Source organism: Ylistrum balloti, unplaced genomic scaffold (genome assembly GCF_031769215.1).
Source record: "Ylistrum balloti isolate Yb309-2 unplaced genomic scaffold, AGI_CSIRO_Ybal_v1 Utg369666, whole genome shotgun sequence".
In the NCBI taxonomy this organism is placed as follows: domain Eukaryota; kingdom Metazoa; phylum Mollusca; class Bivalvia; order Pectinida; family Pectinidae; genus Ylistrum; species Ylistrum balloti.
Window position 1 is genome coordinate 1 of NW_026781914.1, and position 117132 is coordinate 117132.

General features: G+C 35.0%; 10 protein-coding genes across 11 annotated transcripts; 9 read left to right on the forward strand and 1 right to left on the reverse strand.

Moving 5' to 3' along the window:
- Nucleotides 1–2873: 2873 nt before the first annotated feature.
- LOC132560230 (uncharacterized) lies at nt 2874–4490 on the forward strand. Its single transcript, XM_060224894.1, has 3 exons — nt 2874–3240; nt 3433–3680; nt 3891–4490. The coding sequence occupies exons 1-3, from the start codon at nt 2997–2999 to the stop codon at nt 3948–3950; spliced, it is 552 nt and encodes a 183-aa protein (XP_060080877.1). The 5' UTR covers nt 2874–2996; the 3' UTR covers nt 3951–4490.
- Nucleotides 4491–6578: 2088 nt separating this feature from the next.
- On the forward strand, nt 6579–9670 carry LOC132560210 (uncharacterized). The gene is made up of 5 exons (XM_060224872.1): nt 6579–6728; nt 7044–7114; nt 7505–7754; nt 8419–8606; nt 9563–9670. Exons 1-5 carry the CDS (start codon nt 6611–6613, stop codon nt 9584–9586), a joined length of 651 nt encoding a protein of 216 aa, XP_060080855.1. The 5' UTR covers nt 6579–6610; the 3' UTR covers nt 9587–9670.
- A 1998-nt stretch (nt 9671–11668) lies between these two features.
- Nucleotides 11669–16934, forward strand: LOC132560109 (zinc finger protein 112-like). The gene is made up of 3 exons (XM_060224757.1): nt 11669–11726; nt 12901–13434; nt 15480–16934. Exons 1-2 carry the CDS (start codon nt 11669–11671, stop codon nt 13431–13433), a joined length of 591 nt encoding a protein of 196 aa, XP_060080740.1. The 3' UTR covers nt 13434; nt 15480–16934.
- LOC132560119 (zinc finger protein 718-like) lies at nt 15497–25972 on the forward strand. The gene is made up of 3 exons (XM_060224767.1): nt 15497–16193; nt 19465–20660; nt 25090–25972. The coding sequence occupies exons 1-2, from the start codon at nt 15497–15499 to the stop codon at nt 20583–20585; spliced, it is 1818 nt and encodes a 605-aa protein (XP_060080750.1). The 3' UTR covers nt 20586–20660; nt 25090–25972.
- On the forward strand, nt 25095–32089 carry LOC132560127 (zinc finger protein 600-like). The gene is made up of 3 exons (XM_060224778.1): nt 25095–25428; nt 28597–28968; nt 31659–32089. Exons 1-3 carry the CDS (start codon nt 25095–25097, stop codon nt 32087–32089), a joined length of 1137 nt encoding a protein of 378 aa, XP_060080761.1.
- A 4792-nt stretch (nt 32090–36881) lies between these two features.
- LOC132560136 (zinc finger protein interacting with ribonucleoprotein K-like) lies at nt 36882–37466 on the forward strand. The gene has a single exon (XM_060224788.1). It carries the CDS (start codon nt 36882–36884, stop codon nt 37464–37466), a length of 585 nt encoding a protein of 194 aa, XP_060080771.1.
- Nucleotides 37467–48330: 10864 nt separating this feature from the next.
- Nucleotides 48331–62016, forward strand: LOC132560176 (uncharacterized). The gene is made up of 2 exons (XM_060224830.1): nt 48331–48516; nt 60020–62016. The coding sequence occupies exon 2, from the start codon at nt 60026–60028 to the stop codon at nt 60953–60955; it is 930 nt and encodes a 309-aa protein (XP_060080813.1). The 5' UTR covers nt 48331–48516; nt 60020–60025; the 3' UTR covers nt 60956–62016.
- Nucleotides 62017–69058: 7042 nt separating this feature from the next.
- LOC132560251 (polyubiquitin-C-like) lies at nt 69059–72227 on the reverse strand. Its single transcript, XM_060224917.1, is given in 3 exon segments — nt 69059–70466; nt 70468–71138; nt 72136–72227. Coding segments are annotated over 2 exon segments (1827 nt in total). The 5' UTR covers nt 72136–72227; the 3' UTR covers nt 69059–69310.
- Nucleotides 72228–72324: 97 nt separating this feature from the next.
- LOC132560273 (calnexin-like) lies at nt 72325–92659 on the forward strand. Of its 2 annotated transcripts, none has more exons than XM_060224946.1 (22): nt 72325–72391; nt 73970–74133; nt 74750–74829; nt 75073–75131; nt 75313–75377; nt 75750–75826; nt 76965–77046; nt 77728–77796; nt 78663–78710; nt 79089–79164; nt 79428–79506; nt 79872–79946; nt 80735–80770; nt 81341–81454; nt 81791–81831; nt 83495–83610; nt 84031–84105; nt 84330–84473; nt 85234–85359; nt 86940–87104; nt 87418–87494; nt 88211–92659. In XM_060224946.1, exons 2-22 carry the CDS (start codon nt 73990–73992, stop codon nt 88248–88250), a joined length of 1788 nt encoding a protein of 595 aa, XP_060080929.1. In that variant the 5' UTR covers nt 72325–72391; nt 73970–73989; the 3' UTR covers nt 88251–92659. The 2 variants fall into 2 exon arrangements, with proteins under 2 accessions (XP_060080929.1, XP_060080921.1); XM_060224938.1 differs by lacking the exon at nt 85234–85359 and adding an exon at nt 85954–86085.
- Nucleotides 92660–108891: 16232 nt separating this feature from the next.
- LOC132560146 (histone-lysine N-methyltransferase SETMAR-like) lies at nt 108892–109878 on the forward strand. The gene is made up of 2 exons (XM_060224798.1): nt 108892–109288; nt 109436–109878. Exons 1-2 carry the CDS (start codon nt 108892–108894, stop codon nt 109876–109878), a joined length of 840 nt encoding a protein of 279 aa, XP_060080781.1.
- Nucleotides 109879–117132: the final 7254 nt, after the last annotated feature.

A 117132-nucleotide genomic window follows, 5' to 3' on the forward strand; every position in this document is an offset into this window, starting at 1 on the left:
AGCAGTAACTATGGAAATGTAATTTTATGACAATATTAACATGATTGTATGCCCAATCTATGAGAAATACACACACATTATTGAGTAAAAATCATCAAAACAGAGAATTTATCCAAAATTCAAAAACTCATACTTTCCTTCTTAGTTACCATGGATACCACACCTTAAACTATTGGAATTGCCCTATAATGCAGTCTAAATACATTCTAAGGTTGTTACTGACTTATTTCATACCTGTTACCTACTGTAGAACAGTTTTCAAACTGATACCAAGCCTTTTGAAAACAGCTGAAATTCTCACCCACAAGAGCACCCAAATTACCTCCCTTTATGCACCCCTGATGAAATTAAAATAAAATCATTATGAACAAGTTTCAGTGTGTTTTTTATGTATTTATAGCAATTATGGAAAGGATTAAACTTAATTAAACATAGTAAAGCACATTTTAAATAGATTAATTTTTTTTAATGTGCTATAAGGTAGCAGTAAACAGTTAATTTGCATTTTTCCTGAAATTATTTGTCATGTTTGAGATATACAGGTATAGCAGATTGGTTATGAAAAATACATCATTACATGTATATATATTTATAAACTGTATAACAATTACATTAACAGTAGAGAGATGAAATTTGTGTAAAAAAAAAATTCCTCTGATTTCTGACATTTGATTGTCATGGTTACCTACTGAAAAAATGCTAAAAATGCAAAAATACTGCTAATTCCAATCCAACACTACAACTTTCTAGGAGAAATTTAATTCTAATCACCTATCTTACAATCAACAACACTGTCGTGGTAACAAAGTACTTACATTTCAGCAAATTCCAACTCGGAAATTCTTCATAACATGACCACATGTAAACACTATGAAAATTTCACTTCCTGTAAAGCTAGTTTTTGGTGCGTAGACACAGATTCGAGACTGCCCAAATAGTAATCTCCAACACAAAGCTAAAATATTATCCTGAAAAAAATGAAACCCCACATTGTCCACTTTAACATGACAGGACCAATTTTAGCAAGGATTTTTTTTTTCATTTTTAATTAAAACCTTTATAATGGGGTAATCTAATGAGCAAAAAAATCACCCATGGCCACACCGAGAAACTGTGTACTGCTACCCTATAACATGAACACTTTCATGGAGTTAAAGATTTGCTGCCAACCAAAAAAGGGATAAATGAAAAATTTTACAAATAAATTTTACCTTTAACTGCACAGAACTGTAACTTCTGAACACACCTTAATATTTAAAGAAAATTCTCTCCTTAGTATAATAAGATCTTGAGAGTGAGTCCAGACACTATAGCGAGCAAGTTGATGCTGTATTATTATTTGATACTGATGATTTTGCAGTTTGAATAGCATTTTACTTGAATGTTATGTTTGTATCGTGACTTCCAAATAAAAATGAGCAGAGAACAACAACAACCAACGTTTTATTTTACTGATTGTAAGTCAGTGAACTCACAGTCAGAAGACAATACATGTAGACTGTTTGAGGCTTTATTTTAATGTTGTTTAATACATATCATGTCATATGTTGGTTATCGTTTGTCATAGTTCCTCTTGTGTCATTATGTTATAAATAATATCCGATTGAAATAGCATGCACATTACTGTACAGTGCTAATTAAAGTTGAAAGTAAGTGTATGTTACTGGTAACTAGAAAAATTCATTGTCATTCGACTGTATGTTTTTACGTTCACTGTATGTCTGAACCAGTTTGATATGGTTCTAGATTTAACTGATTAAGTGATGCAAATTAACATTTTGTAATCCATTTGAAATTATCCTGGTTACCATGACAGCTAGACAGATGTACATGTAAATATTAGCAAATCCAAGTATGTATACATTTTCTAATTACATCTAGAATGTACACTACTAATTATATGCTTGTAGCTATATATAGTTTACTGGTAGTAAAGTGAAAATTATGTTATTGCAATAGGCTGACCTAGAAGAAGTGTGTTTTTTACATACATGTACATACAAATTAATGAATTTGAAAATTTTTCTATGCATACATTTTTATCAAACTGCATTTGAAGTATTTTACTTCTTGATAGAAATTTGGCAAAGGGGTACATCTGTACTGATTGTACTTTCTGTATATGACTGGCTATATTCTTGATGTATGTGACTAGCTATATACTGTGGGTTCTTTGCAGCCATACAAGTCAGCAGTTACAATAGGTGGAGACCTTCATTTTAATTCTCAAATTTCAACAAAAGAACAGACTTAGGAACATCATATGACTATACATGTTCATAGGAATTGTTGAGGAATACTTATTGAAAGAAGATTTCGTTGCATTGGAATTCAGTTTGTCATTAATGTTATTGCAAATGAAAACTGAATTCTGAATCAGCTGGAAGCTTTTTGAAGGTCCCAATTTACATAAATCATGTATGAGGAATTGTCATTCATTGGGAAATGTGAAAACAGTGAATCAATATGATAAATTATGGTTTTCATAAAATGAAATACAGATGCACAGAATATCACAGTCCCTACATATAGAACGGATGTTACACGCTTTATTTTATATCGGCATCTTTTGTCTTCTCATGATGTCTGAAATTGTAAACTTAGAAGAAGCACAAGACATTGACTTGTAAGTAAATTTCTTTTTACCTTCACATAACTTTTATAATTTGAAATATTGAATTCTTTTGGTTTTTTTTTTATTGCTTTGAAGTTTCAAGTATAAAGTTAGTATCATATTTCTACAGTTAAAGTGAACTACACAGTACACTGATATAGCTACAAGTATAAGTTCAGGTCAATATTTTATAGAACTTTAAAAATTAAGAATTGAGTTATAAACGTTTCATTGCAATACAGTGGTAATATTGTATTGAATGGCCAAAATTTTCTTACCTATCTGATGAGAAAAACCAGATGTTGTAAGACAGTATTATTGATTACCATGTTTTACATAGCTGTCTGTACCACTTATATTTTTGTCTCTTTTTATAGATAACATGACACCAGAGTTCTATAGTAATTCATCCAGGCTTGTGGGTGATGCATTGAAGAGGTCAAAACACTTAATGATGCAACAAATTCACAGAAGTCAACTCAGGATGCTGAATCCAAAACGCAAAGGAGGTCCAAAACCAGCTGCCTACATTCGTTTGTCATTCTATCTACTTCCAAGGGGCACTGCCATGCCCAAACTGACAAAGAATGACCCAGTCATTGCATTACACCAGCAACAGGGATATGGTAGGTCTGATGTTATTACAATGTTGGGGGTAATTGTGTGGGCTGCAATATCTCAGTTAGTAGAAATTAAATATTGAAATGGTTACTTAATGTTCTGAAATAATTGAACAGAAAACTGCTCTAGTTGGTATCTAATTAAAACAATGTTATATGAGTGTTTAAATGATACATTATGTACTATGATTTCTACAGGATACCCTTCTATCTACTACAAAAACAAGCCAGAGGCTGAGGGAAAAGCTATGGAAAGACATGTTATACAACTAAATCTGACAGAAGCCATGTTTAAACAGCAGCTTCAGGCCTTGTATCCAGTGCTGGTGGACAAAAACTTTCGGCTGTTCACAATTGGCAAGGATCGACTGCTTCATCAGGCACCTTTCAGACCTCTCCATTATAAGGCCTTGAACTACCGTGGAACAGTAGTTATTAGGATTGTTGTAAGTACGGCCTGTCAATATTTATAGGCATCTTTTTATAAAAAAATAATTAGAAAAGTTATCATTGAGATACTCTGTTGATGAACATGTAGCAGGTCATCTTCAATCTGTGATTATAGAACATCAACATGTCTTCATGAATTGAAATTTGAGAATTTAACCTTGACTATCCTTATTTTGTAAGACTGTGCCATATTTCTGTCTTTGCAGGATGATGATGCTAGAATGTTATCAATAGAAGCTGCATATGGTTTACCTATCCCACAGTAAATCTGCTATCAGTTGAGGACAGTTACCAACACTCTACAACTGGCCCATAGCCATTGTGGACAGATTTCTCTTTTAAAATTTGGTGCATGCTATCAAGGAGGTAGAATTTTTTAATTCAAGATAGTGACAACTTAAGAAAATTGTTGCAATTAGAGTATTACAAACTGACAACATTCCAATATTGATCCATATTGACATTTGTGAATGTTTTGAAATCATAAGAGAAGATATCCCTTAAATATGTGAACTTTTGAGTGTGATTATTTGTGTAAACTTCTGAGTTTCATTATTGGTGTATACTTGTATCAAATAAAACATGTTTTACTGTACATTTGTGTAATATTTTCAGCATCATGTAAAGTTAGAACTGTAATGTTTTCTTTAGTTTGGCTGTCAGTATACAGGAAAAGTGTCTCTTTCAAACACATTTGTAAATGGCAGTACAATTGAATTGAAGTCTTAATGTTTTAATCCTGCAGTATTGATTTGTAAGCTTGCAGGATCTCATTAATGTAAAAAGTTTCTGTATCTTATTGTATGTATTGCACTGATGAAAATAAAGCAATTAAGAAGTTCTAAACATTTTGTTTATATTTTCATTGCTTATGGTGATTTGCACTCAAGAGGTACTAAGAGAGGAAGCCAATGGATGCTCACTGTTCATCTCATTGGTCTGTCACTAGTGTTGTTGTGCTGCATTATCTAGAATGTACTGTTACTTAAAATAGCGATATGTTGTATGCTGGTAACTTCTGTGTTGAATAAGAATAAGGAGCTGCCTTCATAGTCAAACGAAATTCTGTCCTTAACATCCGAATGTTAATCATTTTAAACATGAAACATTTACAATATTAACCGAAAAATCCGAAAGTGTGGTGTTCATGCAGTGATATTTGAACAAAAAATACTATCACACACTCAGATGTAACGTATTGTATGGGTTGTGATTTTTCTGTGCTTTACAAATTAATCAAATTGTTTTAATAGTTAAAATTTCCTTGTTTCCATGTGATTCACTTGCCAATGAATGACCTTATCCTTAACTTGTGTAGAAAATATGTCAATATTAACATTGACGTGTTGTAATATTATATATTCATTCATATGCCTAATGGGTAATACAGAACTTGACATACATCCGATCAAGTTGATAAGAATTAACCTGAGACAAATTGTCACCTTTCTTGGACCATGAGCTGATATATGAAGCTCTGCATGAAGATATGAAACATTGGTATATCGCTGTTTATCGGTCACCTGGCTGCTAGAAGTGGACGATGTATTGATGGTAGGTATAAATGTCCAGTTTACGTTTACTTTCTATACAATTTATGAAAAGACAAATGCAAGGTAACAATGTTTCAACCAAAAAAATTTCCAAAAAATGAAAGTACTATAACCAATGTTGAAAGTGAAGACTTCAGTCCTCAGTCTGATGAAACAGGAAAATGAAATCTGAAGCACTTACACCTGTTTTTTTTTAATTTTATTTTGATAATTTAGAATAGTTTTCTTTAAGATCTTAATATTTACAAATAGATATAAACGTTTCACAAAAGCCTGCCATTCTCATATTTGTATGTAGTATTTACTGAGTTATCCCCCTTTATCAGAATTGGTCATGTGTAGACAGTTGTAACATACCAGTATATAATTATCAACTGAAAAGAAAAAATGGTATCGGAGATTTTTCATTTGATATCCGTGTATCATGATGGTCTTGAAAATCATAGTTTGGAAATATTCCTCAGATTAACAGTGAACTAGAGGTGTTGGGGAAACAAATGTTATACATATATAATATACAGTTGTATATATATAGTACATGTAATTTTCTATGTCCAGTGGCTGTATTGAACCAGTAAAATGATTGTTTTGTCAAAATTTCAGTAAGAATTTGACTGAAATACAATGAAAGCTAAATGAGCTGAATACTTCATAATCAACAACCACCTACATGTATAAGTTTAAATCTAACCTTGTTTTATAAAATTTTCAGGACTGTCCCATTTGTGTTTGGTTTATGTGTTATTCATTTTGTTTCTTGTCAAGAACTGATATCTAAAACTACTGAAACTGCACTATACAATACAAGGTGATTTTTGTTTGTTTTTTTTTCAACTGGAAAAATGTCCACTGTTTTTTATGCATGCATTTGCATGATATTATTTAGAAATCTTCGGTTTGATGCGGAAGTTTTTTCACGTACCTGGATGCTGAAACCTATGAGGTATGTATACTTGAGGTCTTACCAAGGTCAAATACACATGTACCCCTTTGTCAAACTCAGCACTCAGGTCTTTATACAATCTTGTTAGTCTTGCCACATCTTAGGTAGACATTACTATGTGAATCACACTATCCGGAATGCCAGCAATGTGTTCAACCGAAACTGAATTTTTAAACTCTCAACATGTTTAATACCATTTACACTCTTCATTGAGAAGGACCACATAAAATGAAAAGAATTCAAACACTTGCTGTAAATAGAAGTCATACCATTGTACAAAAAAAAAACTGCTCTTAATCAGATGAAACCAGCGGTAGCAGTTTTAGAATGTAAATACATGTAATGATATTGTAATGGAGATGTAAATTGCCGCAGAGGATTGCAAGACTATGCTATTTATAGAAGGATATCTTTTCCAGGTCTAGGAGGGATGACAGACAGCTTTAGTTTGGCCAGTCAGGATAGTAGTGTTTCCAGAAAGTCTGTCTCCACCGATTTCCACCCAACAGACACATACCAGGATCAATGGCTACCTCGACCCAGGTTTGGTGTGTATCTGTATTCATAGTCTAAGAGTAATCTCCCTTTATTTAGTTATAACTAATCGTCAAACACCATTATCATATTTGTTCAAGGTAATTATCATTTTCCTGATCTGAAATCTTAGCAGTTGGATGCATATGATATGAAATGAAATCAAGTAGGCTGAATCCAAAAGGTGATGTTGAGGTCAGATATGAACTGAAAATTGAATGATCCTCATTCTTATAGATAAGATAAACCTGTTATCTCTTGACTGCCAAAGATGGTCTAAGTAATGAGTTATCAATTTCAAAAATGGTGATTAAATTGTATTTTGGCAGTGGTGAATAGTACGCCATCCTCGTTGCCTCGGCGAGGCTATGTTGATCCTGAAATAGCAGCAAAATGCCAGGTGAGAGTTTGTTTTTATGAAAGCGCATTTCAAAATCATTATCAACATCATGTTCAAGGGATAGATTTAAATTTAAATAAGTTGTACATTATGGTATGCTAAACTGCTACAAAAAATTATCTAGATCAAACAAGGAGACATTAAAAAATATTCCATATTTAGTTTAATGTGAGATCTAGAATAAATGTAGCATTACCAGTCAACCGTTTGTTACCTTCTCCACACAAAATGCAATTTATTTGATAGTAATAGAGTACTCTGATAATTTCTTAGAGTCATACTAAACTCTTTATTTGGTTATGCATTGTGGAACTACCAATATCCATATAATGCTCACAAATCTTATTTTATTAACAATATTGAAAAAAAAATCTGGCAATTTCTTTACAGATGGTTGAGCTGGTGCCAGGGTCCAAAGTTTATGTGTACCAAAGTGATAAAGATATGGCTATGAAACATGGTGTTGACCGTAGGATGTCGGCACAACAAGGCCAGACAGTTAGGGATGGTACCAAGATGGCTCGATATGTGATGAGTCTGTTCTGGTCAGAAAAGGAACTTATTGGACGCACCATCACACCCACACCAAGGAATAAAGAGCTTGTACCACTAGACATCAATCTTCTGTCCACCATCTTAGGTAAGAATTAAACCACAGTCACTGCTGTTCCTATTGGGATTGCCAAATCTTTGTTGTAACTCTCACAAGGCTCTTACATTAGTATGTCTATTTAATCATTTGCTTGAGTGGAAGCGTTTTTATCAAGGAACACATTTTTCCTCCTTAAATATAATGCAATTTCAATAACAACTAAGTGCATAGGAGGCAGTTGCCATCTTTCTGGGTAGAGCAGATGACTGTGAGAATTGATATTTACCTTAACTTGTTATTGATTGTTGATAAATAAGTGCTTCCTGAATGTAAAGTTGGATGAATTTAATGAGAATTATATGATGTCAGAACAAAAGTACCATCTTTCAGGTCTCCTGATATTATAGGAAAGTTCCGAATAAGATTTTTTTCAAAGACTTCTTCTATGAGGCATAGATTTCTTTTCTTCCCAGCAACACTACCAAGGATTAAAATAAGATGCTGAAAGTAGAAAATAAATTTTGACTTCCTACGTCAATGTTTTTTTTTTTTTTTTCGTTTCAAATGTTATTTGTTCGCTTAAAAGACCTACCATGATAAATAGCAAGAACAGTTTGTTTTAAAACCATACTTTTGTTGTGCCAGGTAGGCTGCATTGTGTCGTTGCAAGTTACACTTTTCATAGTCCTTTGATATTTTTTTTTATTTTCAGATTTCTGTATCAGTGTTAGTAGCAACACCAGAGCACAAGTCAAAGAAGCCCTTAGGAATAAGGTGACAGCTGCAAACACACGGGCTAAATTTAAACGTTCCAATCTCGTAACTCAACAGTCCAGCCCTAGTGACCAGCAACTCTACTGCAGTCAGCCACAAGATAGTGTACCTAATCAGGACATCAATGTATGACATCATCACATTATGTGTACTGTTTTATATCAAATAAAGTCAAGGTGCATGTGTTTGATAGTTATTTGAGTATATTCATTTCTTTTGTTCTTTTTATTTAATCAGTTAAAATTTAGAGAACAATATTTTTCATTGGTTATCCCATGATCTAAATTTTGTAGACTTTGTTTTGTTAACTTACTGACCCATATACAATTCAGTGTGCATTTAATGTGGTTTGGAACTTTACATAATGATGATGTCTCTGAAGTCAGTGTTGGTTATGTCACTCTGATAGATTGAATTTTTTGTACCTGCCAATAGTGGTGTTTTCATCGTTTAGATGAAAATTATATTAATAACATTGGATGTGTATGGGTTTTCTGAAGACTCGTGGGGCCTATGATGGACCCTTCCCAAATACAGTTTATAGTGATTCATTCACACAGTAGTTAACAAACATTGTAGTTTTTACCCTGGATGCTAGTCAATTTTCTTCTAAAAACAAGACAAATATTTTCATTAAAATCTTATGATTAACATTTAATAGAATTGAACACAATGTACACTTGTATGATCGCAACAAATGTTACTTATAAATAGTTATGCATGTTATATATGGTGGTGTAAATTGTGATGAATATTTTTGAAATCAGAAGGAATTTCACACATTGAAAAGTTATATCTTATGTCCGACATTAAGGCTCTGTGGAAAAAATGTTCCCATCATTATTAATTTTGAAAATATTGTGTTATATTGATAAAACTCGTACATTTTTACAAGCACACCTAATATAAAATTACTTTACTATAAATATGCTGTGATGTAACAAAAGGAAGTGTTATGAATATTCCTTTTTAAAGAATAAATTAGTAATTTAGGTTCATAAAAGAATTATTTTTTATTGGATTCTTTGTGGTTTTGTGTATTTGTAAGTGTTTTAAATGGAAGTGTCTTTTATATTTTGCAGGTGATGCAACTTTCAAATCCATGATGAAAATAAAGACAGAGGTCATTGAGCCAGACGAAATGTACAGCATGTCTACAGGTCAACCCTTGAGCAGGGACCCTGATTACAACTACAGCATGCTTGTTGATCATCCTAGTGACCATCATGCACTGTCCACCCCAGGACAATATGTAGGGATGTTTAACATGGAACAAACCTCAGAAGGCACACTAGAGTCAGCTATAGGAAACATTAAGCAGAGTGCCAAAGGAGGGAAGAAAAAAAGGACCAGTGTGCTTGTTGCTGGGAAGCATAAAGCAAAGCCAAAATACCGGAGACGTGACTATGTCTGTGGCTTCTGTTGTAAGATTTATCACCATAGCAACAGACTGAAAAATCATGTCGCTCGAATCCATTCAAAAGAGATGAAGAATGATCCATGTGCTACAGACAAATCACAATCTGGGTATGATTCAGATATTAGTCAACAGAATAATGATTCTCAGCAAAGAAGTCTTCTGATGGAAGAAAAAAGAGATAGTCTGACAATTAAAGAAATGGATGATCTGGAGGAAAGCTGGAATCTGAAAGCAATGAAAGTTAAATCTTTACTAACAGACCAACCAAGATCAGGACGGAGAACACGGAGTAGCACAAGATTAATGCAAGAAGGTCAAACAAATCCAGGACAGGAAGCTCCTGTTGATCAGCAGGAAGTCCAACAAGATCACATTCGACTAGAGGTGCTAAGTTACCAGAAAGATGATGAGATGTGTCGTCGTCAGGTGGTGTTATCTGGTATGCTCGGTGATCACCATTCCTCTACAGAACAAGGTGATGACACAGTAACAAAAAAGAAAACTACTTCAACAGGGAATGTAAAGCAACAGGGCTCCACCACTAGTGTGGACACATCAGGTGATACAACAGATGAAGCTAATATCCAGTTCTGGTGTAAGTGTGGCAAGTCCTTTACATCTCTCTCCACTTTTGTGCTACACAAGTTTCCATGTGAGGCAGAGGTGAAATCAGCTAAAAACTAACCAGCTGTATTTGCTGCATGTTCATTGTTATGATTGTACCTAACAGGTTGATGGATTGTCTGAGGTAATAAAATGTGAAAAATATGTGATATTCAGGTTACAGGTCTAACACAGTTCAATCAACCAATTGTCCTTACTGAAGACTTGTAACACTTTTAATGCAACACTGTGATAATTGATTTAAAAAATCAAAAGTTGATGGCAAGATGGATTTGTATATAAGATATTATAGTGCTATTTTGGAGTATTGTAGTGAGCTGTATGCTGTCATCTGATGAAAAGATAGTAAGATAAATAGTATTACCAGGAATGAATAACCTGGAAGAACAGAATATCAGTATATGAAACCTTCCTGAAGACTACGGAGTGAAAATGACCAGAACATTAGACAAACCAGAGATATTTAAGTTTTCCAGGGCTACATATGCTCTTAATTTTCACAGAGTTGAATTGAATATCGGATCATTGTAAAATTCAGGAGATTTTCACGACTTATCGTATGATATTCAACCAGTTAGACTATTGTACTAACGAACTTCGTCAGCTATATAGTTTTCATTCCTTTCATTTCAAAGTAGAAATGAATGAAGAAATGTCACAGAATGTAAGGATATTTTTCACTTGGAAGTACAGGGTAATAATGATTGTAGAAAAAAGGCAAATAAAAAGAATCAATGAGGAGAAATTTTAATACGTCCAACTGTTTTCCACTGTACTCCTTTATGATGAAAATTGCCGGTAGATTATATAATCACAGACATGTTTTCATCATAATTTATAAAAATACTTCTTTTTAACAATTTTATGTTTTGTTGAAACATTTCTAGATATGTTTCAATATTAAACTTATAAAAAAAAGTAGGTGTTTTTTTTTTTTGTTTTTGTTTTTTTTTTTTTAATTGTAAGTACTTTGCATATATTAATTGTAAATAGCAAAGTGTCCCAATATTGTAATTGCATATTGAAACTGATTAAAATTGTTTTATATACAACAATGTTTCTCCGTGTTTCTGTTCAGAATGTTGCAGTGTTGGTTTTGCTGCTTGAGGCAAATATATACTGGTACCTACATTAACAGTTGGAAATGAAACCTAATGTTGATCTCTTGTATTTACTCATCAACGTAAGACATGCAAGAATAGGTGAGAGACAAACCTTCTACATGTTTCAGTTGCAAACATTTTGCCAAAGTTTTCAATGTACTGGAAGTAAAGAAACCTGATTTAATGTGTTATGTTGTCAGTTATGTCCCTTTTATCTGGAATCAGATGTCTGTGTGATTATGTCTGTAAAGACCCACTATTATACCAGGTCTGGGATAAGATGTCCGTGTGATTATGTCTGTAAAGACCCACTATTATACCAGGTCTGGGATAAGATGTCCGTGTGATTATGTCTGTAAAGACCCACTATTATACCTTGTCTGGGATAAGATGTCCGTGTGATTATGTCTGTTAAGTCCCACTTTTATACATTGTCTGGGATCAGATGTCTGTGTGATTATGTCTGTAAAATTCTATTGTTATAACTTGTCTGGGATCAGATGTCCATGTGATGATGTCTGGAAAATCCCATTATTTTAACAAGGCTGGAACAAGCTAGAGCCAGCAATCATGTGATTATTTGTAAAAATAGTAATGTATTGTTGAGATCATGGTACATCTATGACACATTAATATGTATTGGACTACTATGTTAATTAATTGAATGTTAAGTATTTCAATCCAATGGCAAATATTTCTAAATGATCACCTGAAAGTTTGGAGAAATCCTATATTGGGTAGCATTTGTGTAAGGAAATATGTTCTAGTATTGATTTTGTTAATGCTATATTGATTTTACATGTATATTACTGTGACACTCTTTATTTTTAATTGAAGCTTAGCATAATATTTTAAGCATTTGTTATGTAGAGTAAATCTGTTTTAATGAAGGAAAAAGATGTCAGTTTGAATTGTCACTTAACTTTGCTGCATGTATTTCCTTTCTGACGAAGTGAGTTTGTCTTCATTTATGTTTTGAATTAATGCATTGTTGAAGTTTCTTCACTGTTGCAATTATTTTACCCAGATGATAAACAATTCATGTTTTTGGTCTTGAAAGATAAACGATATGCAGTCATAGCATTAAGATGTACAGTAATAATGTCCTGATCACATGATACAAGGATGTAGTCACATGATGGATTATGGTGACATAATACTCAGGATAAGACTGCCTGTCTATGAGAGGAATGGTTGATATGTGCAGTGGCTGTGTTATGTATGTGTGACGGAGAAGACCCCCAAGCTGATGTTGTGTATTAACTACTTACAGACCCTGCTACCCTGATCCGAGATTTCGCCAGTAAGTCTGACCGTAGGAAACCAGCTCCTCCGTTTAAAACACAACCAACACCACAGGTACAGCGTGGTCGTCCGGTACAGTTTCCCTGGATTCCAAAAGCAGACACAAAAAAGAAATACAAGTGTGAAGTATGTGGGAAACAGTTTGCACAACAACAGCACTACCTCGGACACACCAATGTTCATTTTGGTCGTCGACCATTCAAGTGTAAAATCTGCTCTGTAGGATTTCCATATCAGTCACAGCTGGCTGCTCACAGGAAGTCGTGCAAAGAACCTGGTGAAAGTTCATTAGCAACAAACACAAGCACCTGTAAGATCTGCTCTAAATCCTTCACTGAGCATTTCAAACTGGTACGCCACATGGTTCAAGTCCACCACAGCCAGAACCTTATGTCCTTTAAAGAATTTGTCTGTGCCTGTGGAGCAAAGTTTGACTGGCATGCTGCCTACAAATCTCACTGCAGTTCATGTCCGAAAAGTTCACCTCTGGACAAGTCTTAAGGTAACGTTTCTATAGGTTAGTAGGGAAATATTGTGCAAGTCATGCAGTGTAACTTTATATATTCAACCAAACTTTAATTTATTTGAGGCAATAAGCTACCCTGCTGCACCTGAAGCTGTGGTTGATGCTAAGAAGTGAGATTCCCTTAAAAAGTTAGCATCTCTTCAGTTCTAATGGTTGGCATTAAGTTCAGATTCTTGACAATTGAATCTGAGGGAAGGGATGTTGAATCAAAAGAAAATATCATATACTTTCTGGCTTAATCTAAATATACTGCACTGCTAAGTTTAATTGAGTATCTGAGCAAAGCTTAATAGTTAATTTCTTGCTGTAAAATGATGTGTTCTCATATCAACCATGCCAAATTATCAGCATTAGTGAGAACCTGTACATTGAGATAGTCTACCAAAATCTTCAGCTACCACTGTCAGTCATACAGCGTCTGTGCCTGTTAAGTTAATCTGGCTGCTTTCTCTTTCCCATTGCAAATTGATATGAAAATTTGTCAACACACACTGTATTTCAATTCATGTAAATATCTGTAATATGTTTACAAGTAGATGCTTCAGTATATTCCTAACAGTATCTTTCATATCATTGATGTCCATATATAGTTGACAGAACTTTCTGCTCGGCCTTGGTGTTTAACAACTTCAGAAGTTAGGTTGCCTTTTCCCAGAAATCTCAACTGTTGTAACATCTACTTTCCCATACAAGTCAATCAATTTTTTATGGAGATACTCTCAGTCTATTTAAAGTTGTTCTTTTATATGAAGTAATTTTTTAATAGAAAGGTGAGTCACTTAAGGATATGGTACTGTTTAGTGTAGTAGTATTTGATAAATATTTCTTATACAAATCTGGCATTTTCTTAAGCATAGCTAAGCTAAGTACAGAGTCAAATGGAAAAAAGGAGCTATATGCATGTCAGTGTGGTCAAATATATTCTAAAATATTGACAAGCTGCGAGATGTGGACAGTAGAATTGCTGTATATACACAATATTAGATGTACTAATGTCTTAAGATTGGCTAACATTTTTACTGGAACCCAATATGTAAGGTACTACTTTAAATATCACAAAGCAATGTCGTCATATGGAATTTCATATTTAATAATGAAACTGTAATATACATGTATCCAACAAAGAATTGATTTTCTATAAGAACAACATCTTTATATATATTTATATATATGTAGAATCTAGTAAGTAATATCGACAATATGGTCCAATATTGGCACTGGATCTTAACAAGCAAATGTTCGTTGGATGTGTATTACTGGGAGAGACATATTATCAATGAAGTAATAGCAACAGTAATTGTCAAATTTTCGAGGCCGCCTGCCCCTTTATCAAGACACAAATATTACATAAATTACATCACATACATAGAATTTAAAACAAATACAAGTTCATAAATCTAAATCGAGAGCAGTTTTGTAAATTAAGGTGCCTTGATAATCCCTTCAACCGATTGGACGCCGAAGGCCCTTTATAGTGAACAAATCGCCCATCGGCCGAAATGATTATCAAGACGCCTAAATTTACACAATTGCTCTTGATATAGGTTTATAACCTTGTATTTATTTTATGTTCTATGTATGTGATGTAATTTATGTAATATTTTTGTCTTGATAAACAGACAGGTGGCCTCAAAAATTTGACAATTCACTTGTCGATACTGTTGCTATTACTTCATTGGTTATATATATCTGTATATATATATGTAAAGAAGGACTATTTGTTAAGAAAAACACACATTGTAGCATGCAATTTTTAAGGAAATAACATTGAAATCAGTATACATACAACAACTTTCAGCAATCATATTTTGCAAATTTTAGTAGTATATTAAATACAAACTTCAGCTGGTCATAGGAAAAAGTTTTTGGAGACAAAGTTTGTCTTACAGCTTAGAAAATCATTGTCATATATATAGGAATTATCTTAGAATTATGGTTTTTGGAACATAGGAAAAGATGAAATAGAGTTTTTAAACTATACAGGAGAGTGAGAGAAATGACACGCTTTCTTTCTTTTACAGTGGGACAATATTCTTGTATGGGGGCAAGAAACAGAAACCCAGTCAGACCTGGATATTTAACAGAAACGGGAGGATGGGACAACACTGCCCAAAATTTATTGGATAATAAGTATAATTGGAAGGACTATTCTCAACCAGAAGCTGCCCCTGTACAAACTTTTGGACAGGTTTCACAGGGAAACTCAACATCACTACAGACAGGAGATAACATACAACCTGTCCAGTTGCAAAAAGAGCCTCCAGGGTCACAGTTAAAAAATATGTTGACTTCTTCACCGCATGCAGGAAATGTGTTAGTGAAAGGATCACTGAAGGGAAACACATTATCAAAATTCCAGTGTTCTGGCAACGTGTCTACAATATCCAAGGCACCATATACAGGATATGTTCGTGCTAAAACACACACAGTTACAAAGTCATCATGTGCATATTCTAGAAGTATTTTTCCTAAAACTAGTTTAGGAGAAAATCCAACAGACAGTGATTCTTATAAATGTAGAATTTGTGCAAAAGTGTTTAATTCTTTCAAAGCCATGAATAGACATTTAAGAGTACATGACCAACACCGTTGTAAGCAGTGTAACCAAGGCTTTAAGAGTGACTTGCTTTTACAGAAACATAACACTGACCATCATACATTTAAGTTTCCTTGTGCCTCATGTGGCAAACTCTTTGGACGCAAGTTCACACTCAAACGACATGAAATGTATACCTGTAAAGTTTCAACAGGATGATAGTGTGACGGATGTTTTATAGGTCTCTTGCATTTTGTCTACCTCTGTGATCCCTTCAGTAGCATAGAGTATCTGTCCAATATGAAGTTTTATTACAGTACAGCAAATCTGTCTTTGATAAATATCAGTCATGACTGCAGAAGTAGGACCTATCACAATTACAACTTATTTACTAATGCAGTTAGGAAGCTGTAGATTAATTGAAACACATCTTTGTGGTAGTAACATTACATTGTAATGTTATACTTGTCAAATAAGGGTACATGTATGTAGATAATTATTCGTAGCTTTTATTATAAATGTGTTCAAGACTGAGCAGATATTTCACAACTTTTTTTCTTTAAGATCATTTCTTGCCGTGTTATTTTATCGGTGTGTTTAATTATTAGTATTTATTGTTTTTTTTCTCAGGAAGAATTTTAATTGCAGACCTTTTATGCTGTTAGCTTACAAACTATACAGTTAAACCTAGGAACTATGTTACAGATCCTGACTGTATTGTGAGTCCCACTAGTTGTACCAGATGTAAACTATTATTGTTAGATCTATATATGAAGTTCTAGTCTACTAATAATTATTGTGATTTATGTTAATTATTTTTAATAAGTACGCGCATGACTATCTCAACACAATTGGTTAAAATGCATTTACAAGCTGTACAACAATGGCTTTCAGACTTTAATTGTGATGTCACATACTAAATAATGATCCAATGTTACAATGCCTCAATAGTTTTGTAAATTCAGTTTTTTTCTTTTCTCTTTTTTTTTTATTATTACATTGTAATGAATTTATGTTCGTATGTGTTGTGCTGTGTTATACAAATGTACCATGATTTCACACTACATAAATGTTTTAAAAGAAAGAGTCTTGCTTGTTGATTATCTGCTAGTGGATAGCAAGCTATCTTATCCTAGTACGGAGGATAATTGTATTCCTGTCTAAATGGGATGTGTATTGGACATAGTTTGCCGACCAGTTTATTTAGGTTATACAGATTAAAGGGAAAAAGAGTTTGCTGACCAGTTTATTCAGGTTATACAGATTAAAGGGGGACAACTTTCTAGTTACCAACTTGTGATTACTTATGTATTGGTTCGTTGGTCTACGTTGTGTCCTTGTCTACATCACACAGGCGTCATCTGATTGGTTTGTTGTGTCCTTGTCTACATCACACAGACGTGATCATATTGGTTTGTTGTGTCCTTGTCTACATCACACAGGTGTGATCTTATTGGTTTGTTGTGTCCTTGTCTACATCACACAGGTGTGATTTGATTGGTTTGTTGTGTCCTTGTCTACATCACACAGGTGTGATCTGATTGGTTTGTTGTGTCCTTGTCTACATCACACAGGTGTGATCTTATTGGTGGGTGTCCTTGTCTACATCACACAGGTGTCATCTGATTGGTTTGTTGTGTCCTTGTCTACATCACACAGGTGTGATCTTATTGGTGGGTGTCCTTGTCTACATCACACAGGTGTGATCTTATTGGTGGGTGTCCATGTCTACATCACACAGGCGTCATCTGATTGGTTTGTTGTGTCCGTGTCTACATCTCAAAGGTGTGATCATATTGGTGGGTATCCTTGTCTACATCACACAGGTGTGATTTGATTGGTTTGTTGTGTCCTTGTCTACATCACACAGGTGTGATCTTATTGGTTTGTTGTGTCCTTGTCTACATCACAAAGGTGTGAACTTATCGGTAGATGTCCCTGTCTACATCACACAGACATGATCATATTGGTTTGTTGTGTCCTTGTCTACATCACACAGGTGTGATCTTATTGGTGGATGTCATTGTCTACATAACACAGGTGTGATCTGATTGGTTTGTTGTGTCCTTGTCTACATCACACAGGCGTGATCATTGTATTATTTGAAATGAAAACTCTACAGTGGAATGTGTGTTTCACTTTGCCTTACAGAACATTCATATTGCTCTTGCGTCAGGTTGTCAACTTTAATATGTACTATATCTCATATATATCAAATGGTGACATACCTCACATTTCTTCTCATGTTTTCCAGTATGCCAGAAGTATAAGTGATATTAAAAAATAATATTTGATGAATCCAAGCAAAACAGTGTCATGATTCAAATTAGGAGAAATATAAAACTGAATGTTTTACAGAATATGTCTTAAAAGTTGTCTAGTTGCTGGGTATGTTGATTTTTGAAGGAATGCCATTAATGTATATGTGTACTAATACATGTGTAGGTAATTCATAGATTTAGGCGATTCTTTATTCTGTTGAAGGCTTATAATTAAATCAACACATATATCTATGTGGAGCCCCTGTTAACCTATTAAGTCAAGTGGTTGGGACTGATTAAAGTCAGAATTACACATGTACATTTAATATATTTTAAATATACTTCAAATATATTTCACCATCAGGATATTCCATGTAAATGAACGTAACAAAAAACTTGTAATTATTGGTTTAAATATGTCACAAGTTGTACCAACTTCTGTGCACCACATGTAGCAGCATACAAGGGTTATATACCTGAAAAAGAAAGCTTTGTTTAAAATGCTGCATTGTGCTGGTATACATCGGTAGCTATTAAAAGCTGACAGGTATATTTCCTTACTAAACAAAATCAGCTGAACTTAAATTTACATGCAGAACATGATTACTGTAATGTATATCAAAAATGTATGATTTGATGACAATGCGTATTGTTATTATACAATTAATGGACAGTGATGTTGAAATACAACAAGTTAGTAATGAAAACTGCACAACATGTTTTATTCTACAACAGTGTTGTGTTTGCATTTGGATTTCATAGAAGACATATCAAAGCATTTAAAAATTCCATGCCTGGAGTATCAATTTCAAACTCTACAGTATGCTGTCTATTATATGTTAATTGTCATGTCATTGCACCAATTTTACCACAACAAATGTATTAGGGTCATGGTCATTATCTAGTAGTAGACATGTGGTATACTTGTAATGCTTCAGAAAAATAAATATGTTTTCAAGGTCCCAGGAAACACTTGTTAAACTCTGAAGCAAGATCATTTGAAAAAAACCAATTGAAATTATTTTTGCAGCGTAGCTTACAGTAAAATTGCTCTGTACCAGGTTGAAAATATTGTTCATAAACACTCTGTATACAGATGTAAAGATTGAGAGTCAAATGATTCTGGACCGATTTGTACAGCTATTGATAAAGAAGAGTCCTGTGGTAGATTAAGTGAAAGTTTATTGTTGTTATTGTGTTTAATTATAGGCACCCAGAAGCGTTTCGCAGAAACAACCAATGAAGAAACATCTTACAAACGTTTGAAAATTCCCAAGGCAGACAATACTCTAAAAGCTAATAGGAAGGCTTCTGTCGTATTTCGTGACTATTTGCGGGAAAAGGGGCAGGAGACAGACTTTGAACAGCAAAGTGTTGCTCAACTTTGCAAACATCTAGGACATTTCTACATGGATGCTCGTAAACATGATGGAACTCACTACAAAACCTCTTCACTGGAGCAATTCCGATACTCCCTTAACAGGTACTTACGAAGCCCCCCTTTCAACAAGCAATATGACATAATCAAAGATTGTGAATTTTCTGAAGCAAACGTCAATTTCAAAGCAGTCATGAATGAATTGAAGCGTATGGGGAAAGGCGAGACGGAACATTATCCAGTTATTACAAAGGCTGATAGGCACACAATTTATTCATCTCAGCATCTTAATGTCAACACGCCTGTCGGTCTTTACAACAAGGTCCAGTTTGACATTCGTTTGTATTTCAGTAGACGAAGCACAGAAAACATGCACAAGATGACAAAGTCAACATTTGAGATTGTGACAGACTTTGAGACAGGTTTGAGGTATGTGAGAAAAGCTGACGAAATGTTTAAGAATCTACACAGTCATGACAAAGATGTGTTATCATGTAACTATATGCCAGAATCACCTGGCTCACCATTTTGTCCTGTGGCATCGTTCGAGTCTTACATTTGCAAATTGAACCCGCAGTGTGAAAGGTTGTGGCAAAGACCGAATAGGGAAAGTTCAGCAGATAGTGTTTGGTATTACAACAGCCCAGTTGGAGAGAAGAAACTTGCAGTTTTTATGTCAGAGCTCAGTAAAGCCTGTAAGCTTTCATGTGTGTATACCAACTATTCCATCAGAGCCACTGGCAGTGCCATACTCTCAAAAAACATGTTTGATGCAGCTCAGATCATGTCCATCACTGGTCACCAGTCAGATCTTCCGCAGTCCATTTATCAAAGACCAGAGGGCCAGAGAAAGTGTAGGACAGGACAATCACCACCAGATAATGTGGAACTGCAATGCATCAAGCTTGAATCAGATGGAGACTTAGAAAACATACTGCATGTACATCACTGACTTAGGAAAGTCACTATGAACATATTGGATGGTATTGGTGTTTTCTTAAAGCCTTCAACTTCATTTGTTGCATAGGTTAGTGTCATATTTAAACATGTTTTATTAACCTGTTCGTTAGCATGGTTTTTACCCAATGGTTTTGCTCTTTTTTACACAAAAGTTTGTGGTTCAATGATTGACTGTAACCATGGTAACATCTCTACATTCACCCTTGCCACACTGCTGGCTGCAATGTTATAACACTGTAGTAGTTGTTGAATACCATCGAATGACCATTATTAGGATATTAAACAAGGAGGCTGTGTGTACAAATTCCCTTTTTGTTAATAGAAAATTATATTATTAAACCATGTATCCAATGCTGCATGTTTTGAAATTGTTTCACTAACCATTGGAAAATCATCTGAAAAGACTTCAGATTGTCATGGTTGACTTTTAGTGCATTTATATAAATGGAAACAAAAAATATTTCTATTTTTCTGCATAAGATCTGTATCAGTATAAGAACTTGTTAGATTAATGAATTCACACTGACTTTTGTGAACAAAAATAGTTCTTCACCAATCTGGTTAATATAGGTCATACATAAATTTCAGTTATATCATTCTTTAATGACTTGTTTCTCCTTGATTGAATCTGTCCTCATTGTATTGTTGATTCACATTTGTTTCCACACAAGGATTTATTGGAGAACATTGGAAATATTTCTTGAAATAATCCTGATTTACAATTAGGATATTACTGAGTATTTGCACTTTAAATTGTATGTTAGTAAGTATTGGGTATGATTTCATCTTACAACATATACATCGATGGAATATTCAGTTTGCATTACTGTTTTCAGTGATATTCTTTTTTTCATAATGTCACTATGGCAATTACATTGGATGAACATCACCATCTTTTCTCATTTTTAAACTTTATCTTTTAATATTCAACAATCGTAAACTGAATTCCTGGAGATTGACAAGAGAAACGATAAACATGTGTTCATTTTTCATACATCTTAGTCTTTATCTCTTACTCAGTATTAGTTTGGTACATCTCTGGACTAAAAAAAAATATGGGAATTCTACCAGCTTGGCGATAAGTATATGGTGTATTATCCTCTGATAAGGAAGGAGTTAATCATGTAGCCTTGCACTGACATATACTTATGTTGTTTCTGTTGATACAAAATGGTATTTATGATTAATTGCACCAGGTCAGAAGATACACTTTTTACGATGAATCATCATTGGGAAATGTGTGTACTTAATTTACTCTCTGACTACTTCTATGACACAAGTACATCCTTAAATTCAATTTCTGTCAGCGGTAGATATCACAGTGTACTGTTACTTTAGGACTGTCTCTGTGAGCAATAGAGAAAAAAACATGGCTTCCTATCTGACGCTCACAAGAATGTGAGTGTGTTAATTTGATCCATAGTGGTACATCCACTTTAATACTGATCTATATTAAGATAAAAGTGACAGTACAGATGATGCTGGTCACCTAAATATCTGTGATTCCTTAAATTGTGCACATTGTTTTTTGTTTTAATGTATGACTGCCTGTACAAAGTTTTTTATAGCCTATTTCATAATAACACTGTTGAGAGCACTGTGATCTAGGTTTATTGGCCAATTCCATGATTGTCAAAAGATAATAGTTGAGGATAACTTTTAAACTCAAAGCAACAATCTTAGAGAAAATGATTGTTTTATAGTTTGGTGATCAACTTAAAAAACTTAAACATGAGTAGAGTTGTTATACCTTAATTATTCTGTGATAGTTCCTGGTGGCCAACATTACTTCAAAATCAGAGGGAAGCTGAATGAAGAGGTATTTGTCATCAGATACAATGAATAGTAAACTAATTTTAGGTGGGCTTATTAACAGCCATGGGCATATTGACTGATACATATGGTAGTGTATCTTATAGACAAGGAATTTTACACATTTAATATCCTTTTGTTATCTTTACTTCACCAGTATGCTGTATAGTGAACTAAATATATTTACTTAGCAGATGTGACAGATGCTGCTCTTTAAGCTAGGCTACATGTTGTTTGATGTAGTTTGTGACAACTACCGATACATTCATAAAGATAGGCTATGTATTGTTTCACATTATTATGTGATGTACTTGTTAACTACTGGTATATTTATAAGGTCACCTTGATGGTTTTTATTGTGTTCCCTATTAGTATGTTGCTTGGTTTCATTAAAGCTACAGTACATGTCACCTGTGCTTTTCCTGACCACAGAGAAGGCTAACTGCCTCTGTCTACAATAAAAAACTATCATGTGACCACTTTCTTCTCGTTTTCCTTATACACACCTTTATGGTTGTAAGTGGTAATATCATTACTCATTAGAAACACGACTTATTGCCAGTGCTGCATCCAACATATTTATATCATAACATTTTGCATACACAAGTTATCTGTAAATCTAAATTATCATGCTTCACATACTTATACATGTACCAAGGACAATGCAAATATATAACTCTTGGCATGTGAGGCTTGCATTCCTCAGCTTGGGACTCCACAATATGGCTCGTAATTGTAAAGGAGCCTTGCATATGGAAAATATTGATATCTACTAGAATTGCTTTGCTTTGTTTCACTCTACTGTTATGGTATAGCAATACTTGGCTTGACAGTCTATGGAGGCTGAGAATGGCAGAAATGGCCATATGGTGAAGCATACCTGTATATAATTTTAAGATTGTTTTAGTTTCTTTCCTCTTCCAATTTATCAATTTCAATTCACAGTATCATTAGAATTTGGTGAAGAATGTTTAAAAACTGTTTGATATTTATTGTCTTCCATTGGATTTTAATTCTTATTCCTGGAAAACTGTCCGTTTTTTCTATATTTCATAGTAGAATCATCATTCCTTTCCCTATGATAACATCTCTCCAATTTCTTCCAACCATCTCAGCAATTGGATCCAGGTACATTAAAAGTTTTTCTAAGGCTAGGGATGTGATTTGTGTCAGAAAGGCTGAGAGTATGTTTCTATTCACATAGGGAAGGGATGTGATGGAAGTCAGGTAGGCTAGGGTTATGGCTCTTGTCATATAGGCCAGGGATGTAGGTCTAGTCGAATAGGCGAGGGATGTGGTTCTAGTCGGATAGGCAAGGGATGTGGTTCTAGTCAGGCCAGGGATGTGGTTCTAGTCAGGCCAGGGATGGAGGTCTAGTCGGATAGGCAAGGGATGTGGTTCTAGTCAGGCCAGGAATGTGGTTCTAGACAGATAGGCTAGGGATGTAGGTCTAGTCGGATAGCCTAGGGATGTGGTTCTAGTCAGGCCAGGGATGTGGTTCTAGACAGGTAGGCTAGGAATGTTGTTCTAGTCGGATAGGCAAGGGATGTGGTTCTATTCGGATAGGCAAGGGATGTGGTTCTAGTCAGGCCAGGGATGTGGTTCTAGACAGATAGGCTAGGGATGTAGGTCTAGTCGGATAGCCTAGGGATGTGGTTCTAGTCAGGCCAGGGATGTGGTTCTACTCTGATAGACCAGGGACGTGGTTCTAGTCACAATGGCTAGGGGTGTGGTTCTTGTCAGATAGGCCAAGGATGTGGTTCTAGTTAGATAGGCAAGGAGTGTTGTTTTAGTCTGAAAAACTGGAGGTGTGATAGTCCAGGGATGTGATTGTAGTCTGAAAGGCCAGGGGTATAGTTCAAGATCAGATGTCTTGGAATATACATAAAATATTGGAGAAGGCAATACAGGGAAATTTGCTACAAACCAAGAGATCAGCAAATCTCAAATGAAAAAATAAAAGAAGCCCAGATTTTGGAAGAGAGCTTAACTAAGCTATCCCTTGCCAGTTGAGTGTGGCAGGAGTATAAAAACTCTGATAACAAAATGATTACATTGGAAACACCACTTTTCATACTTATACTTAATGAATTATTTATATCATGCTTAAGATCAATATTGAAATTCTCTTGGAGGTTGATTTAACAAACTTTGTGTTTGTTTTGTAACTTTAAAAAAAGATAATTAATGAAAGAAAAAGAAATATGTTCCAACCATGTGTTGGTGTAACCTGTCTACCACAATGAAAAAGCTATTTTTTAATTGAATAGACCTGTTCTGTACCAATCTCTGTTTTGTTAACATCAGTCAGGTTTACTTCCTTTAAAGCAATAAATTGTTGGCAATCCACATCACATTACTTCACAAACCATTGTGAACTGCTTATTGTGCACTTAAATATCAGTTTGTGCATGAAGCATCAACCAATCAAAAAGGCTGGAAGGTCATATACCAAAAGTGGTATATATCATAAATTTATCCCACTGACAGCTTGTTAACACAATGGTCTCAGAGTGAAATAACACAAGGTATTGTGGTAAAAAAATGAGTACCCCTCTGATGATAGATAGAAGACATAAGTTGTCAGCTTGGTACCAAATTACAAAACAATCTACTAGAATCTTCATTAAAAATGTGGAAATTGATAACTACGTTTTCTTTAAAGTTATTTTTATTGATTACAGACGTTATGTTTATGAAGACTTGCACACCTGAGACATTCCTCATTAAAGAAAGTATCAATCAGATGTATAACACCAGCCACCAGCTAGACCTCAGCTTCCAGGAAAACTCTCCTAAATCAAAAAAACGTCACTTCTGTCCCGAGTGTGACTTTGTAACAGACCGACACTACAGTCTGAAGAGACACATGATAATGCACAACCAACAGTATTTTGTATGTAGTCTCTGTGGAGCAAGATTCAACGAAAACTGCAAGCTGAGAAAACATGTACAGATAACACACAAGGACCTACCACCTATCCAAACTACAACCACTCCACAGCATTTCAACAGTGGGGCAGGTTAACACTGATCTGGGTGGCAAGTGAATTCAGTAGTTTTGATAATGTTACAAAGATCCGTGGAATTCAGAGTGTGTTTGTAACCAAAAGGATAGACCATCATCTTAAAGCTTCATCAAATAGCTGATGTCTGCATCCTTTTCTATCAACAGTCAGAAATCAAGATTTTACAAAGGATATATCAAAGATATTGGAAAAAATCGGATGCAGTCATCCCAGGAAAGACAACAATGTCTTTGATATTCTGGAACCAATTTGATTAATGTATAGACTATTACCTAATTTTTCTGTGCAATATTTACATGTATTTTAAATTTTAACTTGGATTTTTAGAGAAACATTTGTATATTTTTTTTTTATTTACTTCGAACAGTATTCTTTACATTGATCTGTACCTGGTAATGAATTTATCATTAAAGAATTTTGTGATAAATTGAAGTAAGAAAGACATAAAGGATTTTGTACATTAGCTTTTACTATGAAAAGAAATAATCTGAAGCATATTAAGGAAATAGTGAAATAATTGCATATTTAGGATTTTATCATGAATGATTTTTTTAGCATAATAATCACTACCTTTTTATGCTCAGTGTCGTATAATTTTGTAAAGAATCAGTTCAATCCATTTTATGTATAAATATTGCCTTCAAATTTTTATAATGAATTTCTAATGCTTGTCAATTGAATAGGTCTTATAGATACATTATATTTTTATTCTTTCTAAAATGGAATGATTTAAATAAAGTACTTCAATGAAATCAATTAAATTCATATCTTGTTTCATCAAGTATAGAGTTCAGTGTACACATGATTACATTATTTATACATTGTCAATGAAATGTGTACATTGTGATCAATGTGTTATAATAATTGTTTATGATAACTTATGCATATTAGAACTTCAGGCTAACATATGGACTCCTTAATAATGTTGGTTCTCTTTCGTAAAAATGATGTTGTCTCCCTATTTTCTATGTTTATTTTCAATATGATAAACATTTTGGGATTTTTGTCCTTAATGTTATATTTTTAAAATGTTATTGGGAACTATATATAAATTTTGTTGATTATTTCTGTGTCTAATTATGTGTTAAATAGATTGGAGTATCTTGTGGTATATTGTAATGTCTATGTGTCCATCAGTGCAGATATGAACCCTTACTACAAAGTAATCTCCAGAGATCTAGTGCAGATTTAGTTGGTATTACAACATAATGACAGGATTCTATCAGGTTAATACTCATTTAAAGGTGAAATTCCCAAAATACAAAGTTGGTAATAACATTTTCCAAAACTGCTTTTTTTTCCATTTGATATTTTAGTCTCTTATACAAACACACAAGATTTTAAGTACTGATGTTAGTACACTTATTTTAGTTCTAAGACTATAATTTGTGAGGTGACATTGGTATCAGAGTCTATACTTACCGGGATTGTTTTACATTAGATATACAGTCAGTAATGTCCTCCTTCTGTAAAGCTTTCTGTTGATTTGCTGATTGAACATATTATTTTTATTTTGAAGTAGTCACCAAATGTTTTAGAAAACAAGTTTTCTACTAGATAATAAACATGAACAGTTGTTAAACAGGCTATAACATAAACAATGTTACTAATAGTGACACATCAGTGCTAAATAGTAAAACATTGTTTTTGTATACAAAAGTTAACAAGTAGGGTTATGAAACAATGTTTCTTAATGCAGTAGTAAAGTAGTAAAATATCGTTAGTTAATAGTAAAACATTGTTGTTAACATAGAAAGGATGTTACTACAGGTACATGTAACTAAACAGTATTGCCAGTAGATATATTATCACTACAATATTTTCAACTACGACAGTGAGGCATAAGCGTACAGTAATAAAATATAGTCACTGTTAGTTGTGCAACAAAGTTGCTTCTTGTCAGTTTCTATTGAAAATTGTCTTCTTTTTTTAAATCAAAGTGTAACTTGGAAACATACATCTGTGAATTCTTATAATTGTTGAAATTCCTATAGAATAGGAATGTCTGTGTATATTTCTGTATATGTAAATATTTTTCTCCCTTTTCAAGTAATTTTTTTTTATCTTTTTAATTGGCATTGCCATTGTCAGAATACACCTGCCACATAATTTTTTGCTGTATTTGACAGTGACGGAAAACAGTTGCATTTTAGCACGTGTATGAATTCAACAGAATTACTGTCTGAATTTACTTTGAAAATTTTGTCTAAAATTACGTGGAACTATATTTCTGTGCAAAACAATTATTTTGCGGTACATCAACCAAAATTCAGCATGCCGTCAACATCAAATTTTGATGGTCATATTTGTGATCAATGTTGTAGGATAAATAGAATGAATACATGGTCAGTGTCTCGGAATATAAGCTGCATTTTTCTGCTTGGGAGAGAAAGACAAAAGTGGCTCACCAGAAGTTTGTCACCCTCACCAGAATACTGTTTATATTTTAAGACACTGACCTTGTATTCTCTATATAGTGGCTATTATATGGCTATGAGGATTTTATTGTATGAAAACCTGGCAGCACATTTCTCTAGCAGTGCTTAGTGAAATATGTTATTGGGAACAGTTCATTTATGTTATACATGTAAAGAAGTCAGGATGATTTAAGATGTGTGAAGGTGAATTATGTGTTACGTGCAATTTTGTATATAGTTTCTGTCAGATAGCATTATTGTAAGTACATTTGTGTTCTCTAGATCCATTTTGATGTTATGGACAGTCCCAGACTCTACTATTGTTACGATTATACATGTAATGTATAAAGTGATAAATATTGTAAATCCAAATGTAGCTCCGATACTGTTCTTAATAAACATATTTCACACTTACCATATGTCTATTTTCTTTATCAAAGAACATTCTTTAGATGATATTCTATAATATGTATATGTAGACAAAATCATTCCATGTTAATCAAGTCTCCAAATTTGAGATCAGAAATACACTGTATTTTATATAATTATTCAGATTAAACTGGTTTTAGTTTTAACCCGAGTTGTGCATCAGTATAAGGATAAAATCCTGTATGGACAAAGGTTTCAGTTTGGGGAGAAAATGTTCAGTGTGAAGTGTTGAAGAAAATGAAGAAAATTCATCAACTGTGTTCAACATGAGGAATATTTTACATGTATTGAAGAACTGCATTGTCTGGTGTTTCAGAACCATTTAACGACCCAAACCTTAACTTGATATTGGACAAGAATCATTTGAAGGGAAAGAGGTTGTGGAGGACAGAGGCAAGGTTCAAATGTGACCAATGCAACTATACAACCGAACACAAGTACAGGATTAAACGCCATCAACGGATACACAAGGGAGACTACTTCAAATGTGACCTATGTAACAACAAGTTCACGGAGCTGTGTGAACTACGTGCTCATCGACAGTCTCGACACGAAGGCATCACTGTCAAATGTGAATTGTGTGGTCGGGAGTTTGCCTCCAAATATGCACTGTCGCATCACCGCTCCAGCATGCACCCGAACAAATTTTACCGCTGTAATCATTGTGATAAGTCATTTGTGACCATGGGTAAACTTGTTATTCACTTGAAGTCTTACCACAATGTTGAAATGGTCCAACATATGAATTTCACGTAAGTTCAACCATTCAACTGTGATCGTCATTCTAAATGTGGACACCTCCAAAAACAGGATTCTCAAGAGCGAAACGCTATGTTTCCACAACCAACAGGAAACCTTGATCTCCTCTGTTCAAAGACTATCACATTTGCCAAAACTGACGAGTGCTTTATAGAAAATGGAGAAAGAAGTGAAAAATTGATGGATTTCTTCATTGTGTTAGATTAAACTACCATATTCAAGGTGAAATTTGTCATACCCTGTGAACTGCAACTGAAAGCGACTGGATATATGTATTATTGACGTTTTATCTGTAATGACAGGACATGCTCAGCAGAGCTATGATTCCACTGATAATGAAACTGAGGCTTTATATATTTTTATTCTCCTGTTCCGATTCTTCTTCCAATATAAAAACATTTTCTTTGGAAGGGATTCAAATATGTATTTGGAATAACTGACATTGTAACAACACTTCCAAATTATAGTAACTTTACTGTGTCAGAATAAGTAAATGGGCAAGTGCCAAAGAGGATTTGTTATCATCACTCTACATGTACCTTAAACAACACATTACCATGAAGCAGATGTTAGTTTCTCTACTGCTGATTCTTTAATCATGGTTTGTCAAGCTTTTTTAGTAGTTTGTTGGGAGTACTTTTTCAGAATATTCATTTTGATATGCTGATGATAAAATTCATTTAGTAAGTGAACTATGTTCATGGTACAGAAGAAAGTCAGCAGATTTATGTCTTCTTCTGTCCTTAGGAAAAGAACAAAGCCTTTTGCATGGATCTTCGTACATTGTATCATCTTTAGAAAATAAAAGATACCAATCTAATGGAAAAGTGTTGCTGTTGATAATTTTAGATCTGCTCCTACGGTCAGAAGTTTCAAACTTGCTTTGTATCACGTTGATCTTAAGCCATTTACTTAAATTGGCTGACAAAAATGACACCAGGTACTCCTCAGCAGCAAATTAGTGATGACTTCATTAAAATATTTCGTTAAAGTGTCGTATCGATAATCTTAATCAGATTTAGATAATATTCACACATCCTAAATCAGTATTTGTAACTGACAAAGGTGACTGTGAAGTTGTAAACTTATGTTAATCTGTTCCATCGCCAATTCAATGTCCTACTTTACTAATGAAAATAAACATCGTAAATGATACTCACACGTGCCACTTCTTCATCGGATCAAATGTCATTTTCCTGTATGAAGGTAATGCATTGAAAAGTAAATATTATTATTTGATAGACATGAGCGGAAACAAGATTCCTTTACGATAAGTTTGAATAAATTTGACATCATTTTGCTTTATGAGATGTTTAGCTTGAACAATTTAACATACTAAAGCTTAACTTGTTACAGAATCCAGATACTAAATGCTGTTTTCGACATTTTCTGTGTAAATTTGGGATCACCAAAAATCTTCATTCAAAATGTATTGATGTAAGAATTTGTGGAATAAATCAAAAGGTGTCTAACTTAGTTGATTTTAGACAATGTAACATAGGCGTCGTCTTGTCTTCAGGTTAGCTTCTTTACGTATCAAGTATTTTCTTTTGCCTCATTGTGTAGGAATGTTTTTGTTAGCTTCGTTGTGTTTGAATGTCTTTGTTAACTTCGTTGTGTTTGAATGTCTTTATTAACTTCGTTGTGTTTGGATGTCTTTGTCAGCTTCGTTGTGTTAGAATGTCTTTGTTAACTTCGTTGTGTTAGAATGTCTTTATTAACTTCGTTGTGTTTGAATGTCTTTATTAACTTCGTTGTGTTCGAATGTCTTCGTAGCTTCGTTGTGTTAGAATGTCTTTGTCAGCTTCGTTGTGTTAGAATGTCTTTGTTAACTTCGTTGTGTTTGAATGTCTTTATTAACTTCGTTGTGTTAGAATGTCTTTGTTAACTTCGTTGTGTTCGAATGTCTTTATTAACTTAGCTTTGTTGTGTAGAATGTCTTTGTTAGCTTCGTTGTGTTTGAATGTCTTTGTTAACTTCGTTGTGTTTGAATGTCTTTGTTAACTTCGTTGTGTTTGAATGTCTTTGTTAACTTCGTTGTGTTTGAATGTCTTTGTTAACTTCGTTGTGTTCGAATGTCTGTCAGCTTCGTTGTGTTTGAATGACTTTGTTAGCTTTGTTGTGTACGAATGTCTTCGTAGCTTCGTTGTGTTTGAATGTCTTTGTCAGCTTCGTTGTGTTTGAATGTCTTTGTTAACTTCGTTGTGTTTGAATGTCTTTGTTAATGTCGTCGTGTTTGAATGTCTTTGTTAACTTCGTCGTGTTTGGATGTCTTTGTTAGCTTCGTTGTGTACGAATGTCTTTGTTAGCTTCGTTGTGTACGAATGTCTTCTTTAGCTTTGTTGTGTACGAATGTCTCTGTCAGCTTCCTTGTGTTTGAATGACTTTGTTAGCTTTGTTGTGTACGAATGTCTTTGTTAGCTTTGTTGTGTTTGAATGTCTTTGTTAACATTGTTGTGTACGAATGTCTTTGTTAACTTCGTTGTTTACGAATGTTTTTGTTAGCTTCGTTATGTACGAATGTATTCGTTAGCTTTGTTGTGTACGCACCTCTTCATTAGCTTCGTTGTGTACGAATGTCTTCGGATACAGAAGTTGACTGAAATTTTTATATTCCAGGCCAGTTCTACGACTATTGCCGCCAAGTCGTAGATGGGCAAGACAAGAAAACGGACCCCGTGTTTCCCAGAATGCCATATACCGGAACACCTAACGTTTTCCAGTGTGACAGATGCACGTACACAACCAACGTGAAGTACAGGATGACGCGTCATCAGAGAATTCACAGTGGAGATTACCTTAAGTGTGACTTGTGTTCAGCAAAGTTCACGGAACCGTGCGAACTCCGAGCCCATCGCCTATCTCGACATGAAGGAATATCTGTTGCATGTCCAGTGTGCGGGAAATTATTTCCTTCCAAACATTCTTTGTCCAATCATCGAGCTCAGCAACACCCCAAGAAGACTTTCACGTGCACCTTCTGCAAGGACAGATCATTTGTGAAACTCGGAAATCTGCAGCACCACATCGACACATTCCACAAATCCTGAAATACAGGAAATACAGTGATATCTGTTCGTAGATCATGTGGTGCTCAAATAACGGGTTTCAATATTGTTTCAAAGTTGAATTGCGGATCTTAGTAAACCAGATTCTTGCATCTGAGTTTTTGGTGATGCCAGGGCTGCTGCAAGTCATCTGAAGGACAATCCACACACTGTCATTAATTTTTTTATCACGGCAATAAAGTTTGAAATCCAGGCTTTTCATTTTATGTATAATCATGATACAGATTTGCACAATAACTTTCTGGCATGGACAAGATATGGAAAGCGGTGCCTTATTTTGACATCATAGACGTTTTGGTACTTGGAAAACCAAACGGCGAAAAAAGGAAGACAAAATTGCTGGAACGTTTCGAACATTTGCTACCCATGAAATTGCCATATAAATCACTTTATCTTTTAGAAATTACCGAATTTCAGCAAAAATGTGATAAAACTAATACCAAGTACTGATTCAAACATAGTACTTAGACATATAAGATATACAATAGGAACAAATTCCCACATATGATTGTTCATGCAACTCTCGTGCCAGGTTTTACCTTTCTAGAAAAAGAGTAACCTGAACTCGCGTAATGTTGTGTACCACCATCGATCAAATAGAATAAAGTTGTTAAATGATTTTGTCGAGATGAGTTAAAGCCTTTTGTTTGTTACAATTCACAGTTTGATTACCGCAATCGATAAGACACTTGGAATGAGTTGTTTTGTTGATGTAGGCAATCCATTCCTCTTCCCAGAAAAATTTTAAAAAATTAACATGTCAAAACAATACCAGTTACATTAGTAACAAAACCATGTACACTGGCATTTCCGATAAAACACCAAAAAAATCCATTTGACAAACACAGTAGTCCTCCGTTTGGTTTATCGGTTTTCCAAAATATGCAGTCGAAATATATTTTGCATTAAGTTCACGGTCTTGGATATCAAATCGTTCTAGTTTATTGTATTTAAGCACGATGACCTTCTGCTTGATATTGATAGCTTCTAACGATGCTTAATGCTAAAAAAGAATTGAATATTTTGAAAACATTTTCCTTTTCTCGGCTTTCCAGAATGACAGTACCGTTATAATATGGTTTTTGTTTTTATGCGTCCGTTTGCTTTGACATAGCAGTTATTTTTCGCAAATGAGTGACATCTGTACCCATATCAAAATGGCACTTTTAAGTAATTAAACTTCGATGTTTCGTGACATAATTATTTTAATTAAGGTTAAGTCATCATTTTATTTAGTAACTTATAATTGGGCCCATTGTAACAAGATTCTGCATAAATTTTCAATTTCATTGCATTTTCTCGACTTTAAATGTTTTTTCTGCTTGATAATCCGTCACAGATATATTGTTCATTAATGTACGGTTTAGCAAACAGTGTCGATGTTTTGATAAGCAAGTATTTGGCAGCAATCTCGATTATCTAAATGGAAGTTATATAAGTGTTTAAAAATCTTAACGGAAGCAGGAAATTAAAGTACAAAGGATAGTTTTTTAGTTTCGAGGCCTGTTTACTTTTACATTCACCTCGTGTTAAAATCTTAATTTACACCAGAACTTAAGAGGCGTATACAATATTTGCTAGACATGTTCATTTTACGCTTTAGTATATAACATATAAATCTGCCTGGTTGTTTGCCTTATGGTTCCGTCGTTGTATACCTTGTCATTTAGAAACGTTACATTACTTGCTTTAATTGACCAAGATTAACATATCATTGTTTTCGATGAACAGAAGATGCATACCATTTCTCATTTTTTCAGGATTCTCTGTGTAAATCATTCTTTTTGTTTTTGCCTTAGTTTGATTGAACTTGAGTTTGGATTATGACGTAGTTTATGGTGGTATTTTCTTCTTGCTCTTTTCTCCACCTTTTTCAACAGGATTTTCCCTTGTAAACATATCGATATTTAGATTTGGTATGACAGTGACGTTCACTTCGGTACAAATACTTCATCAATGGAACCTGGTCTCGACTGTTGTTAACATATAGTTGATTCACCACTAGTGGGTCTTTACGGTCGATTGTTAATAGACTGTTTGTCCTGGTGATGGTTCGTGGCTTTTCCAGGTGATTTGCTGTGAATTTTCTTTGATTAGAAATTATATCAGAGACCGTGTTTTGATAACTTAACTTTTAAAGATATCCTTGATTACATTTCAATGTTTTGTAGTGTAAAATTTATTTGATTTCCAGGTGTAGGAGAGAGGGGTCCCGCAAGACGAGGCAAAATAAAGTACCAAAGGATATCGCATTGTGCAACTATAGATAAACCGAAGTACGAATGTGACCGTTGTGACTACAAAACCCAGCTCAAATACCGGATGAGACGTCATCAGAGGATTCACAACGAGGATTTCTTCTACTGTGCGTCGTGTCCTTCAAGATTTACAGAACCTTGTCGGCTTTTGGCTCATGTACGGTCACGACATGGTGGTCAAGTTCTCAAATGTGACTTGTGTGGGGCCGTCTTCCCTTCTGACGATGCTTTGAATGACCACAAGATGTCTCAACATGCACATGCTCTTGCATTCAAAAACACACTTACATCATTACCACTCTAAAATATAGCAATCCAAGATAGTAAAAAGCTCATATCAAATATATTTTTCAGTGCCATTAAAGAACATTTTTGTTATTCCTACAAGGAGTTGAATTATATATTTGACATTAAAAATTCTTTGCATCATCCTATTATGATACGTAGTCACTTGCATTGTCAAGTATTTTTTCCGGGTTTCACCATATGAGGGACATTTCTAAAAATGTGTGACGAAAGTTTACATACACTTCATGGAATTCATCAGTAACACAATGATATTGGCTATTGCTGTTTATTTCCTGTACCAGTGGTTATTTGTTACCAATAACATGGATGTATGACTAATCGGCAAGATTTGAACCAGGAAATAGGAAGTAAAGCCGGAAAATCTCTACGTCATTTCACTACATGTAACATACGAGCGTGTAATAAAAAAAAGGTGTCAATTTGATGTCATTGTATTATATTGCACTATTCCAATTTCTCTTCTACTTTGCTTTCACATCTCATTTGGGATATTTGCCTTTGCCTTGGGACGTTCACCTTGATATATGATGTAGTCGGTTTGGAGATTTGCATACACGTAAAATCATTTCAATATTCTGTCAAGACTATGCCACAGAATTCTAGAGGATTTGCCCGTGGGTATTCGTCGGTTTTTAATCAGGACGAAGAGGAATCCATACAATGAAATGTGGCTATTATTTGTAGTAAACAATAGTGAACTGTGCGATTATAAATATAATAATAATATTATAAATAAACAAGTTTTAATTTCAAGTTTGTTTAAGTGAGCTGGAAAGAAATGTTCGAGTAGATAAAACTCGTATGAAACGTAAATTAATGTAATGATCTGTTAACACTGTAGCCAAGGTCATGTTGTGGTTGTGTTTTGTTGTTTGCCTGACATCAATTTATAGACATGTATTTTTATTGATTCGGATGAAAGCGTGCGCGTGATCTTACCCCAGGAAATCCACATAGACGGGCCGATTATTCCATACCCCAAACATCAAAGTTGGATATCACAAATAAAACCTTGGTAACCTGCAGTTATTCAGCTGTGTCAAGTAATTTTGATATGGTTACTAGGACATAAATAACAGGGTAGTTATGGTGAAGTTTTAATATTGAAAACTTTTTGCGGAAGACAGTTTTGAAAGTTCTCAATGTAAAGAGTCTGAAGACTTTATTAGTACGACTCAGAATGCATTTGATACCCTTGGAATCACCCAGCAACAATAACAATGTATCATAGAAAACGTTCAGATTACTGGCTATCGCCACTTCTCAGGGCTTCAATCTTCCTTCTATCCTTCACCGTTTATTAAGATACTGAAATATTTGCTTTTTTTCATTTGCAAAATATTAATTCTCGCTATATATTGCAACATGTTTCAACTCCAAGTTCAGTATGTTGTACTGTAAATTGAATTTAGATCAAAGTTTAATGTTTGATTTTTTGGTAAATTAACGCAATCGCTTATTAGCGCATCCTCAATCATGCTATATATACAAAAAACAGAAATTACAATTATCTCAGTCATATCATTTCAGCGTGATGAAGTCTTTAATACGATTATCGCTAAAACACGTCAGTATACCATGCTAAAATTGCTTTTATAGGTACCATCGAGTTTTGTGTCGAGTACAATATGATTGTAGGGATAGACTCAGCTGGTGGACTTAAATCTCTCGGATTTGCCATAGTCTATTATACCACGTTTGAGTTCATAAGATTGTTTTCGCTGTTCAGCAGATGTACATGTACTTGATGTTCTTTTTGCATGATCCAATATATTGACAAACTACTAAATTGGTTGAATTAGTGAGTAATGTTCCTGTCTATCAATATATTCACATTTTTTACGCCGATATTAATTTTCTTGTTTCATCTTCAGTGTTTCCATGCTGTAGGTCTCTAACATCACTAACGAGAAGCGAGAAACAGCTGTTCGTTACTTCTCATATGTTGTCCCATTAGTATCTTTTCATATTTGTAAGTTGCTGTTGGGTGGTGCGTTTTGCGAACAGCTCCACTAAGTTAGATTTTATCCGATATCTGAATTGTTTCTCAGTCAGCTCAATACTTAAACGGTAATCATTTCTTAAATTTCCCAATTTTATATTCTTGGTAATTGAAATAGGCGGTCTGAAGATATCATCATGTTGTATGTCGTGTGCACAAAACTAGAGCGCCTAACATTGCATCACATTCTTCACAAGGAGCCATGATGTATTATGAATATGCCAAGCAATTAAGTGATGTCATTGTACATGCAGCCGCGTGTCAAAAGAAAACTAAATCTGTTGACATTAGCAATCATAAAAAGTTATATTGGATGACATTGTCACAATGGAGTACTTCAATGGTTGGTGAAAGTGAAAGTCTGAGTAGGAAGATATTTCATAATATTTTCTTTCGCTTATTTTCAGGAAGACAATTCAGGGGAGCAAAACCAGGTCCCAAACGAGGTAAAATGAAGAACCGGGGAATGTTACGTGGTACTACAGTATATAGACCAGGACAAATGTACGAGTGTGACCAGTGTGAATATAAAACCCAGGTCAAATACAGAATGCAGCGCCACCAACGAATACATAACGGGGATTTCATCTATTGTAACCATTGTCCATCTCGCTTTACAGAACCGTGTCGGCTTCTAGCTCACGTGCGATTACGGCATGGTGGTCAAGTGGTCAAGTGTGAACTGTGCGGAGCGGTGTTCCCTTCGGACGATGCTTTGAACGACCACAATATGCTACAGCACGCACGAGTACTCACATTCTGTAGCCCGCGCAAACCTAAGCCACCCTAAAGTGTGCAAAGTAGGACGGAAGTATCAATCACCATAGTGTCTTTCTTGGGATTTACATTTGTACGATAAAAACCACAAATGTATTTTATGATTTCCCACACTTTCACTTAAAATTAAATGATAGATATTTTTTTCAAATCAGACATATGAACAGTCATCATTAATTTGATTACAGATAATACCTTGATTAGAATTAATTATTTGATGAAAACATGGAGCCAATTTATTACACAATAATGAAACACAAGTGCATACATTTTCTTTCTCGTTTTGAAACACTTCGGATAGTTTTGATATTGCTAGTTACAGTTACTGTAGAGCGTGTCTTATGACATATACTGTGGATGCACCATTTATCAGCGCGCTTATTGATAAATATTTGAGTATGTTTAAGGTTTTCGCCAAGTAAGCTTTCTTTTTGTAGATGTCATTGATTTCTGATATCTTTGATGTTGATCATGAAGATCAAAACTAGTTACTATGGTGTTGACATAATTTTGACTTTTGTTGATTTAAATCACTTAATCTTTATCATGTTTATTCTGAGAAAATTACATTCCTACTTCCTCACTTTTCTGGAGTTATCAATTTACTGCCAGGAAATAATGTTTCTCCACGACACAATTCTATTGTAATATAATTACTCCATGGATAAAATTGCATATCACAATTAATAGGTTGAATCAGTGCTTTTTGTTTGTTAGAAGGGTGATTCTCTTAGTTAAGCTTTATTGTACTTTTCTCGTTCTTATTTTCGTTGTGAATATACTGGGGTCATTATGTACCTGATTCACAATATTTCTCAGCACTTACAGATCTGTAAAAGATCAGATACATATGTCTCAGCACTTACAGATCTGTAAAAGATCAGATACATATTTCTCAACACTTACAGATCTGTAAAAGATCAGATACATATGTCTCAGCTGTTACAGATCTGTAAAAGATCCGATACATATTTCTCAGCTGTTACAGATCTGTAAATATCAGATACATATTTCTCAGCTGTTACAGATCTGTAAAAGATCAGATACATATGTCTCAGCTGTTACAGATCTGTAAAAGATCAGATACATATGTCTCAGCTGTTACAGATCTGTAAAAGATCAGATATATATTTCTCGGCTGTTACAGATCTGTAAAAGATCCGATACATATTTCTCGGCTGTTACAGATCTGTAAAAGATCAGATACATATTTCTCAGCTGTTACAGATCTGTAAAAGATCAGATACATATTTCTCGGCTGTTACAGATCTGTAAAAGATCAGATACATATTTCTTAGCTGTTACAGATCTGTAAAAGATCAGATACATATTTCTCAGCTGTTACAGATCTGTAAAAGATCAGATACATATGTCTCAGCTGTTACAGATCTGTAAAAGATCAGATATATATTTCTCGGCTGTTACAGATCTGTAAAAGATCCGATACATATTTCTCGGCTGTTACAGATCTGTAAAAGATCAGATACATATTTCTCAGCTGTTACAGATCTGTAAAAGATCAGATACATATGTCTCAGCTGTTACAGATCTGTAAAAGATCCGATACATATTTCTCGGCTGTTACAGATCTGTAAAAGATCAGATACATATTTCTCGGCTGTTACAGATCTGTAAAAGATCAGATACATATTTCTCGGCTGTTACAGATCTGTAAAAGATCAGATACATATTTCTCGGCTGTTACAGATCTGTAAAAGATCAGATACATATTTCTCAGCTGTTACAGATCTGTAAAAGATCAGATACATATTTCTCGACTGTTACAGATCTGTAAAAGATCCGATACATATTTCTCGGCTGTTACAGATCTGTAAAAGATCCGATACATTTTTCTCGGCTGTTACAGATCTGTAAAAGATGATACATTTGTGAGGTTGTTTACGAACATCAATTTACTGAGTTGTTCTCTTAATCTTGCAATTGTAAACATTTTATTTCGTGTCTATTTTGATTATTTGTATTTAGGTGTTCCAATGTAAACTAGTTAAATCTGTTGTTACATTGTTAATCATGTTTGATGTCAGAATAAAGTTCTATTGTGATGGCATTGTTCTATAGTTATTTAAGATTTTCCTGTGGTATTTACACATCATTACAGATAAATGCTATGACGGTAGGTAAACTATTCTCCTGGGTTCGACATTCACCATGACGATGGACCTGGTATGATTTGATCTGATTTCATTACTCTTATTCCGGAAGTTTAAACATCTACGGCTTTATCGACGACATACTTCATACAAACCTTGGTCAATCCAAATAAGTAATGTTACATTCGCTTATGAGAATCATATATATATATATATATAAACGGAATCATCAAACAAACTAACGAACTCAAGCACATCCAGCTTGCTTCATAACGAACAATATTTCTCAGTGAGATCACTATGGCAACCCAAAAATTTCCAATAATTTTCATCATTCAGCTTTTCTCGAAACCGGATGTTGCGAGTTTGTCATTTGTCGACATCTTACTCGAATGTCGAGATATTGGGATCTGTGACATGTATGTTGTATACATTAGAGCCAAACGATTCTTCTATTTCGTGCCCTAAAGACCTAAAGTTTGAAGATGAGGCGACTAAGGAAAATTGAACGTGGTCAAAAACTGTCAAAATCTAGAGCGTGCACATGCTCCATTATTCAATAAATTCAGTAATTTTCATGCATGTATGGTTATTTCAGAACCACAATAAGGTCAATTGTTCCGGCAGGGTAAGCGTCTTCTTCAGTAAAATATATTTTGTTTATCTAGAGCTGTGGTTTAACCTCAGACAATATCATCGATAAAGTGGCCAAGCCCATGTGATTATCGATAATCTGTTGATTTATTTACCCATGTATATCATAATACTTATCAAAATATTCGATAATAAACTATTAATATACTGTATCGCTACCCCGCTATAGGAACGATAGAATGGAATCAACGACTATTGTGTTCACTGAATTTATATGTGAGCTCTCTTGCGGTACCGTATAACAAGATTTTAACGGATATTTTGCAGTTTGAAATATTATTAATATCCGAAAACAGTTCCCCTGGTCAATTTTTAAGAGTATTTTCTTCAAACTAGACTCCTATGATCTCTGTTTCGAGGTCTCCTTGATCACAAACAATTTTAGCCTCGTCTTTGGGTTTTGATCACCTCGTCAGATCCTGTACGTGTCCTTATCCATAATGATTATTGGGTATATTATTAGTTATGTAGTTTGCTAGTGACCCCCTACAGGAATAAAGGGGTTCAGTCAGATTGGTAGGGGGTGAGGGCGAAGGGGTTCAGTCAGATTGGTAGGGGGTGAGGGCGAAGCCCTGTAGGGGGTCACTAGCAAACTACATAACGAATTTATTGCACCAAGGACCCACATAAATATATATATAATACGTCCCATCACATTTCCTGGCATCCATGTAAAAATGGCCAAGACATTCGTCCAGTCGGACTACATCGTAATCTTCAAAATCTGGGTTTTGCTGCTTTTCCACCAAATAATCTTTGAACACTTTAGCGGCCAACTTATTAGCTTTTAACGTCTTATCAGCGTTAAGTGCCAGGCGTTTTTTTTCCTTGTCTGCAGCTGTCGTCTGCCCGAACCGCCCAGCCATTTTTGATCCGAGTCAAATAGGTGCTTCGTGTAGGGGAAACAACTCGTACTAGATAATAGCAACTTCTAGGATTCACTCTAGCCAATATTCCGACACGGAACAGAATGTGAATATCGCCAATCTGTGATTTGAAATTACGAAGTGACGCCTTTCAGAGATAATGGATGGCGGCCATTGCCCCCTATATATTCAGCTGCCCCCTATAGATTTATAGGGGGCAAGCAACGTCCAATCAGATCAATGCATTCTAGTCCGAGGTGCAATAATATAAAATGAATGTAAGAATGATTTTAAAGTTTTCGAGCTCTCGTATTATAGGTGTTATTCACTTGTTTGTCTTTCTTTTTATACGCGCTTCCTAGTGTTATCTTCATAGAAACTTGCTCTGGAAGCGTGTGTCTTCCGTTTTCCTACCATCGTATCTGAACCAGCGAATATACACAGGAATGTGTGAATATAAGTACGTGACTTGACTTACACAATTTACCAACATGGAAAAGACACGATAAATAATACACTTCGTTGTAGTATTAGAAATTTGCTGTCATCAACAGGTCATTGTTTTTCCTGATTGCTATCAGAAAAGACTAAACATCACGGTAGTAAAACTATAGCACCTATAGTAAGTGGTTCGAGGATGCACGCGACACGTGTAATAGCTTGGAGACGGATCTCACAGTGAGTACATTTATTCAATCATAGAGATATATAAAATAGAAAAATCAGAGACCTAATAGAGTTGGTAAAAAAACGATTGCATTGGCTTCGTCTAATTCTAGAGAGAAGTAATTTCAATTTGACTCGGCATTCTCTTCTTTTTAAAATATGAACATTCCATACTGGCTTGGCCTCCTCTTCCTGACATATAATTTCACATTGACATTGGCTTACTCTGTTTCTGAAGATACAAATTCCAATTGACTTGACCTCTCCTTCCTCTAAAGATAAGAAAAATATTGTTGACTTCCTTTTTTTCTTCAGAAGTAATATCAAATTGACTTGGCCTCTCGTCTTTCTTGAAATAGACTTTCTCCATCTTAAGATAAATTATCATATTAACTTGGCCTATCTAACTTCATATTGACTCGGCTTCCTCTCCTTCAGGTATATTTTTATATTGACTTAGTTGCCTTTCTTTCATAAGATATAGATTAAAACTGACATGACCTGCTCTCCTTCTAAAGAAATAATGTCGAATTGACTTGACCTTCTGTCCTTCTTAAGATATACCGTCATTTTGACAAAGCTTACTCTCCTTGAGATATGTTTTTATATTGTCTCAACCCCCTCTCCTTCTTAAGATATAATTTCACGTTGGCTCGTCCTCTTTTTTCTTCTTGACATATAATTGTTTTGCTTCTTCTACGTTTAAATATGAATTCGAATCGACTTCGCTACATCTCCTTTTAAATGTATAATTTCATTTCCATCAAATGCATATATCTTAGCTAAAATATCAGGACTTTCGAAAGCGCAATACCAAGACAACCCACTCCGATCAGTTTGGACTTCGATAAGGATTTATTCGCTGTGTTGCGGCATAATGTAAGGATTTTTTTTATGTTTACAACACCTCAGAGACGGAGTTACCATCGGCAGTCAAAATCATGTCCATTGGCTTTCACGGTCTTAGTACGGCTGAATAATCTTTTGGTAAAACAAATGCCCTAACGCAAATAGACACGGATATTCGACCGGAAAATGAGTTGATGGATTTCGTTTTTTATTATAAACAATAACATCTAAAAGACCATGAGGAAATAATGTCAGTGGTTCTTGTTAGCTCTGTGTTCAGATAAATGTTGTTATAAATTAGTATCAAAATCATTACAATATCGTCTTCGTAAGGATGATACATTGACAATTCATAATATAACGGGTACATAAGAGTATAAAGGAAATTTATGTTGCTTTTAACGAAGAAGTATTTAAAGGACAAATATAGCCTGAAATGTTCGCCTTTTTTGCTTCATGGTATCGTAAACCTTGCTAATTAAAAACTTGTACACACGGAAATATCACTGTGACATTATATTACTAATGAAAAGACTTTAATGTGCATCTTTAGAAACTCAGAAATGTTTTTTTAATATCAAATCTAATTGACGTCTTGGTGCCGGATGCAGGGAATGACACTATCAGAAAACGTAACAGTTATTATAATCATACCTACCGAAAGTAAGGCATACCTATGTTAATCTCATTCTAAAAACACAAATTTGTTATTATGCTCCAAGAACATCCCAAATTGAGAACAGAAAAGTGGCAACACTCTAAATTAAACATATCCAATTTGTTGAAATATCAATGTAAGCAATAAATATTTAGTACAAGGTGTCGTTATCCTACAACAAATATCCATTACATTGCCAAACAATTATTTAGTTTGTTAGCATTAGCAATATGTGTTAAAAAGCCATAAAACAAATACCAAAGGCATGCCAAACTGGCACGATTTGTTCTTAACTTGACGTCCTTTTATTGTAGGCTTCGTGTCAGTATTTTATTGCCAAGAATGAATAGCAATTTTGACGAAAGGAATCCATTTCCAACCAGATCTTAAATCAATCCACTTTTGGGGTATTGACTATCCTTCCGATTTTATGGAACTAGCAATTAGTTCCTTAAATAGCAACTCGTGGAGAAAATGATAAAACAATCCCGAAGTAATTTTGAAATGTATACTCCAATGCTCCTATATAACGTAAACTGAAAAGGAAATTGTATCAGTCGTGTTTATTTTGATCAATAAATCATCGAACAAGATATGTTTATGAAACACTGTGATCCAAGTTGCAACAAAATTCAAATTAAATGGTAAAAATTACCACTGGAAAGGTCTTGTCACAAGGAACACACATGCCAAATATGACAGTCCTACCTCATACGGTGCAATAGTTGTGGGCAAGGTTAAAACTGACAACAGACAAACTATACAGCAGACAGCACAAAAAACAATATGTCCTCGACGTTTCAATTCGAGGCACGCACAGCCGATAGTCTGACCACAACCGTTACATAAATTAGTACCATTTTATACAGCATAGATTGATATCACTTTTTTGAAAAAAAGTATTGATATAAAATCATGTTAAAAAATGTTTAAAAAAAAACATGCTCAAGGGACATGATTTATTGATTAATTGACATGGATACTTTGTGCACGTGTTTGTTGTATTGCTGATGAATATTTAATTTATGACATTCAACATACTTGTATACATGGTATTATAACGCTTGGAGTTTGGTGACATTTTCGGGACAAGTGAAGCGCGTACGTTTTGTTTACATAAATTGTTCAATGCTTGTAAACTTGAATTCCTTCTGCTCTCAAGCTGAATGAAAGGTTCGTCGTGTATCCCTGCAAACAAGCTAAATCAGTATCGATTTAACGATTTGCTGGTTATCTTTGTAAACCATATTTGTAAGCATCGATCAGTTAGATAGTGATAAAGTGGTTGAAATGTCATGTCTGATGAAGTAAAGACAATCACTTTCTTTGGGACTTGCTTGAAACGCGTTTTCGATGAAGCAGAAGACGCTTACCATTCCAGACCACACAGTCTTATTTTCTTTTCAGTGGTATTCCTTTAAACCTTCATATTCGTCATCGTTTCATAAAATTTTATATAAAGATTCTGTTAAGATATAGGTATTTTCTTTCAACAATAAACGTTGATAAGCTGAATATAAATTTCCATATTGGTCCAGTTCTTGTATACCTTGTTCCCACTTGAGAACCCGTCGTCACTAACTTAGGTTGGCGAAGATTTACATCGTGGGTGTTGTCGATGAAGGATAAGACGCTTACTCTTCTGGAAGATATGGTCTTACTCTCTTTGTACTCTTTCAGATGTTTCCATGTAAATCTTATTTGTTCATATGTTGCCCTTGTTTAATTGAATATGCGTTTGGATGATGATTGTGTTGACATGTTGGTATTTCCTTGGATTTATGGATAGTGAAAGGGTAGTGCTAAACTATTTGAATGAATAACTTTTCTTGACAATGGATTAGCTGTATGGTGGTCAAAAAGGTAATAGTACCCACCTGTTAAATTTAAAGTTCATACCCTTGCTTTCTTGTCGTTCTCTTTCTTTGTTGGTACTGGTGCATGGTCTACGTGTTGGTGCGCCATGTTGTTATTGATTTCTATCGATAGAGGCTGACGTCGTGCCCACTGTTTCTTGGTATAAGTACGACAACTTAATGATAGTTGTCCGTGGTAACAGTTCCTAATTTAGGTCGAATATTAATGTCAACTCTATCGTTCAGGTGGCAGAACCCGACATTGTTATAGACGTGGTGAACGTTATTAGTTCGCCTTCTAGTAACTACTCGATCGTTTAAGGCGCTGAGCAAACGTCATGGTGTAGGGCTGGATATCGAACAATGGGCGTACAGAACTTGTGACCATCATGAGCACCTCGTTCTTTATGTTAAACAGCACAACGTTTCAGCAAGAGTAAGAACATCTATGTTATGTCAGGACCATCGCTTTCCCAAATTTCACTGGGCCCTTCTGGAAAAAGGTGGATATAAATGTCAGCAACTTCAAAGTTGAGGACCATTTACAGGAAGGAGAAAACTCGACAAGGCCTATGATTCCACGATTCCATTAGACGTCAGTGTCTTTTTATGTGGATTTTACGTATATTGAGAGGCTAGCGAAGTCTTGTCACGATACCTAAATGATATGGAGTCAATTTAGAGATAAAACAGATGTTGATCATTACTACTGATAAAGAATTGACAGTTTGAATGGTAATATCGGTACAATAATATAACGTTTTCGTTTTAATATAACGGAGGCTAGTACATAAACCTCACGTCATGCAACATATTTCATTAGTACTCCGTAATTCTAAAGCTTACACAGCCTCCTCATCATCAGCGTATATTAACACATTCGCATGATAAATATCGACACATTAAGTAACTATACTATATATACAATAATACACTGTATATACTAAGTAACTATACCACATATTCAATAATACATTGTATACACACATGAGATTGCTATACCATATATACAATAATACATTGTATACACACATGAGATTGCTACACCATATACACCATAATACATTGTATACACACATGAGATTGCTATACCATATACACAATAATACATTTTATACACACATGAGATTGCTATACCATATATACAATAATACATTGTATACACACATGAGATTGCTACACCATATACACAATAATACATTTTATACACACATGAGATTGCTATACCATATATACAATAATACATTGTTTACACTAAGTAACTATACAAAAATACATTGTATACACACATGAGATTGCTATACCATATACACAATAATACATTGTATACACACGTGGGATTGCTATACCATATACACAATAATACATTGTATACACACATGAGATTGCTACACCATATACACAATAATACATTGTATACACACATGAGATTGCTACACCATATACACAATAATACATTGTATACACACATGAGATTGCTATACCATATACACAATAATACATTGTATACACACATGAGATTGCTACACCATATACACAATAATACATTGTACACACACATGAGATTGCTACACCATATACACAATGATACATTGTATACACACATGAGATTGCTACACCATATACACAATAATACATTGTATACACACATAAGATTGCTATACCATATATACAATAATACATTGTATACACACATGAGATTGCTACACCATATACACCATAATACATTGTATACACACATGAGATTGCTGTACCATATACACAATAATACATTGTATACACTAAGTAACTACACTATATATACCATTATACACTGTATACACTCACTAAGTAACTATACCATATACACAATAATACATTTTATCTTGCCACTGCCATTGTCAGAATACACTAGTCACATATTCGGCTGTATTTTAGCAAGTACAGAATGACTTTCTGAAATTACTTTAAAATTACGTTTAACAATGAAAATTGCTGTTGAAATATGAGAATTTTGTATGTTTTATAATAATGTTATTTACAGAAATTCCTAAAATCGCTGTCATATCCGTTGAAGTTTGGAATTATAATTCTGCGCGGAGCAATTTTGTTTCATTATTATTATTGCGAACGTCATCAAGTAAAATTCAGCGTAACGTCAACGTCAGGAATGATCTGAATTTCGCAATCATTATTTCTGATTTATCTCTCCGCGATTGCCCGCTTTGTCTTCCATTTTATTTTGGTTATGATTGTTCTGATCTTTGCAATTTCAATTTTTAAAATAAACCAGCTTTTCCTACTGCTCCAAAATTTATGACGATATACTCTACCTATAGGTACACATACCGACGTGTAAATGTATACCTTCAGTGATTTAGATACATACAGTGTGCACGTATATATGTTAATCTTCCAACAACAAATTCGTCTCTGCACGTGATAAATGCAAGCCTTGAACCATGCCAAGAGGCAGGCTTCTGAAAACACAAGGTAAATTGCTATGGAAGTTTAAGTAAACTTGTATACCTGTTTCGGAACACAGCATGACACGTGGTGCCACGTGCACCACACATGCACAAATGAAAGCTTCGTCTCAATATCAAATTATACTCAGTCTAATGTGAGCTGTATTCTCATCAAAAATAGAATTACGTCTAAAAATTCACTCTGCTTTGTTTCGTTTATAAAACTAATAAATCCATCGTGATAAAACACACGTGCATCTGGTAATTAATCGACTTTCATTAGAGTCGTAATATGGTCGGTTGTCTCACCTGCTGGTCAGAATTTTCAAGGTTTGCCCCAAGGAGGCCATGAGCCACAGTCGATTGCATACATGATGAGGATAAATTGTTTGTAGTCTTAGATCGAATTTTGATTGTCCTACATACATGGATGACAGTATGTTTATCTACAGTGTGATCTATATGACCCCCAGCAGACAGATGTTACTATCTGTGTATTCCATCCTTTTTAGTTTTTTTCGTGTGACTTAACACAGTTGTCGATAACATGCAACAATGTATACATTTAAGGTAGTGTCGCCATTTTTAAAACAACACAATGTATCATTATCGTAATTCTGCAAGCAATACACTGTGTACCTATTTAGACTGTTATTCATAATGACTGTACTGTGAACCGCTCTGGAGCTAGTCTGGCCAATGGCAGCACATCTCTATTGGATAGAAAGATCACGTGGGTGAATACATTTGCTCTAGACTGCAACAACAGGGCGAGTCTTGGCTCTGGTGGAAGCCATTGACGAAGGGAGACACGAAACATTTCAATGGAATAATACAAATTGGAACTTTTTCGTTGCTGACAAAAATCGTTTTGGGAGTAGCTGTATTTGCTAATATACTTCAGTGTCTGGTCGTGCAGGATTTGTGAGGATTATTTATAGAAAATAGCGACTAAGGTAAGGGAGATATCTGTCTTTGATATATTGTATATTTCATACAATTTCCAAAAGGATTGATACAATGGTTTGTGTGAGGGTTTAAATATAATGTCGATAAGTGATTGTCATGTTCTCCTTTGTTAGTTGAACCTCTTTCGTGACAAAGTCAACACATAAATATTTTCATTTATAATTTATCCCGGGCAAAGAATTCAAGCGTCGCCATGTTTCTCTCCAAGATTCGTGGAAGCGAATTTTTTAAATCCACGAATACTGTACTTACATTTGCCTACATTTCATTAACATCAATGTGCTTGGTAGTTTGATAATATTTTCTCGTGAGAAAAATACCACAAACAAAAGTATGTGCAAAATGAACAGATATTAAAAAACACTGGGCTTTTGCACACATTTAAGTGCAAACAGCATATGTGCAATGTCGCAACCTTATGTAAGTGTGCGGAGAGTGGGCGTGTCAATGCCATCTTCCGTTTTGCTTTCTAATATCGTGTTATGAAATGGAAGCTAAGTTGTTTCGAGATATCATTATAATAAAGATTCCGTTATCAGGCGGGATCGACATTCCGATCAACATTGCTTTCATCTTCTTCATATCTTTTCCAAATGCGCATGCTCGAAACACATGTACTAAAAAGCCTTTTTATCAGTTCTGTTTGGACAGATAAACTTTAACTAATTCTTCTGTGATTTAAAAGTCTAGCCTTGATTTGTTGGTCTTCGAAAAAAAAAGTTTATTGGTGGAATGTTAAGAATTTTTTAAGAACTTTCTTGTTTGGTGTCACTTTCACTAAACATCTTAACTCAGTTCATGACGTCAATTTTAGTACGAGATATTTTCCTGGCGTTCTATGAATTTTTGATAACCATGATTTCAGTTAAACTATTCCTCTATATCATAGTAAATTATTGTCATTGTTTTAAGGGCACAACACCTTTAGGCGTATGGTGTTTTTCAAACAATCGTAAAAGCATGAATTGACATAGCGTTATCCTTATATTATCAGGTTTAATGTGCACATTGGGATTGAAATCGAGACGATGGGGTTTGTAATCAAGGATGTAAAATACATAAATAAAATACTTATGTACCAGGAAGGTGGGGTCGTATACTAGGACACTTAACACTTAACATGGAAAGTACTATCTGAACACATGCGTCCTCTTGAATCCTCAATCAGAGTTTTATTTGGAATGCTGGCATCTATGTACCATGATATTATTTAATTATACACGGTGTTTCTCATGCTTTAACACACATGTACATGTCTTAAATAACACGCTTAAAAAACAGGCATGCTCGTTATTATGAGCATTTTAAACATGACAATGACCTTTTGTTGAGATATGCGAGACTAAATTCCATATGGAAAAAAATACTACATTGAACCATGGATTATAAATAGATAATTTACTGGTGCGGACATGTGGACTATAGGGCCTGGCATTAATATCTATATTTAGTTAAGGGTACCATACATCATCACATATGTTGAAACATGTTATCTGGATTTATTATAAAGACCTGCTGGATATGAAATTAGTCATGTTTGGAAAATCTGGAAAAAAAATCATTGGAATGTTCACGTGTATTTAAAATTTTGGACCTATCGGTGCAGTTTTTACTCACTGACCCATAGGCGTTACACATCTGTCCAATCCATAGGTCATCATTTGCCGACAGGTGAAATGGATCGGATCGGAGATGATATGTCTAAAATTCCCGTACTATTAGTACGAAACCTTCCTTCTATGTAGGGAATCTTGGCCGTGTGTCATGTGTCAACATCCACTCATCTCAATTACGGTAACATCGAGATAATACAGGGATGTTTTCACATACAAAAAAGTGATGATTAATTCCGGAAAGTACGACTAACCACGTGTACCATTTGTATGATTTATATCCGTTGATAATTAACATTGGATTTAATGCATTTGAACTTTATGTTTTTGTATGACATAACTTTATGTATAACTCATGAGTCTGCCTCATCGTGAGATGGCAGACAGGGAGAGGGGTTAAGAAGGTTGAGTCACTAGTTCCCGGCTATCACTCCAATTCCTGTCATATAGTTCCAGTTTCTAGTCAATATCCAAGTATCTATTTTGCCAGTATGAATTCCATTATAGTATGCTTCTTTTTAATCACATATCAAGTAATTTCCGAGGATACAATGCAATGTGTGCGGGAGGGGTGTTGTTTACGGACAAAGTCCCTGGGAGCTGTAGAAATTTTAATAATTGGAATGAAATGAATAGTAAATAAATCACGTGATTAATAGATATACCCGTCTTAATAGGAATAAAACGTATCGGATAACATGGTCAGAATATTACATATACCTATTCATGGCCCAAAAATCAGGACATATCATCGTTTCTTCTAGATACACGTACAACATACATTATATAATGTCTCGGCTACCTATCCATAAGTTTCCGACAAACACTTCTGTACAAGTTTATTTAGAAATATGACAGTAAAGTGGTGGCTTCCTTCTAAATACTGCGCTCACTAAGATTTCTCAACTACATTTTCACGCTTTTTGTCGGCAAATATTTCAATATTTTCAAACAAAACAATGACATAAGAAATATGCTTTTACTGTCATTTGATTATAATTGAGAAAAAACTATATTGAAAGAATCGGGATACAGCTAAATCGTTAATTAATCAGGATACAGCTAAATCGTTAATTAATCAGGATACAGCTAAATCATTAATTGATAAGGATACAGCTAAATCGTTAATTAATCGGGATACAGCTAAATCGTTAATTAATCAGGATACAGCTAAATCGTTAATTAATCAGGATACAGCTAAATCGTTAATTAATCGGAACACAGCTAAATCGTTAATTAATCGGGATACAGCTAAATCGTTAATGAATCAGGATACAGCTAAATCGTTAATTAATCAGGATACAGCTAAATCATTAATTGATAAGGATACAGATAAATATTTGATTAAACAGAATACAACTTAATTGTTAATTAGAAAACGGTTCACAGCGTGAGCTTACTATTTCAAAGAATGTTCTGTAGACGTAATAAAATTTTATTCAAGAAGTAAAAGTGAAATGGTATTGTATCGCTTTACACTGACACACTGTATCACACTGAATCACGTCCCACAGCGGTGTCACATACAGGGCTGAATACTAATGATCACACGTGCTCATTTATTTATGTTTGAAAATAACACCTTGTTATGTAGAATCATAACTGTATTGGTAAAACATTATTTGTTCCCACGGCTCAGTTAAACCCTGTCAAATTCGTGGGACCTAACACCTGTGTGTAGAATCGCACGTGATTGATCCTATGCATTACTTATATACTAAGTGCCATGACTACATCAATTGTACCTGGGGCTGCACTGTATTTGCTATTGATGACTGTATGAGTATCATATTCTTAACGTTATTCATTAATTGATTTCTACAATTATAATCACCTATCTATATTTACCATCAGGATAGCATAGGTTTAGTCTTGATAACGCTGCGTGTGTCTTTGGCTGCAACCTGTGTTTGTCTATAGCCACCACAATCTAGATATCCCAGCATATATCTGTAGCTAGTGTCGGTCAAACCAATTACTACCTGTCTATAACTACCACATGTATATATATGATACCTGTCTATATCTACCACCTGTCTTTAACTACCACCTGTCTATAACTACCACCTGTATATATATAATACCTGTCTATATCTACCACCTGTCTATAACTACCACCTGTCTATATCTACCACCTGTCTATAACTACCACTTGTATATATATAATACCTGTCTATAACTACCACCTGTATATATATGATACCTGTCTATAACTATCACCTGTATATAACCACCACCTGTATATATATAATACCTGTCTATATCTACCACCTGTCTATAACTACCACCTGAATATATATGATACCTGTCTATAACTACCATCTGTATATATATGATACCTGTCTATATCTAGTACCTGTCTCTACATACCATCTGTCTATAACTCTCACCCGTCTTTATCTATCGTCTGTCTATATCTGCTACCCGTCACTTACTACTACCTGTCTATACCTGCTACCTGTCGATAACTTCCACCTATCAATGCCTACCACCTGTCTATACCTACCACCTGTCTATAACTACCACCTGTCTATACCTACCACCTGTCTATACCTACCACCTGTCTATAACTACCACTTGTCTATACCTACCACCTGTCTATATCTACCACCTGTCTATACCTACCACCTGTATATACCTACCACCTGTATATATATAATACCTGTCTATATCTACCACCTGTCTATAACTACCACCTGTCTATACCTACCACCTGTCTATATCTACCACCTGTCTATACCTACCACCTGTCTATAACTACCACCTGTATATATATAATACCTGTCTATATCTACCACCTGTCTATATCTACTACCACCTGTCTATAACTACCACCTGTTTATACCTACCACCTGTCTATACCTACCACCTGTCTATATCTACCACCTGTCTAAAACTACCACCTGTTTATACCTACCACCTGTCTATATCTACCACCTGTCTATACCTACCACCTGTCTATAACTACCACCTGTATATATATAATACCTGTCTATATCTACCACCTGTCTATATCTACCACCTGTCTATAACTACCACCTGTTTATACCTACCACCTGTCTATACCTACCACCTGTCTATATCTACCACCTGTCTATAACTACCACCTGTTTATACCTACCACCTGTCTATATCTACCACCTGTCTTTATCTACCACCTGTCTATAACTACCACCTGTCTATAACTACCACCTGTCTATACCTACCACCTGTATATATATAATACCTGTCTATATCTACCACCTGTCTTTATCTACCACCTGAATATATCTACCACCTGTCTATAACTACCACCTGTCTATACCTACCACCTGTCTATAAATATCGGCAAACGGATATACATCGGGAAGACAATTCAGAACTCAAACATTGACCTGACACTGACAAAGTAATCGTGGATAAGTAAACAACGAGAAGAGATCTCTTTTCTATTTTTCTGCCATCTAGGAAATTGGGTGATCCGTGAGCTGGCATATCTCTTATACTGAATCAAAAGACGGTGGTGTGATCTGTGAACAGGCATGTCTCTTATACTGAGTCAGAAGATGGTGTGATCTGTGAACAGGCATGTCTCTTATACTGAGTCAGAAGATGGTGTGATCTGTGAACAGGCATGTCTCTTATACTGAGTCAGAAGATGGTGTGATCTGTGAACAGGCATGTCTCTTATACTGAGTCAGAAGATGGTGTGATCTGTGAACAGGCATGTCTCTTATACTGAGTCAGAAGATGGTGTGATCTGTGAACAGGCATGTCTCTGATACTGAGTCAGAAGATGGTGTGATCTGTGAACAGGCATGTCTCTTATACTGAGTCAGAAGATGGTGTGATCTGTGAACAGGAATGTCTCTGATACTGAGTCAGAAGATGGTGTGATCTGTGAACAGGCATGTCTCTTATACTGAGTCAGAAGATGGTGTGATCTGTGAACAGGAATGTCTCTTATACTGGGTCAGAAGATGGTGTGATCTGAGAACAGGCATGTCTCTTATACTGAGTCAGAAGATGGTGTGATCTGTGAACAGGAATGTCTCTGATACTGAGTCAGAAGATGGTGTGATCTGTGAACAGGCATGTCTCTTATACTGAGTCAGAAGATGGTGTGATCTGTGAACAGGCATGTCTCTGATACTGAGTCAGAAGATGGTGTGATCTGTGAACAGGCATGTCTCTTATACTGAGTCAGAAGATGGTGTGATCTGGGAACAGGCATGTCTCTTATACTGAGTCAAAAGATGGTGTGATCTGTGAACAGGCATGTCTCTTATACTGAGTCAGAAGATGGTGTGATCTGGGAACAGGCATGTCTCTTATACTGAGTCAGAAGATGGTGTGATCTGGGAACAGGCATGTCTCTTATATTGAGTCAGAAGATGGTGTGATCTGGGAACAGGCATGTCTCTTATACTGAGTCAGAGGATGGTGTGATCTGGGAACAGGCATGTCTCTTATACTGAGTCAGAAGATGGTGTGATCTGTGAACAGGCATATCTCTTAAACTTAGTTAGAAAATGGTGTCATTTGTGAACAGGAATGTCTTTTATACTGAGTCAGAAGATGGTGTGATCTGTGAACAGTCGTATCTCTTATATTGAGTCAGAAGATGGTGTGATCTGTGAACAGGCATGTCTCTTATACTCAGTCGGGTTAAATGAAGGTCGAGCCAATGTATATAGCAGTGGTATGAGTTCGTACTTTGTCTCATCATGAGATGATTCTAGTCGTAACTTGATATAACTGCAAGCCTATGCTCAGTGTCATATCACGGTTCTCCTAGCCAAACAGTGGAAAGTCGTCCAAACGAACATGTATTACATGCAAGGTAAATTCATACACGTGTAATATATGTTCCAGATAAAAAAAAAAAGGCAATAGTATGGTTGATACTTCAGCAGAGTAAATATCCGTAATGAAAACATAAGTCCATTATATAGGGGTTTATCTTCAAACGATAAACAAATTGATAATCAAAAACAGACATAGGCGCATGAAGCGTATTGGGTACGCGCAACGGTCTTGACTCGTGAACAGAGATAATATACAGCGAGATTTTTGTAAATCGTTATCTGCTATAACCGTAATTACATGGTTGGTTGGAAGGATCATTTTTATTGGTAACATCAGGTGGAATCCGGTATTTGTTTGTTATATTTATATCTGTTCGGTACGGACCTGGGGGCGAGATACTTGTAATCTGGTTCAAAACACGGAGTACTACAGGACGAAATACTACGGTTCTGGTTCAGAAGATCAAAATTAAAGTCGATATTCTCTATTTCGGTGCTCTGAACTTCAGGAAGAGATACTCTCATTCATTACTCCGAACTTTATGGCGAAATACTCTCGTTCATTACTCCGAACCTCATGGCGAGATACTCTCGTTCATCACTCCGAACCTCATGGCGAGATACTGTAGTTCATTACTCCGAACTTCATGGCGAGATACTCTCGTTCATTACTCCGAACTTCATGGCGAAATACTCTCGTTCAACACTACGAACTTTATGGCGAAATACTTTCGTTCATCACTCCGAAGTTCATGGCGAAATACTCTCGTTCATTACTCCGAACGTCATGGCGAGATACCCTCGTTCATCACTCCGAACTTCATGGCGAAATACTCTCGTTCATTACTCCGAACGTCATGGCGAGATACTCTCGTTCATTACTCCGAACGTCATGGCAAGATATTGTAGTTCATTACTCCGAACTTCATAGCGAAATACTCTCGTTCATTACTCCGAACTTCATGGCGAAATACTCTCGATTAATACTTTCCAATCAGATGTAACATATTGATAATACCCTTTCCTGATCTGAAATGGTGTTTTCTACTGATGTAATGTTTTGACATATTTTGATAATTTGACATCTCTTTCTCCCACAAAGACATCGACATGTAGGAAAATGTCTTCTATAAGGTCATGTGAAATATATAGCATACTGCTCTGTCTATATGATACTGTAATATCGTTATGGCGTCGATTCCACCAATATATTCATTTACATTATAAACATGAAGAAATCATTTGTTGAATAAGTGATTGCCAGAATGGTCTTGTAGATTTGTAGTTCAGCTCTAAACTCGTGTAAGTAACTCCAATAAACGTTCGGGTCATTTAAACCGTTAAGTTAGTGAACACTAGAAATGATTTTTCACAATGTTGGTACACCTGTTCCGTATAAACGCCAATCTTAGGTCTATAATAAAGAAACTAGAAATGTTTGAACAAGAAAACAATACGCCGATACAATTCATGGGCTCTGTGTTTCTAAAACTAAGATCAAGTGCTAATATGTTCTTGTGGGTAAATAGAGGTACGTAATCCATAGTATTACAGCGGTCAATATGACAAGGTAGAGGTCAGGGGGAAGGGGTACATTTATAGTACATAGCTCAGTATTTATCTTAAAGCATGACAGATTTTTACACAGCTGAAGGCCAGTCTCTTTATGGACCAACTCTCTCCTCATCTACGTGGTTACTACACTCACAATATGGGTTGTTACGTGTAGTTTTATTCTATATTGTATAGCTATCATTCTTCTCGCAATCTAACTTCAAAATAGCCTACAGGGGAAATAAATTATCCGGTGTTTCATTTCCCTAGGACGTTTTGAATTCGGACGTCATCAATGTTTTGTGTCCAGTGATCGCCTCCATTAAGTAGATATACCCTGTGGGTGTAAATGGCATAGTAAGCTGGAGTTAATTTCCTGTAACTTTGCGATAGCTGCCCTCCTACAAAATCATCAATAATAACACGTTGTCTAGGCTTTCACAGATGTGTATTTACTCATTCCTTATACACAACACGGACACATTGTCCCTATATCATGTCTTCTCATTCCCTCTCACTGTTAATTCCGTCGTCACCGAATAAGATACACATTCCTTTATCTATTTTACAGGCTAGCGATGAATTGCTCCTAACAAAACATCGCTACACCAGCAACAATAAGCTCGTCCTAGAATTTATTGAAACAAACCATATTTATAAACGTTTTATCAATTATTGGTACCAAGAACATTCCAATCTCCCACAGACACACGAAACCGAGACGTTATCAAGCTACCTATTAGAGATAGAGAAGCCAGATATTTATTTAATATGTCAACAGCACGTGCGCATTAGCGTCACATATTTATAAACAGACGTCCATCACGTCAGTAAACAGTCCAGCTGACCATCCAAATCTTGCTTACTGGAGGTCAAGCGTGTCCGTAATGGATGCCGTTTCCATCGTATCCTAGTCTGGCCTGTGGCGTGGTCTATATCTTCCCTGTCGCGTTGTACGTGGGATAGATAGTGGAAAAGAGAAACCGTAAGTTCATCCTCCTCAGGGTTTGCCAAAATAAACATGGGAGTATTTACTTGACGTACCTTTGATGTATTTACAGATAGTACACCAGTAATATACCGAAACAAATACTTTCTACCATTGTTTACACTGTATAGATAAATAATAACCAACAGATAACAACGCCAGACCTGAAACTTCAAACTTGTCAGAAATTCGCATGTGAATAACGTTACATGTAGTGGAAACATAATATTGTTATAGCTGTTGTAACAGTCGACTCCTGCGGGACCTGACGTTACAACTATCAACACACCCCTATAGAATATTGCATTATCAGATTCTCTCGATAATTCGCGAGAGAATAATGTCGAACGTAAGTTACAGCTATTTCCATGTGTGTTAACGATGTCTGTGTTTCCAGGGTCTCATTTATCTCCTTTACCCCGTGTTTTACACGATATTATGATTTCATTTAAACAACTTGTTTTTTACCACAAATTGATGCTATTTATCACGTCACCATCAGATAGTGGGTTATTCATATTGTCCTTCACTATACAATTCTTTTATCGTTATTTCTAGAGAAGCACTGGATGGGTAATCCTCTATTTTTAGATGTAGGGTCGCCTTAATGCCTATTCCTGCATAATCAATCGAGATTGGTCGAGAAAAGAATGTGCCGACAAGCGGCCATTCTCCTTTTTGAAAGTCAAAGCTCTTATCACCATTTCTGGGGAGGTACGGGACGGATCTTAATCAAACTCTATATGTAGATTTCCCTAAGTTCCTACTTGCAATTTTAGGTCTGAAATTAAGAATTGCTGAAAGGCCCTTTTTGTACTTTTTTTTATTTTCTGATGATTTTTTATTATTAAACAGTGATATGATATTATCAACAAGACCATCATCATCATCATCATCATCATTATCATCATCATACATAACACGAATGGCTGAAATACGGTCATCTTGGATTTTAACAGTCATTGTTTTTTATCGCTATTTCTTGCGAAGTCAGTGCAATTCCCAAATTTCATATACAGACTAACCTTAGTGTGTAGATATGCATTGCCAATTTTGGGATTGATCAGATGTCGGGTCAGTGCGCAACAAAAGCCATAAGTTTGTATTCCAATACTAATTATATTTAAATTGTTGAATACCAAATCTAACCCCACGATCATTCTGGTTCCTTGTTCCAATGAATATATTCATCTACTTCTAATTCTAGTACCACATACACAGAGATCCTTGATCCTTTACGATGCAAGGATTCTTGTTTTGATTGCTTTCTGAATCAGTATAAGATAATGAAGACAAATGTTTCCAGTGAGAGACATGTCACTGGCAGCTCCTCTGTCCAACCTAATTCCCCAGAGTCGCCACGTGGAACAAACCAACCACTTGTGGATTTCGTGCCTATAACAAATATTTTAATGACCTGACATGGTCGATGTTATTCTAGTTCATCACAGCAGCCAGCGTTGACACAGCATGACGGTGCTTGGCGATGATCTGGACAATAAAGCCATTTCCCGTCATTAGACAATTTACATAGTAAATAGGGGTTGACACTCGAGAGACCGAGTCGAGGTCCTCATTACAATGAATTGTGGACTTGTAAGCTGGAATATAGCCGGGGTTACTGTCGTAATTCCATGTTGTTTCATATTGATCACAACTATTTACACATCTGGCCATAATCTGAAATTAACTCGACAGATTGTTGTCTCTCTAATCACGAGTTATCACTGGACATTAATGGAACGCCAAGCATGTGCATTTACAAATTAGGTAATAGCAAGAATTGTTTAAAACATCAATGTTAATTTTCCTGACAAATAATAAAAAAAAACACTCGCGGCCGTTATGTGTGCATGGACTGACACGATTAGTATTTAAGGCGTGATCCGCTGCACTCTCTATTCTCCAATGAACAGTAAAATAATTGTGAAATGTTTAGCCATTCTGACTTGCTTTGGTGTGTAATGTTATTGGAAGAATTACCAATTTTTCTAATTCTAATATTGAACCGTCCTCAAAGTTTCGTGTGAGCGAGAGAAGATATATATGTTATCTAAATTTGACATATGTTTTTATACAACGTAATGGAATTAGTTCCCACAATAACAAGATCCCAGTACAATCACAGATGTTGGCCTGTACCTTGAGTAGATCTTATGGTACACCCTCGCTGTTGACAAAGAGATAAGGTGACCAGGGATTCCTGCAGGAAATGTGTTAAAATGTGACGAAAAAGTCTCGCTCTCTGACCCGATTTCGATTAGATATTAAATTTCGATTGAAGACAAGTTTATTGGTCCTTGTAACTTTAAATATATTTTATTTTCTAGAAGGCAGTATGATAAACCGCATGTGATACTGGGAATTCTCTCATAGCACTTCAGTTCCTTGTACGAGTGGCTGTGGTAACTTGTAGACATCTGTCTTGATAACAACTGAGAACAAATCCAGTCACATATGTAAAGAAAAGTAACATACCCTAAACAAGTTTTAATTGATTTCATCATTATGATTCTTTACTAAATTTCAAATTTTGTCTACTTCACAGGTAACAATGTCGTCCCCTGAAAAAGTCTACTCGATTAATATCGAGGACATCATTAAGGAATATACTTGGAACAGATTCCGAAAGTCCAAGCATTTTCTGCGACGACCATTCTACAGGAAAAGTAATTATTATATTGATATCAACTGGGGATACTTAGACTTTAATCATGACACCGTTAGATTTGACATCCGCCCCGAGAGTACTAGTACACTGCCAGAGGAAATAGCCTCCACAAGTGTTGAATCTAGTCCAGGCAAACAAAGTGTGGACAAAGACGGAAGCAAAAATGTGGTTCTGTACAAGTCTAGATATGAGAATAAGACGCCAATGGACCAACAGTACACGTTCTCAACGACTCGCGAGACAAAAGCATCATGTAACGTGGAATTCCAAGAAACGTACACCAAAGGAGCCGAATGTAACATCGAGATCAAGGTCCCGGGGGATATTGTCACTATAGGGGCAGGTCTAAGTGGAGAACTGGCAGTCACCAAGACAAAGAGCGAATCGTTCGAGGAAACAGTCACGTGGGAGGTCAACACACAGATAAATGTTGCCAGAGGTCACACGGCCGAGGCAACGGTGTTTGTGTCAGAACGCAACAGTATGGCTGACTTCGAAGTCAAATCGACCATGTCACTTCCGGATGGAAAGGATATGCCCGTCGCTGTTCGGCGCATCTCGGATGACATGGTCATGTATACAGATATTATAAACGATCTGGCTCCTGTGTTTTCAGAGGTAGCCAAGAAAAGTCAGATCGTTGAACTAGTGAAAAGTAAAGATCAGAAACGAGGCATGCTTCGATCGAATGTTATCTTAACAACTCATGGCACATGTAAAAGTATTTCATGGAAAAACCAACATGTCCATGTCAATTCTGAGCAAGTGGTTAAATATGATGATGATTTAGCAAAGGATGGTGATGAAAAGTGAATGGATCGATTGTTTCAAGCCTTTGTGATAGCGATTTTAAACGCTTGTGATAACTAAAGTAGAACTTTAAATGTACTTAACATAGTAGATAACGATTAGGCTTAAGCCTTATCTGCCAATAAACATAAGTGATGAATTCAAAATTAACACTCAAATTATATTAATTTGACCCGAACTCAACAAATATACGGTTGGGAAAGGAAAGAAAAGTCTTCGGCTGTGTTTAGTTCTGTTTACGAACATTTTCACTTATTAACCAATAGATATGTCTGGACAACCTTTGAACAAATGGAGCAAGACACCTCAGATAGTTGAATAGTCTTCTTTAGATATTGAAATCGGCAAATGAAGACTGACTGCTTAAAAAGAAATTCTGATGAACGTTTTACGTGTAGCTAAAGTAGAGAGACCATGCTCTCCTGAAATCAGTTGTGCCTTGGGCGTCCGTCACCTAGAAGTTCTTCCTTTATCAGACAACTGCCAGAATCAACTAGATGTGTTGTGTATCATTTTGAACATTGATGTGAACTTTGGACCGTCGGTGCTATCAGTGATGATATCGGACCACACTTCAAACAGATAAAAAATCATATTTTATAATTCAGAGACGAAGAAGTCTCGTACAGATAGACGCTATGTGAGATCAATTTACTTCCGAGTAGCGGAATTTGTGACATTACAGAAGGAGATGAACACAATAGTGATAATTCAATGATATTCTGTTATTATACATATTCTAGTAAATACATACATCTTTATTTCGGTATTTGGTTTTGTAATACTTAGTCCAAAGTTCAAATAATTTTAAGTAGAGTCACGTAGAATACGTTTGTACATACTGCATACTCCAACTGTCAGTTATTTGCCTATACGTAAATATAAACATTTTTAATTTTTAATTCAACATAATATATTCTAAATTTACATGTGTTATGAATAATGGATATCTTAATCCGTAATTGTGGAACGAATTTATGCCTGTGAAAGGGTAACTATTATTACGATTAATTATATATACACATATATTAGATGAAAATATGCAATAAAGTGATATCAGTCAATTTTCGTTTGAGATTCCTTCAACGTGCTAGAGAACTTTGTTTTGATTATATTCGCACTAAAGCATTTTATCAATACAGATATAATAGATAATAGACGTAACACTAATTTTGGTAGGTGATCTATTTTCGTTAATTTCGTGTTAACTCTTTCCCCAGAAATTCCAGTTCTATCAAAAGAAGAAACACTGCAAAGCCTAAGAATCTAAGAGTAAAGACATTGTAATACAGGAAGCTGTACTAATAAACAGTTATCAATAAAAACAACATTTTCCTATAGCTCGCCAAAATTCAACGTTAACGTCAAAACGTTTGACTTGCCGTGTACGCCACAATCAACCAACATCTAAATACACTTACAACACGGTAATGTGGGAACGCCCAGCACTACATTTTACCATCTACAAAACAAGTGAACTGGGTATTGCTGAAGTAATACATGTTCCCAATCGGCCTCACAAGCCATTACACTGCAATGAAATATCACTTTTCTAAAATTGTAGTGATAGTAACCTTGACCTTGATCTAGTAATACTAAGATAATTTGAACCTTAATAAGCGTGGATTTTGACAAAAATGTAATACTGACCTTGATCCCAAACCCTTGAAACTCGACCTTTAGTTTTATTTGCTTATTACATTTGCGAAGTTTGATAAGAATCTTTCATAGAACTGGGGTACTGACCCCTTCCCCTGGTAGGGGAATTATAAAGCAAAAATATTTGGAGAGCCGCTTATTAGCACTATACTTCATCATCGGCTGGCATTATGTGCCCCCGAATCGGAAACAAGCCTTTGGATATAGAATCAACTCCATCACGTAGCCTTAACATCGTAGGTTGGGGAAGCATGATTTTTACTATCAATAAAAAGAACATTCATCATTACCACACTTGTCACACAGCTGTTCCTTTTTGTTAGATATATATCAACTTCACCGGAAAATTCTGTCTCTAAAATTACAATTTATAGTCAATATTCACATGTATCATGCTGTTATTGATATTTACATATCAGTAAAAGCATATATGAATATTAATATTAAATTATCATTTTAGGGTCAGATTTTTCTGTCTAGAGATAGAGGTAAGCGAATAATGTAGAAGAGTCGGTCTTGTTTTTAATTTTCCATTCTGGTATGAATAGAATTAATAGAATAAATCTCCATCATCAATTCATCTGAAGGTGAATGTGTAGAATTCGACAAAGCCTTCTGCAGATCCCGCCTCGCATCAAAACGAAAAACATCAGCCTAGAACTGATCATTCTCACGGTGCATTTCATTTCATCTTTCCAGGTGCTTTTCACGAAATACGCTCATAGCACTGTTCACGTTTCTTTGAAAGAAAAAATTACACAACCGCAAGGGATTACGTTTCAGCATTTACCAAAATTTAAAAGAACTAAGTTTATCGTGATTTCATTAATGCATTTCCTAATTCCAGTAGCTTGGCTGTGACGGTTGACATACCTGTTAGGATGGACATCCAAACTATCGATCAATAACGATTTAATGAGAAAAACGTGTCGCGTAAAACGGTACAGAGATTAACAACTTAAGGTTTAATGAAAAATCGATAGATTGTCACCGGGAACCCAGGAACTAACTTCCATATAGGTTTTGAACGTTCGACTGGTTATTGTGTGACATATTTTACAAATAAAAGAAAAAGTTCATTTGGTAATTTCAGTTGCAGGTAAACTATGAAACGAGAAGATAGCATACAAGACCGATGTTACCGATGGAAAACTAAATGTGTTTATGTGGTAGATAAAACAGTGTTGATACTACACACACTCTTTTGGACTGTGATTTATTATAAAATGCAATTAAAGTTTTCCTCTCTTATTCAATACGCACGTTGGCTTTATTGCAAGATAGAGTATGAATGATTTAATGATTTAACATGAACTGTAGAATAATCAATTTTCGGGTGCATTTCATTTTCGTGGATTTTGTGGTTACCTTGATACCACAAGGAAGTGAACTGTTAAAACTTTGACACGAATCATTAGTATTAATTGATTTCGTGAAAATTGTTCATCCACTAAATCAAGAACCCATGAATAGTACTTTAAAAGAAAAGACTCGCGAAATGCGAGACACGTCAATATACATGAACTGACATTAGTAGATAAAAATCCCCAAAACAAAAAGAAATGTCGGCGTACATGTGGAGACCACGTAACTTCAGCATTATGTCACTACCTACATTTACCAGTTTTAATATCACGTGATGACTCGTACGTTTGTACTCACTGTATAATACATTTTACAGATTGTAAGCAGTTACTGACCTTCAATCCTTCATCATTTATCATTGAGAACAACTCTCATCTGCCCCACCCTCATTTACAAGTGGCCATCAGACCAGCAGGACATTGAACTCGAAACAAGCATTAGTCTTGTCATGTTATATTCTGCTCTCTTCTAGCGCTTTGAGACAAACATTGACGTCGTTACTAAGACAATGTACAGGTATACGTCTAGAAATACGTCGCTTAAAGAATCTAACTAAGATATGTTAATGTTGATCCTAACGAAACAAGAAAAGGGGACCTTCTTTAAAAAAAATACGAAAAAATATGTTCGAGATGGTTCGAGTGGTTCTATGAATATAAATATGTACGCTGTATATCAAATGGCATTTTATGTGGGCGTTGATTTTCATTTTACTAATTTATCGAATATATTTGGATACTTCTCTGTTATTTCAACATAAAATACAAGTATAGTGTATATTGCTTAAAGGGTTCATAAAATGGTGTTTAGTGATTTATTAATGAGCTGCTTTCAGAGTCTTGCAAGCTCTAAAAGCAGGTCTTGTCGTTGACCACGACATAAACATGCTGGTCCAGATCTACGGCGTTTTGAATTCTACATTTATAACCATGAATGAATGTTAAAGTAATTTCTCTTATCAAAGATGATAGACTTTTAAGTCAGAGAACATTGTCTGTATATATAATCTAGTTTAAAGTGTTTTTCATGTCTTCTGGTCAAGAATACGATTTGCAAATAAAAAAGTTTTTTCCTTAAAGTTTCCCTTCCCAAATACTATACTTTGGTGCCTCCTGTAAACTAAAGATTCCCTGATTGATAATTAGAAAAAAATATCTCTGTGAAAGTGTCAACAAGTATCATATCCATATTTTCAGTCTGATCCTACTACTTCATAAATACTTAAAGTTGAAATAAAAAGTAAGAAATCACGTTTCCAATTGAGAACAAGGTTCACGACAGCGGAACTAACAAACTAACGAGCTACAAAAACGTCCAGCTTCATATCGCACAGATAAATATAATATTCTCAAAGAAAATCGCTAACGACCATAAAATCTCCCCATAATTCTCATCAACCTGCACCTATTGAAACCCTGTGTTATGATTTAGTCAGCTGAAGACATTTTGCAAAAAAATCGTGATAATTGAAACGTATATATATAAATTTGAGAACGATCCAAAACTCCAAAACAAGCGATAACAACCTACGTGTGACGAAATCCAAGATGTCCGTCTGTTGGATTTTTTGGATAAGACCGAAAATCGGCCAATGCACAAAATGGGACAAAGAGGAATCTACACAAAGAATACATGATCATGGTGTATATTTTAAGACACTGACTATATTCTATTTATTCTGCAACATTGATTGAAAATCAGACCATCAAAACTTAAACAGTTTTGTTGTTAAATTTGTTTACCTGGCGTTGACATTACGCTGATTTTGATTAAGACATACGCCAACATAATTGCTCCGCGCGGAAATATAGTTCCAAACTTCAACCGATATAATAGCGATTTCATTAACTTTCATAAATCAACTTGTAAATTACAACATGTAAAATCGCTACATTTCTAAACGTATTATTTGAGTTACTACCGATGAAGGGAAGGTGTGAACGACACACTTACTATAGTATTGAACAAAGCACTGATACTATTGTATTGAAGTATTCAAATAATCGAGTCAAGTATACAACGACCTCTGTGATTGGTCGGGGGTGGAGTTTAGACAACCTGAATAGTTGATCTGACACCCAATTTGTACCGGTAGGCGGAGTTAATGTACACTATCAGTTACATAACAATTACGAAGTAATCGCTGGGAAAATGTCCGACGACGGCAACAGTACGCAAAATTTTCTACGTCAGATTGACCCAGGGTTGGCGAAATATGCGTCAGAATTCAAGAAATGTGATGTCAGCAATCTTAATACCTTGCGATATTTATTACCAAGTGAGGTAAATTCCATGGAAATGCCACAGGTGTACAAACGAATGGTGATAGATAAGATCATTAACATGCAAACGCCAGAAACTAAAAGTGCATTTAAAAAGAAAATGACGGCAGATGCCGGCACGGCCGCATCACATCCACCTAAACGGCTGAAGTTTGAAAACACTGTTAGTAGTCCCGGTATTGACGTTACGGATGCAGCAAAATCCGACTCGGGGATTTGTGGATCGACGCAGAATGACAGTTACCTTAAAAAAAACTGGGTCGTCTGAGAGACGAAAAGGAAACACTTGTGATTTTGCTTTCTCACAAAATCTAGTAGAGAATGACTATATGACTATATTCACTGTTAAAGATGTTATGAATTCTCCGGTCCCAGTGATCTAACCTGTTGATATATATATTGTACGTAAATTAGTTTAGTACTGAGTAACTTTCGTTTTCTCGTTGTACCATCGATGGAAAAGCAAGGTATCATTGGGTGTAGAACGAAACAAATGGGACAACCCAATTAGGTCTGATCTGAAGCCACCTGTGACTTGGACTCTTCCAATTAACCTCTCGCGACAGTCGAGTGTCTGTAAAATGCCGATGTCTGCACGGACTTTTTCACCTGGCTCCACCCACAATCGATCTAGACTTGGCTCTGCCAATCAGAGAGCTTGTTGCATAAATTTAAGGAATTCGATTGGTGAAGTACTTCAGTACAATACTATCAATACTTTGTTCAGTACTAGAGTACTTGAAACGTTCACACCTTCCCTTCATCGGTAGTAATTCAGAAAGTCTATCGATTGAATACACGTGCTAAAATACATGTTTTTCCGTCACTGCCAAATACAGCAAAAAACGTGTAGCAGGTGTATCATGACAATGGCAGCGTCAGTTGCAAGATAAATCTTTAGATAAAGATCCATCAAGTGCTTCTTTAAAGCAGTAAAAACCATTTTGTCAAAGTCCAAGATGGCAGCCTCTCGGCAATGTTGTTTCTCAAATCAGTCCGAAAACAGAACAATGCACAGCTTTGGACCATGGGGTCCCTACATATCACATGATATTTAACTATTAAATCCAAAATGGCCGCAGGTCGCCATTCCCCCCCTAATCAGTTTCAAAACTAAAAGGGTACAACCAGGAAGAAGGGCGAAAATAAAGAAATGCATAACTGAAAAAAGTGTGAAATATCATAACGAGGGCACAAATCTGTGGTCCTGACACTTCATGTGAAATTTAAAGAAGATCCATCGAAAAACGAACCCAGAACATAACATAAAAATTGTCTATGGACAGATAAACCACGACCGAGTCGATTTCATTGTATTTCCCAAACAGCAATGTTGGCGGGATAAATACCATAAACAAACATAGTTTAACGATGGATAGAACTTTCATCAGCTTATCATCAGAGAGAGAGAGAGAGAGAAAGATGAACTAAAAGACACCACTAGTTTACATGTTAAAACACAATTTATTTTCTAAGTATAGTTCTGAAGCTGCGTTAAGTAGAGTTCTATCTTATCACTTCCTAAGTAGGGGGTACCAAAACGGAATTACTGTTAATTATAAGCTCCACATTGCCACAGAATACACTGACTGAAAATTGTTTTTATTTTCCTTGTGTATAAAGTGATGGCTTAGAAATTGAGAGTTGTTAATCACGACCAATTTCAGCGCCAAACGTCATGCTTTTAGAAATCAGGAGAAATAGTTTCAACACAAATTCGATCCCTGTGATCAAGGGCATTTTTTAGCGCAAATGTTGTCAAGCTTCGTCCGAAAGACTTATTTGCCGAATATTATGCTTCTGGGTCTTGCGGTTGGTCAGAAAAACCAAGTTGTTTAAAGTGTTTACAAATTCAACCCTCGTGATCTCAAGTGTAGGTCAGTCATTCTTTCGCAAATACTGCCGCACATCATCCCAGAAACCCACCTGCCAAATATCACGATTCTCAAACTTTTGACAGAGCTGACCCTTGTGACATTGAATGCAGTCGAACCGTAGACCAACCAGCCAGATATCATGTTTCATGGTCTTTTCGATAATAAGAAGTTAATTAAATTTGATAACACATTTGATCCCCGTCAAGGTAATATCTCCCAGAAGCCAAATATCAACTTCATCACCTTCTGGTTCATTATCAGAAGTTCGGAAAAAGTTTCAACAAATTTGGCCCTTTCGAACTACAAAAGGGTCAATGTCTTTCACTTTTTGCAGATTTTGTCCAAATTCGTCCGCTAAATTTAATCTTTCTGGGCCTTTAATTGATCATCAGAATTTGTTTGAAGGTTTCACTATGACCTTCAATATGGGTCAGTCGTTTCAAATTTGTTTAGCTTCAACCCAGAACCAAGTAGCCAAATATAAGGATTTTCACCCTTCTGATATTCAATGTTTCAAGGTAATTTCTGTTGCAAACTTTTGTCAACATTCATTGAAGAGCTCAGACTTTTGGTTTACCAAAAGTCTTTAACAGGTTTTGACAAATGTGATGTCACCGTCATTTCATTTCGCAAACTTTTCCAGACTTCTTGGAGACCTACCAGTCATATATGCTTCTGGGCCTTTTGGCAAGTTGGAAGTATTTAAAGTTTTCAACCAATCTGTCTTTAAATATATATCATTTCTTAGACACATACGCACTTTAAATACTTTTGTTCTATACTAAGGATAAGAGCAAAAACTGTCCTCTACTTTTTTAGTTGAAATACAATGATACCTAGAATCATTTTAAAGAGAAAAGGACCATTGATGCATGGAAATTTCTTTCTGAGTGCTTGAAAGCAAGATGGACAACAATAAAACATTTATTTCTTTAAATTGTTTACTGGTATGGTACAATTATCTAGAACAAATTTTACGAATGTTAAATTTTAACTAAAAACCAGTCTCAATTATCCAAATAACTTATCATTTCTCTTGCAACGAAGGGGGCAATTAAGTAGTTCTTCATCTCAGTATCATAAATGTCCTTTGCTTAATTCAATAATGTTTAGCATGATTAATCAAATTTAAAAGAAGTGTTTTAGAATACCAAAGCGAGACAAGCAGTTTTTTTTTAGTTTCCTCCTCGGAGACGCAATACCAAATGGAGTGTAGATTCCTTCTGAATGTTGTAGTCAGACAATGTACGTCCATCTTCCAGCTGTTTACCGGCAAAGATGAGACGCTGCTGATCTGGGGGAATTCCTTCTTTGTCCTGGATCTTGGCTTTCACATTTTCAATACTGTCTGATGGCTCCACCTCAAGTGTGATGGTCTTTCCTGTCAATGTCTTGACAAAGATCTGCATACCTCCTCGGAGACGCAACACCAAGTGGAGTGTGGATTCCTTCTGAATGTTGTAGTCAGACAATGTACGTCCATCTTCCAGCTGTTTACCGGCAAAGATGAGACGCTGCTGATCTGGGGGAATTCCTTCTTTGTCCTGGATCTTGGCTTTCACATTTTCAATACTGTCTGATGGCTCCACCTCAAGTGTGATGGTCTTTCCTGTCAATGTCTTGACAAAGATCTGCATACCTCCTCGGAGACGCAATACCAAGTGGAGTGTGGATTCCTTCTGAATGTTGTAGTCAGACAATGTACGTCCATCTTCCAGCTGTTTACCGGCAAAGATGAGACGCTGCTGATCTGGGGGAATTCCTTCTTTGTCCTGGATCTTGGCTTTCACATTTTCAATACTGTCTGATGGCTCCACCTCAAGTGTGATGGTCTTTCCTGTCAATGTCTTGACAAAGATCTGCATACCTCCTCGGAGACGCAACACCAAGTGGAGTGTGGATTCCTTCTGGATGTTGTAGTCAGACAATGTACGTCCATCTTCCAGCTGTTTACCGGCAAAGATGAGACGCTGCTGATCTGGGGGAATTCCTTCTTTGTCCTGGATCTTGGCTTTCACATTTTCAATACTGTCTGATGGCTCCACCTCAAGTGTGATGGTCTTTCCTGTCAATGTCTTGACAAAGATCTGCATACCTCCTCGGAGACGCAATACCAAGTGGAGTGTGGATTCCTTCTGAATGTTGTAGTCAGACAATGTACGTCCATCTTCCAGCTGTTTACCGGCAAAGATGAGACGCTGCTGATCTGGGGGAATTCCTTCTTTGTCCTGGATCTTGGCTTTCACATTTTCAATACTGTCTGATGGCTCCACCTCAAGTGTGATGGTCTTTCCTGTCAATGTCTTGACAAAGATCTGCATACCTCCTCGGACGCAACACCAAGTGGAGTGTGGATTCCTTCTGAATGTTGTAGTCAGACAATGTACGTCCATCTTCCAGCTGTTTACCGGCAAAGATGAGACGCTGCTGATCTGGGGGAATTCCTTCTTTGTCCTGGATCTTGGCTTTCACATTTTCAATACTGTCTGATGGCTCCACCTCAAGTGTGATGGTCTTTCCTGTCAATGTCTTGACAAAGATCTGCATACCTCCTCGGAGACGCAATACCAAGTGGAGTGTGGATTCCTTTTGAATGTTGTAGTCAGACAATGTACGTCCATCTTCCAGCTGTTTACCGGCAAAGATGAGACGCTGCTGATCTGGGGGAATTCCTTCTTTGTCCTGGATCTTGGCTTTCACATTTTCAATACTGTCTGATGGCTCCACCTCAAGTGTGATGGTCTTTCCTGTCAATGTCTTGACAAAGATCTGCATACCTCCTCGGAGACGCAACACCAAGTGGAGTGTGGATTCCTTCTGAATGTTGTAGTCAGACAATGTACGTCCATCTTCCAGCTGTTTACCGGCAAAGATGAGACGCTGCTGATCTGGGGGAATTCCTTCTTTGTCCTGGATCTTGGCTTTCACATTTTCAATACTGTCTGATGGCTCCACCTCAAGTGTGATGGTCTTTCCTGTCAATGTCTTGACAAAGATCTGCATCTAAAAATTGTTGAGAAAAGATCATTTACTATTTACATTCTTTCACCATTGGAAGATTTTATAATACTTTTGGGTGTCTTTAATAGCGCTTTACAAAAATTGATATATTTTTGGGTACTGTTTTGACTCTTAAAAAGTCAAATCATAAAAAAAAAACTATTTTAAAATCTCTTAAACATCTCTTAAATATAATAATGAAACCAAAGATATTTTATCATCTATTAAAGATAGTTATGTAACCTTAGATATTCTTTCAGTACACAATTCACATTGATTTCAATGAATCTCTGAAGGTATAAATATTTTCAAAGACATCTTATTCAATTTGAAACAAAAATCTTTTTTTACACATGGTTCATACAAATTAACTTTAATATACAATTGTTTATCATTAATGTATTTAACAAGTTCATAATGCAACTATAAATCACCTAAACCCATCAAAATATTTAAAAAGGCATCACATCTAAATTACAATGGGTAGCAACATACCGTTTGCGCATAAATAATAACAGTGTTTCGTATCATCAATCCGTTTTATTACATTGGTTAATTCATTTATGTAAATTTACGTTTTCAAATGATGTCACAAATTTTCTAGAATGTTCTGGTTGTATATTTCCGTAATAAATTATGCTAAAAATAGCAGATTACGTAGCTATGATTGCATTTATTTTTGGCAGCCATTTTGGAAAGTTGATGGTCGCTTTTGTCCTATTAACTAGCCTAAAGGTTTGGTGGCAGAAAACATTATAATTTACACATAACGCGGCTATAAATGAATAAAATCAACAACTAGTTTATATTTTCGCTTACAAAACTGTTCGTTACAAGCGATTACATTTCATAGGACAATCGGATATAGAAAACGAAATAAATGCTCCCAGTCTAAAAACGATCAAACGAATAGAATCATTCGAGTTATGATTTCGAAATTAAAAACAGGTGAGAATCAACGCGAAATAAACAATCTTAAAGATTGTTTTCTTATAATTACCTTGATAGGGATATCTGTGCAGTCAACGATATGTGTTCACTGTACGAAGTCTGCTGCTTGAATAACAAAAAAGATGGCGTACTTGTCATTTAGTTGAAATTTTACATCATGTGATCAGTCATCAACCAATCAAATGTCCTGTTTCAAAATACCAATCAAACGCCTCCACGTTTAATGGTACGGCAGCAATCGAGAAGACATGTGAAACACGCCGGCGTCTGTGCACTAGACTTGGAAATTCTTATTTACAGTGATTGTAAGTGTTGAGCATTCTAAACAAAAAAGTATGAGAGACGAAGTTCCGTTCGCATGTTTATTTTGGCAGTTGTCCTGTGAAATGCTGATTCGCAAAGATTTCGAATATTTTGTATTTCGGTCATCATGAAAATTTTAACATCCACAATGTCAATTGTCAACGTCAAAATGTTATGTTTGTATATCACGAATTCGCTGTGTCTTTGTTTCCTAAAATTAATACGTTGTATTACATATTTGCAACTCTTTACTAAGAAAGTAGAATTTAGCTTAATCTTAATCACACGTCTAGACGGCAAGGCTAACCCACATACACTTTACAGTAAATTACTGTATAGGTCTTCACGTGCAGGTAGGCACATGACTATGCATTAATATCGAATACATGGTCATTGTCATACGATGTTGGCTATATTTTGACGAGGGAAAAGAAAATGTGGCGAGTCTTTGCCGAATCACTTTTATCGTTCTTTCCCGAGCCAAAATTACCTCGGACACTGACTACATATTTAAACCATGCAACATTTAAAGTTTCGGCCATCAAAATGTTAAAGGATTCTTGTTTAATCTACGTTGATGCTTCACCGATTTATGCCTGGTGGTGTAGATAAAAATATTTATTTGTTACCCCAAAAAATAAAGTCCAAAATTTAAGGGCTATTTACGACTCACCCCGATAATTAAGCTTTTGTAGTACAACTAACAAAACTCGCATATATTCATGCTTAAAAAGTATGTTAAGTCATTCAGAAATATTTTCCGTCACTGCAGAATGCAGCAAAAATACACTGGTACATGGCAATTATATCGGGACATTATTTGGAGTACTAGTTGAAGAATAAAGTATTTGTTAGATTTATGGCTTTTATATTAAAGCCACGGATATCACGATCAATAATCATGCTGATATAGAGTTGATTTAAATTTGGACCCTGTGTACCTCGACACACTAGTGCTGTCACTAGTAAATATGAATTACCATGGTATCTATATATATATATATGGAAAGGTAGGAAACTTTGATATGATTGGAGTTGACATAATTTCATTTTTCGACTGATATTTCTAAAACTGCTTCAGACAGGAGTATGTTGCTGATACCATTGTAAACAGGAATGCTTCTTAATAACGAGTTTTGTAACAGATTAATTGTTTTACTGTCATATGTATAGCTTTTATTGTAACAAGTCACCTGTATTTGTTAATGAGTTTAATTTACATTTATTTATTATGTTACAGTCATAGATGGTCACCTTGTGCTTTCTGTATTGTGGTGACACACTTGTTGCTAAAGTCATCACAACATGGAAAAAATACTAATTGTTTTTGGATATCTAATGTAGTCAAAATTTTGTTTAAACATAGCACAAAACATGTAAATACATACAAATGTGATGTTTGGTATTGGCAATACTGATTTTGAAAATGAAAAATTGCAGAAGATGTATTCTGTTCAATAATCAATTGTTGTTATTAATATTAATGTATGTAGTAATATATGTATGATCAGTTGACTTTCAAATTCAATCGGAAAGTACAGCGAAGATAAAACATTTTAACTGAATGATTTTTTCCCCAGAATTGCCAGTACTAAATCTGATGATGAAGATTCAGTTCCTTCTGTTTGGAATACTTTTCCTGATAACTGTCACACGGGTCAATTGTGAGAGTTTGGATGAAGATGATGAAGACAATGATGATGTTACTGTAGAGGAGGAGGAAGAGGAGGAGAGCATTGAAAAAGTAATTGTCTAATTAAAAGAAACCTTACGCAAGAATTGGTTTTCATAACTAAATCACAGATCAGGAATTCATAGAGTATATATGTGATATAATTGTATCATATTTTCTTTACATGTTATACTGATAAGTAAATGTTTGTAATGTCATTGAGACAGAAATTAGAAACTTGGAATAAGACTCCCATAGAGTTGTCTTCAGTATCAGACTAAATTCTGAGATAAAACATCACCTGATGACTCATCTCATAACCTTGCAGCTAGAACTAGCACAAAAATGACCATGTTTACCATGATATATGGTATAATCATTCATGATAGTTTATGAAAGCAGATTGTGAATTTTGAATAAATCAACTAAAAGGAAAAGAAAGATAGCACGGTGCTAAAGGGTGAAAAAAAAACAGATTATCTGGTAAAAATATTTTGACTTCAAGTAATTTCTGTAAACAAGTCAATTTGTTGCATTAGAAAATTCACTTTTCTGGTTGAAACATCCAAAAAAAGTATATGATCTGTTAATGCCACCTTCTGATTATCATTACTGATACATTTTCTGATGACAAGTAACTCATGATGTTAAGCCAGGTTTTATTGTACACTGATTGTACTTTTTGCAGATCCCATATAAACCACCTACATTGAAAGGAAATGCATACCTAGCAGAACCATTCAGTGACAAAGATGACTTCAAGACAAGGTATTTTTACCTACTGCATTTAGCATATTTATGTGTCATGACATTAAATATAAAAATACTGAACAAGATACCATGTTCATTTGCCTCTTAAGATCATGTAATGGGTACAGCAGATGAAATTCTTCAGTCCGACTTTGCAGAAAAATGAATCTCTTACTGACAATAATTTATCAGCTTCATCTCTTATACAATCATTACAATGTATGTAAAATGGTAACCGTCAGTCTTTTCCCCATTTCATAGGTGGACTGTTTCTCAAGCCAAGAAAGATGACACTGATGAGACTATTGCCAAATATGATGGTGAGCAAGCTGTTTTGAACTGTGTTGATCTGTATTTTGCCAGATCTCAGCATGGTTAGGGCAATGTCATTGTCAGTGAAAAAAGAAATACTTTGATCAATGATTATCTTTTTAACTGTTAATTCAGAAATGAAAAAGTTCAGAATACTGAAGTTTGTATATTTGTTGTCTACTTGATCAGGAAAATGGAGTCTAGAGGAGCCCAAAGATAATGCTATGGAAGGAGATTTGGCTTTGTTGTTGAAGGTTAGTTGATTATTACCCCCTCATGACGAGTCACTGAAGGGATTAAAGATCTGCCCTTAGCCCACAGTGTCTTTGTTCTTACTTCTTTGTGAAGCTTTACACACTTATTCACAGCCATAACCTCTTCCATGAGTTTGTGTCTTGACCACAGCGGGTGAAAAATAATGTCTTTCTTTCCATTCTTACAACTTTCAATGTAAACAGTAGGAAATATGAAATCAATAGTATTGACACATGCATCAATGCTGAACTAATCCTTATAATGTATTTATCATATTTCTGTGTTTTGCCATTCTTGCATTCTGTTTATAATATGTAAACAATAGATAGAATGTGATCTATAATTTTTCACTGTTTTTTGTTATATTTTAGACAAAGGCTAAGCATCATGCCATATCATCCAAACTGGACAAACCATACACATTTTCAGGAAAACCGTTCATTGTACAGTAAGTTTTTTTCATTAATTCTTTGAGAGAATCTGTGTTAGATTAGAATGTTTCTATTTGTGATTAATCATTTCAATTCTGACATATTATGATTTTATTAAGAAGATGTCCTGGTATTTGCACTCATTCCTGTTTAAAATATCTTACCATATAGACAATTTCTTATTGATAATGTAGTGCCATTAAAATGTTTAAGAATCCTACCATTGATGTATACACTGAGGCTTATTGTGCATAGTGAATACAACCACATGATGGTACTGACCATATATCAGGATCTGTCCTTTAGGATTTACCCAATTTTTATTTATCACAAAATAAAAGTTTAGATCCATATCCTTTATCTTTGACTGGCAAGAGGAGATAGCTGGATACTACCAGCATTAGCCAGTAATTGACCTTGAAAGTTAGTCTCAAGGTCGTAACATGGGAACAGTCGTGATTTCATATAAAATTACTAGGTTTTAATATACATACACAAACACATTCATGCTAAGCTGATCATCTGGTTCTAGTACATTGGTCATATTTTAGAAATACTAAAGATCCTGAACCTGTCGCTAAAATGTACTTGTTTATCCAAAAGAAGTAATATAACCATGCTGCAAAAACTATCCGTAAGGTCTCGACAAGGCCTTGGTGATTTTATATATCATATTGGAGGATACTGTTTTGCTATATTTGATTTTTGGCATATACTCCGGACTTACCGCAGGGTCAGGAAAATATTTAAAATGAAGTAGATGTATAACTTGCTATATGGTTTGCAAGCCATTACTATCACCTGTTTATACTGATATGATAATGAAAATGAGTGATGGCCATTCATATATTGTTAGGAAAAAAACATTGAAACATCTTGAAAAAAGAATTTATTAATCTGAAATGAAATTATGATCTGTGAAACATGAACTATCTTGTTTAGTGAATTGTACTGTAAGATCTGCTCCTAGATTAATTTTGTTTCACGACTTCATTTTTCATCCCTTGCTATTATTTTACAGTTATATTCCTTATCCTTATTGATAATGAAAAAGTATGATACTTCATCTGTAATAGTCCTAACAATTTGAGAAATTGAGAACAGTCCATTGTCGCATTGTAACCTAGTAACATACACACGTTTCTTTTTTTGTAGATATGAAGTAAAATTCCAGAATGGCATTGACTGTGGTGGAGCTTATGTCAAACTTCTCTCTGATGACAAGAAGCTGGATCTGGTAAGTGTATACTCTCTTATCTTCACAGAATTACAGATATGAAAGACTGGATTCTCCAGATTGATACAATTTTAAGACAACTAGAACATAATATGTTATTGAAGTAATTTGTGCTCTACAGAAATCTCTTAGGTGTCATAATTTATTCCCTTAACATCACCAGTGGCGAGTCTAGGAATTATAAAACAGCTGTACAACATAGAATTCATTATTTGGCTCTACTTTGTGTCATTCTTAATTTGTATTGAAAGACGCTACACTTTATTCACTTTTGTGTCTTTTGCACATTCAGGGAACATATCTCTGTTAAAATTTTATTTGTCTTCTGTAATTATACAGACATTTTGACATGCTTATTATGTATTAGAGTTTTCATAAAGTCATATGAAACTGCTAGAGCTACCATATATTGTCATATTGGATAAACTGGCAAGATTGAAAAAGAATAGAATTTTCTGAAATGAAATGTTTGAATTCCTAAAAAAAAACCCATGTTTGTGATCACCTGTAATCTGTCACTTTAGTTTTATTAAAAACCCTAGATTTAACACTATTGCTGTTAGTTAAAAGTATAGAACTTCTCACTAGATTTACCTGAACAAAGCTATAGACTGACTTCTGTAATAGACAATCTGTTTAATCAGTCATTAAGATTATCTTTTCATTTGATTTGATTTCCAGAAAAAGTTCCATGACAAGACTCCCTACACTGTTATGTTTGGACCCGACAAGTGTGGCATGGACCATAAAGTAAGATTTCCTTACTCAAATGTACACAAGACTGATGTGAATGACATCGAAAATTGGCAAAATATACCTGATGATAAATACTTGAGCAGATAAAGGCCTGGAGTAGCTACCTGACTAGCTTTTAGCTTAACTGTCCAAACAGCAGACGATGATATCCATTGTCTGGCTCACAAACGATCAAGGAGTGTCACAGAGATGAAATATATCAAAATATTGAAATTACTTCTGTGTGATTAAGATGCCTGAAATCATGATAGCTGGTGAATATGATTCCAAAATAACCGATTTAAAGATTTGGTTTTCAACCTATACAGAGTTGAAATGTATTGTGTCAAATAAGCTAAATTTTGAAAGAATAGCTAGGGAAAATGCAAACTGATAAACATCCACAATAACTTATGATGTTCACTACAGCAAGATTGATAAAACGTTACCATTACAGACCAAATAGGCCTCTTGTTTTGGTACCTATGATCATAAACAGGTGGACTGTAAGTCTCACAAATTGGAACAAGTGGAATGGCTGTCATCATAAGATTTCATGATTTGGCAGAGTATCAAGAATAGTAATAGATATTGAAAACTTAATCTCTTTCTGACTGTCCGTTAAAAATGTGAAGGTGGTAAAATTATTTTTAGTAATATTACTACACACAGAATTCTGTATCAGTTGAATTGCATAGACGAAAGGTAGAAAATGTTATAGTACTTTGTTTGGTACTGTTCTCCGGCAGTGATTACTTATACTCATATATTTGTGTACGAATTAAATGAAATGTTAGGTACTTAAGCAAAAATATTTAAAAAAAAAAACAAGATTCCTTCAAGACCAGTCGATATTGATAGTGTTCTTTTTCTCTTCTTAGCTTCACTTTATCTTCCGACATAAGAACCCAGTGACCGGAGAGTATGAGGTAAGTGATGACTCTCTAACCAACGGTTTTAACATTTGTGGCTGATGTCATAGGAATATTATAATAACAAAAGTAATCAGCTATTATAGGTACAAGGTATTCACCACAATGCAATCATTATTGTGGCAAGTCTATTGGAGAAAGTGGTATATGTTCTTTAACTGGATAATCAAAAATTTTCATTGGTTTTTGATGCGTTTTCGTTTTCTTTACTAATAGAAAGTTTTTGATGCATTTTTAGGGGTATATATGTATATTCAATTGAGACCAATTTTGCCTTGGATACTTTGGGATAAAAAAGATAATTGAAAATGCATTAATTCAATGATTGAGAATTGATGGTTGAAAGTTCACATTTCTGTTTCATTTCATTTACAGGAGAAACATGCCAAAAAACCAACCACTAACATTGACAAACATTTCTCCGACAAGAAGACACATATGTATACATTGGGTATGTTACATTAAGACACATACACACATTTGTAAATATGCAATGGGATGTGTTCATGCAATATGTTCAGTCATGCATGGAAAAAGTATGTTGTAATACTATTACTTAGAAGTAATTTCATTCAGATATTTTTAATCTAACTTGGCAGGATTCTTAGTATAAATGTACAGTTTTTCAGAGAGTTTGTTGATCATCAGATTAAAGCAAAAATCAGCATGTGAGTACACAAATTGAAGTGAAGTGAAAGACTTTTATGTTTATAGTTGTAAACCCTGACAACACTTTTGAGATGTTGGTGGACAACAGTTTGGTGAATGAGGGGAGTTTGCTCGATGATGTCAGGTCAGTACCAATGAAATCTCTTTTGTTTTGCTTCATTGGGCATCAAAACAACATCAGTAAACAAAAATATAGTACATGTATGTACCATTGTGTTAAAAACTATTGCTTAAGTTTGTAATATTTTTCTTTTTTACCAGATTTAGCAGATAATAGTATGTTTATGTATTTTTTTACAACGGTTCTGGATGTTCACATTCACAGGGTGATATACAAATAGCCATTAAGAAATTGTTAAAGTTTGTTGATCTTGTTTAGGTTAAGATGCATTGTTAACTTTGTCATTCACCACCATGGTGTCTATATAACAGTGATACTCTAATTGAGATATCAATAATAGATATTTATTTGGATTAATTGTATTTTAGTCCCCCTGTCAATCCACCAAAAGAAATCGATGACCCCAATGACAAGAAACCATCTGATTGGGATGAAAGGGAAAAGTAAGTGGCTTTAAATTGCGCTTTGCAACATCACATCAATTCCTTGTTCTAATCTAAACAGATATTTATACTGCATTGAAATTTAATTTCGATTATTACAGGATGTCATTGTTAAGCAATAATACTGAACAGCTTTGTTTAACATACCCCTGGTTATGATGACTATAATGTCCATGATTTTGACAGACATTGTTCATTTATGAAATTATTACCTTGCATAATTAATGAAGTCTCTTCAGATTTTGTTTGTAAATTGTACTTATTGGTTAAAGTCTATATTTTGCTTCTTTATCTCCTTAAGGTTAAAACAAAATTGTTTTATACTTAGCTCTGTTTTTTTACATATATTTGAGAATATGTGTCTATACTAGAATTGGTTACTCTGATCTTTGTCTTTTCACCGTTGAGCTCTGCTCATATTTAAATCTGAAACAAGGTCTTAAACATTAAGATTTGAAATACAGTAGAACGTTGTGTGATCAGAAATTCAAGAGGAAATAAATATTGATTTACAGAAAACTGAAACATGGAAATTGAAGCATGTCTGAAATTTTGAGGTTACAAAAAAAAATACAGCTAACAAATGGAAGTGATCGAAACACAATTTAACTGACGAACGATCATGTGCCATAGGAAAATATTACTATCATACAACATACACTTAATTTGATGTTAGAACAATTAAAATTGATTTCAATAATCAAGAAAGATTTCAATATCTTACCTTATTCTCCATATAGATGGTAGATAGAGGACTGGTTTGAAATTTTGTTTTTATTTTTCTTCAGAATTCAAGATCCTGAAGCTTCCAAACCAGAAGACTGGTAAGTTCACATTTTTTATATAGTCCATTCATTTCAAGGACTTATTTTTAAGGTCAGATACTAAGATTTTAGAGGATGTTGTTTCAATCTGAAATATTTGTTTACATGAAAAATGGAGGTTTTACGATAACTTCTATTTCATGTATGAAAGAAATGGTTCTGATCATTTAGTGAGGAGTAGTTTAGAAGTTTTGATCATGTGTGTGTGCATTCATACGATGTTCTTGTGTATTATACTTCTCTTCATTTAAATAGTGATGTAAATATACTTTAAAACATTTAGCAGCAGGGGTTGAAGTTATGATTGGAGGTGCCATTTTGATATCCATTTGACTTTCAAATTTTAGAGAAATTATACAGATTCTGAAACTTAAAAAAAACATGTTAGCATTAAAACTGCACCATGTGTGAAATAATAGTACTACAAAATGATGTTTCGAAGGAAACATACACCTTTGTGTTACTGATTTTCTAGGGGAAATTTGAGAAATATTTTGCACTCATCATATACCACATATATAGATACCCAAAAATGTTTATGTATTGTAAATTTTCCTTATTGGCTGACAGGGATGAGAGCGAACCAGAAAAGATTGTGGATGAGGATGCAGTTATGCCCAGTGGTTGGCTAGAAGAAGAATCAGAGCTAATTCCAGACCCAGAGGCAGAGAAACCATCTGACTGGTAGGCTCTCCATATATACTGTTTTAGTATTTGAAATAGATATTTGATAAATATTGAATTGTGATAATAGTGTTCAGTCAGCCACATGTATAAGCATGTGATGTTAATACACTTCATAGGAAAAAGCTTTGTAAAGTGCAGGAGTGTAACATTGTTTTTAAGACAAGACTGATGAGCACACAAAGGCAAATGTTAATTCCTTTTGCTTTTGAGTTTATTTGCATTTGTCATGGAAGGAATCAGAGAGAATTCATGTTTTAAGGTTTGATAGAAATATCATTAAATGTTTTATTTCAGTTGAAATGGAATAAGATGAGACATTATTTTCTTTGACAGGGATGATGACATGGATGGTGACTGGGAGGCTCCACTTATAAGTAAGTATTATAGATGAAGTAGAGCAAATGCAATCCAAACCATGTTAGTAAAATATAAAGTTAGGTTCTCTGTGGAGGCTGACATTAGTAAAATATAAAGTTAGGTTCTCTGTGGAGGCTGACATTAGTAAAATATAAAGTTAGGTTTTCCGTGCAGGCTGACATTAGTAAAATATAAAGTTAGGTTCTCTGTGGAGGCTGAAATAATTTCACTGGATAGAACTTTTTCCCTGGGGGCAGTACAAAGCATTCAATATTTCTTCCTTTTAGTTTCAGCATCAATTTAAATGTCCTCTCCTGATATACTTGTGTCAAGTAATTGAATATAAATATTGATTTAACTTGTTTTGATTAAACCATTTCATTGGAATTCTGTTCAATAGTTTTGGGGCAGTGAAAGTTCAGTTGGTGTACATAACCACAGGTGGATATCAGAGGTAGGGTAGAGTGTTGGTGTACATAACCACAGGTGGATATCAGAGATAGGGTAGAGTGTTGGTGTACATAACCACAGGTGGATATCAGAGGTAGGGTAGAGAGTTGGTGTACATAACCACAGGTGGATATCAGAGGTAGGGTAGAGTGTTGGTGTACATGACCTCAGGTGGATATCAGAGGTAGGGTAGAGTGTTGGTGTACATAACCTCAGGTGGATATCAGAGGTAGGGTAGAGTGCTGGTGTACATAACCTCGGGTGGATATCAGAGGTAGGGTAGAGAGTTGGTGTACATAACCACAGGTGGATATCAGAGGTAGGGTAGAGTGTTGGTGTACATGACCTCAGGTGGATATCAGAGGTAGGGTAGAGTGTTGGTGTACATAACCTCAGGTGGATATCAGAGGTAGGGTAGAGTGCTGGTGTACATAACCTCGGGTGGATATCAGAGGTAGGGTAGAGAGTTGGTGTACATAACCTCCGGTGAATATCAGAGGTAGGGTAGAGTGCTGGTGTACATAACCTCCGGTGGATATCAGAGGTAGGGTAGAGTGTTGGTGTACATGACCTCAGGTGGATATCAGAGGTAGGGTAGAGAGTTGGTGTACATAACCACAGGTGGATATCAGAGGTAGGGTAGAGTGTTGGTGTACATAACCACAGGTGGATATCAGAGGTAGGGTAGAGAGTTGGTGTACATAACCACAGGTGGATATCAGAGGTAGGGTAGAGTGTTGGTGTACATAACCACAGGTGGATATCAGAGGTAGGGTAGAGAGTTGGTGTACATAACCTCCGGTGAATATCAGAGGTAGGGTAGAGTGCTGGTGTACATAACCTCCGGTGAATATCAGAGACATATGGTGTGATGCTCCCTACCTGTGGTGGTTTGTGTGTATCTGAAAGTTGAGAAAGTTGAGTGCTGTTTGGTTGCTTCATTGGGCATAACACTTATCCCAATTTGTTTTGGTGAGAACAGCATGTGACAGGCCTCCTGTTTGTTTTTCAGTGACTAGCTACTACAATTAAACCATGCCTATAAATCATCCTGACTGTTCACTGAGCAATAATCCCAGCACACAAACAAATGATAGTATGTATCGATGATACCTCTTTTGATGATATAGTCAAGGTGTTGTACATATAACATATGTTTGTTGGGTGTTATTAGTGACGTTACCATAATCATGAAATGATGAATGCTGATACTTTGTGGTTCTTTTACAGACAACCCCAAATGTCAGAATGCCCCAGGCTGTGGTAAATGGGAGAAACCTAGCATTAAAAACCCTAAATACAAGGGCAAGTGGTCTGCCCCTGTCATCGATAACCCAGACTACCAGGTAAGGTTTAAGTAGTGGGTTAAAACTAGAATGGACTCTTGTGTTCAAGGAGAATATTACATATAATCATTTTGATTTTCTTTTTTCCAATTTCATTACCTGAATGGTTAGATATATGACAAACTCTGTAGATGTAATGCTTTACCAATATACCTATGTTATATTGGCCGTTAAGATGAGAAAAGCTGTTCCATGGTTATAATATTGAAGGGAAGGTTCTACTGCCCCTCAGTTTAACAGAGATTAAAATCTTGTGTGTGGCAGATTGGTGGATTTCAACCTTTTTGACTCTCAGAAAATATGAAATACCATTTATATATATTAATGAAATTTGGCCTCTGTTAAGACTTTTTGTTTTTATTTCAGAATTAATAATTTAGGTGCAGTAGATTTAATACATTTTTTAATTTTGTTTTCAAGGGTGTGTGGAAGCCAAGGAAGATAGAGAACCCTGCCTACTTTGAAGATCTTGAGCCATACAAAATGACCTCTGTTGTAAGTTTAAAGAAATGTTATGCCTGCATTGTTTTTTGTAAGATACGAAAACATTAAAATTCATAAATATTATTTTAAAATGAATGGCTTATTAAAGCAATTTTCTTTACAATGGAAGTTTTCACATGACTTGTTGAGGAAATCTTTGTTAGTGGTAAAGTTCTTCAGGTATGGAATGTAGTGAAAAATGGAAATTAACATTGAAATATTGATCTCTATTACAGGGTGCTGTAGGACTGGAGCTGTGGTCTATGAATGATGACATTGTTTTTGACAATTTCCTAATCACAGATGACAAATCAGTGGCTGAGCAGTGGGCTGTGGAGACATGGGAGATAAAATCTGTACAAGAGAAGGCTAAGTCAGGAGTAAGCTAATCCCAAGTCACATCAACAGAACAGAAAAAGTTCACATACAAAACTTACTCCATGATTAGAAATTTTTATGCTCCTTGAAAATTTTCAGGAACATACGGTCGCTGCTTTGTCAATCTATCCTTTTGTGACTGGAGCATAACTTTGCCTACAGTTAAGCAAGGATCATGAAAGTTGGTGATACATTGGTCATACTAAGATGATGTTTAGGGCACCAAATTCAAGGCCCAAAACCCTTAAATACTTTGATAAACTTTTGTGTCAGGAGCATAACTTTGCTTGCATTTAAACTAAGAAAATGAAACTTGATGTATACGTTGACCATTTTAAGATAATATGCAGTGTACCAAATTCAGGGCCTGCAATCCCTTATTTACAAAGTTATTGCCCTGTGTTATTTATTGAGACCAGAGCAAGTTTTGAATTGCTTGTACTAGGAAAATGAAACTTGGTGTATACATTGATCATTTCAAGAAAATATGCAGTGCAACACTGTTGGGCCTGCAACCCCTCAGATATAGTTTTTTTCTGGGAGCATTACTCACTGATACTCCTGGTATGTTTACCTTTAGATCTAAACAACGTTTTCGGTAGGGCGGGGTGGGTGGGGATTATTTTAGTTTTATAATTTTAAAACTAAAATAATATTTGATGAGTTATTGTGCTTATCATACATTATCACATTTGTATAGTTCGCTTGATTCCATTTGTAATTTATGAAGATAAACTGACCATTTATGCCATGACTTTTCAGAGAAGTGTTGTTGATGCAGTGTTAGATGCTACCAAGGATAGGCCTTGGCTCTGGGCAGTCATTCTCGTAGTAGTTGTACTGCCGATTGTTCTGATCATAGCATATTGCTGTATGTCTAAATCTGAGGTAAGCCATAGTAGGGGCATAGAATGGAAAATTAGTGTATGTAACTCACAGCATATGGACACTTCACCTGATTCCCAGTGCCAGATTTTCTAAACTGGTTATGTGACACCATGCCTGTGTATTTAGTTAAAGTTGGCAGGAATAGGTTATGTGTCCCAATGTTGTTAGTTGATATGTTGTACAGTCTGATCAGACTGGTAGAGAGAAGATGTTCTAACCCTAGTGCACATTGTCAATATAAATCTTGAATAAATGATGAAAAAACCCTACAGTGTTCTTATGAGGATTTCTACAGTAAAACATCTATTGCACCTGAGGACACCAGGTTTAATTTTATGGATACTTCCCAATTTTCTGAGAAGTTATAAGCAGGAAACTGAAAATATGATTTTGGAGTCTAGGAGAGTGAACTAGATGTTTTACTTTTAATATACCTAACTCAAATTTTGTATTCAAAGAAATGCCATTTTTGTTGAAACAAAAAAAACTTATGAGACCAGACACAATGTGTACTTTGATGGATAGAACATCTTCTGTTCACTAGTCTGTTATCATGTGATGCATGTTGATATGATGGTTTTGTTGTGGATACAGGGAAGCTTGTGGAAGACCCTGCATACAGCTGCTGACCAATATCCCTGGCTCTGGGCCATTTATATAGTTGTTCTTTTACTGCCTGTACTCCTGCTGTCCATATGTCTTTGCCCAAGGACCGGACCCATAACGGTACTGCTGCCTTCTCACAGTGCTTTGTTTGACTAACACTACACTAATACTATCGTATTTGGGTGTTCCAGTGGTTTTTTTTTGTTTTTTTTGTTTTTTTTTTTTCAAATTTAAGACTGGTCAAAAATACAACTTGACCCACAGGCAGTAGTCTTGGATTGCTGGATTGCTATAAGTCAAATTTCATATAATGGTATCCCTTAGTCCCAGTTGTGCATATTTGATTATGGGACTGACTTGAAAACTTAAATAGTTGACAGACAGCCATCTTTGACGTTGAAAATTATAGTTTGAATTGTTCTTTCTTTGATTAAAATAACCAGAATACATGCCTGCACTGAGTAATTTAAGAACACTTCCTTTGTTTTCCATTGGTGACTTCAATGGTTGCCTTTAGTTAAATGGGTAGGTACATATCATTTCAGACAAACAGATCCTTGGGTCTTTGATGTTTTTACTGCTGAGTTCTCAGCATAAACTCTGAGCTGAAGTAGATTCAGCTGCTGTTTTTATCAAAATATTAAATAGTTGCATGATGTCTTTATAGAATTCCTGATAGGATAGTGTTTCTTACATGTCTGTGTGTATGATATAACTTAATGGTATAGATTTAAAAAATACTTGGTTTTCTTTTGTAACATACTTTTCTTAATTTTTGTGAATTGTATAGATTTTGACTTGTTTTTCCCTGAAAAACACTTTTGTTACATAGAATGAGTCCATTTTATTAAAATATTCATAACCCACAAAAAACCATGATAAGATTGGCTTGCCATATCATCTTGGATTAAAGCAAGGATAACATTTTTTTATCTTTGAATATTGAATGAAATAACTCTAAAATTGTGTTGCAGCCGGAAAAGATTGAGAGTCACAAGAAGAAGACTGATGAATCATCTCCAGATGAAACTGAAGAGAAGGAAGAGGGAGAAGAAGAGGAGGAAGGTGAAGATGTTGGACCAGGGGGAGATAACCCATCTCCACCAAGGAAGTCCAAAGCTGATCTAGAGGCAGATGAGGTATACAATTTCTTTATTAATTGATTTAAAAGTTGCACCATATTTAATATAGGATAAGTTTTGTTCACAGAAAAATGAATTGTAATTTCATAGTTTTCAAAAGTGAAAGGATAAAATAATATCATGTTTCTGAATTGATGAAATATTGTTCCACATTTCTGAAGGCATAAATCTTTCCAAGTTGTCCACCCTTTCCATGTAGGAAGACCTCCTTCCTAGTAAAGGCAAATACAGTTTTGTATATGTGGCATATTTCTGAAGTGGGAGCTAAGAGATGGGAAACAATATTTAATCATGATATCTTTACTCACAGACAAATGATGCGGATGAAGAAGATGAAGAGGAAACAGAAGTAGCTGAGAATACATCCCAAAATGTAGATTCACCTAGGTAAGCTAGGGTATCACAAATCAAACACTGTTTACTTTCATTAAATATGACCTTTTTATATGGAATATGTGTAAAAAAAATCATTATTTTGAAAACTTGTGATGTACATGGTAGATTGTTAAATTTTTTAGAGATAACCATGAGCATGGTCTTACAAGCCTATGACTTAAGTTGAATCTAGTTATCAAAAATTGAATAGCTGATTTTATGAATTCCCAGTACAAGCATTTAGATTCAGAAAAAATATTAGTCCTCATGTTGTAGAAAAATCCTCAAAACACTTTGCAATTTTCACTTTACATACATCATGCAGGTAAGTGATTAGTGCCAATCTTGGACATGATTCCTTTCCTTCCATTTATAATGACATTACATCATAAATCTTCAAGTGACAGCTGAACCTTTTTTAGATCTATTTAGAAATACTGAAGACAACCTTGCATCATAAATTTCTGCCATTTCTAATTCTTTTTTTTTTTTTTTTTTTTTTTTTAAATGTGCATTATAAATATAATAAATGATCTCAAATTATGAAATGCCTAACCAGTAACTTACTAAATTAGGTAATTTATTTACAGACTTGAAAACTTTCCAAAATGCTCGTTATTGACACCGCAAAGAGCTTGGTGGTCTCCTTCACTTCTCAAAAGATCTATGACACTGTCCGCTTTCCAGTTACTCTACTTCATCAATAAGAATTTCTTTGTCTTTTATAGGAGATCATCACCAAGGAAGAGGAAGTCTAGGAAAGATTAACTCACTGTTAATAGGAGACTGATGCAGTGATAAGTTATGGGTGGTTTGTGTGTGCAAGTTGTTAAAAGAAGAATATAATCCACTGTCCGGATGGCTCTTTTAGGTTGGAGTTATTCCCTGTGATGTCCATGTGTGAAGATGAGTGTCCGTTTCCCTCCAGGGACAGTGGATAAAGATGCACAGATAATTAGTAATACACCTATGTAGTTGTGTGAGTTGATGCCATGAGGGTCCTACATCCTGTGAGTGGTATTCATTGATAAATGCCCTGGTCATCTACGACATATCTGTCCAGATCTCTTTCCAAATAAGTGTTGAAATTATCATTTAATTGCCTTCAAACAGTGTCATAACTTTCTATTTTTATTAAAAACCCTAACTCAATTTTCAACATGATCTTACCAGACTTTGGAAAGTTATACTTTTTATCTCTTTTTTGAAATAATCCTTCAAAACTCCTGCTTGATGACCGTGGGATATATGACCAGGTCTTGAGAATATGCCACTGTTCTTGTTGAAATCTTCAATTGATCAGGTAATTTTGTGTTCTACAGCTTTGGTTAAAGGGTGATTTTTAATCTCATCTCAACAGATATTTCTAAATGGATGTTCATTGTAGAGAAACATTGTGTTAAAGATTAAGCAATGTGTATGTTGACATTTGTGGCATAACGTCACTCCACAAGGAATGGGTGAGAGTACATATTTTGTTAATGTACCGGTATGTAAGCTGAGGAAGTGATTATGCGTCAGTTAGATAGTGCAGTGTATTATTATATGGACATAAGTATTGTGGAGGATTAGAGAGTTTTTAATTTACTTGTTAGTACAAATGTTATCCAAGGTCATGTGTTTAAGACGGTCTTTATGTGGTTGAAGTTCGAGTATGCATGCAGTTCCTAGTGTATGTCATGGTTTTGTGTATGTGTCATTTCTTCTTCCTTCACAGTTAACTAAAGATATGCTTCAGGTGGTAGTTGTTACAGACATCTGTGTTTCAGGCAGGTGGTAAATGATATCTACTGTGAAACATGCCAGATATGAATCCATATTTTGTAATGTTGTCACATTTATGTTTAACTAGGCAGGGAATTGTAACATAAAGTAGTGGTTTCCTCGTGTCTTGTAAAACATGAATGTCCTTTTTTAAACCCAAAATTTTGTTTGTTTACCCAGAGGTAGACAAGGGCTCTATATGGTATTTTATTTCATCTATTAAGACCCTTGTTTCTTGTTGTATTGCTCATTGAAGCACAATAGTGTGTCCTTTTTGATTTGTGTACATGTCCAGACTATTGATCTCATTAACATGTTCAGTTCATTAGCTTTATACACTTCATTATGTACACTTGTTCAAACATTAGTGTGTCCATGGAGATAAGTTATGCTGTATCCATGAAGGTTTAGATATTTCTATTTATGCAAATCTGTTCTTCCACATGCCAAGAATACATCTTTATTATACCCCCACTTATTAGATAAGGGGGTATATCTGGTAATCATGTGTTTCCATCTATACATGCATCTTTAATAAACTTGTGTACAAGATATTTCATGAATCTATGAACAGATTTATTTCTTAATCGCACCATAGCATCACCCTACCAAGGTCTACACCTGATAAAATTTTGGTGACCATTGGACAAGGTTAAAGGTCATTGGTCAACCTTTACGATTTTGAAATAAAAAACATTAGTAAAATGTATCTCACGAACTGCTTAATATGTTGTCCCTGTAATAGATAATCAAAAAGAAAAATGAGATCAAGGGTATATTTATATGAGCCACTCCTGACTTTGTTTTTATCCTGAAAACACTTAACATCACTGTCTTGAAAACTGTAATAGTAAAGTGAGTCTGGCCCAGGTTTGTTTTAACCTTTTGAGAAAATGATCATTTTGAATGTGGATTATGTGTAAGAAATGTGTGAAGACCAGTAGATAATATTGTCATTTAATGATTGTCTGATTTTCTAATTTATCTACCTGTGTTTTGAATATGATGTCCCTAGATGTACAATATTCTTGCTTTTTTACCTTAACCTATGAAAACCTTTATGTAATCAAACCACATACATAATGTGTTTAAGTATGTCCAGGCTAACAAAGCCTGTTGTTTCTGTATGACATGTTGATTGTCTCCTTGTTAAGGAACAATGATCATTATTTCATTGTTAAAGATATAGATTATGTAGGAGTTCTGTGGAATTCTTCGATCACTGACCTACAAGAACTGTTCAGTTTGGGATACCAGTTACATAACTTACCACTGCTCTCATGGTGTCTATTACATGACCATAGTATTGTAATATAGAGGCATGATCTGAGGATTTTTGTTTAGATTTTAATAGTCTATCGCTAATTTGAGCCTCACAAATGATTGTCTACATCTCATTTTATGTTCTACTTAGCTATACTTTCTGTTGTTGGATCAGAACATAGCTCCATTATTTTTATTCGATACTGAAAAATAGAGTAGCCTACATTGTAAACATCATGGAACTTATCTTTATTATCTTTTTCATTCAGACTGGTCATTTTTTCTGCCTGTAAGATGTAAATCTTTGCAAATGTAATTAAGTTTTAAAGTTGCTGAAGTACAAAACAATGTTAGAAAAGAATTCTGAGGTTAAATAGACTATTATAATGGATGTCTTGATTATGTATGCTTTTGCTAAAATAGGAACATTATAAAATCATGATGTTTTGTAACAGTAAAACATTGGACATTAAAACAAAAGCACCACCTCAAACTTAATGGTATGTTCAGATTGAGGAGATTCCACTATGTTGTAATCTATTTGATATAATGAACATCTAGTCGAACACATTCATTCTCACTGTTACTTAGATGTGCTGTGTAAAAAATATACTGGGGAGAAGACTGAGCATTATTTACCTTTTTAAGATTTGTACATTATGATAAGGCGAAGTACAGTATTTTTTTCACCTTGTGTTCTAATTTGATTATAGTTATTAACAGAATGTAACCATACTACAATAATTTGAAGTTGATCATATTATACCAAAGTATAGTCCGTGTAATCAGAATGAATATGCAGTTCATCATAGATATAAATTTCTAGTAGTTTCTGATAACTTTAATGTAAACACTGTATGTTAATAAATCTACTGTTGAAAATGGGTATGTTGTGTTTTGGGAGTAAATTTACTATAAACATGGGTACATTGTATTTTGAGAGAAAATTTACTGTAAACATGGATATACTGTATGTTAAGAGTAAATTTACTATAAAACATAGGTATGTTGTATGTTGAGAGAAAATTTACTGTAAACATGGATATACAGTATGTTAAGAGTAAATTTACTATAAACATAGGTATGTTGTATGTTGAGAGAAAATTTACTGTAAACATGGATATACTGTATGATAAGAGTAAATATACTATAAACATAGGTATGTTGTATGTTTGTATACATCTAATGTAATCATGGGTTAGCTGTATGCTAGGATGGATACATACATTTTTTTGGCACTGAAAGCTCATGGAAACATCTTGTCAGTTGAGGAGATCACAATGTGGGATGTAGGACCTGTTCTGGTGTTATCCATCATTTAATAGAAAATGATTGCCCAAATGGTATTTAGGACATTGCAAGATCACAATAAAATCCAATAGACACTAATGCAAATGAGAAGTGTTTGCAGTTACCTAAAACCTAGCTCTATGATAAATGAGATTTTGAAAAATATTGGTCTGCTTCACAATAAGCCCTAAATTATCTTTTACTTTGAAAGGTATGTCTACTAAATTTATATTCATTTTAATAATTTTGATATTGGAGTGATAAGTGTTGTAACTAGCAGAATGTTGGAGTATACCTAGCACTAAAGGTGTGATGATGAACAGTTACTTTATAAGGCAATAGTATATAATGGTACAGATAATACAGTTGATCCTATCTCATGTTATGTTTGTTGAAATGAGTGTTTTACCACAAACTTACAGGCTGAAACAGCTTTAACATTATGTCCACTAGCCATAGTTTTTCACAATTTTGGAACACGTGCTTGTAAGGTGTTAATTAAGATATTTTGCCAAATAAGCAAAACATTTCTTTATTAAAGAAAATATCTTTAGAAATGAAAGTATTTGAGAGTTACCTGGAATACATTGTAGGCATCTAGAACTTAATATCAGTGTATTGTCATTCAATAGACATGACTAAAGTACTTGGCATTTACTTTCTAGTACAATGAAAACAATGTCTTAATACGTTTTTATTGGTATTCCTAAAATTTCACATAAAATTTTACCAGTTCCAACTCCTGAATTGAGTTTGTTCTGAAGTTGATGATACTTTGGGGTATTGATGGGGATAAAATTTCGGAAATCTGTAATATCAATGATATAATCAGTCAGAAATAAAGACATGTCTTTTGATAACTACGGGTTTGCATTATTTATTTTGTTTGATAGTAAATATGGCCAAATATGGGCATTAGCAGATCCATGGTTTGGAAAGTAAGCGCGCGGGGATGGGACGTCTGGAAGTGAAGAGGTTTGGAGTGGCAACGGAGATACCTAGGAAGGCAGGAAAGTTGCATTCCTGAAGAAAAATGGAATTGTTCACAAACTGTGTTTAGAATTATTTACTAAGTAGTTAGGAAAAGGGACGCTATCCAGATTAAGCATAACGGTTATAATTTACCTTGTTTATAGACATACATTAACCCCATAAATAGGTGTAACTGGTACCACTTCTCCTGGAAGAAGATTTCTTAATATTTGTTACCGAAACGCGTAAAACTGTTTCTAAGGACGCCTTAACTGCCCTTAAAGTTTACTACCTGTCGCCATCGATGTCGTCAAACCAATTATCCATAATTATGGTCTCCATTACATACATCCTCGATATTCCAGGGATTTCCCTCGCTATGGATATTTGCATCCCTTGAACATTTTATGGTGAAATTGAAGGTTCCATGTGCGACGCCTTGTGGCTAAGACGAGAAGACTAGTTTGATCATTTGATGTGCATTAACGAATATCGAGGTCGCATAACGGTATATTGTAATGGCTTGGAAGTTGGGTGTCGTTCCTTTTTAATCTTCAAAGGATTATTTTTTTTACTTCAAATCCTCTCTTGTCCAATCAAATTGCCAGTAAATATTGCAAGGGTGCAGAGAGCGAAAGTTATCGTAACCTCTGGAGTATCGAGGATGCAACACGTGTTCAATGGTCCCAAATTATTGCTTTCAATGTACATGTAAGATTGCCCCAAGTTACGGTTCCCAATTTACACTAAGCCGTCACGATAAGTTTTCCCAAGTTCTTGTTTTCAATATACGTTTTTACATGCCCCAAGTTATTGTTCACACTAAATATCATAGTGCCCAATATGTTATACGGCTAGATAAATTTGATATGCCCATGATCTAGATAAACGCACAACTCGCGGCGTTGACAAACACGCGAAATTAATAGTCAGCTTTTCATTAAGTGTAACCATTATAAAGCATTAATGATTTATAAGACATATGTAATATTGTAACGCGATATGATAATTAACTCAATATACAACAATGTGATCATTAAATATGTATTTTAATGTCCAAAAGGAAGAGCTCGGACAAATTAATTTAGTTCAATAATCTAATATAAAATGCATTATTAATACGGAATACTAACGTCAAATCCTGTCCTAGTAAATGACATCAATGACAGCAGGGATTTACAATCATGGCTTGGTCTAATTGTTAATGGCATCAAAGTGAGAAGTCAACCTGGTGGCTTTTATTTTCTAAAGTAAATCAGTTGGTTTCACCAAATGGACTGATCCACAAACCACTCGATATAGGTAGCTGTGTCGGTCGTTCCTAGGTGGGTATGCTCCCCAGCAAGCCACCTGAATTCGGTGACTGTTCCAGTTGTTTTGATAAGAAGAAATCTCCAATAGGCTCTGACAATTAGTTTGATGTAGCGGAACACCTGGACGGAAACATGACCATTCTCACTGATGACGATGTTGTCTGCTGTAACGGCTAATATTTGTTCTTTTGATTCGAATATACACTTTACCACACAGCGGACTCTGGACCCTGCGCGTATCGCTTGGGTTAAGTTCATCAAAGATCCTGTTGTACCGTTCGGAAAGTCATTGATGAAAACAGATTTCCAAACTCGTTTTTCGGCAAACCAACACGCAGAAACCGTATCCTGGTCTTTGTCAATCAGGGTATTAGCGCCTACTTCGAATAGAGTTATTTCCATGTTCCCATCGGTTGAAACAGTAACCCATCTCCAGAATCCTTTTGTAAAGTATGTCTGACTAGAGGTGTCTACCTGACTCAGAAACTGGGCAATGACCCGTCCGTCTGTAGTAATGACGACATTGTCTGCTTCCATGACGAAAGAATCGAACATCACGCTAATTCTACGACCAGAAAGAATGTTGAATTTCAGCAATGAAGTTGATCCGGATGTGTTATATACTACAGACCATGTCCTGTCAACATGCCAGTTATATTGGAATTTTGATTCACGATAAAACAAATGTTTATGTTTTCCAATAAAGTACCGAGTTGTTACGTATTGTCCTGTTGTCGAAAATAACTTGAATATCCAATAAGAAGGTTCTGCAAACGAGTCGAAGGGACTTAGCTTCAGGGACGGATTCCAAGGCATCTGACCTGTCACTTGAATGGTAGAGTCCATCTGGCCAAATTCTATGCGACTGAGAGGTACTATTTGGTTTGGGCTGGCTATCTTTACAATAGCTCCTTGTTGTATGGCTCGTAAAAGGTTAATTTTATTAGGACATGTTGGCTCTCCATTTTCATTGTTACAGTATACTGGGTTACTGTGACCACACGACAGATCTCTAAGAGAAAATAAATATAGAATTTAGATGGTAGTTATGATACACTACTGCCTGTCCAAGTTTCTTGTGTCTGCCAAGTGTTAGTACATACCAATTACATACTTATTTCTTTTTTTGATTATCGTAAATTCTTTATTTCGTCTTCTAATAACTTTTTTCTCATTTCTTTATTTTATAACGATAAGTAGTTCGCTTGTTCCAATGAATAATTTTATTTCAAACTAACAGACTAAATGTCCTACAGTTCATATTTTAATTGAATATCAAGATATGATTTCATTCTAATGAAAAAAAATACATTAACTAGAAAGCGATCGAAACAACTTGGATAACGCAATGCATAAAATCAGCTGTTTTCTTCTATAGTTCATCAGTTATGTCGCCGAAAAATTGCTACAGCGTCACTGCTAGACCCAATTTTGCTGGCGACTATTTTGAGTACACTATGAGTAATGTTATCGAGCAGACAACAGCATCACACATAAATATGTATTATGATTTGAAATGATGGTTTCAGTAGGCTAAGATATTCACAATCCTACCCTATTCTCACTATTCATGGAAATATTTATTGAAACATCATATAACGTCTTGCTATAGTTTTACTAGGTCAGATGTTTGTAATTTACGACACAGTAATATCAACATTGGCTTACCTTGCAAACAAAGTGCCTGTCTTGGACAATATTTTGGATCCGATGATATGCGTATCACCAAGGTGTTGTTGAAGAATATACACCTTTCCATAGGTACAGGCGTTTGTGAAGTCCCAGGTCCCTTCTGGATCAAAAGTATCCCAGCTCGACCTTGATAGAATTAATGCAGATCTAAAACAAATATATGGTTGGCCATCTGTATATCGAATTATTGCTTGCCAAGTTTCATAGAACATATCATCGCCGATTTGTATTCGCATGTCTGCACCGTTTCTGATCTTGGCAATTGTTTCCGGTATACTTCCAGATAAAACGGTTCCTTTTTCATCAAAGGTCAACGTTTTCGTCCATTTCGCTGTGTCTGTAATATATACATGATAATAATTTCATAATTTAAACAGGTTCATGAATCAAACAAATGGTCAAAGTGAACTTGCTTATCTCCCCTAATTTTCAGTGGTTGGTGACGTCATCTTTGTCACCGTCATTCGGTTTGTGCCTAAACAACGTAAAAGCTATACAGTTTATATCCGACCTTTCATCGAAACAATCCTATATCGTATGGTGTATTTCTAATTGTCGAATTTGAAATATCATTTCTAGATCTTTTCGTGTCTTATAAATTCACTATGGATCATCCAAAATAAAAAAACGGATATGGTGCAGCCCCGTGAGATCATTTGATTTTACCTCCCTTTAATCGACAAATGCGTTACAATGAGATAATTGATTTCACTATTGAAGAATTCTGCAATGGCAAGATAAGTCATGCAGCTTCTGACTGCTAATTTTGGTGAAAGAAATACATTTCAATCAAAATATGAAGAAAAAAAGTAATTTTTAGTTTGGCTGTGGACTGAAATCACTTACCTGATTCTTCTATCTTGTACGTCAGTTGAACGTCAGGTTCATTTCGGACATCGTGTGCAACACATAATCCTGTGTCTTTATCGAATGAAACTATTGCTGATTCGCTGAAGTTGTGTATTTGTATTAAAGCAATACATTTGACCAGGCTATCGGTGGTCAGATTAAAGCCAGTCCTTACCAAAGGACAAGATGCAGAACCATGTGTAATCCAGTGATGTTGAACTTTTGCTGCGAGACAACCGCCAGCCAAAACTGAAAAAAAGTAATGGTAAGTAATTAAGACATGCGTATCATAATTAGATTAATGTATTTAAACATACACCAGTATCACTGGAATTTTTGTTTCATCCATCATTTTTTTAAAGTGAAACTTTGCTCATATCCTTATCATAGGTTAATGATGAAAAGCTAATATTGTACCAAAAGATAACAGTTGAAAATAAGTTATCATATTGTTTTCCTCCTGACTGGTTTTGTGGTACTCTGATTACAGCAAAACATTCGATACTTTACAATCTCACTCATTATATAGCGGTCTAGTCATACCTCATATAATACAATGGCGATTTAATATTCAAAGCCATGATGTGGAAAGGATACAGGGCCATTTTTTATGATATCTCACTCATCATATAGCGGTCTAGTCATACCTCATATAATACAATGGCGATTTAATATTCAAAGCCATGATGTGGAAAGGATACAAGGCCATTTTTTATGATATAAAACTTTCTCATTACATTCCACTGATAATTCAGTCAATTAAGATCATATAATTTTAAAAACCAATATATTACAGTACTGTCCCGTTATCAATATGACATCATACACTTGGGACCACCCATATCTTTGATTGGGCTTTATTTTGTTCGTTGTGTTTGATAAAAAATATCCAATGACAACTCAATAAAATGTAGGAGCGTTTCAGCCATCTAACAAAGTTACACATGGCCAATAAGAAAAGAAATTTACAGGACCGGAAGTGATTTATCAGTGCTAAAGAATGCATTCCAAAGACTAGAAGAAGACAATTTAACTGTATCTTATTAACAGATACTTCATAAAATTACCTAAACATCTTCCTTAATCGAGAAGATTAACTAATCAACGAGCTCTGTGAAAATGTCAATATTGAGTAAAGCCACCTTTCTTCTTTTATACTTCTTTTGACCTGGTGCCGAAGACAGTTCTGAGCAAACCTTTACAACTCCTGAATCAATGCAGCCCGCAAGTCTCCAGTTGTTTGGCATTTTGGATCCCGTGCATTTATTTATTGTCCTCTGAGTTAGTTGGCAGTGATGGTACCACTTGTCTGTCAAGACAGTGGCCTATCTTGTCTAAATGTAGTCTCTCGTCAACAGTTTGATTCACAAGCAAAATTAACCGAGTAATGACAGAATGACTGACGTTGAAACGTAGAACTACTTGTCTGTGTGTCATACCACCTTGAACCATTCCAGAATCTTGCCATCTTTCAGCATTGATTAATTTTCATTTCAATAGCATTATGACCATGTGTATGGTATACCAGTACTTCACTTTCACTTTCGTTTTGTTGTGCAAGAGGCATCTTAGTTTTATTCAGGTTTTCACTTAAATTATTACTTGGTGGAATACCACACCAAACCCAAAAGGAGATACTGCAAGTTCAAGAACATCAAATCAAGTTCATTAGTACAAATACAACAGTACAATGTTAAAAAAATGTATAAGTTGACCTCGGATATCCACGGAATGTCAGCGGTCAAAGTACATTAATTGCTTTCATAAGTAATATGTTCCTGGGAACAGCGGACAAATAGGTGACGAATAGTCCAAGGTATTGTTATGATTGTGTGCTGCGTTAACGCCATAACTATATCATTACCGTGTCCAAGATGTCTTCGGCGGACGTGTTTCGTCCACCTAGTAGTGAGTGCCATATCTGAAACTCACAAACAGAGAACTGGGCGCAGTACACTTTCAAAACCCAAGTCAATGATGTGGCGGGTGGGTAACTAGTAATACACTTATGTCAATACATCACCTACAACGCCACGTGACTTCCTCTATTAATTATCAAAATAGACATTATTATAGAACAGAAGGCAACTACAAACAAAAATTCAAAATTTCATATATATGTTTTATTTATTTATTTTGTGTATTTTGGTACCGGCATTCTTTACTCCGGCTGCCGATAAGTATTTGGCCAGCCTTCACAAAACAAGTTGCGCACGGCACAAACGCCAAATGGCCTAGACATGTTATAAACATGACTTAGCCATTTTCACACCCTAATGGGGAAGGAGCGCAAACCTATAACTAGTTGTGACCTTATCCTATTGTTCTGATAAAATATTACCTTCATGGGAAATAATGGACCCCTTCCCGTTTCAACAAATATTCGGAAGCTCCTTAAAACTTGTTTAAAAAAGTGTTGCCCACATCTGACAAGTGTACTTTATCTTCTACTATTGGTCACGTGATGGCTTAGCAAGGCAGACAGCAAAAAGCAGTGGCGACATAATTGACGGTATGTACAGTGATTGATGCAATATTTCTTTATATTTCCTTGACCGGCAGGAGAGGTCACAATCTTATTTCACGTTATCCAAGTCTGTTTGCGATTTTGTAATATCTAAAAGCCGTATTTTGATATTTGTGTTTGATCCGGGTACGTTAATATAGACTATGAGCGGTCAGTCAAGCGAAACACCTGTCCAGATTAACACACCTGTGTCAGGTGAGTTTATCACTCACGACCAAGCTACCGCATACACTACACCAGTGTTGTCCGGCAAACGGACAATTGACTTCATATCACCCGATAACTCTGTTCAAGTGGATTCCAAACGGCTCCAACCTTACGATTCCCCTCCTGATGCCCAGTCTCAGCACCAGCTACACCAGGTGTCGGAACATGTGTGTGAACTTTCTGACGCTATTTATCAAGCTATGTCTCAACCGTCATTTGTCAATCACCTGGTGCAGTTACTGGTCAAGCCGGTCTCTGACGCACTTTCTGCTGTACTTTCAAATTCGATTGCACTTGAAATAAATTCCCAACTCGAGCCGCAGATGAAACATTTCATAGAAAATGATAATGAAATAAAGAAAGTTGTCCATGATAGTGTTGGAAATTTGGTGTCAGATAATATGAAATCCGTTACCTCGTCAGTAAGTAAGTTGGAACAACAAATTTCCTCCCTACAAGAAACCATCAAACGTTTGGAGAAAGTCCAGCTAGCCCAAGAAGCTGACCTCGAGGAAGCGGCCCAATACTCCCGACGGACTTGTTTGAAATTTCTCAACATCCCTGTCGCCGACAAATTTGACGCGCTTGAAACAGTTCTCGATCTTTGTCGTTCAAAACTTAATGTTAATTTGTCGCACAAGGACATGTCTCGTTGCCACCCTCTTGGTCCCGTCAAACATGGGAAAACAACGCTGATTGCCCGTTTTGTGCGTTATCGGGATAGACAAGCTGTTTTCGATAACAAGAAACGTTTGAAGGGAAATCCGGATGGAACAATGGTCGTAGAGGCTCTCACCAAATTCCACCATCTTCTGGTGAATGATTTGAACAAACTTCGATATAAGCGCCAAATTAGATCCTTTTGGACAAGCGATGGTCGTGTTTTCCTCCAGATGAAACCTGAATCTTCGAAAATTATCATTAAATCATCCGCCGACATCGAGCGTTTGATTCCCGGTTACAAAGACTTGATAAACCAGGAGTAAAATGTGCTTAGCGTGAAGCGGTCTTTGACATTCTTATATGATGATTTAGCATGGAATAAAAGTTATGGTTTTAGTATTTAATCATCTCTCGATAACATACATCATCTAAAGTTCATTTGTTTCTGTCAAATGTTTTTCCAATTTCCACCATTTCCTTGTTGTGGAAAAAATGTTCAAATGTTTCGGGCGTAAAATGTCGTTATCATGACATCTAATATATATAATAATAATATATATATATAACGATCCCTTTGACGAAGTCATGATTTTTTTTATATAATTACACGTGGTGTTATAGTAAAGCAAGCTTTACTGTCTTACCAATTATGGGATTTATTATGTCGCCGGAAGCATCATGTCGTCATTAGTATCACATGTCGCCTACAGTATCTATAGACGTCAGTAGTAGCTATTAGTCGCTAGTAGAATCTTGTACCGCTAGAAATACCATATGTCGTCAGTAGTATCATTTGTCGTTATTATAATCATATGTCGCTAGTATTATCATATGTCGCTAGCAGTATCATATGACGTCTTTATTATGATATGTCGACAGTAGTAGCATATGTAGTCATTATTATCATGTGTCATCAGTATTATCATATGTCGTCAATATTATCATATGTCGCCAGTAGTACCATATGTCGTCAGAAGTATCATATGTCGTCAGAAGTATCATATGTCGCTAGTAGAGTCATATGTCACTAGTATTATCATATGTCGTCAATATTATCATATGTCGCTAGTTGTATCATATGTCGTCAGAAGTATCATATGTGGCCAGTATTATCATGTCGTCAATATAATCATATGTCGCTAGTAGTATCATATGTCGTCAGAAGTATCATATGTCGTCAATAATATCATATGTCGTCAATAATATCATATGTCGTCAGTTGTATCATATGTCGCTAGTATTATCATATGTCGACAGTATTCTCATGTCACTAGTTATATCATATAACGTCATTATTATAATTATGTCGACAGTAGTATCGTATGTCGTCAGTAACATCATATGTCACTAGTAGTATCATATAACGTCATTAGTATTATATGTAGTATATGTCGTCATTATCATACTTTTGTCAATAGTATTGTATGCAGTCAGTAGTATCATATGTCGCCAGTTGTCGTCATTATTATTATTGTGTTGCCAGTACTATCGTATGTCGTCAGTAGTGCCATATGTCGCTAGTAGTATCATTTGTCGTCATTATTATCATATGTCGTCAGTAGTATCATGTATCGTCAGTATTATCTTAAGTTAGTAGCATACATGTACATGTTTGTTTTCAATATTATTATATATGTATTTTTATGCCTTCTCTAATAAGAAATATGAACTCTACCGTTTGTTGTATTTGAGTCTACTTTATCCTTCTGTCGTTCCTTTCAGTATATCTCGGACCATATCTATCAAAAATGTCTCTTATTTGGTTTTAGATTGTATTTATATATATTTTTCACAAATGAAAACTGTACATCAAAGTCATTCTTTATAATCCTAGCCACTGTCTTTTTTATAAGTTCTATTTGTTTTTCCTTGTCGATGTATGCAAAGTGTTTTTTACTTTGCTATATCTGTATTGCATATTTTGTACATAAACCATTTATAAACTTTATGTGTTGCTGGATCGCACGATGTTCTGATATAAATTATCCTCCTCGCCTTTCTGTGACCTCATGGTATTCATTTCTCGATAATGGGTAATGACTACTTGGGTCACAGAATGGCGATTGGTATATTTTATTCCAAGGTCTACGGCAGATGTTTTGTAAAATCTTTCATTTTGTACTCGTTTTGTATAACATGATTATATCATTCCTTCTTTCAGACACTCCCTAAGTAACTCTTCTTTTCTGCCATCAAGTTTACGTCTGTGGAATTCGCTAGACAATTCAATAAGAACATTACCATCTTTGAATGCTTTTAAATCTTCTTTGTCTAATGACGCTAATTCTTGTCCTCCATCTTATTATAATTTTGGCGAACGTAAGCTGAATATATTACATACGAGACTCAAACATCAGTGCAGCTCTTTGAAAAGTGATTTGTTCCGTGTTAAGATTGTTGATAACCCATCGTGTGCTTGTGGACATTACTGTGAGGATGTTGGGCACTTTTTCCTAGAATGTAAGCTTTATGATAGGGTAAGAATATCATTTTTTCAAAGTATAAACATGTTGAACTTAGATCAAGTGAATTTACATCTATTTTTATTTGGAAATGAAAATCTGTCCCTAACCACCAATACAGAAGTATTCAGACACGTGCAAATTTTTATCAAATCCAGCAACAGATTTAAGTAAAATGTACTAAATGTTAAATATATTATGTATGCCTTGTTAATGTTATCATGTAAATATTTATCATGTATTTTATTAGAGGAAAAGGCGGTCATAAGTTGAAATAACTTGTGCCTAATCCTCTGCTCAATTTTGGGGCAATAAATATGTTTAAATCTAAAACTTTATCTTCAGTGAAGACTTAACTTCCTCCGCTACAGCACTGTCCAACTTACGCCTACGTGTTGCCATGGTTGCTGTACATACAATTAAGCTGGGCCAATACTTGTGAAAATATTATCCTGGCAAAGAGATGAACAGCAACCGCAAATAAAAAAATAAAAGATCTTCGAAACTTGGCTATAACCACTTTCCCTTAACCATTTCCTCCCTTATGGATCAACAGCATTTGTAGATTGCTTCCTTTCCATTTGATTGATACCCAAGCCACTGTATACTTGCCACAATATGCATGCTCCAAACCACCATTAACAAAGGCTGGGACCTCCCGGCCTGAATTGTGTAGCCACGGATGCATGTCTTATAATAGAGGACCCAACAAACCACACTTCCGGTTCTGAAATGTCTCCGATACTGTGTTTAGAAAACAATTCCGAAATATCCCATGTGTAGTTTAACCATATGTATTTTTGATGACAATATTTGTTTAAACTGACATATGCTTTTTGTTATCAATTCATCACACGTAAATAACATAATACCATGGTAATCAAACAACGGATGGTTTCAACTATTTTGATTACATACTGTAACTATTCTGTATTGAGGAAATCGGAGCGCTAACTTCCATAAAATACTAGGTTAGAATTGATTATGTATTTCTCTAAAAATTGATGAAATCTGTCATGCGTTCCTTTAAATTGTACTCCTCGTTTATCCTTACAAATTATATATTGTTGTTTTGCCAATCATTTTTCTTTCGAAAAATCCTATTTTAACAAAAGCATCTAGATTTTGATGAAAAGAATACTTTTTTTTATATTTTAATTATGTCGGGGATGAATCTGTTCTGGTAGGGTCTACCTAGTCGAAACAAAAAGAGTCTAGTAACAAAAACTTTATAAACAAGAGCCATTTTTTTCAATCTACACAATCTTCCAAAAGGGATAATTTTCTAATGTCGCAATGCGTTCTGGGTCTTTTCTAGAACCCTTGAATAGATTTACTAATAAAAAGCATTGTTATGTCAGTTTTTGTCAATTGCCCAAGCTCGCACTCATATAATGCGGATGGATAAATTTGGTAAGGCTCGCTACCGTTAAAGGATTTAGAGCACAAGGATGTGCACCGGAACGAACAAGGGACACCGTACCCGATCTTAACTATTGAAATGCACGTGATGTTCTCTCGAAAGAGTTTTGTTTAGAGTTTAATAAATACCAACATGATTTATCATGTTGAGTCGTAAATGTTCATTGGGCGTATGTTGGGGCCCTTTGAAACTATTTTTTGAGATAGTTTAGTTGTTTTTGTAGAGTTGAAGTCGACAATTTAAGAATTTTATGAATTCGTCTAAGTCTTTGCACTCCGTATCATGTTGTTTCACATTCTGATATGTAAGTTTTATTTTGCATTTAAGACTCGTCACAACGTTCTGTTGTTCGTCATCATATCTCTGTGCGCTATTCAGACAGATATTTTTCCTTAGTTCCAGAAAAATCTGACTCAATATGCTAATTTTCTTTTCTATATTTACACTAAGTGTTTACATCTAACTGCCCTGCTCGTTAATGTCTTCCTTAGTGTTGTTACCATTTGTCACCAGCTTGTTGTTTTCTTGTCCCTAGGTTTCGATTCTGTTATGTCATTTTCAATTTGTTCTAATTTAAGTTGAAACGTTCCATATTCTTTCTTACATTTTTCGAGCTGATTTTTCATTTAACTATTTCTGCCTGGAATTTTTATAGCTCTCTTTTGGACACATTCTTTTCTTTTAAAAGTTTGTTATTGTGTTTTCGAGTTCATCTGTCTGTTCTTTATAGTTTGTTTATTGTGTTTTCGAGTTCATCTGTCTGTTCTTTATAGTTTGTTTATTGTGTTTTCGAGTTCATCTGTCTGTTCTTTATAGTTTGTTTATTGTGTTTTCGAGTTCATCTGTCTGTTCTTTATAGCTTGTTTATTGTGTTTTCGAGTTCATCTGTCTGTTCTTTATAGCTTGTTTATTGTGTTTTCGAGTTCATCTGTCTGTTCTTTATAGCTTGTTTTCATTTTGAGGTCTCTCGTTATACTGTGTCCATAATTTTTGTCAACACTTGTACACCAGCTGTCAGATTGTATCGTTGATTTTTCGAAAGGGGCATATACGCAGACCAACAAATCTATCCTCCGCAATTATAGCTTGTGTGCTATGATAAATGTGTTAACTCTATATATTGGTAATGTAATGATGAAATATGACTACACATGGTCAAGAGAAAGCGTGCGATTTTTGTTTTTTTTAAAAATTTATTCCAGTTCATCAAAGAGTAAAAATTCGTCCTTTTTTATTAATACATTGAAAGATGAAATGCATCAGGTACTTACAGAAGAGAAGACAACTACCAACAAAAATTCGAATTTACATCATGTTTTATATAAAACTTTGTGGTGTATTCTGGTCGCGACAATCTTTACTCGGGCTGACGCCAAGAATTCGGTCAGCCCTCACAACACAATCCTCCAGCATATTTAATGGATAACCATTTTAAGTATAACTGTATATTTTATGTATATAATCGTGTCTCACAAGCCAGTTAATGGCTGGGCATTTTTACTATGATGGAATACATTTTAAAGAAACTGTATTTATTGTGTAAAAATGTGTGACACGGAAATAAAATGAAATATTATTATTATTATTATTATTATTATTTAATCTCCAATTATTCCCACAAACCCGTCCAGGTGAGTTCTCCTACTTTCTCTTTAAAGCGTGTCCATAAAAGGAAGTTACGATGCCGTTGGGTAATGAAAGGTCCATTCAGTTGAAGGGGAATAACTTGTAATAAACCAACTTCAATACTCACCCAAAACGTTCAATAACTTAATCTATTTATTATTAAAATAAATGTCAATACTTGTATCAGGAGTAGCATAGTGCGTTAAATCTTCATAAGTCCGCACGAGTTATCTATCCTTACGGTCCCAGTGGGACAGTGTAGCCCCTGATGCTACTCGTTTGAAGGTTCCCTGAATGCAACTGTGACGCGTATTATGTTGGAATATACTTAAAAATGCAGTTTACCGCGGTTTTATTAGATATACCTACAAGTCCATGAGTTTACACAATAAACCAATAGACAACGGAGAGGAATGGTATTTATAGCATATCCCTATGGTGTCTGAAACCTGACATTTTGTCTTTTCGCTTTGTTGCACCCACAAAGACGTCGGGCGAAAAATGGAATAACGAAAAGAAGAAAACCTGCCAAAGCGGAGAGACGAAAAACAGTCAAAGCAAAATCACGAAAAAACGCGAAAGAGCGGTTTAAAAAAAAGACGCCAAAGCGTTATGCTAAATGGTGTCTTTTTTACCTCAGATTGGCGTCTGTCGTCTTTTTCGGTTTTTCGCGCGGAAATGTCAGGTATAAGCCACCATATATATATCCCGACGAAAAATATCAAATCACAAACTCTATTTCATGCGAAAAATCTGAAACAAATGATGTTCAACCAGGGACCCTTTCAGTGATGCAGTTGAATTGGACAAACCGGTCGAACCAGTAAACGATCTTCCCTGTTCGTTTCGTGCCGAATGGGTTGCAGTGGCTGATCTGGCGCGCTTTGACTGAGGGGTCCAAGCGTTATCAAGATGACGGATCGGGTTGAAAATTAAAATTGGAACTTTGTATAATTTGGCAATAACCTATTATACATATGTTAACATCAGTACAAAGAAAGCATATATTCAAACATTGTTGCATATGATAAATAACTGCCGAAAGTGACGCCATTTACTTATATTATAACATTATATCGCGAATCTGAATCACGACATTTCAGTTATGAAGATTATTTATCAGTGTTCATCTTCATACTGCCGGTACGGACTATACGCCTACGTCCAGTAAATAATTATCATCAGTCCTACTGCGTTCGCCTTGCACTTTAAATGACTGAAATATTGTAATAGTATGGTTTGTTTTTTGTTGATACTCTACTCAGTTGATTTAATCGATGCTTGATCATATTCATATAGAGCTTGGAAAAAAATGTCAATTTCTGCATTATCTTTATATAAAGAGTAGCTTACTACTTAATTCAGTCATACTTGTATGTTAAATCTCTGTAACAACTGTTCCAAGGCCTTGCGGTATTTATATTTTTTCAGTTTTCTGTTTACAGAAAATGTTCTAAAGCTAAAATTGTATCATTATACTACAATCATAATACAATTTAACTATTAATTTCTTGTTTCATGTATGAAAGAAAAAAAATAATATTGTGCATTACCTTTAGTATATTAACCACAAACGTTTTACATGTTTGCAACAATTATAATCCTCAGTAATAAGCTTTATTAATTAGCCCTTTCACGGCAAATAGTTATAGCTGAATAAAGGTTGAGTTGAAACACATGGAGAAACTAAATGCATTATTCAAAATTTAAAAATGAGAAATAATTTAGTATCTCCTGTATTAGATAGGCAAAGTGTTACATATGACTTTATTTACATATTTTAACAGATGTCACTATAACGGCATTAGTAATTAATGTGGTCAGAGTTTGGTTGCTGTATCTCAACTTTGGAATTGGATGAAGAATATAACAGCATAAGGAAAGCAACCTATTATACATTTTATAAATTGTAACAAGTCATTATTCCAAACATATAATGTAATTTGCGTGTCAAGAGTGATGACAACACGAGCAGGAATTTTCAGGAAAAATGCAAATTAACGGTTTCCTGCTACCCCAGTCTGTCCTTTGTCGTTCCGGCCCCAAGTCGATCCCACCCCTCAATATAGTAACAGTCAATATTGGTTTATGACATATAAGCAATAATTAAATCTGTTTGTCTAATTGATCGTATTTTGTTCTATTTCATCCATGGTAAAAACAAAATAGAAAACAATATCAACCAATCATAATTTAACGACAAGCCCTGGTTCAATTCGGAATTACGACGTGAAATTAGGAAGAGAAACAGGCTACTAAAAAAATTTAAAACTAACCGCACTCCAGGCAATCTGACTAACTTCCGGAAACAACGACGATTTACTTCCGTCCGTAGGAGTGGGGTCTGTCAGCATACATCCGCGCCTGTACTCGTCTCTGTCTGTACCGGAAGGCCCCAGTGGTACTGAGGTGCGTTCGCTCTGCAGTTGCCAAAAATAAATACACACAGTGTTCAAGCCAGTCAGTACCACAATTGATCAGAAAATTCTATAGTAAAATAAATCACCAGTAATCGTTACAGACAGCGATGTTAACCAGTACAATAAGGTAGGCCGCTTTAGTCAGGGATATAATTTGTTAAATGTAAATTTTATTTTTATCCTTGTTATATATTATATAAAGTACAAAACATTATTACGATGTAAAATTACAAAGTAGAAAGCCATTTAAAATTCCTTTGTTCACAGTTAGAGAGAGAGAGAGAGAGAGAGAGAGAGAGAGAGAGAGAGAGAGAGAGAGAGAGAGAGAGAGAGAGAGAGAGAGAGAGAGAGAGAGCCGGTTAATCTGACACGGCAATAGAGATAAGTATATATTCATAAGGACATAGCGCGACTCTCATTTAAAATTCTTAACAGGAAGGAACTGCACACTGTTAATAATATTTTGTTGTTAAAAAAAAGAGGGTGTGTGGAGGGGGAGGGGTATATTAATCCAAAATATTTGGTATTAGACTCTACTTTTCAAACATGAATTGAGACTCTCTTGTAAAAAAAAACCAAAAGTTGTATTATACTTAATAACACTTAATATTACAAGTAAAAGTTCCATTAAAAGATCCTCTTAACTCAACCCATTAGAGTTATTCATTATAATCATAAAATATAATTACGAGGGATGTTCGAAAAGTCAATATCCACGTGAGGCACGATAAAAACCAATACATACGTGTATACTGTTATTCGATATCTACACAACGGTGTATAAATGTACATTTAAGACTAAGTATAAGACATAAAATTTGCAGTAGCAGTCATTGACCACTGTAGTTAAAATAGTTGGTAGAAGCGTAGAAAAGAAAGATGAAATACGGGCTTACATCAAAGCTCGCTCAAAACTTGGTTGTTCTATGAAGCAACTGATGACTGAACTTTCTACTGCTTATGGACCTTCTTGTGTGTCTTATTACACAGTTAGAGGGTGGAAAAATAAATTTGAGTCAGGTGTAGAGTCCATCAAAAATGCACCAAAATCAGGTAGGCCAAAATCTGCATCTCGTAAAGAAATCGTTTCCAAAATAAAGGAAATTATTGGAGATGCCAGATTCACAGTTCGTGATATTGCACGAAAGGTAGGCATATCACTATCAACGGTTCACTTTATTTTGAAGAAGCATTTCAAAGTTAGAAAGATTCCTGCTAGACGGGTGCCACGTTTGTTGACTGATGAGCAAAAGAGGAAACGAGTTAAAGCGGCCAAAAAGCTGCTTCAAATGTTTCCAAAATATGACAAAAAGCAGTTTGCCAATGTCGTAACAGGTGATGAAACTTGGGTCCATTATTTTGAGTCCGTCAGAAAGGTTAGCAATAAGATCTGGGCCACTAAACACAGCAAACGCCCAATAATAGTCAAACGGTCTTTGAGTGTAAAATAGGATTTGTATGCAGTTTTCTTCTCTGTTGTAGGAGTCGCAATAGAAGTGCCTGTGAAAACGGGCAAAAGCATCACCGGAAAGTACTACAAAGACGTAGTACTGACGAAACTGAAAAAGTATTATAAAAAACGACGCCCTGCCACTGGTTTTAAACATATCCGTCTTGTACATGACAATGCCCCCACTCATACCACCGCGATAGTTACGGCGTTTTTGAAGAAAGAAAAAGTAACTGTTTTGCCTCAACCCCCGTATTCCCCAGACCTTGCCCAATGTGATTTCTTTTTGTTTCCGAAATTGAAATCATTTCTTGCTGGGCGGAAATACACGTCCCGACAAGCACTTGGAGCTGTCATTCATCAGTATCTTATTACTGTACCCAAATCAGCGTACAGTGACGCATTCAGGAAGTGGATACATCGGCTGAAACTTGGCATTTCTAGCCACGGGGAGTACTTCGAGGGCATGAAATGAGCACTTTTGGGCTAACTTGACATTTGAAGTCTCCAGATAGAAATAAGCAATGCTTTTAGAACATCCCTCGTATTTTATAGCATTGGTCCTGATGTTGACCATTATAGTGAAAAATGTAAATTAAAGTTCTATATTGACCGGTGCAGGGTGGTAAAATAAAGTTGTATTATATCATTAATATAAGTACTTATAGTGACTTTTTCACCTCTGTACACATGATAGACCTACTTTGAGGTGAAAGGATTAATGTTATAATAACAATAATACTTCCCTGACTGTACCGGTAACATCTGTACTTGTATTAATACTATAATACGACTTTAATTTACTTCCCTGACTGTACCGGTCAACATCAGTACCTGTATTGATGATATTAGTACAGCTGTATTTTACATCCCTGACTATACCTGGTCAATATCACTGTATGTATTTATGCTAGAATAGAACTTTTAATGATGCCTGACTCTACTGGTTAATAGCGAGCGTATGCAGGTTCAATCATTATCAAGAGAGACTTCTGACGCATCTGACCACTTCACATAATGTTAATAATATTGCCATGCATGACTAAAATATTTATTAATGCTACGCTCGTCAAACAGTAGCACTGTTATCATATTATGTATATAGCAGAGTGTATTACATAACGTTATGTCTCTGATAAAGGTTATATTAACATCTTGAAGTCCTAAGTGCTGTTTTAGCTTTATTTTTGAACGACTCTTTTACGGTATATAAGAACAAACAGTATTTATAATTCGAACGCGCCGCAGTACCACTGGGGCCTTCCGGTACAGATAGAGACGAGTACAGGCGCGGATGTACGCTGACAGGCCCTGATGCATGGAAGCGATCATTTGGCGACGGCGAGTACCACAAATTCGTAAGGTATTTTCAACTATTTCCTTTGATTCATAACTGAACTTCTAGTCACACTTTGCTTTCATTTCTTCATGTGGTCATTTACAACAGATAGCTACAAATACAAGCTGACCATAATTGAGCTACCATACATATTTTTCCATACTATCATGTGATAATTACTACTGTACACCGCTTATAAAATGATTTATTGAATAAAAGTCTACAACCATCTATTAAATGACACTGACAGCTCTCCGTTTGGGCGTCCGTGTCCCAAGGAAGACTCCCTGAAGTGATTAAATCGGATCTAAATGTATTGCCAGATGAGATCTGTACATTTTGTAAATCTTTTAGGACTTCCTTCTTGGGACTCATTTATATCAGATGTTTGACAGTATCCCTCATCAAACTTCCTATATAAATGAGTCCCAAGGAGAAATCCCAACAGGGATTATATATATTATTGTTATAACTAGTAGTAAATGTCGCATAAAGCTGTTCATGTCCTGTTGGAAGGGTTTAACTGTTGAACAGAATATATGATGCTGAAATAGCAGTGTCGCCAACCTCTTGCCAAATATAATGTCTGCACATCCTTCCAAAGGTTTGTCAGATGAAAAGACCTTATGATGTATTAAGATAATGGTGTGTATGTTATTCTTAACATTATTTAACTATATTAGATTCAAAGATTTAATTTGAAACTTTTTAAATAGGCTACTAACTGATAAAAAATATTTTCTCAATAGCAGGCTGTAATATGACCAATATATAATATAAACTTTACTTATTTTACAACAATTGCGAAACAAGTTATGTCAACTTATAATAATAACTCTTGTTGGCCCGGATGTAAGCGCGCGAGGGGTCTTATTGTGGGAGGAAACCGGAGTACACGGGGAAAACCCACGTGGTCGGGCAGGTGACCCCTTACCTTTTCACGTCCAGTTCCGGGAATTGAACCCCGGTCGGCTAGGTGAAAGGCGAGTGCGTTAACACTGCGCCACCCGACCACCCAATATCAGGATGCCCTGATAAAATAATGAGTTTTTATCACTGAAAATGTAGATAAAAGTGATATGGAATATAAGTGTCTTTTTTTGAGTTACAAAAATTGATTTTACCTTCGATTTTTGTTTTTCGATAACTATTTAATTCACATGTCTTAATCTGGAATGCAAAATTACCCTTGTTGTTCACGGGGCAGTCAATCCAGCAAACAAACAAACTCTTTAGCATTAAGAAAGGTGCTCAAACAGAATATGAGTTCCACTAATTTTTAGGTCATGTGGCAAAGTCTCAAGTGACCTATTGCAATCACTTTTTGTCCACAGTTGTCCATCTTTTTAACTTCATTAAGTGTTGGCTACCTCATTAAACAACCTATTGGAAGCCCATTACAAGCCGTCAAGAGAAATTAGGGTAAAATATCTGACCAAGAACACATCCACAACACAGTCCACGCAGTTTTTCACTCTTTTAAAAAATTGCACTGTCACAATTTAGCATTGTATGGGAAAGAAAAAAGAAGGAAGGATAAGATTAGGGGGAATGGGTAGTTGTTTCTTAACATATGATTGTGTAACTCCAGTCCAGCCACAATATACTGACTATATAGGACAATAAATAAAAACAGACATATTAAGGACAATGAATAAATGCAAATTAAAACTAGTTTTAATGTTATTTATACAGGCTGATTGTGATTATATACAAGGATTAAATTATTAGCGGAAGGAGGTAATTTGGGGGTGGAGCAAGGTGGTCCAACTGTCGCCCGTGCGCACTAATTCGTTGGCTATTTTTAGATTGCTATAAATATAAATGACGCAGCATTTTCTATTCAGAAGCTGACAGCAGAATATGGCGGAACAAGGTTCGTACGGTCAAGGCCAGTTTATTTAATTTATATTAGTCTATTTATATCATTGTAAACTAAAACATTTTCATTCAATTTTAGCCCACCACCATCCCCTACTTTCCTCCTTTCTTTTCTTGAGCCTTTATATATTGTTCATTTCTTTTAAATTGTTCCAGACTTGGATGTTGTCCAAGTGTTTATGCTATGTACATGACTCGTCATATCCACTGTGTTAAGTTTGTAATTTCATAAAGTCATTACCTAAGCTTGAGTTGTTGATTAGGTTATTTAGAGATGTATATATATATATGTCTCTGGGTTACTGAACATGTACCATTCAATAATTCACAATTAATGTTAAATTGTCTACCCTTTAGTATAACATCCAGGTATGTCATGTTCTTGTTATATGCTGTAAAGTTTTCCTTCATATCTGATAAATTTGTACAATGTTTGTTTTCTTGACTTGTATTAACTGTATTGCCTTATGTTTATGTATGGTGAGGTGGTGGCAGATTATGAGCCCCATCTAAGACTTGTTTATTAAATTTAAATGATAAACTTTGAACCAAATAACAAATGTCGTTTACTAAAATAAATGGTCAGATATCAACACATGTGTTTAGGACAATAAATCAACACATATGTGTTTAAGACAAGATATCAACACACACATGTTTAGTACAAGATATCAACACATACATGTTTAGAACAATACAATCTATATCAACACATACATGTTTAGAACAATACAATCTATATCAACACATACATGTTTAGTACAAGATATCAGCATATACATGTTTAGAACAATACAATCTATATCAACACATACATGTTTAGTACAAGATATCAGCATATACATGTTTAGAACAATACAATCTATATCAACACATACATGTTTAGAACAATACAATCTATATCAACACATACATGTTTAGTTACAAGATATCAGCATATAGAACAATACAATCTATATCAACACATACATGTCAGCATTACATGAACAATACAATCTATATCAACACATACATGTTTAGAACAATACAATCTATATCAATACATACATGTTTAGAACAATACAATCTATATCAACACATACATGTTTAGAACAATACAATCTATATACAAGATATCAGCATATACATGTTTAGAACAATACAATCTATATCAACACATACATGTTTAGAACAATACAATCTATATCAACACATACATGTTTAGAACAATACAATCTATATCATCACATACATGTTTAGAACAATACAATCTATATCAACACATACATGGTTAGGGTATTACATGCTTTCTGTAATTGGTATTTTATCATCCAATGTCATCTTTTTCAATTGTTTAAATAACAGGTTGGGACTCAGCTGTACATGGAGTGTTTGTAGAATTGTTTGTCCAAGTGTAAAGGCTTCAGCCTAACCATGTTCATCACCAGCAGTTTTGTCTTACTGGTAAGAATTCCAACTATGTATCAGAATTTTGGCACCATATTATAGGTAAAGTTAAATCTGTTCAGTTACTATAGAAGTTTTTTTTTATAGCCTCAGAATTAGATCTTAGAGCCTTGCCCTATACTGGGTTGAAACTGTGAGATTCTCTGGTGAGAACAATCAGTTCATGTCTTATCAATGATAAACAAACTTCTTCACTTGGAATTGACTCAGTATATTGTGACAACTGCTGATAATTTATTATTATAAGGTGAGGATTGTGACTTACTGACTCTGTTAAGATAAAACTAGAAGTAACTCAGTATAGTGTGACAACTGCTGATAATTTATTATTATAAGGTGAGGATTGTGACTTACTGACTCTGTTAAGATAAAACTAGAAGTAACTCAGTATAGTGTGACAACTGCTGATAATTTATTATTATAAGGTGAGGATTGTGACTTACTGACTCTGTTAAGTATAAAACTAGAACTCTGTTAACTCAGTATAGTGTGACAACTGCTGATAATTTATTATTATAAGGTGAGGATTGTGACTTACTGACTCTGTTAAGATAAAACTAGAAGTAACTCAATAGTGTGACAACTGCTGATAATTTATTATTATAAGGTGAGGATTGTGACTTACTGACTCTGTTAAGATAAAACTAGAAGTAACTCAGTATAGTGTGACAACTGCTGATAATTTATTATTATAAGGTGAGGATTGTGACTTACTGACTCTGTTAAGATAAAACTAGAATTGACTCAGTATAGTGTGACAACTGCTAATAATTTATTATTATAAGGTGAGGATTGTGACTTACTGACTCTGTTTAGATAAAACTAGAATTAACTCAGTATAGAGTGACAACTGCTGATAATTTATTATTATAAGGTGAGGATTGTGACTTACTGACTCTGTTAAGATAAAACTAGAATTGACTCAGTATAGTGTGACAACTGCTGATAATTTATTATTATAAGGTGAGGATTGTGACTTACTGACTCTGTTAAGATAAAACTAGAAGTAACTCAGTATAGTGTGACAACTGCTGATAATTTATTATTATAAGGTGAGGATTGTGACTTACTGACTCTGTTAAGATAAAACTAGAATTGACTCAGTATAGTGTGACAACTGCTGATAATTCATTATTATAAGGTGAGGATTGTGACTTACTGACTCTGTTAAGATAAAACTAGAATTGACTCAGTATAGTGTGACAACTGCTGATAATTTATTATTATAAGGTGAGGATTGTGACTTACTCTGTTAAGATAAAACTAGAATTGACTCAGTATAGTGTGACAACTGCTGATAATTCATAATTGTTAGGTGAGGATTGTGACTTACTGACTCTGTTAAGATAAAACTAGAAGTAACTCAGTATAGTGTGACAACTGCTGATAATTTATTATTATAAGGTGAGGATTGTGACTTACTGACTCTGTTAAGATAAAACTAGAAGTAACTCAGTATAGTGTGACAACTGCTGATAATTTATTATTATAAGGTGAGGATTGTGACTTACTGACTCTGTTAAGATAAAACTAGAAGTAACTCAGTATAGTGTGACAACTGCTGATAATTTATTATTATAAGGTGAGGATTGTGACTTACTCTGTTAAGATAAAACTAGAATTGATTCAGTATATTGTGACAACTTCTGATAATTCATTATTATAAGGTGAGGATTGTGACTTACTGACTCTGTTAAGATAAAACTAGAATTGACTCAGTATATTGTGACAACTGCTGATAATTTATTATTATAAGGTGAGGATTGTGACTTACTGACTCTGTTAAGATAAAACTAGAAGTAACTCAGTATAGTGTGACAACTGCTGATAATTCATTATGGTTAGGTGAGGATTGTGACTTACTGACTCTGTTAAGATAAAACTAGAATTGACTCAGTATATTGTGACAATTTCTAATAATTTATTATTATAAGGTGAGGATTGTGACTTACTGACTCTGTTAAGATAAAACTAGAATTGACTCAGTATATTGTAACAACTGCTGATAATTTATTATTATAAGGTGAGGATTGTGACTTACTCTGTTAAGATAAAACTGTCAGTATAGTGTGACAATATAATTTATTATTATAAGGTGAGGATTGTGACTTCACTCTGTATAGTTGACTCAGTAACTGACAATCAGTATAGAGTGACAACTGCTGATAATTTATTATTATAAGGTGAGGATTGTGACTTACTGACTCTGTTAAGATAACACTAGAATTTACTCAGTATAGTGTGACAACTGCTGATAATTTATTATTATAAGGTGAGGATTGTGACTTACAGTATAGTGTGACAACTCTGATAATTTATTATTATAAGGTGAGATAAAACTAGAATTAACTCAGTATAGAGTGACAACTGCTGATAATTTATTATTATAAGGTGAGGATTGTGACTTACTGACTCTGTTAAGATAAAACTAGAATTGACTCAGTATAGTGTGACAACTGCTGATAATTTATTATTATAAGGTGAGGATTGTGACTTACTGACTCTGTTAAGATAAAACTAGAATTGACTCAGTATATTGTGACAACTGCTGATAATTTATTATTATAAGGTGAGGATTGTGAACTCTGTTAAGATAAAACTAGAATTGACTCAGTATAGTGTGACAACTGCTGATAATTTATTATTATAAGGTGAGGATTGTGACTTACTGACAGATATATTGACTCAGTATGTGACAACTGCTGATAATTTATTATTATAAGGTGAGGATTGTGACTTACTGACTCTGTTAAGATAAAACTAGAATTGACTCAGTATAGTGTGACAACTGCTGATAATTTATTATAAGGTGAGGAGGTGAGGATTGTGACTTACTGACTCTGTTAAGATAAAACTAGAATTGACTCATAATTTATTATTATAAGGTATAGTGTGACAACTGCTGATAATTTATTATTATAAGGTGAGGATTGTGACTCACTGACTCTGTTAAGATAAAACTAGAATTGACTCAGTATAGTGTGACAACTGCTGATAATTTATTATTATAAGGTGAGGATTGTAACTTACTGACTCTCTTAAGATAAAACTAGAATTGACTCA

Bases quoted from the DNA above. Each gene is read 5' to 3' on its own strand.
- LOC132560230 (XM_060224894.1), top strand. From the start codon at position 2,997: ATGACACCAGAGTTCTATAGTAATTCATCCAGGCTTGTGGGTGATGCA. The intron at 3,241-3,432 runs GTAGGTCTGATG...TGATTTCTACAG, and splicing joins ACACCAGCAACAGGGATATG to GATACCCTTCTATCTACTAC. The intron at 3,681-3,890 runs GTAAGTACGGCC...CTGTCTTTGCAG, and splicing joins CAGTAGTTATTAGGATTGTT to GATGATGATGCTAGAATGTT.
- LOC132560146 (XM_060224798.1), top strand. From the start codon at position 108,892: ATGACTGAACTTTCTACTGCTTATGGACCTTCTTGTGTGTCTTATTAC. The intron at 109,289-109,435 runs GTGATGAAACTT...TCTCTGTTGTAG, and splicing joins GTTTGCCAATGTCGTAACAG to GAGTCGCAATAGAAGTGCCT.
- LOC132560176 (XM_060224830.1), top strand. From the start codon at position 60,026: ATGTCGTCCCCTGAAAAAGTCTACTCGATTAATATCGAGGACATCATT.
- LOC132560119 (XM_060224767.1), top strand. From the start codon at position 15,497: ATGGGGGCAAGAAACAGAAACCCAGTCAGACCTGGATATTTAACAGAA. The intron at 16,194-19,464 runs GTAAAGTTTCAA...GTTTAATTATAG, and splicing joins ACGACATGAAATGTATACCT to GCACCCAGAAGCGTTTCGCA.
- LOC132560273 (XM_060224938.1), top strand. From the start codon at position 73,990: ATGATGAAGATTCAGTTCCTTCTGTTTGGAATACTTTTCCTGATAACT. The intron at 75,132-75,312 runs GTGAGCAAGCTG...CTACTTGATCAG, and splicing joins GACTATTGCCAAATATGATG to GAAAATGGAGTCTAGAGGAG. The intron at 80,771-81,340 runs GTAAGTTCACAT...ATTGGCTGACAG, and splicing joins GCTTCCAAACCAGAAGACTG to GGATGAGAGCGAACCAGAAA.
- LOC132560127 (XM_060224778.1), top strand. From the start codon at position 25,095: ATGTTTATGAAGACTTGCACACCTGAGACATTCCTCATTAAAGAAAGT. The intron at 25,429-28,596 runs GTTAACACTGAT...CTGGTGTTTCAG, and splicing joins GCATTTCAACAGTGGGGCAG to AACCATTTAACGACCCAAAC. The intron at 28,969-31,658 runs GTAAACTTGTTA...TTTATATTCCAG, and splicing joins TAAGTCATTTGTGACCATGG to GCCAGTTCTACGACTATTGC.
- LOC132560136 (XM_060224788.1), top strand. From the start codon at position 36,882: ATGTATTATGAATATGCCAAGCAATTAAGTGATGTCATTGTACATGCA.
- LOC132560210 (XM_060224872.1), top strand. From the start codon at position 6,611: ATGACAGACAGCTTTAGTTTGGCCAGTCAGGATAGTAGTGTTTCCAGA. The intron at 7,115-7,504 runs GTGAGAGTTTGT...ATTTCTTTACAG, and splicing joins AAATAGCAGCAAAATGCCAG to ATGGTTGAGCTGGTGCCAGG. The intron at 8,607-9,562 runs GTATGACATCAT...TATATTTTGCAG, and splicing joins TACCTAATCAGGACATCAAT to GTGATGCAACTTTCAAATCC.
- LOC132560109 (XM_060224757.1), top strand. From the start codon at position 11,669: ATGAAACCTAATGTTGATCTCTTGTATTTACTCATCAACGTAAGACAT. The intron at 11,727-12,900 runs GTGAGAGACAAA...AACTACTTACAG, and splicing joins CGTAAGACATGCAAGAATAG to ACCCTGCTACCCTGATCCGA.